Genomic DNA, 135,380 nt, shown 5'->3' with positions numbered 1-135,380 from the left:
GCCGCACGCTGACTTTATGCGGAACATCACGGCGACGACGACTGTAATTTCGCTTGGAGTGTCCATCGCATTAAAAAGCTGAGGGCGAGCGGTGAGGGAAGGCGCGTGCGTCGAGAAGGAGAGGCCAGCTAGGAGTGAAGGAATGCCGCTACCGCGTTATTCATGAGGCTTACGCCCGCACCACAGGTACGCTTGCGGACGCACGCAAGCTAGCGTCCACGCCCCCACGCATGTGCAGACAGTGCGGCATGGCTCGTACGCGTCGAAACGCGGCGCGATCTCGGTGAACAGCTGCATGCTCTCTTTAATAGCACGCTTGGGCTGCCTGGCGTCAGCGCGCCTGGCCGCGCCGCCGTACATTCAACTGTCATTTGTTTTTGAACACATATATACAATTAACAGGAAAGGGAAAGCGAGGAGCAAGCTGGCAACTGCCACCGGAGGGGGCACAACGCCTGCCTAATCAACTGTCAGTGAAGCAGATTTATATCATGCAAGAAAGTGCTTAATCTTTCCTTTTTGTGCTGATCTAAGAGTTCTAAAAATATGACAGTTACGTTCATAGAAATCTAAGCATTTTGAAACACTGTAAATAACAGTACGAAGTGGCGTCTTTCAAGGCGTCTATGAGTGAACCCATGAACGTGTGCTGTTGCGCGCATAGAAGCGCGTCTTTGTGGATGCAAACCACCATTGCTCGCAAGCCGCGTATACGCGAGCTTGCGTGCGTACGTGTTGTCTGGGCTTTAGTCGCGAAAGTAGCTGAGCACCGCCGAGAGTGCGTACCTGTTCGCCGCTGGTAACACGCGGGCACAGCATGGAGGGAATGGGTGCGCAGGCGACGTTGCCGTGAGTGCACACACATCCTTTGACGGTCCTCTCTAAGGGGAGCAGCTTATCGGTATGCTTCGGGTAATCTGGTTCAAAATTTGTGCGTTCGGGTTTGGACTGGGCGAAAGTTCGAATAAAGCGATAATTCGAGTAAATCGGTTTCGTATAAGGGTTGTGTATATATATATATATATATTCTAAGCTCTCGCCCCGCTCTACCACGTGACTGACTTCATACGCGCACACACTTCTTTTTCCCACTTTGATAGTAATGCTTCCGCATAGATATCTGTAGAGTAGTTGGTTGGCTCAATAAGGCTGGGTGACTGCTTGTCGCCACTCCTTTTCGAATGGGATGTCAATAAATCGTCACCGCGCCCGCTCGTTGTAGCTGCGTTAGGGTGGCTCACCTTAGCTGCATGACTACGACGCTGACTCCTATAGTCAGCGAGTGTGTCATGCGGGGAAGCCGAACGTCAGAAGATTCGATTGAGTCGTGCTTTATCGGAGTTTCAAATTTATTAGCGATATCGTGTGCGAAGGATGCAGTGGCATGATAGCGACGCCACTAGCGGATCGCGCAGGAACATGCAGTTGAGCTAGAGATGAGTGTGACTCCGAATCTAAATCCATAGGTCGAAGATAAAGGTGGGGAGGGAGCGCCAGAAGGGCAACTTGGTTGCGGAGAGAGATGAAACTTTATTGTGTCCTTGATGAGGTCCAGGGGTGGCGGGGTTTGGAGACTAAGCCCCAGTCCCCTCCCTTCCTCAGACGGCGGCCACTCCTTGCTTTCTGGCGGCGTCTTCGGCCATCCGGACGGCTCACAGCTGCCCTTCTGGGAGAGGTGGAAGGGCTGTGCTGGACCTAGCGCACCGAGCAGCCATTTTCTCTGACATTATAGGTGTTCTGTGGAGCGACGACAGCCAGGCGCAATGGTCAACAGCAAGCAGCGCTTGTGAGGAGCTGAGCCCGGCCTTGACCGAGGCAGAGAATTCGTGAAGCCTGTGGTGCGTCGTCGCATACTTGCCAATTCTCCCGAATTTTCCTAAAGCCTACGAATTCGGGCTCGTTGTACGATTTTACGAATGTTTTCTGAATGAAGCTTTACGATAAAACAAATCACGTTCGCTGATCGAGAGAATCGGAGGTGTTCTTGACATATTCCTGAATATATGTAATAGGCGAAATCGGCAACAACACAGTCGCCGAAGCTTGTCGCTATGATCTATAAACAGTGGCCTCTTGGCAGTTTTTGCAAGTTAGCCGCTGTTTATATGCTGCTTCTAAAGAATAATTATCGTTAATAACGTGCGTGTGTATTCTACAAAACGTGCGCGCTCCGGTTGAAGCTTTAGAAAAATGCAAAGCCCCCAGGGATTATGACCGCAGGATTTTTACGATTTTTTATTAATGTTCACAGGTTGGCATCGTACAGGTATGTCGTCAGGATTGCGGCACAAGTGGGAACCGCATGGAACATATTGCAGATATTTATCGCGATAGCGTTAACAGCCTTGTGTCGCATAAAATAGGGCGTCGGCGGAGTTGTCCGTGAGCGAAAATGTCCGTATATATTTAAGTACATATATATTGCGCGCCTTGCTATATGGCATGCGGTATATGCTGGTTATATTGCTACACCATTCTATCACTTATGTTGCTCATAACTTGTCTTACACTCTTGACAAAGTTATTCCTCGGAATTTTGAGAATGACAGCCCAGAAACAAATGTCACGAAACAAAATACTTACAGCGCATGTCTTTTATGTTAAATCTTCTCGTGCTTCGATATTCGAAGTGCAAAACAACAGAAACCTGAAACTGGTGTAATATTTGGGGCGCTGCTGCGCACTACCTCCGGGATCGACCCACGCAAGAGTCGCGTTTCTACCAGAAAGCTCGCCGTCGTGCTCAGCGTTCAGCCAGCGTTTCCCAGTAAACATTTCGGTTACGTCAGATGCAGTTTCTGGAGCACATGCCTCGCAGCCCTTGTGCTGAAGGGCTCTGCAGAGTGTTAGGATTGGGGGCTCAATCCCATCGCTCGTAATCAGTTGTCAAGATTGGAGTCGGGCATGAATTAGAAGGTAGCTGGCCCATGCCGTCGTCCAACTTATCCACGCTGAGGACGTTGATGAAGGGAAGGACTGCTTCTCATCGAGAACGAGGAATATGGGTTTATTTACAGTATCTACATCAGGATGTTGCAGTTCATCAGTCTAGCATGACTGCGAGAGAAAGTGCATCAGTCTAACATGACTGCGAGAGAAAGTACACTGAGCCGCCGCACAACAGCGGTTTATAAACACTCGGTCCTCCCTCGATCCCTAGGTGAGGGAAACGGCCGACCAGCCATCGTAAACGAGTCGCCTCTGTGCGGGACGGCTTACACACACACACTCACACACACACTTCCTTGCGCGAGGTTCACGGTCCCCAACCGAGGTCAGACGGACTTCGTAGAACTCGGGGCTTGTGTCAGGAAAGGTGCCTTTTATTCCCCGAGCTGACCCCCGCAGCGCGGCCGGGTGCCCATTGTCTTGCGTCTTGGACGGCGCGTGGGAAGGAGCCTCGAATTACGTTCCCGCGAGCACTCCCCCGTTCGCGGCAGACCAGGGCGGCGGTGGCGGCCTCAGTAACAATAGTTGGTCCGCCGATCGCATTCAGTCACAACGGCGACGAGGCTAGAGCGTAACGGTAGCGTTTCAAGAAAAGGTGCCGCCGCTGTCGCAACTGGCTGGCAAAACTTGCACTTCAGCTGGCCGTTCTTAACAAGAGGCACTGGTGCTGCTATAAATTAACACGTCTTAGTATCTAATCTTTCACAACGTACTTTTAAAACCATAGGACTCACTTTTCATTGACATTATTTTAATATATACATATTTTACACCATTTACAGCGAATATTTTAGGCCAATATACAGCCACTCGAACCATATTCAACTATACTCATTGCCATTCATCACCAAGTGTCATGGCGCTCTTTGGCCATTTCTGGCCCTTGCGCCAAGAAACAATATCCATCATCAGATGCAGTTTCTGGGAAGCGCGAGAAGCAGCCGGGCATCTTTAAATGCTATCGCGTTCCACTCTTAAAGGCGAAGCTTAACGTCCTCCATATTTTTTTCCGGTATGCGCCGCGGTGATATCAGTTATGATATACGTTTGATGCGACGACACGACAAACGATGGGACTACAGCACACTCATCGCGAATGGATTCGCTGACGCCGGATGCAACTTCAAAAAGGACGTTGAAGAGAAATGTTGACCTTATCGGTAAATTACACTTGTAGGTTGCCAGTTGCGTAAGTCTTGCCGTGAGCACAGTCTTGATAAGCCAGAAAAAGCACGAAAATGAAAGACCAGCTTTAAATTCCCGCGCTATCGTGACGTCATATTTTGGCGCCCTCTGTTCGGGACTAGTTAGTCGATCGACAATGATTGCATTGCATTTTTCCCTAGTACTCTTTGTAAACTTTTTTCTGAGGCCGCCGTTCCTGCGACCCGGTCGACGGAGTGGAAAGGGGGGGTAAGCGTTATAGTGCCCTGGTCGTTCGAACGCTTAGGGCCCGAAAGCGTTAGGTTCACCCAAATAGACGCTAAATAATGGTTTGGCTTGGCTCCGTATATTATTTTTAAATAGGTGGCGCTAAAGCGATGAACGCGAATCGGTGCTTCCGTTCTGCCCGTGCGGTATGGTGCGGTCTTCGCTTGTGTCCGTGGCTGTGGAGAAGTGATTGTAGCTGTTTGATGTCGTTAAATGTGAGAGCTTGTGGCGAAGTCATTGAGTATGGCCGTAGTAGTTCTGCCCATGTAGTGTTTTGCGGACTTCACCTGTGCCTGTGACTGATCGTGTTGCCCAATAGCTTTGTGGAAAGCGACGTGGTTTGTGTGGATGTCATCGCAGCGTTTGCCAGCTCCTGGGTGGCCCTTGTGCCAGTTATTGATGGCGTTGCGCAGAAGCTTTGTGGAAGTTGATGTACCTTGTGTGGATTTCGTTGGCGCTTATGACTGCCTTAATTATAGGTGGTCACACTGCCTTTTGAAGCGCGTCCGAGCGCGAGAAACTTCACCGAATTTTTTGTAAACAACGTGGACGTCTCGAAATGTTAACTAGAAATCAACCAGCAGCAACCAAGTCTGTATTTTGTGGTTTTTCGAGCTTATGCTCATGCGAGCAGCAGAAGGACAAAAGATCCGTTACATAATGTCAGTTCCATAAAATTAGCTTTGCCGCAATACAGTCATGTTATGCGGTGAAGCATACGTAATGTATTGCGGTAAAGTATATGAAAAAGTAGGCAGGGACCACTGCGTTATTATGATCATGGCCGTGCGCGAACAAGGAAGAATCACAGTCGAAGCGCATGGCACAAACCTTGCCAATGCTTCAATTGGAAAAAGAAAGAAAACGAATTGGAGTGGGTGATGCCAAAAACAAAGCCTTGACTTTTGTATTATCAAAGCAGTTCCGAGAATAGTCAATCATATTCCAAGCTCCTGCATTATTTATGATTGTTTAAAGTATATGCATATATTGTGCACCAGCCTTAGCACCAATTCTAATGTACTTTAATGATGTAAGTTTAATAACACGTGGCAAATATATAATTTGTGCTGTATGGTGTTGTGCTGTTTATAAACTGCTGCTTTCATGTGGTAATGTGTACATCAATGGCTGGAAGAGTTGATGCATCCTCCTTATAGAACTCATTGAAACCACCTGTCAAGCCATCATTGTTCTTGCGGTTGTACAGCATATTTCACAAACATTGGGATAGTTATATAGAACGAGTAGCTGAGGCTTAACATATCCACATGCATGCACAGGAGTGCGGGAGTCGACCATCTATCTCTCTAACTCAGGTTGAATGTGCATACTTGAGTAACATGTAACACTTGTTGGGTGTCAGGTTTCTTTTATTGTTAGCCTAGTTTGTGTTTTTTCTCCCATTTGTAGGTTTTAGTGTGTGTTGCTGTGTATGTATATAATTGCTTCCAGAGTGGCCTTCTTGTTGCTAATAAATTTAGAGAAGGCAGCGTTCTTCATTTTGTGCATCAGACAGCAAGTGAGCATGTTTCAAAGGATGTTGGATTTTGTTGCCATAAGCAACAAAAAGGCATAAGCATATAGACTGCTTGCTGGAGGTACTCTTTATAGCATTAAGGATATTATCATGCTGATAACTCTGTGCACAATAACTATAAAGATCACATCATGTCTGACATGTCTTCTTGCCACCATGAAATCTTGTCAGATGCACAACACGGGACATACACCACAGATCTTGGCCAGCCATTCTCATTTGTCGTCTCGACCTCCTACCACTGAGCAGACTGGTCCAAGAGACAAAACATGCAACTTTTATCTGATTAAATGTAGTGCATGTTGCACAAAATTAGATGTCAGGTGTTATTGTTGACACAGATACATATCTGTGAGCCTCATAAACTAATGTCAAAAGAAAGAGAGTAATACCCATGAAATGCACTCTTGGTAGCATGGCAGGACCATTCTCTTGCAGAGTTAAATAACAACCATGCAGCAGTATCATGATATCAAGCTGAACAATAATTCACTCCAAGAATAGGTTTCTTCATGCAACATTGCACTGATAGTCTTGAAATACAATACCCATTGCTAACAGAAGGCCTTCCAAATTATGCATGACAGGAGGGCATATTTTAGGAAGCAAGAATGAAAACGGAGCCGGTTAACTATGAAAGTTGTGAATGCAACTCTGCAGAAGTTAGAAAAATGAACCAAATGGAATAGTTTAAAAGTAAGGGGTTTTGAGACAAAAGGCCGTTTTATTCCATGCCAGAAAAGCAAGCATAGGTTGAAATGCTTTCCACATACATACCTTCAAGGTGCATGTACAGGGTCTGTCCTGAGAGTAGTGTCAGTAAGGCGATTAAAAATCATTTATTGAATTTGTTACAAAAAGTTTAAAAATCTTCAAAATACTCTCCTTTTGCGTCAATACATCGGCTCCAGCGAGACTTGCAGCTCTCGAATGCGTTGCGGTAGTCCTACTCCAGAATGGCCTTTAATGCTGTGGTGCTAGCTGCTTTGATCACGTCCGCTGTCCCAAAATGATTGCCTTTCAGGGGTGTTTTGAGGCATGGAAACAAAAAAGTCGAGGGGGAGCCAAGCCCGGGCTGTACGGGGGCTGGGGGATCGTTGGCACCCCTTCTTTAACCAGGTAGTCGGTGACGATGAAGGCACTGTGGGCCAGCACATTATCGTGGTGCAAGTTCCAGTTGTGTGCAATGTGTGCAGTTGTGTGCAATTAAATGTTGCCTTGATTGGCTAGGCAACAAGAAAACTTACCCGTTTATTTCACAAATTCTAAATTGAAACATGTTTTTATTACCTCCATGTAGCTCATTGATATATACGTGTGTGCGTGTGTGTGTTCTGAGGCTGCCTTTTACAGGAATAGTAAAGATTGGTTTGGCAAGTTGGCACCTGTACCTTGAGGTTGTAGTTCATTCTCAATGAGATACAAGGAGGTAATAACATATGTTTCAATTGAGAATTTGTGAAATAAATGGGTAAGTTTTTTTTGTTGACAAGCCTGGCCAATCAAGGCAAGTTTTAATTGTTGATATGCTTGCGGTATGGGAATAAGCAGCTACAATAAAATTTACAGGTTGGTTTTGTATGGCTTCAACTAAATATGAGAGTTGTGTTTTTTGTCGGTGTATCCCGGATTGATGAAGCATACTCCAGTTTTGATCTTGCAAGCATATTATACAGTATAAGTTTAAGGGAAGCAGGAGTCCAAGAAAACTTGCAGCACAAAAAGCCATGTGTTCAGTTATTAGCATTAGTCAAAAAGTTGATATGCATTTACACTGAAAGATCACTAGCAAAAAATCTGATAGGGCGACCTAATAAAAATTATATCAGTTTTTTTCTATTGCATTATGAAACGATACAACTGATACACTGATAAAATTACTTTTAGTTCTATTCTGGACGTATTTGTGCTATTCTGCTTGTACCAGTCTACTAGTGTATTCCTTTTATTAGTGTAATAATGTATTCATATTAGTTTGCCAGATCTATAGTCTATCAGTATCTATATGTGTTGTATAGGTGTAATGTGCTTCAAGGAGAAGCAAGCTTCCTCATTTGCCCAAAAAATGAGTCAGAAATAATGCATTTATATTATCACAAAAGACAATACATACAAATCAAATATGAAGCCCAGGATTCAGAAAGGAAAGATTGTTGGAACAACTACACACCATGCAACAGCTTAAAAAGAATAAAAATGTGATCACATTTAAAAGAGAAGAGATGTTTACATTGGTTCACAACAAAGTTTAGCCTCTTTAAACAGGAGGTTATTGGCAGTCAAGCCACCGAATTGGTTCACACGTACACCACGAAGATTATCAGACTTCACAATCTGGAAAGCTAGTGAATGGAAGTGGTGGGTTCTTCATTATTTATTACCATGCCTTCATGGCTTTTTGCCAGATAAGTATGTCAGACATTCCAGTTTGCTTGTGGAGGGTGTCTATATACTTCTACTGGACACCGTCACTTCAGATGACCATAATGAGATCATCTGATCTTCTCTCGGAGTTTGTTGTGAGAGCACAGTCTTTGTATGGATTGGGTGCAATGACATACAATGTATACCAAATCCTACATCTTCTTAAAAGTGCGGCTAAACTAGGACCTCATTGGTCGCATTCTTCATTTGTATTTGAAGGCGGAAATGAACTTCTTGTGAAATTGGTACGCAGAGCTAATGATGTTCCTTTACAAATGTTGGAATGTTATGTACTTGCTCGAAAGTTACAGGCAGGTAAAGCTAGTTTAAATCTTTCACCAGAAGCAGTGAGTTTTTTTGGTGTACAGGAGAGGAGAGCTGGTCAGCAGACAGTTTTGTTAGGCACTGGAAAGCTGTGCTTGAACATGGATGAAAGTGAAAAACAGGCTGTAGTCTACAACCGTGGCGGTGACTCAACAAGTGTCACGGAATATTACCGAATGGTCATCAACCAACAAACATTCCACTCTCTCCAGTACACTTGAACTATAAAGACTAAAAACAGTGCATTTGTCAGCTTCTCAGGTGCGTTTTCTCTCATTTGTAGAATTCTTACTGGAGCGAATTCTTGTATAATTCTGAAATGCAAGAAACTATTTCCTGTTGAAATTCTCCATGCAAAGCACCTTTCAGTCTGCGTCAGAAGAGAGGAGTCACTAGTTTACGTAACACCCAGCGAAGTTATGCGCCTTTATGTGTTTATAGAAATAGACAACTATATTTTTGAATGAAAAATACGAAACCTTTATGAAAGAGTCTAATTCCCGTGCTCAAGACATGGCAACAATGAACAGTATGTCTTCAGCCATGGTACATGAATGTCTGGTAATAACAGGTTATAGCTTTAAAAAAGAACAGTTGGTAACAGTGCACCACGCTTTATGGCGTTCTGTAATAATCAGCTTTTTGATGTTTGAATATATTAAACAAGCCAGAGGCATCAAAATTCTAGAGTGTTTATTTTTTCTTGTGATAGCTTCTTGTTTTCCTAATGAACCAGCTAGCACAATTTGCCACTCTTCATTATTGTACTCTTGTTGATTAAGTGCTTGGGGAATTGCATGGTCTGCATGTTGGCAGTAGTGATGCAGCTGCTGATGAACAGTTACAGTAGCCAAAACATGACAATATTTTACAGGACTTATGCACAGTTTCGGGTCGGTGTCCTTACATGTAGCGAAGGGCTCTACTTAACCACGTGACTGCCTTGAGTGGGTGATCACAGTGAACAAACAGTGCTTCACTAGCAGATGGTGAAGAGGTAAAGCTTCTCAGTCTGTATGCAGAGGCATAGAAAGCAGCTGAATGTTAAGTGAGCAGTTATGCTACTTGATACAACAGCATCATTTTCACACCATGCATCTGTCTTCCTCACTTTATTTTCTCCTTTGACTCAATGTAGCTGGTGCAAGTTTATCCGTTAACTGTGGCGGCATGACTAAGACACTATCTTTTTTCTGAATGAAACAAGCAAACTCTGAAATTTTATTTTAACAGTGTATTACGGTTTGAATCAAAGACTCCAAACACTATATATGAAGCCTGTTCTGATAGTCTTCTTTGCTGTCGCGTGCTGAAAGCTACACAGGTTAAAATACTTTTACACATTTCGACGTGCGGTGGTTGAACTAGCACCCAGTGAAGAATTGTGTCTTCTGATTTTGCAATATGTGCACTGATGTTTAGCTGTTTTTGTTCATGAATATGTGGTTTTAAAAATGGTAAATCCATGTTCTTACTTGAATAAATTCTCAGATCTGTACTCACTTTTGCTTAAATAATATTGCTGTATTGTCATGTTCTGATATATTGCTGTAGATCTTGTACCAATAGCGATGCTTGTCCTGTTTCCTTGCTTCCTGTCAGTGTGCCATGCCAGTTTGTTCTTTTTGCACAAGCTCACTTGTGTTCTGTCACATATCACAATACTTTTGGGATGAATGCAAAAGTGCATAGTCTAAAGAAAATAGCTTCATATGAAGTTGTAATATGATAAAAGCATGTGCCAATTAGACCTGGCGTTCTATCCAGCATCTGTGAGCACAAATGGGCATGGTGAAGTTGGTACTTCAGTCTGTGTTCTTCCTCTTATGTGCTTGTTTAAATGTGGCTAAAGTTGCTTGCTTATTCTTTAGATAATGGAGTGTAAAATAAACCCTAGTCATGTTGGTAGTCACGTTGCTTGTGTCTTGTCCTTGTTCCTTTGTGGATGGATGCATTAGCGTTGTCATAATTTTCAAATCAAGTATGCACCAACTAGCCCAGAAAGTAGCTTTAATGAAATCACGCTGGTAGTGTCTAATTTATGGCATTCACAAACTCAGCCTGACACGTTAGACCTACAGTTAGTATCCACAGTCTTGAAAGTGCTTTGTTTTGCTTTTCTAAATAAACTTTAGTACAACAGTAGGAAGATACCTATGAAGAAAGGAGTCAGACAAGTAGACACAATCTCTGCAATGCTATTCACTGCGTGCTTGGAAGAAGTATTCAAGCTATTAAACTGGGGAGGTTTAGGAGTAGGGATCGACGGCGAACACCTCAGCAACATTCGGTTTGCCGATGACATTGTTCTATTCAGCAACACTGCGGACGAGTTACAACAAATGATTGAGTACCTCAACAGGGAGAGTGTAAGAGTGGGGCTGAAGATTAATATGCAAAAGACAAAGATAATGATAAATAACCGGGCAAAGGAACAAGAGTTCCAGATCGCTAGTCAGCCTCTAGAGTCTGTGAAGGTGTACGTCTACCCAGGTCAACTAATCACAGGAAACCCTGACCATGAGAAGGAAATTCACAGAAGAATAAAAATGGGCTGGATCGCATACGGCAGACATTGTGAGCTCCTGACTGGGAGCTTACCATTATCATTGAAAAGGAAAGTGTACAATCAGTGCATTTTATGGGTGCTGACATATGGCGCAGAGATTTGGAGACTGACAAAGAAGCTTGAGAACAAGTTAAGGACCGTGCAAAGAGTGATGGAACGAAGAATGCTAAGTATAAATTTAAGAGACAGAAAGAAAGCAGTTTGGACAAGAGAGCAAATGGGTATAGATGATATTCTAATAGACATTAAGAGAAAAAAATGGCGCTGGGCAGGTCATGTAATGCGCAGATTAGATAACAGTTGGACCATTAGGGTGACAGAATGGGTACCAAGAGAAGGGAAGTGCAGTAGAGGATGGCAGAAGTCTAGGTGGTGCGCCAAAATTAGGAAATTTGCGGGTGCTAGTTGGAATCGGTTGGCGCAGTACAGAGGTAATTAGAGATCGAAGGGAGAGGCTTTCGTCCTGCAGTGGACATAAATATGATGATGATGATGATGATGATGATGATGACAGTAATCCTGTTTTGGATATGCATTAAATGTTGCACATCCGTCTCGCAAAATTTGTAAATGTAATTTTGTATTAAAAGAACTGGAGCACACCTGCTACAAAGATGGACTGATACTTTTCTCATGCAACTTCCCCAATGTAGTTTCACAGGCTAAGTAACGCTGCTGTGCTTTGAAAACGTGTGCTTTAATTTATGTTGAAACATGTTTAGGATAATATATCTGCATACAAGCTGTAAAAAGTTTTGATAATTGCACAGTTTACACACTTCATTTTTATTTGATACTCTAATATCCCAACTGTGTTTGTTAATCTGTTCACGTGGCAGGCAATGCATTCAGGGTTGTATATTCAGTTCATTTTAAAAACGTCTCTTCAGGCGTGTGGGCACCGGCATGTGTGCTATTTCTAACATGCTTTATCAGTGCCTCAATCAGATTCCTGTATGTCATATGATGATCTCTATCTGGGTTTAAAAGACTGATACATCATGCTATTTGGTCTTGTAGGCAGCACAGTGAGATATATCTGCTGCCTGCCAGTCTGGTAAAGAGTTCTATGGGTCAGGTAGGAATATATATCACTCTTAGAAGGACCCATACAACCTATACATATTCCTAAGAGACTTGTAGAAATTTCTATCAGTTTTTTTTGCTAGGGTACTGATATTAGGTTTTAAACTAGTGATGGCACTCCGAAGAGACATTAGTGGAGACATTGCCCCACTGGGCACGTGCAGCAGCTAAGCCCAGTGGGAGCGGGGGATATGGACTGGGCGCCGGCTTGCGAGAGCAAGGATGACGTGGCATTGCGGCGGCGCCCTCTCCCCTCACGCAACACCTGGCGCACTAGAGTACGTGATGGCAGATGTACCCTTTCACCCGCTCTGCTCCGTAGAGGCACGCTCGCAATGTGGTCACAACCAATGGGATTTGAGGTTCCATTTCGCTGAGACGACAGACGCTGGCTTTTTTACTCAGTGGGCCATTTGTTTAGTCTGTTTGAACAGAAACGGACCTGCCAGAGTTTGGTTGTTTCACGACAAAACACACAGTCATCAACAGAAAGTTTAGTTTTCTACGTTAAGTTCTTTGCGAGATCTAAAATGAGAAAAATCAAGGGCCTAAACACTCAGCATTGTGGCATGCCAGAAGTGACAAAAGACAGATTTGTGAATTGGAGTTGTTAACATACAAATTGTGTTTAGTCATGAAGAAAGCATTCAGTGAATTTTAGTAATTGCATGTGGATCAATATTAAGTTAGCTTATTCAGGAGAAGGAGGCAGTGGCACAAAGTATCAGAATTTAAAACGCTAGAAGCATCCATTCAACGCAAGAACTAAGTTCAATGGAGGAGATCAAGTTAGTGAACATGACAATATAGTTACGTTTTTCATGAGAGACAAGGTCTTATGGCAACCATGTTGACATTTGTTGTAGAAGTTTTGTGACATAATTTAGGATTATACTATTATGGAGATTGAAATAAATGATGTTAGGGAGGTTTGGCGATTGAGGCCAGCAATTGTTCCGCCCAAGTGTCTCTCATAATATTACTGCGGCAGATCACCACGTGCATTCTGTTCTAGAAGCTGAAAAGGTAATGCTAAGCTGTGTAATGCATCTGTCGAATGCCGACAACAGTATGATGCTGATGCGGTGACAACAATGGCATGACAATTCTAGAGTCATCACGATTGAGGCATAACGACTTTGGGATGATGAGTGCATGCATGGCAATGACTGCGTATCTACCACACAGCGTGAAGGCGGCAGCATCCAACGGCGTGATATTACAACTAATTTGAAATGACAATGCAATGATGGCGACAGATTGAAGACTGTGAATGGTGAACAATGATGCGTCCACTTGGCAACTAAAGAAAAACATATGAGGACAGCTAAGCATGTCTTATCTGAGTTGTGATTGTGAAAGCATTAATGCCCAATTGAACGCCACTGAGCAGTCCGAGTTTTACGCTGCAAGTGATGCACCCTAGAGCTACATTGGGCCCGAGATAGCAAGCAGCAGCAGCCTGCGGTGCCAACACCGCATGCCACCGACATGCTGCATGACCAGAGACCAGGAAACAGCAGTGACCACCAAGGCTGGCAGGCACGCGCAGCAGCTAAGCCCAGTGGAGGGGGGGGGAGATATGGACCGGGCGGCGGCTTGCGAGAGCAGCGATGACGTGGCATCGCGGCGATGCTCTCTCCCCTCATGCAACACCTGGTGCACTATAGCGACAGCAGGTGTACCCTTTCACCTGCTCTGTTTCGTCGAGGCGCGCTCGTGACGTGGTCGCAGCCAATGGGATTTGAGGCGCTGTTTCGCTGAGACGACAGACGCCGGCTTTTTTGCTCAATGGGCCATTTGACGCTTTCGCATAAATAATCGCTATACAGAATAATGACGACGTGGTTATGTTGAGCTCGCGTTCACACTTCATCTGCACGGACCGCCCTACCTGTGTACTTTTGGTACTGGGGCCAATTCTGTACCATGCAATACACTCAGCCATGGAGCACCCGCAACAATGATGCGATAGGCAAAAAACGCTGTGCTTTAAACATGCACCCATAGAGTGCCCCAATATTGCAACCAGCCAATCCGCGCATAGTGAAGCGTCCGCATGGCCGCGTTTGCCACGTGGCCGTGCTATGCGAGTTTGTGGCTGATATATTAATTGAGTAATCGAAAGACTGGTTCCGAATGCATTTACTAACCAATTTGAGTCCACGGCACTTTTATGTGCTGCTTTGAATAACTGCGTGTGGTACCGCGGTTCCCACAGTTGCCCAATGCATGTGGCGCATACTTTAGCAGCAGCGCTCGGCGTGTTTCGACTAAAGCAATTTTATTTCAATTCTGCTCGCCACTCATGGCGGCTGTAGCTGCTTATAGTTATACAGTACTTTGGTTATAAAGTACAGTAAGTCTAGTTAATAAATTTTATTGGGATGTGAGGTTTTATTTTGTTAAATCGAGAACTTCGTCAAATTGAAACCACTTGATTAGATCACGCAACATGCCATAAAATTGATGCAAGGGCCAAAAATGTCGTTTTTGCCTACGTTCACACTTATTATAGCAGTTGAGCATGTACTCTGCCTTAACGGAAGAAACGATTAAACATTCTTAAAAGCTATATGTCAGTGATACTAAAATCCCCAGAACTCAATTAGACCTACTATACCCACATTTTTCTTTTTAATTATGGCAAATCAGGCAAGATATTAGTTGATTCTAGGTTTTCAGTGCTCATGAATGTGACAGTGAAAGTATCGAATGTCGTGTAGTGTAATGCAACGAAAACAAGGACACAAGAAAAAGGAAAACACAGACATAATTAGGCGCTTGTGTCTGTGTTTCATTTCTTCTTGTGTTCTTGTTTTTGCTGTGCTACACTACATGCCGTTCCATGATGATCAACGAACAAGCCCACATTGCCACCCCCGTGTAGAGAACAGGAAATTTCTTTATACACTTAAACCTTGATATAACAAAGTAGGTAAAATCGGCAATTCGCTTCGTTATATAGAAATTTCCTTGTATTGAAATTCGATCTGTAATGCAAATGAGTACAGTCGCCGATCGTTTTTGTTGCACGGAGAGGGGCCATGCAATTTTCCGAATTATTGGGCAATAAAAAAAAGTAAGTTTGAATGAGAAAACATTTTATTTTGACAAATATAGGAGTCAGCGATGAATGATACGGTTTCATATGCCACGTTGATATTTTTACATCAGCGGTACGAATTGAGTGGCGCCATGCTTTCGCGTGCACTCCGCCCCCAAAGCGTCGCCCGGTCGCACTGCGACGACGCTATCATGAAAAGCGCCGGCAGCTGGGAGCGAATGCTTCGTCTGCTTCTCGTTCTAACGGGTCATCAAAACTCGAGATTGCGCAACCTTCAATACTAAACGTGCGGGAAAACAGCTTACATGGTGCCACGCCGTCTTGATATGCCCGCTCTTTCCACACGCAGCAGATTACCTCTACAGCAGGGTGCGCGGCTGCGTATGCACTCAGCCGCGTCTCGGCCAGTCATGGCCGAGACGCGCGCCAACTTACCCCCCCCCCCCCCCCCACTCCGCCCCCTCGCGCGCGCTTGATCGCGTTACCGCGACCTCGCTTTCCTTCCCCACTTTGCCATTGCTCGCGTGGGAAGGCCGCACTTATGAAGCCACCATCTTTCTTGTCTCACCCTCGCACACACTTTTACTCGCACCTAAAGCACAATTAAGTGCACGGGGCGCGATAGGATCTGATCGCACTTGGACTTAATTTATACGGAACATGATGCGGCTCCAAGCTGTTGTTCTTGTCGCGCTGCACGCAGTTTGAGAGGTGCGTTTGCAAGGAGCCGCTTGTAATTCAGTCATTTGACTATCTGCGTCCGCGGAAGTTACCATTGATTGTCTCAAGTGGCACTCCTCTGCGGCAGAAGCGAAATTTCGTTATATTGAAATTGCACACAAACACACTTCTTTATATTGAGGCTCTAATTGCATGGTGTAATATGGAGAAGAGGTTATGAAAAGTTAAATTCTTCGTTATGTCTAGAATTTCGTTATACTGAGGTTTAACTGTATAGAGATTTGAATTTATATACCTTGTTGTGCAGCTCCTTGGGTCATGGTTTCTATGACTATGACTCTGTATCTGTTGCGTAGGAAACCTCTCTCACCCTGTTTCCCTATGGTTCTCCTTTTGGAGGAGGCCCCCTTTTGATGCTATCCTTGTTCCACTCTTGGCCCACATCATTTCCTAATCGAGGCATCTAAGGCCACAGTTCCTTATGCTATGCAGCTCTGACATCATGCGTACCATACAGAATTGTACATGAGCCTGAGCCCATGCATAACCATTCTTCTGATCAAATGTTAATTTTTAGACTGACGTCCTTTCCTCTTGCATGACAGTTATCTCTGCTGTATTGTTGCTGCTCTCTCATGTACGTATACCAATAAATTATCTTAGTCAATTTCTTCTTGAACATTGAGTCCAATCTTTGCCAACTTAAGTGTGTGTTGAATGTTAATTTTTTAAGACCTGCCTTCACAATCTGCCTCCACCTCATCCATTTTAGCATCCTCAATTCAGTCACTTCTCCATCCTGACTTCTAGGTGACTTTATTAAACTTGTTTAGGTTCCATACAGTATTGCTGGTCATGTATTGTCTTATAAGTTTATTAGACAGTGAAAATCTTCAACTTGACTGGAACCTGTGTAACATAAATATCACAATGCATCTTTTCAGTTTTTCCAAACTATGTCAATTCTGCTGATTCTGTGGGCTGTCCAAATTTTCCATGTTGGTGTTTTCAGTTATCATTGAACCAAGGTATCCGTCTTCTCTATGGTTTACCCTCAAGGCTTCCCTTTCATCTACTCTGAGAAATTGGCATGCAGCTACCAGATGTGGGCAGCTTGCCTCACAACACATGCACATGCTCAGCTACTTTCGCCAACCTTTGTGCTAGATGTCAATCAGCATGAGCGAAGCAGTGAGAATGGGGAATTATGAAATTAAGGCAGAGGTTCGAGCATTAAGGGAAGTCATACTTATGAGGTGAGTACATGTGAAGAAAAGTATTCAGAAATGTTGGGAATTTGCAGTTTCTTGTTTATTGGTCTATTAAACTCTCCCTAGCTATTTCAGTTATTTCATCATGTGTTGCAATTTTTAGTTGCAATATGTTTTTCTTAAGTGCTGCCACACTTACTACTAGAAGTTTGAGAACCTATATTTCTTATTCACTTGGTTCATTCATACCTACAAGCAGCAGTCTTTTCACTTTACATCAGCTATTGAATGCAATGCCCAGATATGTTCTCAGTCTACTTCAGTGGGAGTCACTAACACAGTGAATGATCATGAAGCATGTGTGTTCTTAGAAAGTGCCTTCACGTGATGCAGCTGTAAGTTAAGGTAGGGGATGCTTTGGAAAGCATGTTATGTGGCTTACATGATAATTATTTTATGCCAGAAAGCACACAAATATTCGTGTTTATTTCTGGTGTTCTTCTTCCTTAATTACCTCCTTGATTCAGCGCATATATATGAAGCAAGAGATCCTGGCTTGTTCTTTCTTTACATTAGCAAATTACATTAATCATATAATAGCACACTTTACATAATTGAGCACACTAAAAGTCACTTGGCGAGCAAAACATGTACTTGTCTTTTTGAATATCCCAGCTTAATGTTTTAGTGTGTGCAGTTTGGACGTGATTCTTCAGAAGCACTACATCTGCTTCAAGTATATGAGGTATAATTACTTTTGCTTAAAAATAATCCTAATCTTCCTTGATAGCTGTCCTTTTTTTACTAGACAATATAAGCATGGTGCTTAATTCGAAGATAAATATGCCTGCGGTAACTGTATGCATCAGTGTTTGACTATTCGTTACGTACTATTCCTATTAGAAAAATTTATTTGCCAACCTCCAATTATTTGCATTGAAGTAGTGAAGAGTTTGATGGCAGCCTGTCTGGTTTGGTCAAAAGAGGCACGGTAAGTAGTTTAAAATTAGATGCCAGCCGTAAAAATGAAAAATAAGAACTGGTTCAACTGGAGCTTTGTTCACAACCTTTGTGAACAAGGCTTTCAAGTGGGAGCCGAAACATCTATCTTGTATGCCCGATCTTCATTTGCTTATTATTATTATTTGAATTCATCTAGCCCTAAAGAGGTGGCAATTTATTTCGGATACTACTCTTTGCATTTTGTTTCCATTGCTGAGTTGTTTTTTTTTAAAGTAACTTCATGCACCACACAAGTGCAACTCAAACATTTTCATTCTTTCAAGGACGTCACAACTAGTGGAAGGTATTCTGCACCAACATAATTATTTTGAGATTTCCAGTAAATATGTAGTCCTCATAAAAAGTAGCTAAATAATTTTGGCCTAAGCGGTTATACATTAACCATGTAGGCTTCATCAACTTCTGATATCACTTGGTCTTGGCAAACTTGTGAGCTGACAAGTTTGAGCATGCAGTCACTTCCCTCCATATTTGTTTCGATGAAGGCTTGCCCTTTGGTGCTACTCTGGATCCACCCCCGTTTCCTGTGATTACCACTACGGGCTTCAAGGCACACACCCTCAGGAAAACTTTTCATGCACAAACCTGGTTCTTTCACACTTTTACTAAGACAGACATTGAAAGCAAGGATGGCATAGCAGGCATGTTGGTTACAGAAGTACTTTATTAAATAGCTTTGTAAGTATTCATCTAGTGGACATGTCCATATCCTCTTCTGCTGAAGTGCAAATTAGCTGGGGGAGCATGTCTCCTTCTCATGCATACGCCAGCCCAGCCAATCAGAACTTCAGGAGCGGATGAAATGGACATTTCCACTAGGTGGACACAGAATACATCCCCTGTTCTCTGTCCTATCTTTCCACCCTTCTCCATGTATTTTACTCAGTAAACTACTGGTTCAGCATGTTGGTCACCTTAATCAATCTTCCAGTAGCTCAGCACTTAAAAGGTATACAATACAAATAAGGCACTGTAAACCCAAGCAGTTAGGCTGGCGATTGCTGCTGTTATGCACCATACAGGCTGAAGCAATGGCTTCACCGTAGCTTTCTAAGTTAACTTTACTGAACTTTGAATTTAGAGAAAACAGAATATAAAAACAGACTAGCATTTTTTTTTATGTGCTTCACCACGCTGCTTTTTTGTGTTACTAAAATAAGTATATTGAACCTAAATGAAGTAAAAAGACAAGGAAATTGTGTCACTAATTTCATTTCACTGTCTTTTTAAAAGTATAGCAAGATGTTTTAATTGCATTACGAGTTGTTACTTATGTTTTGATCTTAATGTTCAATTCTCATGCTCCAAATAGGGCTACAACTGTTCCCTCATCCACAGCTATCAAGGCCTTATGGCAACCTTGGAAGCTCTCTGAACTGAGTAAATGCTATGCATTGCATAATTTTTTAAAACATTTTCATGGGTGCCTTTAACCTCTATAGTTCCTCATTAAAGCCAGCATCTCTCTTGTGGCCACCTTTAAAGACCTTGTAGTAATGTATACCTAACAAGAAAGATGGGTGCTTTGTAGTGCTAGTATGCTCTAAGTAAATCGTTTTATGCAAAAATTGCTGGCATAATTGTCTGACAAATACTGCATCATGTTTGCTATTTTGCCTTCTGTTTAAATTTCACTGCATCTATACATTTTACCAGTGCATGAGTAGGGTTCAAGGCTGTTCTTTAAAATGCTCATGAGCACTTATCATGATCAGTTCCCCATATAAGTGGTTTTGCTGAAGAGAATTCAGGAATATGAGCAAAATTGACATGGAACCAACATATAGATAACGTCTGCATGACTGCCTATCAAAAGTTATATTTTCTTAGAAAAAAAAACTGGAACGTGCATCGCGTAATGTAAAACTTATTGCATACACCACCTTCATTAGGATGATACTAGAATATTCAGCGTTGTTTGGAGTCCCCATCAAGTGACGCTTAAGAGGAAGTTGGAAAGAGTCTGGCGGCGCGTTTTATTTGTTTGACATAACGAAGGAAGGAATCGGTCACGCTTATGTTACAGCGTTGCAACTTCGATCTTCTTGAGGTACGTAGGAAAAAATATAGGCTGAAGGTGCTTTATCAAATAATGCAGGATCAACTTAAGATTGATAAGCTCAAATATCTACATGCTCCAGACAAAAGATACCCGCGAACTAACCACGACTACGTCATAAAGCCGGAGCATACCAACAGTGATACATATCGATACTCATTTTTCCTGGATGCGATAGAAATGTGGAACCAATTGCCAAACGCTATTGTTAGCCTAAAAGATGTCACCGACTTTGAAAATGCTGCTGAGGCATATTTATGGGAGTTTTCGATTTAGTTTTGAAGTGCCAAGTGATATGTGCGACTTGATATTCATTGTACGTATTTTGATAAACGTCAGAAGTGTGCTGAACAGCATTCAAGTGAACATCTTATTAACTGTGAATTGACAAGTGTTAAGCAACTTTACGTACATTGACATTGTCCATATTTGATTTATGTAATTGTATTGTCCTCTCTGTTATGACCCTCTATGAGGGTTGACAGTATTAATAAATAAATAAATAGACAACGAGGAATGTGGGTAAGAACACTTTATTTTCAGCACACGTTTTTTTAATGAACTGCTGTTATACTGCTAAAATCTGCACATTTAATAAAAGTACACTGCTCTGCTTCATCACTCCATGCTAAGTGCAAGTATCCTGTACCAGGAAGTCAAACCAAGATGTGGGATGTTCAGTCTGTAAAAATAAAAACGAGTTTGAAACATTAACGTGCAAAAACTAAAGCACACTCAAGAAAATAAACACAGCACAGGAACATATCCAATGAATCAGAATTACCTTTGAGAGCAAACATATAGTTTCTATGGCACAGTGAAGAAACCTTATTCCTCCGGCTTTTTTTGAGCGCGAGAAAATATGAAAGTGCATGCGTTCTCCCCATATTGTGTATCTGTCACCTTTTCACACGCAACAAAGATGTTGTCTCAGTGTGCCCAACTGTCTTTGCATATCCATTTCTCTGCTCTCATACCATGATACCTACAGTTAAAGGCTGTAGCAATGCTTAGCTTGAATGAACCAACACAAGCTACATGCACTGTGCTGTTGAACATGGCATTGTAAGTTAGATAAATGCACAACACATTCATGTGCTAATCGTGATTGTAGGCGAGATAAATAAAAAGAAGGTATGTAAATAAGAATGTTCCCTAATAAGCTATGCAGAAGTGCTCTCCCGTTTGGACAGAAGCTGAGCACAACTTCAGTGAACAAGAAGCCAACTTATACAGCATTTAAAATCTAGGTTCTAAATGTGCTACAGATTTTTCTGAAATCATGGTCGAAAATGTAGGTGTTAAAGGTGACAAACATTTAAACAGGTCTCTGTTCGGACTGGTAATGCTATGTGTCGCCTAGTTTGATAAAATATGCCGTATCACTGGTCTCCCAAGCTAAGGCTGCTGTCCAGTTGCCAGTGCAAATCACTCAATTATGTCTAGGGCACGTTTGAGCAAAAGGCAGCCAAGATTACTGTGCCACTGAGGTCTATTTCCTGACATCTGATTTCTTCTCAGAAAGTGACCTCTCTAAAAAAAACCTTCACAACAAAATAACCCAAACCTTTCTTGAGAAAAGCCACCACACTGGTCCTTGAACACTAATTACACAGTGGCTCTTTGTGATGTAATGTTATGTACGTCAGCACCTAACGAAGTACAGGAAAATTTAATAATGGCAGCGTGACAGGTACACAAAAAAGTAAAGGGATAAAACATCACATAGGCTGCCATCAGTGTTCATATCTCCATTTCAATGTGGATGTTTTTAGCAGTGAATACATGTTCTCATTAAACTGAGTCATATTATTACAAAAGCGAAGGGCAAGGGTCTTTACATTCTAAACTGACAAATGTGCTTTATTACGATTCACCACAATACAGGAGGTGTTTTGCAGTGAACCATCACATAAGGTTTTGGCTAACTACGGCGGGCGTGTCCTGCAGCGGGGCCTCTTGTGTATTGCGGTAAAGCGTATTATTGTGACAAGAGCTAACCTGGCATGTATGGCTTTAGCCAACAAAAGTTCTCAAGACATCATGCATCCTGCCACGAAAATCTGCTTTGATGAGAGTGGAACATTAGGTTAGTCGCTGACAGAAACCATACATTCCAGATTCACGTAAATCTTTCCCAATAACGGCATGCTTCACCGCAACACACAAATATGTTGCGGTGATAACGGTGGTCGGACAGGCTGGTGCAAATGTTTCGACAGGGGAGCGTGCCTTCATCAGGGCAACTGCTTTCCTTGGCAGTTTTCATATACGTGAGTCCCCCAAACTCCCAACAGGGGAGATTTACCTGGACCTTTGCCAAGAGACGTACTGACAAGCGTTTGGTAGTGGCTGGTAGAGATGCAGGAGTCTAAAAAGCGTTGCGAAATTCGGTTCCGTAAGGTTAGCTTCACCGCAATACAAATATGTTAAGCGGTAAGACATACAAAATATGTTGCGGTGAATCATAGCAAGGGTACCTGGCCTTTGATGCAAAGCAGCTTCCCAAGAGGCACGGTAATCCCGTGGCTAGTTATGCAGTTCCCCGCATGCGAGTGAGTTCCCTGCGTTCGGCGGTTTCCCAGTGACATACAAAATTACATTGATTGACTGTGTTGTAAATGGGCGACGGCACTATATGCTGATGCAAGAGCGTCGTTTCGCTTTCCAAAACTGCGCTCGGCTAAAGAGAACAACCTTGACTCGCATATGACCAAAGCAGTTGAACAGGAAACTACGAAATTACGTAGCTATTATGGAAGAAATCAACAGCTCAGAAAAAAATGGCAGTGTAAACATTAACTGGCTTACGAGGTCGACAAACCAACGGTTCAAAGCATCACAGCCACGTCCGAAATAGCGCTGAAGGCCGGCCAGTACACTTAGGCGCCTCGGCGCGCGTAATGTAACAGGAGACGGCAGGTGCACGCGTACATCATTAAGGAACACATATTATTTATGTCGGTGAAAGCGGTCACTCTTCAGTTCTGACATGCTTCAACGCGTAACACTAGTCTACTGCGGCGAAGCTGACTTCAGGACGCCGATTTCTTCAACTCATCTAGCGAGGCAGGTCCGTTTATCACGCTTGGCAACGTTTGACATTTTCTGCCTTAATTTCGTTTGTTCTTTTTAATTTTCTTATCACAGTGACCCTGTATCACGCAGTAGCAGAGCTAGTGCCGCGTCTTAACTGCGTTAGGAAAGGCAAGCGTGTATGCAGCAGGCACGGCGGCATTGGCTCTTGTTTGGAAACTTCAAGAGACGCTCTTCCGCGCAGCGATGTCATTTGTATTATTAAAAGAATGCAGGTGATGATTAAATGAGCCGCAGCAAAGCTGTAAAAAAGCAGTAGTAATGCTGTTCTAAGATCCTCTCGCTCGAGCGAGATGAAAAAAAGCGCGATGTAACGCGATCTGACGGAACAGCTCGTCATGCCAGTGTTTTCTTACGTCCTAGTTCTTTCGCGCATCCTCCCCTGAACCAGACTACTGAATGGTTCGGTGCACGCACTGACGATCCTGACGGAGGCAATACCACTCACATGAGCAGCTCCATATAAGATGCCACGGCCCATTCCACATGCCGGCTGCAATTTGACGCGGCCAGGAGGCAAAATATGCGCACAAGGTACCTAATGGTAACGCATCAAACTGCTCACAGCCCCAATCCTTTATTACACGCATATAGCGTGGAAAGATGAATTACTCACGCTCTAAGTGGGCATGGAATACGGACCGTTTCGCAGCGCAGCCGGCTCCGTAAGACGGCCGCCATGGAAATGAGCGGATGTGACATCATGGGTTATAGCGGACGTGACGTCATGGGTGAACGTAGACATTTCGGGCACCTTTCGTCTGCTGTGCCCCGGGCACAGCAGACACGGCCTTTTTCTGAACAAGAGGGCCCAACTATCCGCCACGAAGGTACCGGCATGGCAGTTAAGGCGCGAAATTCAAGAACGAGGAACTTTAGCCCTAATTTTCCCCTCTGAAAAGCAACCTTTTCCCTTTAAAAATGCATATCTATAGTCCTGTATGGTCCTGTGGACTAATTTAATAGGTAAAACTTAGTGTTGCGTTTCGTTAAGAGTCACATTAAGCCAATATATATTAGTAAATTGCGTCTCTGCAATAGCTAAACGGCTACTCTTGCCGTAAGATAATGTTTTAGCAACTATCGTAAAAGGTGTGGGAAGGCATAAAAGACGCAAAAGAAAAAGACCCGTGGGGACACCGCCATGAATATTCCGCACTTTCTCTCCGTACGTGACGTCACGCATTTTGACAGCCCCTACGGTTCTGTAAAGGGATGCACTCGAGAGCAACGACTCAATGACTAGCACATTTCTGAAACTTAATTGTGCGCCAAAATGGCCCAAGTACCATAACTTAGAAATCTGCGACATATCACGCCACCTACGCTGATATTTGGACGCGAAATTCAAGAATAGGATTCGGCCTTCATTTTCTGCTGTAGGAATTTTTTTTTTTCTGTCGAATGAACGAAAACTGACAGCTGTAAAAGTGCCGTACAAAGTAATCTAAGCTGGCCCGAGCGCGTACATCTTGTTTAAAACAAGAAGACACTCGTAGAGTGCACTTAACAAACAGTAGTTCATGTACAGCTGTTATGCCCGTTATAGAGAGAGCGCTGAAATGGGGAATGTGCTTTGTGCCAATACGAGGCTCACAAATCTGTTCTAGAAATCTTACACACAGTATAATAGACTCTTGTCTGCTCTGCCCGAACTCTGTGTGGGCCAGTTGAGGTGTGTTCTGCCTTCCTCTTGTTTTAGTCTGTCTAATCTTCTTTTTTTCTTTTTTACCTCCTTCGTTCCTTCTTTTAATGCGTGAGCATTACGAGTGTCAAAGTGGAAAATAGTGTATGTGTGCGGTACTTTTTTTGTCTTTTCATCCACCGTCATAACATTTTACTCGTTGCGAATGAGGGATAGAACCTACGACATTGGGCAGCAGGACCCCCGCTAAGCACACCGTGGCGGGTAGAAAAACTGTATATATACTACAGTCAGTAAATAATGTTGTTAAATCAACTGAGTGAACAAAATACTTGCAGCTCATGACTTATTTCAATAGAAGTTTTCGTGGTTTAGTTGACATCATGAACAAATTTGTTTCACAATCACCTTCAACATGGTGTGAATTATTAATGTTCTCTTGCGAAAACTGCATAAGTGCCAAGAGTGATTGATGTAAACATCGCAGGCCACACCCGTTTAGGAGATAAAAGCACGGCACGCTTCAAAGCACACGTAACCGCATATCTGGACGACGATACAGCGCTGTAAGCAGGAAACTTAGTGCGAAGGTATTGCGACCATTCCTGCCACACTTGAAAGCATCTACTTTGATTACCATGTACGTCGGTACAACGCTTAGCCCAGCCGCGATGCGTGTGCCTCGATCGCGCATATACCAAATATATATATATGCTTTCTTGCGGAGGCAGAAAAAGAAGCAGCGCGGCTGTGCAAAACTTCGCCGTACACGTCGAAGCGAGCGGATCGCGTGCAGAAACGCCCTTCGGCCCTAGCTGTGCCCGTCGATCGTTTTTCTGCGCGTGACCGTTTACTGCGTTTACTGGCACCTTAACTATTCCGCGGCAGAAGGGAAGCCAACGCCTCCCGTCCGCCGGGTGGTCTCCTTCCCAAGCATCTGCGGAGCGTCGATGATTTGACGATAGCCTGCGTGTTCAGCACGAAAGGGCCGACGGCACCACGTTCGTTCCCGCTTACGTGCTTTCTGAGCGGGCACGTGCGCGAACTTTGGAACGCACCCAGCTTGGGCGCCGACACGGTACCGGTCAATGCATTTTGCTCGCCGCTTCCGGGCGAGTCGTTCTCGCGGAGGTGGTGCGTCTGCCAACAGTTTGTTCAAAATCGGAACTGTTATATGAAATGTTACCCTGCTAAAAGGAGGGGAATAATGCACACTACCATCTGTGGATACGCTCTGGAGAAATAGAAATTTTCGTTAGATATTGAAGTTCGTTAAATCGAGGACCGTCTCGGTATAAATATTTCATCTCTTTGATGAAGAAAACATTTTTGCCCTCGTCCCTTTGTTCCAGCGGCGGTTTGCTGAAGCTGAACGTTATATCAACCGTAATAACAATTCCCAGTTAACTTGAACGGCCACTATAGCGCTTTTCGCACAAGTATATTAATTACACTGATGCAAGCGATCTGACGAATGCTGTTATTCAACGGAGGCAAATTAGAATCGCACCGCGCCAAGGCGTGCCGCACACCCCTTTGTCAAGCCGCGATGAGCGATGGTGAGTTATAGAAACGCGCGTTTTTATGCGTGCTTCGTGCAGTGCGCAGGCAGTTCCATACGTCGAAATTACCAATAGACTTGGCAGATCGGAAGAGTTTTAGCGCAGCGGCGAGCGCAACTAATCCAGAATTGTTCACGAATAGGAAATGCGGCGCGCGCAGCCTCATTTGTATGCAGCTGCGAATCCGTCGCGCGCGAGCCGACAGGTTCAAGATAGAACAGGGCTGATAGCGCGTAGCAGTTCCCACGCTGGTCGCGCGCTTTTCGGCAACCATGCAACGGCGCAGCGAGAGCGCCGATGCTATTTGAAATGAGATGAGCATCCGTTCAATGTCTCCGCGACTGGGAAAGTGGCTGCGAGTCATTAAAGCCGCAAGCGCGCATTGCTCGGCGGGGAGATCTGATAGAGACCGGCAGACGAGACGCCTTTTGCTTTTCTCCCCAGAAGGAATGCACCATGGGCGACGGCGAAGGGAGAGACTTGGGTGGGAGAGGCGCGCCGCCGGCTCAGCAGCTGACCCTCTGTAACCTTGGAATTCTGAACCCCTCTTCTTGTCGGACGCCCTCCTCCTCGCGCTCCCTTCTTCAAAAGTATCCTCGCTCGAAAACCCGCCGCCGCCGTCGCGTCACTCCTCCTCGCCCGCGACTGGCCGGCAAAGATGGCCGCATCGAGAAGCTAGCGTCATTCAAGATGAGCGATCCCTTCGCGGGACGTCTCTTTCTGCGCGCCGTGAAGCGATTTTCGCCATCGTCGACTGGGCGACGCAGGACTACCTAATGTCACCGCTAAAGGCAAGTCGTTTCGGTTAGACATCCGGTGCGCGCGGCGCGCGAAGTTCGCAGGCCGCATTGCGAACAGCAGCTTTGGTGTCGCGCAAGTAAACAAAGCGCGAGCGTGCCGTTCCGCTTCGGCACAGCGGGGTCTTCTAATTTGTTCCGCGCTTCTTTCAAAAGTTGCGCTAATAGGAGGGCCGGTCGCAACACGCCCTATCGCGTCAGCGGCCGCTTGCGCAGCTGAGATCGAATAACGTGATTTGTCACGCAAAGGGTTCATCAACACTGAGGAGGAGCGGGAAAGAGCTGATGCGAAAAAAAAGAAAGGAAAATTTGAAGAAGTGCGAAGTGGCTCCCAAAGCACCCATTTCCGGGACGGAGTTGCTCACTACTAATCTCGATAGTTTCTGTTATCATACGGTATCTGGTGGCGTTTTACAACTTTACCGTTCCATTTTATGCTTGCGGGCGTAGGACGTCCCGTAAGGGAATCGCGCGCTAGCTGTAGCCGAACAAGTCGGAGCATGCCGCAGAGGAAGAGAGACATAACTTAGGATGGGACTTCTTTTTGTACTTTAAAGCTGTCATTTGTCATGGAAGCTTACCGCTATAGGATTTTGTACATTGATCAGCCATAAATTGTAGGATAGTAACGTCACAAGTGCGGCGAGATATTGAAGTATTCCCAGCCATAAGGTCAAATGTGCCTGTTGGTTAATTTTACGTGCGAGAGAATACATTAATTAGGATTGAGAAAGTTGCCTGTGCTAAGAGCGATAGGTGCGCTACCGATGGTACTACAGTCATGCACTTTTCTACCTTAAATAGTCGCAAAATTTGTGAAAAAAATGACGGGGAAATTTCCAATCACGACTATGTAACCCAAGACATTCTTACGCATAGTGTGCTGGGTGCAGTAGTTTTGTGCCAGCTGTGGATATTGAGTACTTTAAATTTTTTGAAAATGTTGGCATCCAAGAAGCTTTCTGCAGTTTCACTGTATAAATATGTAATTTTCCTGCTTGTCTTTGATAACCAATAAAAAAAAAAATGATACCTTGATAGAGAAATGTGTGATATGTGTGAATAACCCAAAGTAAGTGGTTGACTTCTTATTGAATGCTAGTTAGTTTTCTTACAATGCTCCTTGTCATTGCACTGTTACGATTTGGGTGCCTTACTGTGAAGTATCCCTTTAGAATACACTAGCGCAGTTTTAATGATACTCAGTTTGCTTTTCATTAGAGCTGGGCAATAATTCGAATGCAAATCGAGTACTACACACTAACTATTCATATTCGAAAGGAACTGTTTGGTATTTTCATATAATCAAAACTAACAAAATGTATTGCAACAGCAGACTGTTAGTGTCTGGTTACTGTTCTCCATAATAAATTCTTAGGTATGAACGACGACAAACATTATAGAAGCAGTGCAGAAAAGATGGGTAATGGATACGTTTTCTTTCAGTTTTGCGGCACAAGCCTGCATGGCAACCTGTGATTTTTGCTTGTATTCCGTCATTTAGTGTTTTTGGCAGTGTAGTCATGTAGCAGTTCTATATTTTACACACAACCATTGATTTTCTTTTTTTGCAACAAGCCCTTTTACATGCATCTACAGCACACAACTCCTTTAACAGCAATTTATTTATTTTTTCCACTTCTGATCTTTTTTCGTCAACAATTTATTTAGAAATTTTAGAAAGCCAGCCATACAGCACCCATTCTTTCTTGAAAAGCTTGTTTGCAACCAGGCTCTGTGTTTGTTGAGAGGGTTTTAGTGAAGTTTTCTTTAGTGACAATTAGTGATCCTGTATTTTAAACTGTTTCTTTGTCCCTGGTAGTTTTCTTTCACGGCTCAGTATTGGCATGATACCTAATTATAGCGAAATAAATATTCCTGCTGTAAGTATGACCATCTGTGTTTGACTTTCAGCTTTCTCTACTTTTCGTTCACTTATAAGGAACAAAACAACTGCAATAGGGTGATTGTAGCCAACAGCTTTGGCACAACAGCCACCCAAATAATAGCGCTTATATTCAGTGCACATTGATTCAGCATTGTGCAAAACTGAAACAACCGGGCACAACAGGTCATGCATACTCATGTGCATAATGGAAGAGATCTAGTGACATACATATCAAGATAATAGTCCACTTGTAAACTCGTTATACCAAGAAAACATTCTAACACAGTTAAGTAATTTTGAAAATTACAAGTAACGGTTGTTTGGTTTTGTATCTGATGTTAAGGAAACATGTATTTCCATGCATGCACATACAAGAAAATGAGGGGAGGAGTGAGCAGCTTCTCAAAATATATACAGTAACACTTCACTTGAACCTTAAGAAGCATGAGGAAAGTGTTGGTGTAATTGAAAAATGTTTACTAAATTAAGCTTTATGCAGGAGCTTACTGTGCAGACAAAGAATAAACAGAGTTTAGGAATTATGTTTGTTTGGCATTGCTCAAAAGTACATGCAACTATTTTTTTTTTTGCAAAGCGTGTACAATACATACCTTAAAAGAACTACTTTCTGCTGCATTTGTGCATTGAGTGCAGCTTATGTTGAAAATTGGATAAGTGCGCCAAGGCAACCATGCACCTCACGGACAGCTTCCCCTGCAGATATTTTTATTAGTCCAACACAGGCACATTCTTTTCCGACAGCTCTCGTTATTCACTGCCTATAAGAGACTTTTTCTTTATTGGTCACCTTGGCATACATCTCTCACTGAGAGACTGCCACTAGCTATGAAGAAAAGCCACGTCAGTGGCTTGCAGCATAGTCCTGAAAGCAAATGTTTGGGGATTGACAAAAGGTAAAGCTAGACATTGGGTATTATAAGAGGAAAAAACGTAGCATGAATAACGTTTTGCATGTGCTTCAGTTTATTGAACTGAATTTGATTTCTGTAGACTAGAATAGCAGGAGCGGGGTGTCTCGTCAGGGATTGTTACACAAGTTCATTCAAGTGATCTTTCTTCAAGTGAGATATCACTATCCATTGTGCAGGCTATTCACTCAAGAAAAAGTGAACACTAAGCTTGTGCCAGTGCTATCTTGTCAGAATTAATTGAGCACAGCAGGGAGTCTGGAACATTGCATCTGTTTACCGTTGTAGTTCTGGTGTCATAAAGACAAGAGCACGATAGTTAAGTGTAAAAAACAAGAAGTGATACAGGTTTCCCACGGGCAATTTCGATTGCAATCAAGCCGATTCTCTATCACAAGTAGCTCCCTTGTACAAGCTGCAGAAGGGAGATCACGATCAAGAAATTCAAGTCGGGCTCACTCGCGAATGGAAGTGCCGCATTTGAATAAGATATTATAAAGCAAAACATTAAATGACTTTGGAAATACCATACAGTGTCAGTGTATGCTGTCAACTGTACATAACACTTTGTTGGCTGAATAACTTACCGTGCATACTATGGCAAAAAAAAAAAGAAAAGACGTCCTGCACCTTGTTTATAATTGTTGAGGGGAGCAAAGCAAGTGATTTCTTAGGTAAAATTATTCAATTGGCTCTACTAGTAATCAATTTAAGCAGTTCTAATTCTCAGCTTTTAATTAGTTTGGTATGTTTATTTGTCGGAGTGCGTCTATAGTCGAATAGCTTAAACGGCAACTCCAGTGCTTTCTTTATTAGGATATTGTCACATTCAAATGGCATTGACAGTCCTACCTCCAGTAGGGTGGTTCAGTTTGCTTAGAAACTCGTCAATAAATTTAAGTAACCACTAAACGAGTTACCAAAACTGATATGGGTAGCTGCTTCATGTGATGTCTATGATGACATCAGATCCTGCACTGCCGTAATGCAAATGTGCTGTACACGTGGTACGCCAAAAAAAACAAAGCTGATGATGTTTTCTGATGAGAAGGGGAGCTTTTCTATCTCTTTCAAACTAGACAGCGTCGATTTCAGCAGTGATATGAATGTTGAAGGATCGCCATTTGCTTTTGACCTGCCCCCGCCACGCAAAGCAAATGATGAGCCCCAAGCTCAATGCATTGTGCTGCAGCAAGATGAAGAGAAATACCAACCATCATGTCTGTCAAAATTATGATTGTCAGCTGTTGTCTCGTAGAAAAAGGAGCCAGCTTCGTCGTTTCTTGGCGAAGTGGCGGTGTAGACTCTGAGGTCACAAACACAGGGTGGCCAGTAAAATGTCATACATTTGTGGGCATGAGTTGGGAGTGTGCAGCCAATTCTTAAAATTCATTTTCAGGGAAATTAATTGACTTGTGGTCATATTGTTTGGCACAGATAATCAGAGTCCAAAAGAGAACATATATTCAAAATTTTATCAAGGTCAGTGGACATCCGGAAATTGCCAGAGTTGCCCTTTAAAAATATACAAGCTGATGTCATCTACTTAATCCTTTCACTGACCCTTCCAAGATAACTTGAGCACCAACTGTCACACAGCCCTTGCCATTCCTGAGTATACTCTTTTTTGTGTTGTCAGTGCACTCTCTGCCTCTACAGATGCAACTTGTGCAAGAAAGAACATTCCACACCTGTAGTGCCATCGATGGCAAGGTCATTTAAATGCGTAACGAACTTGTAAGTTAAAGTTCTGACTGCAGGTGGAGAAATGTCTCGGTGCTAGGGAGGGCAGCTATGGCGAACCAGTGTATCAGGTCTGCCCATACGACGAGGAGATTTATGAACTGTTGATGAATTCTGAATCAAAAGAAACCGACGAGAGAGAACCAGTTTCTATGTAGCAAGAAATGCCTTAAAAAAACACGTGAAAAAGTCCCGCAGGGGCTGAGGTTAAGTACTCGGAAAACGCAGTAGTCTAAGGGTTACACTAGTCGATTTACAGGTTAATGCAAAGAATGAAAAGAAATCAGTGTAGAGCAATCCTGTGTGGCACTCCTGAACTACATTTAAACTGGCCACAACTTCTATTAGTACAGTGATAATACGTGTAAGCCAAAATTGCCAAGTTCAGCTTTAAAGGAGTCCTGAAACACTTTTTGAATGTTGTAAAAAAAAACGTTGGCGATCTGTTAATGAAGCTCCCGTGAACCTGTGAGCCAAATATTATTGCACTGCATTCAGCAGGAAATTTGCTACCTCGTGTCAGAAGCGGTGAACAGTCGCTCGCTCTCTCATCTGCATTGTCGTCATCGAAAGCGGTTGGTTTCGCTATTGGCTGATTTCGTGATTGCAAGAATATTCTCAGTAATACATAATTAATAATTTCTAATCAAGTAAATGAAAAACATATATGTCCGTAATCTCAAAAAGACAAAAATAATTTAAAATTTGCACTGCGCGTAGCTGCGTAGCGTAGTCTACCTCGGCCGCCACGAGGTGCCGTGATGACCACTTTCGCCACCGGGACCCTTGACTTTCAACCTGAGATTTGCGTTCTTGGCTCTTCTGCTGTGTAACTTCTAGCACGCTAGCGGAGAATATGAGAGAGAGGAAGCCGGGTATCTAGCGATAACTCCACTTGTAATTGAAGGATTCGAAAAATTTTTGTGATGTGAGATTCATGGGATGACATACTCTAATAATGAGGCCGTTCTTTGATTAGTTAGAAAAATGTTTCGGGGTCCCTTTAATGTCAATGTCTGTCTTCACCACAATGACCCTGTAGTGAATGTCAGAAATTATAATGATGTAAAGTTGCCGTGTATAATGCATCATAAGAAGTCACTTAGCTGTCTTTTGTCATGCCATCAGTGATGTAGTAAATGTTGATTAGCTGGCTTAGGTCATTTGTGAGTGTTTATTGTTGGTTAATATACTGTTGCTTTCTCATTCTTAACAAAATTAGGTTTGTACTAGATCTATGTGAGAGTGCATTTCAGTAGCAGGAAATGTAATCTGATAATAACCGTAGTGAGAGCAGAATTGGAACTCTTGCAGCCGGCGTGCCTCTTGTCTAAATGCACAACAGATTACTTACTGTGTTGTAAAAATTTTTATGTAGAGTGTTCATACATTCACAGTACGGTATAATGAAGAGCAATAGATAATTAAATTGGGTTTGTTGCTTTATATACAGCACAGCCATCAATCACTAAGGTAGCACGTCTTATTGCAGTTGAGGTTGTAATTTTGCTAATTGGATTACAAGCAATGATTCATATGAAAATTGGAGCTATAACTGAATCAAAATAAATCAGCATCTTGCCCAATCTATGACTTGTTTCTCCTTTCTCTCTTATTCTGCATGGCAAACTAATCTAATAAAAATAAATGTGGCTATGATGGACCTGATATTTAATTCATGGATGCATGCGTGGAATGCCTATGTTGCCACTCACCCTATTTGTCTCAAAATGAAGTTTTATCATCTTCACCAAGTTTTCAGCAATCAGTGTCAATAATTTTGAAGCTGCAGGGGCAAATCATGTGAATCAAACATTTATTAAAGGCAGCACGTTTAATTTAACTACACATAACAAACATGTAAGGCACTTAGCGATAGCATTGCTCTGTTTTCCAGAAATGTACGCAAGTACCACTCTCACAGGACGCAAGTTAAATAGAAATTTCAACCTTCAACAAGTGGCGATTAGGACTTAAAAATTAAAATTTAATTTATGGGGCCTTACATGCCAAAGCCACTATCTGAGTATGAGGCATGCCGTAGTGGGGGGCTGCGGAAATTTGGACCACCTGGAGTTCTTTAACATGCACCTAAATCTAAGTACACAGGTGTTTTCGCATTTCGCCCCCATTGAAATGCGGCCGCGGCGGCCGGGATTCGATCCCGCAACCTCGTGCTTAGGAGCCCAACACCATAGGCAGTAAGCAACCGCGGCGAGTGGTGATTAGGACTTGTCTGTTGTTTGTATTATGAGACAGTTGCACGTTCCACTTGGAAAGTACTACTTTGCAGCATGTCTATTTGTTTTGCTCGGCTTTGTGCCCATGTATTTGTAATTGCAATTTACTTTTAGCATGTACTATATTCACACAAATTAAGATGGCGTCCTATTTTCAGGAACATCATGGGCTTCCAGCTGTTAACTTGGGCAGTTCATCTATACCTGTTCACACACCTTCTCATTGCTGCCCTTATCTTAGAAGGTATGCCTTTCACTGCTCCTTTAGTTTGCTTCCAGTGATGTCCACGTGCATTTTAAACTAGCGTTATTTACACAGTCATCATGTTTGACACGGATACCATATTCACAAAAGCGCAGGCTCGGAGCTATGACATCATGTTTGGATAAAAGTATGCTTCATTAGAAAGTAGTTCTGAAACTGGAAGTGCCCAAGTGTGTCTGTGTTCGTGTGTTCATGCAGTTTATATACTGGGAACAAAGAACCGAGAGAATGAAAGCATTTTGAAACAATTACTTTTTGGAAAAGTGCTTTGCGCTGTTCACTTCAACTGGCACAAGTAATTTGTTTATTTCAATTATCTGCTCCAATGTGAAAGTGCTTTCAAGGATTCCTGTGCGTTCACCTGTGCATACAGTCTAGTCTCATAACAAGTTGCACAAAGATGTACTGTATGAAGCTTAACTATTGCAATTTTATGAATGTGATAGGGTTAATAGATACTCGTTTCCTAATTGACTTAGACAGTACAAAATTCAGGATAGCAGCTCTGTCTGTCTTTCTGTTCTATGAAATGAGTGTCTTTCAGCTATTCAGAAATATTAGTTGAGATCAAAATTGGGAAGCTTTGAGCTTCAAGATGAAATAAGTTGTTCGTATAATTATACCTGGTCTAGAATAAAACATACTTAGGCCACCACGTGACTATTTCGCTTGTGTTTTCTTTTCTAGTCCATCATCTTGTCAGTGATGGTGATTATATTTAAGAGTTTGCAAAAGCACTAGCCAGCCCATCCTTCCTGTTTAGATGTCCACAAGCGTCATTTTATGCCTCAACATCTGTTGCAGATCAAGAGCTCAAGTTTGTGGAGGAGCCAAGCTCGGTGTTTGTCGATGCGGAGAACCACGAGCTGGCTTCTTTCCGCTGCTCAGTGTCACCCAAGGTGGCCGACATCCTGTGGCTGCAAAATGGCAGTAGTCTGGTCGAGGGGTCAGCTGGTGTTGTCAAGATGTCTAAGCACCGTTTGCAAGTGCTGGTTGATGGCAGGCCAGCCAACACATCCGGACACCATTCACGCCACTCCTACCAATGTGCTGCCCAGTTGGGAGAGCTGCTCATCATGAGCACTCCAGCAACTGCCATTGTTGCCAGTGAGCACCTCCTTGCCAAGTCTTTCTACTGACTAATTGCTTTTGACTGATTTGTACTTTTGCTATGTAGACCGCTACAATGCATTGTTTTGGATTACCTTCATCATCGTAACCATCATCAGCCTATTTATGTAAACTACAGTATGAAGGCCTCTCCCAGCAATCTCCAATTACAGTCGAACCTTGACACAATGAACATGGACATAGCAAATTATCGGATATCATGAAGCAAATAAAAAAGTTTTATGTTTTAAATACGAGTGCCTGGATATCAAAAAGCTATTGAAAACATCTGTTTTTGATACTGAAACACGGAAAAGCCACCACCATAGCTGCTTGCTAGAAATTATGCAAAGCAGTGAGAAACTGCACAGGACAGCCTTACTATTCTTTTTGATAACACCACTGTATACTGCGCATGTAGACTTTAATTTTGAACCTGTATTTATATGGCTGCTGGTTGTCAAACTTACATTTGTTTTACCTAGCTTTCAGTTCAGCAAATATTCTTGAAATTATTCTTGAAATCTTTTACCGATTTAGAAGGCGTTTTCTCTTTGTGTTAGTTTTGAACATCACAACTAACTACAATGTCAGGTCCTGTCATTGTGGAGTTTGAACAAAACTGCAAGTAAGCACCCCTTCATCCTTTTTTTTTTCTTTTTTCCCTTTTAAACAGCTCTGACACCTTTTGCACCACAAGAGGATGTTCATGTTTCTGTCACTGCTGGCAACACTGCTGTAGTTCCCTGCAGGCTGCCTTACAGCATTCCTCCTGCAGTTTCAGAATTTCATTTTAACAAGACATCTGTAAATAGAACTGTTGGTAAGCTTCCTTTTGCTTCAATTATCTTTCCAAGTGTACTACATGTTGCATGTTCCAATGCTTCTCTTTCTTTGTAGCATATGCCATTTATGGGAAAGTTCCTTGGGCAGATACTACACATGTGCGCTTGCACACACACACAAAAAAAATGTTCGAAATTTACTCAGTGACAGGATTTAAACATTTGACGGAACAGATTGAACTAGCACACATACCAAACGCACTTATCACTATGTGGCCTGCAACACATGTGACCATAGATAATAAATTGTGCACACATTTCTGAGGCACAGGCACTTTACATGCATGAACGGCCAACAACATCGTCTGTAATTACAAATGGAAGGTACCTGATGAGAGGAGTGCTACATGCAGAAACCTCAGGCTTAACAGAGAATGACAGAATGATGCGAGATGAGCACACTCGCAATGGATTGGCTGTGTTTAATGTATGCCTGATGCGGAAGTGTTCCCAGGTGCATTGAGGTTGGGCTCTGTATTAAGTGACCAGCGCACTAGGAGCGTATGAGGATAGCAGCCGTGTACCTAGCCAGTAAAGCACCAAAGAATTGCAGCAGAGGATTGACGGCTCTCGCTGACTTGGCACTTCTTGCACACGATAGCGCTGAGAATCTCCTAATTTCTTTCTTTTTTCAGGCCGACACCACATAATGCCTTCTGGAGACCTGCAGATACAATCAAGCACAATATGGGACTCGGGGGTCTATTTCTGTACAGCTCATAATCCGTTGATCAAAAAGCGGCTGACTGCATTGCATAAGATCTACCTCACAGTGCATGGTGAGCCTGCCTTTTTGTGTCTGCACAACTGTAGGAAGTTGTATGTAGTGGGCATTCAAAGTGATGTAAGTATTATATAATCCTGTGCACTTTGAACATGAAAGAAGACATTGCAGTCTTGCAATGTACATAAAAGGCAGCCTGACAGAGTCAGATGAGTGGTTCACAAAGTACTTAGTTTGATAGCTTGCAGGACTGCCTAATTATTGTAGTGAATATAAGGCCATCACACGGAATTGAGGAACAAGGTGTTCGTGTGGTAAGGCGAAAAATTCACGTTGTGTAATAACTTGTTTTCCTTTCAACAAATGTTGGTAACAGATGAGCGAGAGCTATTCCCGCTCTCCATTTATGAAACAGCCCAATCTGTGACTATCCAAGGCTGGGGGCTGTATTTTTGGGACGCTATTTTGTAGTGATGCCTTTCCACGCTTTTCACAGCCTTGATTGCGACCTTGATTTCTCACATTCAGGGATTCTTTACGCTTTTGTGTCGTGTAGTGTCTGGTGGAATACCTCGCTGGAGCAATGAGCATTCTGTCCGCTGACTTATACAATCACTGCCTGCTAAAATTAATGAACTCAATACACAGTCCTTGGTCAAGTTCTCTTTGCGAAAGTTTGCAGATGTGCTCCTGCCGTTTGGTAACATAAATTCAGTGAGGAAAAGTACTTGAGGTACATAACAAACTACAAGGCTGAAAAACCCCAAATAGCCCCTCCCCTTCCCATTCCTCTCCCGAAAAAAGGGGAGGGGGTCCATTAAGTGCAGTTCAGCATCTAATGGGTACAGGGTCATGCCTAAGGTTTAACATATTGTTCTGTGGTTATATGGGAAAACCATCCCTCATGTTTTCAGATGAGTCAGTAGCTCATTATTTACTGTTACCCCTTGTGTAGGATTATACTTGCTTTGCTTCTGCTTGCATAGTATTCTGCCATATTGAAGACGATACTGTAGCTGAGTTAGTGTAAGAAGACTTTGCTTGTAGAGAACAAGGAATCATTGTAGTGCCAAGTGTGCTTTGCGAATTATTCTGCAAAAAAGTTCACACATTGATTACTTTATTTGCTTGGCTGTACCAGCAGCTCATCAAAGTGTTCGTGTTTCTGGATGAAATTGACACATACATAATTTAAACATAATCGCTTATGCAAACGTTGCTTCAAAAATGAAATCGTGAACAGCACATACGATGCCTTAGCACCTTGCCACGTAACGAACTGTGGCATGTTATTTAAATATTTTTAATTTTACATGCCAAAACATGATACGATTATGATGCACATTGTAGTGGGGTATTCTGGATTAATTCTTACCATCTGGGTTTCTTTAACGTGCACCCAATGCATGATACACAGGTGTTCTTACATTTGATCCCGCACCCTCGGGCTTAGCGGTGCAATGCCAAAGCCACTACACCACCATGGTGGGTACTGTGGCACACCTCAGCTCTGAGTAGGATTGAAAAATGCTCTTCTTTGTCTTAACAGAGCCAGCAGCTGAAGAAGTGCCTTCTTTCACCTCCGTTCCACCTGGAGTCATGAACGGGGTAACTGGAAGCAATGTCACGATGGAGTGCGCTGCTAATGGGAATCCCGCCCCAGTTTTTAGCTGGAATAAGGAAGGGGGCCACTTGCCCAGAACACGGCACAGGATTGTGCTTGGTAAGCATAATATGTTTACTGAGAAGCTAGTCTATAACTTTTATTCGCAGCCTAGAACCTTTATTTGCAGCCTAGAACCTTTATTTGCATTCCACACCTACGTGCATTGATCAACAGGCTGATGCTCATTTGTGATTTAAACCCAAGTGATGAACAACAGTCGAGTCAGTAAGAGCCTGAGTGCAGCAACTCCCTGGCATTGCATTATTGTTGGGTTGCAATAGGTTGCACGCCTCAGGTCCCTTGTAGCTTATATGGGGCATCTGAACAAGATGAAGGTCCAAAGAACTTGCGAACGCTTACGTTATGGCAAGCCTTTTTGCATTTTAGATCCCAGGTGAAATTAGGCTTCGTTCACTAAGCTGCTGTCGCAAAGTAGATGTCATAACGGTCATTCTGTACTGGTTTTGTGAGTGCTTCTCAGTGTTCAAAGATGGCCTTTGAGAGCTTCACAAAAAAGCAGCTAGAGGTAGTGCTTCTTATGATGTTTAAAATCAGATTTTTTAGATTTTCAGATGAGAATGGCAGTTCCCATTGACAGTGTTGCCGTGGGCTTCTGAATGTCGCATTTAACATATTGAATGTCATTCTCCACAGTTTTATTTTTGTGGCCTTTCATGCTCTCCTTGTGTGTCTGATGCAGGGAATCTGGAAATATTTAGTGTTCATTCAAAAGACAATGGCATATACATCTGCCAGGCTACCAACCGACTTGGAACCATTTTTGCTCATAAAATGAAGTTGGTTGTTCAAGGTGAGTGATTACTTCATAAAAAAATCTTTTAAACATTATAGAGGTTAAATGAAGAAAGGAATTATTTTTAATTGCCAGTATTGAAGACATACGAAGGTTTCTCTTGTAGTTTGGCATCAACTTAGCTTAGTGTTTTGGCCGATAATGGTTATAGTGAGATGGCATTACGCTGCTTTAGCTTTGCAGCATGCTTGCTAAGCATGCTGTCAAATATGTTAAATTCACATGACAAACAAATCCACTGATTGTGGCAAATCAGCAACGTCTAAAATGGTGCTGTTACACAATAAAAGAGAATAGCAGTGTGAAGTGCAAGTGCTGTTACTGCTGCTTTGGTTCCACTCATATTTCACTGAAAGATTACATTTTCTGGGTCTGTATCAATCAATCTAATAACACTTTGGCATTGTTGCTTTCCTGGTGTAGCAGGATGACTTTGCGGGCTGAGCTGCCTAATCTTGATCAACTCAGCTCTGTAAAGAAGCAAAAAGGCCTTGTTGCATGACTCATTAGGCACTCCTTTATCAATATCACTGTAGCCTGCCATCAGAATCCCCAAGTGAGCATTATTGGTCAGTTTGTGCTGTCGGCATGCAAAGTGCAGAATACTTCAATCAATTATATGCAGTCGTGCGATGTAGATATGCAGCATTACTTCAACCTTCATGACCAAATTCAGCGTTTTTGTGAGTTGTGCGAATCCACCTACCTATAAGAACCATATCTCTAAACCGATACATTAAACAGTGTTTGCGTAGGCTTTAATTGCTGGTTCTAACTCCAATCTAACATACATTTATTGCCGAAGTGGATTGGATTGTAGTGACTCTCGGCTACATTAGCTCTGAACTGAAAGATTATGTGTTTCAAGGCCTTTCACTTTTTACTGTGCTATTTTCAGAGCCTCCCCACATCATTACACCACTGCAAAACCACATTGTACAACATGGAGGAGAGCTTCGTCTGCAGTGCTCAGTACAGGGTAACCCGGTGCCTACAGTCCATTGGCTTCATAATGGCAAAAGGGTACATCATACATCTCACATCACAATATTAGGTTAGTACTGCCATCTGCACTGCATGTATCTGTATGTGCTATGTGCTCTGTATCTGTTGTTGAAATGTGGGCGTTCTTATTCAAGCTTTTTACACGAGAAATGAAAGGGTGATGCCTTCAGTTTGCTTTTGTCTTTACTGGTCTTTATTACAGCACCAATTTTACTTTTGTTGTTGCTGAACATTGATTTACGGCAATGGCCAGAGGTTGATGTCGGAAGACATTTGCACTGTGGCCTTCTTGAATTTGAGAACTTGTGCTCATTGCTTATTTAAAAGGAAGCTTTAGCTCAGGGGCTCCTATCTAAATGCATGGCAATCAATAAATTTTTTTTCTCGGCAACCAGTGCTTCGATTATTATAAGCTTTGTTGCATTTAAGGTTAGTTAATATCTAGTGACTATAGGAAATTGATTTCTTATTTAGGCTTCCGTTTCTTTAAAACAACAACTAGCTGAAAATCCCAAATAAATAAACAAAAAGCTCATGTACAAAGGTCTCAACTGTAAGTCAGCAATAAAAAACGATATTGCAATTCTGTAAGCTGCTCCTAATAATACATCTGCAGTGGACATAATTTATGTATTAAACACCGCTCTGAAATATGTCGTTAATTTGGAAGTTGGACTTTTACAAAACCCTCTTAAACATTGTAAGTTTAACATAAGCTGTAAATTCATACATATCTCATATTTTTGCACATATGACCCGCAAAAGAATTTGAAAAATTTAGCAGCAAAGTCGGGGTGCGAGCTATTTGCAGATTTGGACTTGAAGTGTGGCTTCACAGCAGTGCACGCTGCACTGACGTGAAGCCACATCTTAAGGCTAGGTTCTCTGCCATTCAGTTTTGTTATCTTCTAGGGAGCCCCACCCTTGTGTGTTGAAGCGCTCGTCTCCTCTCCATGGTTGCCCATTCTCCTCTTTATGAATCTCCTTGTGTTTAGTAGTTACTGAATAGTGCACGGTTGCACCTGGCAAATTAGAACTCTGATCACAATCAGCTGCGCTCAGCGGCCGTCTTAGCGCAGCGTAAGCTGATGATAAAGCTACGATGTGGACGGGTCGTGCATCTGTGAGTGTATACTTTTTGCAAGGATTTTAGCATGGTTGTATGCACTTATTTCCGTGGCTTATAAGCACCACATATTTTTTTCCCTGGGTCGTAGTAATGAAGGGGGGGAGGTGTTATACACTGAAAAATATGGTACATCAAATTTGTTCGTTTGGATGCTTCTACAGATGCAGTTTACAGAACTGCGATTTACATTTTTGACGCAAGGATAAAAATTTGTAAACTTCGTGTTTCAAAGTTTTTTAATTTACCAATTTCTGAACATTTCCCTAAAAACATCCAGACCCTAAATCAGAGTTCTGCTTCCTAATGGCTCTTTAATTTAATTTTCTCTCTGATGTAATACAAATTTCATTCATATCAGTCGACCTATTGTCTTATAAAAGTATATCTGTGTTTTACATGCATTTGAATAGGGAAATCGGAGTTGGCCCTGAGCTAAAGCTTGCGCTTGCCTCTTAAGTTTCAAAGTAATTGATATGTATTGTAATATAATATATATTTTCCTCAGCCTGGCAGCAACTGAAAGACAAGTTTTGTTATTGCAGTCTAATTGCTGCTAATTTAAATGTGACCATACTATTTTTGTGGCAATGCTAAAATGTTCTATTGAATGTTAACATCATTGCAAAGTGTTCTTTTTACCAAGTTCTGATTAAAAAGAAATACTAATTAATGTAAGTGCTCAGTCTTCACTATTGAACAGTGTCATATGTTGTACTTGTTTATTGAATATTAAAGTGTAGGAATAAAGAGATGCTGCTAGTTTAATTTCATGAGTGGTTTTTATTTATTTGTTTGTTTGTTTGTTTGCTTGCTTGTTCTGTAAACAAGCACGAGTTCTGACTTTTTGCGTTGACCAGTTCTAATACTGTGGCAGCTGTCATGAAAGTTGAAGGCATGAAAGAAGTTATAAGTGATGTCAGAGGCAAAGATAAATATTATTGCTTTTTTGGTGTTTAGCTCAATTGGAGGCAACTACACAGAGGTCTGAAAGGATAGGGTAGATGTTTGAACACAGGACCAAGCGTTAAGAAGGAGAAAAAAGTTTAGTAACTATGGAAGGATATCTTAGCTTGATGTATGGCCACTGCGATGTTGTACCTAATGCTGCTGGTGAACATTTTGCTGTTGATTTCTTTCTTTTTTTGTGGTCTCCAGAAACAGGAATCCACATCAGAAAGATGACGAAACACCAGGGAGGCATGTACCAGTGCTTTGCAAACAATTTTTTGGGCACTGTCTACTCAACAGCGCATGTCACGGTCCTGGCTGTGAATGAGTCTCATATTCCTGACAAGAATGGTTTGTCATCTTTTTTTTTCTCTCTCTCTGAACACTGTAGTTGTGTCATTATTAGCCATTTTTATGCATAATAATATACGAGCATTTTTATTCTTTTTTTCTTTCCCCCCATTTCAGGGGAGGATGAGAATGAGCCAGACAGCATCAATGGTGCAGCAGAAAATGCTGGGAAGAGAAAAGACACTCATAAGAGGAAAAAAAACAAAGGAGGTACAACAATTTTTGGTCCACAAATTTAAATTCAAATCCAGAAGCTATGAGGTTATTGTTGTCAGGTTAAGATTGGCCACAGCGTGGTTGTCAATACATCTGTATGTGGATTAGTTTGTCAGTGAGGTAATAGCTAACTGTGCATGTTATGACTTCTAGTCTGCACAGAAACAAATAGCCATACAACTTGCTTGTAGAATTACCAGTGTGTAATCTGCCCGGTGTGGCCCAAGGGTTCTGCAAGTGTAGGCATTGTAATGTACTTGCCTAATATACACCATTGTCACTGCTCCAATTTATAGATTTAATTATATATATTTAATTATTATTTATTGATTGTGCTTCATTTGTATGAACTAGGTGCTTAATTTTATTAAACTGGAACACAACCTTACAATGCTAATGTTCACTAAGATTGAAAAGCATAATACTGCTATCTGTTCTAAATTATATAAGTTGTTTAGGGTCAAATGATGCGCTATTACTTTTCCCCTTTTTGCTTGGGCAAGCTCAGTGGTAGCATGATGGCATGACTTTTCTTGACATTGTGAAATTAACATGAGGCCTTCACTAATTACTGGCCCTTGTCTACATTCTTGATAAATATTTTGCAAAGTTCACAATAATGGATGTGTGAGGTTTCATTGCAGCAAAGTTGTAGTATCGCTTAGTGCGGTTTTATTGTCAAGATACTGCCATGACAGCAAATGAAGTAACCATGCTCTGGTTTCCCGGTTGCAGTGAAGTTGGTGCTGCCTTCCCGGCCTGAGATATCACGCCTCTCCGATGACTCGGTGATGGTTCGCTGGAATGTGCCACACAATGATGGCTTGCCCATCTCGTTCTTCAAGGTTCAGTATCGAGATGTGTCCGTTCCACACTCGCACTGGAAGACAGTTGAGGAAGATGTGCCCCCCCATATCCACTCCCACGCTATCGCGGGTCTCAAAGCAGGTGATCGCTCATTGCCTTTATGAAGCTAGAGCTCTGTGTTGTATGAATTATCTTGCTTTGATTCTCATCATGCATCCTGCCAAGTGTGATCTTAGTCACAGTAGGGTCCCTTAGAGTCTTTGAAGAAAGGCAAGAAGGGCAACTTAAAGGAATTGCTCCAAACTAGGGCCCTACACATCTATGAAATTGGGAATGACCTTTTTACACCAGTCTACTGCATCATCCACTGCTTCATATTGCTCAGCCATGAATTTAGCAAAATGTTTGCTTCTCGACATAGCTGAACCTCATAAACATCACACAGCCTTCACATAGTGCTACCGCTTGATATATTAGCACTACCACCCTAGCCTCATGTTAGCCTGTTGTTAATACTAGGTAGCAAAGGAAATAGACCCAAAGGAGAATTTTGGCAGACTCAGTTACCAGCCTGTATTTGTGCCTTGTTCTTCGCTTCAAATAATAATGCAAGGTGCAATCATTTACGCTGCTCTAGACCATTTAGAGAACTGTTGAGCTAGCTTTGCCTGGCATTGTAGTTCCTCAAGACGTGGCAGGCAATTTGTTATCAAAAATGATTATTAATGTGCAGCTCGTGCATTGCTATTTATTTTGTACAGTGTTGCCCATTGTACTTAGCTCAAGAGCAGGAACAGTGTGCCGGTTTCACAATTGTGACTTCCAACTATTTGCTAGCCATCATATTTTTGCTATTAGTGCTTTGCAAGAAATCAGGCTAAAGAGTTTTCACAAGGGCTGATTGTTGTGGCAAATTTAGAGCATGGTGGGTACGTAATCACTAAAAAGGAAAAGCCAATCGGAGGCACAGAGGGCACTAATTTATATGCAGTGGTGGCTATCACTAATGCATGAGAGAGTCGCTGGTTGTGCGTGGTGGAGCAACTCTGTTCTCTCATGTCAAAGTTGCATGGCATTCATTGAATTGTATAACTTGTTAGCGCGGAAACAGAGGATTAGGCAGAAGGGAAACAGCAAAGCTTGTGTGTATCGTTCCCTTCTGCCTTGTCCTTTGTTTCCGTGCTAGGAAGTTGCATCATGGAGTACCAGCTAGCCCGATCTCTAATATTGTTAATTAATTGAATGAATGAATGAATGAATTATATAATTAATTGTGGGGCTAAAGACCCAAAAATTGCACAGTGGGTTACGACAATCACTATAGCGAAGGGCTCCAGGTTAATTTTTACCACCTGGGGTTCTTAAATATGTACACCTAAAGCATGATGCACTAGCATTCTTGCATTCTTCCTTCATCGCAATTTAGCCATTCTGGTCGGGAATCGAATCCGCAGCCTTGTGCCGAATAGCAGAGAGCCATAACCACTGAGCTCGCTAAGTTATCGCAGCGAGTACAGCATACATTCCAAAGATTTTCTCAGTATGATGACCTTGGCTAACATTGCCACATTAACAGTGGCCGCAGCAAAAACATTGCTTTTGGTGATCTGTTGATTTCGGTGGAGCTTGACATTTTTTGACGCTGGTTCTTTCTGTCGGCATTTACAGGGGGAAGGTACAGGTTTCGCATTGTGGCTGTTTATTCCAACAATGATAATAAGAATGGGCCAAACTCTATCAAGTTTCTGCTGCACAAAGACCCTCCAAAGAGGAAACCCATGCAGGGACCCATTATTCGACGTGTCAAGGCTGAAAGCTCAACTGCTATCACTCTCTTTTGGGAGGTAAGTGGCTGCTTTTCTCTTCTGGAAAATATCTCATTCATCTCTCACTTCTCGTGGGCCTCACGACAGCCAAATCATTTCACAATATATTTGACTGCTACAGCTAACATTTCTGATTAATTACATCAAAAATGTGACATTTGTGCATCTTTTGGTGTTTCTTCGGATGCTGGCTTTCTTGGGTTATTTCAGTGTTGTGTGTTATGCATTGTGATTAATTTTCTTTCCCTGCACAAATGTGTTAATTGCATTTGCACCAACTTCAATGTTACAGAGTGTGTAGCGCAACCTTGAAGGTGTCCTTTCCCTCTCTTTCTCTCTCTCTCTACACGTTCTTTGTCAGCTTATAAACGTAACATAATGACTTTGGCTTTTTTTTTTTCTTTTCTCCCCTCCTATCTGTACTAATTTTTATTAAAGTGAAGCTTTCTTTATAAACCTTCCCAGACTTTCGTAAGCATGGCTGCTGTCTTTCTGAATATCTCGTACCTTTTTAAAAAGATTGACTTGCATGCTCGATGGTGGAATCGAACCTCGGTTCCCTGCACAGCAACCTGATGCTCTAACCCGTAGGCCACAATTGCATGTATATTTCTATTGTGCCATTGCCAACTAGCTCTGTGAGATGATCACCGCATGTGTCACGTTACATAGTACGAGTGCACGAGATCACATGTGCATGCCCCTGTTTCCTTTGCGCCAAAGATGCAGGAATGAAAAGGGCAAATTAACGCTTCGATACGATGGATTCCAAAATGTGCGCTGGATCTGCATGATTATTTGGTGCTTTCGACCTGTGGTCTTCTTGCCTCTGCTATTTGCATCTGCCCCTCTTGGAAAGCAGGCAAGTGTTGTGTTCCCTCTTGCGGCACTTGGCAGCCTGTTTCTTTCTTCTTCCTTTTGTGCCTGCGTGTTCTTTTTTTCCACCCAACAAAATACAAGACAAGACTGTTCTGCTAATGTAAAGGAGAAAGCAGGATTAGCAGTAACGTAATCCTTGTGTGCTTGCTGCAAAGCGTACAAAAGGAGGTAATAAATTAGTTGGCGCCTTATCTAGAATGAAAATGAAATTGATTGCTTGCAACGGTCTACCTTGAAATAGCAGAGGCTTAGGATACCTTTAATGTGCCATGAATTACTTGCATGTGATGTCACGTGCACTCTTTATGGTGTGCATTGCAGTGTGATAAGCAGGTGAGACTAAGTGAAAGTCAACAACGGAGCATTAGGTGAGGTGCAGCATTTCACCATGATAGTAGTGCATCAACACTGTCATGATGACATCAGTGCAACTTGTTTCTGCCCTGTGCAAAATATAGTGGCAGTTTACTTGTAAAAATGTCAGCAAATGCCAGATACTATAACTGTGGGCATTGTTTACCACCAACCAGCATTAAGGTTTGTGAACTCTGCCCAGCCAACTGTATGTCGTTATGATCTGATTTTTCTAGTTTTTCGTCATTGTTATATGTAGACTTCAAAGCATAGCCTGTTTCGTTTGGAAGGAAGTGACCCATGTGGGCCTTGCTGTGGACATTTTATTCCAGAGTACTATTCGTTTCAGTTCTTTCATTTATTGCACATGTCACCCCTGGCATCTATTTCTCTTCTTTGTGCAGTACTCAGACCTGGATGCTGTAGATGTGGAAGGCTTTTACATCTACTATAGGCTGACGCAGAGTGCTGGTGACTACCTAAAGATCACCGTGGCTGGCTCCAACACGCGCTCGTACACCGTCAGTTACCTACTGCCCGACACTTCCTACGACATCAAGATGCAGTGCTTCAATGTGGCTGGTGCCAGCGAGTTCTCCAACATATGCACCCATAAAACGCTTGGTAAGATATAATACAGATGTTTTTCTAACATGCATTGTCATGTCTCTGCTGAATTTTCGTAGATAGCCGTATGTGACTTTTGGGGTACTTGAATATCGATATTTTCAAATCGAATACCAAATATTATTTTGTTTCTAGACATAGCAAAATAGAAAGGTTGCATGGAGTCAGTCTGGCTTTAAAAAAAAGCTTATTTGCATGATACATGTAGTAATGCTGCTCACAAGTAGAAGTCCTGTTAATCACTGACACATCCAAAAATCCCCCTCCCTCCCACCTTCCCCCCTATGATTGATAAGCACATCTGGAGTCTTACATTCATTCAGTCTGTTACGTCTGAACACTACTTGCATTTTTCAGCGCTGCCCTCCATGGGAGAAAAAAAGGTGACTCCAGTGCCGGACCTGCTGGAGTCCTCGGTGTCTGGTGACAAAGACCTCCTGTACATTGTTCTCGGTGTAGTTTCTGGGGTGCTGGTGCTTGTGGTTGCTGTGTTTGTTGTCCTGTTCATCCTGCGACACAGGCACAAGAGGCAAACCTGCGCACAGGGTTAGTGAACACTCTCATGGCATGTATCGTCGTAGCTTGCATTGTGTAGTGCAAGCTCAAAGACCTTAGATAACATGGCAGCATGCTTTTTCTTTTAATGCAGATGTTTGGGTTACCATTCTGGCACGTTTGGTCTGATGCTTTGTTTTGCATTGTTCCTCTGCCTGCATTGGTGTTGGTGTAGTAGCAAACTAATGTGTGGGGGAAGCCAAGATAAACTGAAAGTCAGTCTCTTGTCTCATTTTATGAGGTTGAATCAGAAAGTCCTTGCCCCTATCTTTTATTAGCCAAAATAAGGTACACGTAGGTAATTACAAAAATGCATATTATTCTACATACCTTACACTTTTTCCTCATAGTCCCCACACCAGTTCAAGCATTTGTCCCATCGCAGCACTAAATTTGAGATGCCCCTGTGGTAAAGTTTGTCCGGCTGACTACGGAACCACTGTCGGACTGCTCTCTTGGCTTCATCGTTGCACGTAAATCGCTGTCCCGCCAGGAACTTGTTCAGCGAACCAAAAACTTGGAAGTAACTAGGGGCAAAGTCCAGACTTTGTGGTAGGTGGTGCAGACTCTCCCAGTGAAATGACCGGAGCCTGTCGGCGGTTGTGATTGCCACATGTGGCCTGGCATTGTCATGGAGAATAACCGCGCTGTCCACATAAAGAATCATTCGGTGTTTTCGCCTGATGGCAGCCAGCAGATGTGACAGTGTGGAGCAATAACTGTCGACATTGATGGTTGCACTTTGTGGCATGAAATCCAGCAGGAGCGGTCCTCGGCGATCCCAGAAGACCATTAACATCACTTTCCCAACAGATGACACTTAATGGAATTTTTTTTCACAGGCGAACCCGTATGTTTCCACACCATGCTCTGCTGCTTTGATTCCGGCATGAAATGCAGTATCCACATTTCATCACCAGTAACAATGCGGTCCAGGAAACATTTACCCTCCTTGACATACCATTGCAGACTATTCAGCACAGCAATCATTCTCTTGCCTTTCATCATGTTATCCAACTGCTTAGGCACCCACCGACTTGCAGCATTCCGGTACCCTAAGGACTCATGAACGATGTCGTAAACACTGCCATATGAGATGCCAAGCTCCTGGGGAATGTCCTTGAGTTGCACACACCTATCTGCTTTCACCATTGCATCCACATGGGAAATGCTGTAGTCAATCAACAATGCACGTGGCCTCCCCGAATATTCGTTGTCATGCAAGTCTTCACGGCCTTTTGCGAACTCACAAAACCACCACCTCACACTTCTCAAAGAAACAGCCCACCTTTCCCCATAAGTGGGCTGCCTTTCCCTGTGGATATTTATGGGCATTCATCCCTTGCTCCGTAGAAAACAAATCACACTTCATTGCTCGTATGCCTTGGACGTGTGAAACACAACCTCCATCTTGAACAACTGATGGCAGCGCCGTGCTGCGGAGCTACTGGCAGATAAGGCCGGGCTAGGAAAGTCCAAGAAAGGTCCACCGCTGGGAATGGATATGTTGTGTTTGCTTTTACAGTCGTAACTTGGCTTTAAAAAATAAATAAATAAAAATAAAATAAAAATTAAGAGGCGCAAGGACTTTATTTATCTGCGTGCTTAGCAATATTAATGTCTTCTTCTTCTTTTGTTTCTTCTTTTTTTTCTTTAGGTGCAAGTGATCATAACAGCAACTTGCAACAGAATGGCCATATGGGGAATGGGGATTATTTCACAACGCAAAGTAGGATCACCATCAATCCTCTGGATTCAATTGAGGTAAGTCCATGTATAGGACTATAGAATGAAATAAGGCTTTTGTTTCTTTCTCCTCTCTCAAACTATCACATCACTGTGGCAGTATTTGTCGAGATTTTCTTGGCTGAATGTTTATTGTTCCATCTAAGCTGCTAGCACTGACATTGACATGCTGTGCTTTACGAGTACATCTCTAGGTGACAGTGCTGGCTCATTTTGCAGTAGAATGACCATTGTTGCCTTGCTACTAGAAATAGCTTGTGCTACTTCTTCATTTTGAGGTCACAAGTTGCGCAGAAGTGTTTTGTAGCTGCTCTGTTTAGTACCTTGCTTATTGCTGGTACTTGCCCGATTTGTACAAAATGTAGGAAATTTTATAAGGTGAAGAAAAGGATATAAGAAGTTTTATAAAGTGAAGATTATGAATCTGCATTTTCAATAAGGTGTGTGATTGGGAAATGTTGGTTGGTATCATATAAATACAGTGCATTTCTCAAAAATTGAGCATTTATTTATTTATTTATTTATTTACAAATACTGCTGTCTCAAAATTGAGACATAGCAGGAGTGGGTAAGTACATCAAGATAACATACAATCAACACGTCACATGTAAACGAACTAATACAAGCAGATTTCTCTAGGTTATTTGTGTCTTTTAAACGAAATACTGTGCTGAAGTAAAGTACTGCAGTCTGCAACAAAAATCTTGCAAAATGTATAAACTTTATGCAAAAGCACATGAATAGTGTAGAAGTGTACAATATATATGCAAAATTGTGAAGCTCCCATACAACATGGGGGAGGGGGGGGGGCTCATTAGGTGGATGAATAAGATGACCATTCTGTATAGGCTAGACGACAAGTAGGAAAATGTTTGTGTACTGACAATGACGTCATTGTAACATTTGTACAGTTGGACCTCATTCTAAAGAAACAGGATATACTAACATAATGGATATGACAAAGTAAATGAAAGTCCCCCTTGAAATCTTCATAAACATTCCATGTATTCCTAACCTCGTTTTAACGAAGTAATAGTGTCCTGCCAATGGATATAATGAACTAGACTTTGTCTTTGGAACCAAAAAATACTAAACCCTTGCACGCCGAATTTATCACTTTCCGCGAGGGAAGGCACACATTCAATGCAGAAGTTCGCAACTCCTGTGAGTACGCCTTCGAGCAACACTGGTCTTTCTCACCAGTGCACGTAGCAGCCACTCATTATCGCCACCACACTTCTCTCTCTCACTACAGCATCGTGTAGGCTGGTGCAGCTAGGCGTGGCCTCTGAGATCGCATCGGTGCCTGTGCAATCTTGGAGGCCACAAGTCTGTTCAGCCAAGCTGGTGCAGCGAGGTTCGTGCAGCGAGGTGCGCGAGTGGTGAATCAGCCTGAATCAGCTGCGTAGTTGGCACATCGTGTTCTGTGTGACGTGTTGCTTGGCTACAATGAACTTTGCTCGCATTGCAGCGAAGTGCAGTTATGCCAGCACTGTTACGCACTGTTAGGCTATTTGTTGCATTCAACAAAGATGCTTTTGTTGTTTTATTAAAATTTCACCGCATACGTGGCCATGTAGCTGTTCTGTGCTCCACAATGCAGTCTTCTTCTATGCATGTTTAAAGTTGTGCACACTATTGGGACTATATTGCAGTGAAGGGAAACAGTGTGTACAAACAAGCCTCAGTACAGTCGCCGACCGATTTTCCGGACCGCGCGGGGACCGAAAAATAGTCTGAAAAATTGAAGAGTCCAAAAAACTTGTTCAACCTAAAAGGAAGAAAAATTTATTAGGCTTAGAGCGGCTTAAAAATAACTCTAATAATGCCTTGTCTCGTACTAAGTTTGGAAGCAATCAGACTTGCCTGCATTTGCGCAAGAGTGACGTCATCTCCATATACAGTCAACTAGAGCATCACTGCATTGGCAATCTCTGCCAACGAAGTTTGCCATGGAGATTGAACAAACAAGCCACATTTCTTCACACCACTTCGCTTTCGTGAAGGTCCGGTAGGTGACGCCGATCACACAAATGCAAAGCCGCACAAACACACATAAAGATGCGACGTCTCCGAGACACATCTGCTCAGTGGACACACCACGTGCAAAATAGCAACCGAAACTTTAAAAAAAGAAAAAATAACAGATCCCGCATTAAGTGGTTATGATGATAGTGCTGATCGAAAAAAAAAAAAAAAGGAAAGAAAGAGCTGGAGCATTGTGTCAGCAAAGGAAGAGCGGGCATGGCCTCCGAGACAGGAGGACGGTCGACGCGCTCTGTTGATAGCAAGCACCTCCAAAACTCGGAGACTATAGACTGGGCAACTTGAAACCAAGTCAGTGCAAAATCCAGCATAGTGGCCTCCAAGATCAGGTAGCGTGGCTTAAGGTGGGCGATTTCGTCCAGAAAATCGGACTTTGAGGCCTAAATTAATCCGAAAAATTGGTCGCAAAAGTGTATTAGCTCTATGGAAACTGTGATAGTGCATTTATGAAGTCTGGAATATACATCAAGTCTGAATTTTTGGTGTCCAAAAAAATCCGTCTGGCTCTTTATAATGAAGTCATGCTTGCAGAAAAAAACTTGTAAGTTGCGAATCTGGTTAATTCAAGATTTTCAAGTTTCAGCAGTAAAAATAATTTTAAAAATTTCCGGAATACTCTTGGTGGATAGTATCTTGTCATTAAGCACTTATAAATAAATCACGAGAAAATCGGGCCATAATGGCGCTAGTATGAGTGTCAGCTCGTGCGATGCAGATCACGCTGGGAGCAAGGAATCGGCATGGTTCATGGTGTCCAAGACCAGATGGCACGGGCATCTGGTGATGGTGTAAAAAGATACAAATACAGTTACACTTCGATATAACTAATTTCAATATAACGATGTATTTAACTTTTCATAACTTCTTGTTCATAGAACACCATGTACTTAGAACCTCAATATAACGAACTGTGTTTGTATGTGATTTCAACGTAACAAAATTTTGCTTCTGCCGCAAAAGCATGCCAAGACAATAAATGGAAACTTCTACAGACGAAGATGGTCAGATAAGTGATTGAATTTAAAGCAGCTGCTTGCAAACGCACCTCTAAGTTGCGTGTGGGTGGCGCTACAAGAGCGACCACCGCCAAAGTGGAGTCGCATCATATTCTGTATAAAGTTCAAGTGCGATAAGATCCTATCGCGCCCCGCGTACTTTGTGTTTTAGGTGCGAGTGAAAGTGTGCGAGGGTGAGACAAGAAAGATGGTGGCTTCACGAGTGCCGCCTTCCTGCGCGAACAAAAGGAAAGAGGGGGAGGGGAGCTCGCTCGCTGTAAGCAATCAAGCGCGCGCGTGAGCCAGGGGGTGAGAATCGATCAGTGACTGTGGTTCGATCAGTGACATAATAGGTTGAATTTCAATACAACAAAATTTCAATATAACGAAGCAAATTGCCGATTATACACACTTCATTATATAGAGGTTTAACTGTATCTGCCTTCCTTGAGAAAAAAGAAGTCGCAGTTTTTCCTGAAAGACGAAGCATTGATGACGATAGCAAATAGACAGTAACACGAAGCAAGGTTCATAGTTTTATCGGCCATATAAATTGTAGTAAGCATTCGCTTGTTAATTAAAGTACCGTATTTGCATGATTCTACCACGCCATCGATTGTAATGTGCAGTTATATTACCGCCCAAATATCCCAAAAGTAAGTAACGGAACCCGAGTCGATGCATACAGTGTTATAACTATATTATGGAACGTACGAAGGCACAGAGACATGCACACAGCTGAATCTTAGCGGCTAGTGGCTACCAGAGTCCGACATCTCCTTGTCACTGTCTACCAATCACAAGAAGTCATATTCAGTTCAATTTAATGCATTAGAAATGTCACACTTTTTGACACTCACGCAACCATCGTCTGCCAGCAACCACCATGGACCCATCTTGCAGTATCTCCGAGTGTCTCTTTCTTCAAACGAATCCACTCGATGGCAGTGTAGCTAGCTACCTTGCATTGAGGTTTCTCTTTTTTAGTAAAAATCAATTTCATTTTCTATATTGAGTAGAATTATTTAAGATTGAAATGTGCATGCAAATTTTAACGCACCTTTTGCTTTAAAAAAATGCTAATTAAAATCATGCAAACTTGATAACAAGCGCGGTGTCATGCCCGCATGGGTAAACGAACGAAGCTTACTCGATGACCATGAACGCTCGCTGTCATAAGGCTGGCATCATGAAGAGCGCCGGCAAAGTGGAGCGAACGCTTCGTGCTGTCTTTCGCTTCACCATGTCTCCTGCACACGTATCGACATGTTCTTGCCGCTCAAACTTTTCATGTGGCAGGATGTGTGCCAATAACTTCTTTCTCAGCCGACATTTTTATCGTCTTGCTAGAGTTACCAGCCACACAGGCTCCAAGTACTACTACATGCTTGAAATGACCAACAACTCCATTAAATCGAAACTATGGCACGAAAGTACTTGGTCAAATTACGAAAAAAACGGTTTTCAGTAGAACTAAGATCGGGAGATATAGTTTGTTACATCACAGATTTGGTTTGATGTTGGTTATATTGAGGTTTGACTGTATAGAGAAGTAATTTTGGCTCCCCCTTCAACTTCATTTCGACAAGGTTTTACTGCATTTGCCTAGTGTTTGCCGCTATTCTCTATGTGAAGGGACGGTTATCAGCTTGTTTATGGCAGTGCTCATTGCGAGCAACGTACAAGTTGTTCCAAATAAAAGCTAACCTTTGATCCAGCCATGTGCTCATGCTATTGAGCCAACAGTGTTTCTAATTAGCAAAGAAATAAAAATTGTTTGGCAGCTTTAATTAGTTGAGTATTGACTGATGTATGTTGCAGGAAGTGTAGAGAAACACTAGTGATCTGTCGTCTATGCAGTACTAACAATATTCTGGCTAACTTCTTGTTTATTAGATGGTATATAGAATGTTTGTTAATTCACTTTAAGCTAACTGTGCATGAAAAAAAGGAAAGCTCCAACTGTGATGCACAGCTTGGTTTCATGCAGAGCCAACCAGAACTGTGTGCACCGTAACTTGGAACACATATATAATAGTTATCTAATGTATAACACAATTGCCAGTTGTCAGTGCAATGGAGGGTTGTTCACTATCTCGACATGCTTTTTGTTGCAGCTTTCAGAGCTCTCCAGGGAGAAGTATGCAGCTGCCATAGTGACACAGATCTCAAATGGTCACAGGATCAGTCCAATGGATTTGAGTAAGGTCACCAGAATTCACTTGCTGTTTGGTTGATCATGTGCTATGTTCAGTGTCTTCAACAAATGTTCATTCTCTGCTAAATATGTGTGCATGTGCTTGCACACACTTGCAAGCATGCACAAGGGATAGGGTAGAGGGAACATACAACATTTGGAAGTATCTAACCTGACCAGGAATATAACTCTGAGTGGACTTTTCTTTTTTGTATGTGAATTTATCTAAAAATATTAACATAATGATTTTAGTGTGATTATGCCAGGTTCTAAAACCACCGGCCAAAGGCTCCAGAAAATTAAAGCATGCACAGGCAGTACTTTTGAAATGGATATTCTCGCGTCAAATGGAATGATCTTTTGGCATGATCACTTTCGGAGATAAGGCTCTATTCCTGAGACACATGGCGGCTTCATGGCAGCCATGTTGGCTCTCTGATTGGCTGTTGAGAGGTCACATGTATTTAAATTTGTGCCTTAAAGTGGAAGTGTTGGGAAGTTTTGCATTTTGCACTTTCATCAAGATGACAAAATATGACGTGGAGCTGCAGGCTTTTTCGAATAATGCATCTACAATTGCATGAATATGTGGTGATGGTCCAAGATAGCTGCCATGTCAGCTTGTTGATTGGAATGAAGGAATACAGTCGACTTACATTAATTCGACCCTTGCATAACCGACGAAATCGATCAAATTATCCGGCAGGTCGAATTAAATAAGGTACAGAAAAAAAAATGCCAAAACACACCATTGATTCCTATGGCAGTAATTGCCCAATTCTACCACGCCCCCAAATAAAATGCGCACCCACTTTAAATGTCCAAAGAAGAAAACCAGCCTAGAAATGTCATTAAAACGTCTAAACAAAGTAGAAAATTAATGCACACCTGATTTTCTAGGATAAAAAGTGGGCAAAGGCCAAATATTGTTTGCACAATGGCGGCTGATTCTTTAAAGTCAGCTCTGCCATATGGTTTTTAATGTCAACTTCACTGCAGTAGTTCAGTGTTATGCGGAAATGCATATAACCATTGTTAAGGTTGTTTTGGTTTTGGTGTCTGATTGCACTGTGAAAGCAATTTTGGACCCATTTTTCTTTAAAAAGAAGATGCGCTTTATAATTGGGTAATACCGTAAGCAGACATTGTGAACTACGGTAATTGCTTCAAAATCTTTCTTGGGCAGCTCAAAAATAAGTGTATGTTCAACGCATGCACTGTTTCCTAGGCTCCATCGAGATGGACACTGCCACTAAAAGGGTCTGTCTCTATTGGGGTCACTGTAAAGGACAGGCATGTGCATGCTGACTAGGCAAGCTTGAATTACCCGGTGAAGGCCAATTTTAAGATTGAAATAATGATAGTTTGGGCCCATAAAAATGCATGGTTGTCAGCCGGGACTTTCAATCGAGACCAAATTTATCAAACGAAAGTCTAAACAGACTTTCAATCTAGATGAAACGGAAGTCTACTGTATAACTTGAGTGCCACAGGAAGGGCCATTTCGTAAACGTCAATTCGACTTAACGTGACGTTCCACTGGGTCACCATTTCAGAGATGTTTTGCCATAATTTGTGGTGCGGTGAGCCACATGAAATATGTTAATGAGCGCCCATATGTCAATGGCGGCCCAAGGGTGTGTGCATTAAAACGTTGTTGATATGTACCCACTTAATAAGTAATTCCAGTTTAGATATAGTCGCATTGGATCCCCCACCCTGTCGCTATTGAACCTAATATATTGGCTGACTACTTAAGTCGTAGTCGCTTAATGCATGCCAAACAGTTAGTGTGTAGTATTAACTTCATTTTTCGGCACATACAAGCGTGGAATCAGCAAAATTCTGTGCACGCAGACCATGATTTCAGGAGGCGAGCATCACCGCCAACATAGACACTCTCTTCACTTGCCCCATCGAGCCTCTGCTAGTGAAATTCCATCCCTGCATTCTCCCATACCGGAGCCAGAGGATTGCATGACAAATATGTCACAGGCCCCACCTTCCTTTTTTCTTCTTCTTTTTGTTCCGAGTGGCGCACTTCCAGTGACGGTCTAATGCGCAAGCTGTTGCGTTTGTCTGGTTTCACGAACGCCTGATTAGCAGTATAGGTCAGTGCCCCAATCACGAACACTCAAGCAGGCACGAGAGGACGAAAAAGCATGATCGTGGCGCTGAAACACGTAAATGAAATAGTCTCATTCTCTGCACATGCAACTAACTGCATGATGTGGGAACACACAGACGAACCGAAAGTACATCTCTAGGTTTATTCGATTCAGCCAAATTTCTCTGCACCTTCTGCACCTATTAACGGTGCACTGCACCTAGGCCTTCAATTCCCTGAGGTGCAGTGGTGCACCCTGCACCCTCATGCTCGATTAAACAGGGTGCAAGGTGAGGTGCCATTGTGGTGCAGTGCACCGTTGAACCTTGCAGTGAGTGGGTGCAGCTCGGAACACCTTAACTGGCACCATCTGCACCTATTTGTTTGTGGTGCCGTGCACCTTTTCTGAATCGAACAAACCTTTTCTTGCTACAGTATGAAACAAAGCAAAAATATGCAAACATTCCGTTTATATGTTTTATCATTTCTCAAAGCTTTAATTTGTCTTTTGAAGCAATAGATCAAACAAATAACTGATGTTGCCTCGAATGACTCTCAAAGTCACATGTCGCTGAGTGACATCACAGCACGGCCACATATGTAGGTACACTTGCGCGATTGATGTTGACTCTCCGGCTGGGAGCACGGCGCCCACGGTAAGAAGAGGAAACGGCATTTGGTCAGAAATTTCAGCTCTTTCTGCATTATACCTGGGAATGTAATACTCAGCAGACACGATCGTTAGCGCATTGTTTGCATGGCCAGACGTGGTGAAGGGGCCCTGTAAGACTTCTCTGTGGTTTGTTCGAGATGTCGCCACTGCTGTTCTTCCCCTTTGACTACCATATTTGCACGATTCTACCGCGCCACCAATTATAACTCACAGTTGTACTACCGCCCAAATATCCAAAAACATAACTTGGTACCAATTCTACCACTCACACCAAGTAACGAAACCTGAGTGGACATGTACCGTCCTCAAACGATATTATGGAACATACAAAGGCGCACCGACATGCACACAGCTGAACCTTAGCGACTAGTCGCTATCGTAGTCCGACGATACCTCCTTTTCCGACCACAGACAGTCGTCCTTAGTTCCATTTAATGCATTAGAAATGCCACATTTCTTGAAGGCTTGTGCACGACTGTTTGTGGGAGGGCATTCCATGCACCATGGGCCCACCTTGCAATGTCTCCGAGCGTCACTTTCTTCAGATGAGCTGTTCGATCTGACAAGCCGCTTTTTTTTTTTTTCTAAGAATTGTTTCGTTTTTAGATTTTGAGTAGAATTAGTTATCATGGTAACGTGCATGCAAATTTGAATGCAACTTTTATTTTAATGAAGTACACGTTGGAATCATGCAAATATGGTATATGGCAGCGGTAAATTTTTGAGTGACGGAAATATTATCAATCACTTTGTCAGTCTTGTACTGATGACTACTCTTTTTCTGTTTCAGGTGCCGAAGACATCATAGTGAAAGCAGAGGACGTTTAGGAGAATCTCATTTGTATTTATAACACGAGAAGTTGGAGTGGAGCGTTGCTATGCAATTTCTGCTGGACATACTACAGTGTACAATGAATTTTATATACATGTTTATTAAATATTCATATCATTTGTCTTTCACTTTTGTTCAGCTTGCAAATCTGCAAGAATTATCCCATTTTTGACAAGGAAACGGTCTTGAATGATGTAAACATGACAGTGTTCAGCTTTCTTGCTTTTTCTAGACATATATCCCTTACAAGAAGGCTCCACTTCCAATGAGAAATAGCTTGGTAAATAGCATGCAGGACAGGAGCATTATTCTATGTCTGCTAATGTAACACACTTATATTGTAGAGAGTAAATCTAAAGTATGTTTCTGAGCAGACTTGACAGGCTCTCTCTCTCTATTTTTCATTTCCATAAGCCCCTGTGCCGAGGTTTACTTGGTGAATAAGTGGTTTTAAATCAGAAGGAAAGTGTGTCGTATATTAAACATCTGTAGTACTTGACAAGTTTGTAAACAGCAAATTAAGTACTTGTGTAGTTTATTGTAATAACAACTATATGAACACTTAAGCCACACTTGCTACCTAATGTACCGGATATGTATGTTGCCACATCCCATATCGCTGCCACATGTAGGTACCAGGCCATGAAGAAGACGCTGAAGTAGCTTATTGGTAGAGAAATGGATGACAATGACGCGTCGACTCTCCTACTTCGGTGTGACAATAATGCGTATATCCTCTTTGGACTCTGTGTCGCCTCCCCTTCCGTGAACAGCAGCTTTCATAATTTGTAAAGGGACAGACAACTGCTCAGAGCATGAATCGAGATAACCCTGCTGATGGAATGATTTCCTATCGTAGTAGCTAGAACGAGCCATGTTTTTCTCATTAAATGTGGACTTGTATCCTTAATTCATCACTAAAAGTCGCAAAAGATGTCATTTGGCGCCCCACGTGGCAACAACATGAAGCTGTATAAGAGGTCCACCACGTGACCTTCTACTAGTGTATGTGGTTGCTGGTCTATTTATTAGTATGGAAGTGCAGCATACCTTTCATGATTAACGTTTTTTCCTGACTTACAGTGTGCAGATAAAACTTCGTTTGTGGTGAGCAAAAAAGTAAGGCTGCCTTCACCTTCGTTTTCAATGAGTTGGTTTGGCTCGTCTATCGACAGAATGACTTCTCGGAAAATGCGGTACAAATATAAGAAATGTCTGTACAACAACGCGAACTTATTGCACCAGCCTTTTATTTTCAGAAGTGGTTGAAAAGGTCAAAATTTAGGTGGTTAACCACAGTCCTACTCACTCCTGTGAAAGCAGAACGATAGGCGGCTTTTACAATTTGCAAGGCTGGCTATTGACATTGCTCTCACTTCACAGCGTTGCAGGGACTCTTGCTTCTTTAGAGGCTGCTGACATCGAAAAATTCTGCTTATTAAATATCCATGCGCTTTTGGAAGTAACCGCTGCAGATGTAAACACTACGAAGGGTGAGCTTAGCGTTGTGCCATAAAAAACTAGGTCCTTAAAAATTAGTTGTCAGTCCCTTTAATGCTTAACCAGGGGGAAGTATTCTGTAAGAGTCCACCTAGTGGACTGTCCATTTCGGCCGCTGCTGATTGGCTAGGGCTGCTCGTCTCCTCCTTGCTCGTACAGCTGCATCCAATCAGCAGTGGTCCAAATGGACAGTCCACCAGGTGGGCTCTTACAGAATAACCACCCCTGGAGTGATAAACAAGAATAATCTGGTGTAACATAAAGCTAGATGCAGGCAATACCATATGTCGAGCATATAATAACTTTGTGGCCACTGGTTCTCAAGAGAATTGATAGTTCATGCAAGATGTACTGCTGCATTGTCAGAGATGAAAAATGAATGTGTTGTGCATTTCTTACCACCAGGTAATGCAGCAATCTAGGATGAACAGTGGGGGCAAAGTATCGTCATGGTGTTAAACCTGTATCTGTGTGTTTAGGAAAACAAGACGCTTTTATCTCAATGAAATCGAGAAATTGACTATCCACATAAATGGAGGTTTTGATGCAAGCATGTTCCCATGCATTCTTAATAAACCAGTCGGCAATGAGAACTTACTTTAAATGGTGTTGTGCACTAGAGTTTTTTCAAGTATATGTGTGTATATATGTATATATTACTCGATTACTATAAGGTGTACATTATTTGCACGAAAAATCAAAATGAGTGCTTGAATAAACAGTTGCTAATTATTTCTTAAACTAATTGCATTATGCCACATATTGCAGTTTACAAATTGTAGCTGGTGACATTGACAGTCACATTCATTATCTTATTAGTTTATAAGTGACTTGCACATTACAACACGTTGCAGCAGACAGCCGTTATATCTTGACATCGTGCGACTTGAGCAGTGCACCAGCGCAGCGCGCGTAACTGTGCCAATCGACTTCAAGTGCACAGTGCAAGCATTTGGCACAACACTTTGCTTTCTTCTCATGAGAGAAAACAAGCATGTTTCAAAGCTTCCTATGCACGAAATCCTCCAAAGTTCCCACCGCAGCTCAGCTCAAACGAGCGGTATACTGCGGCTCCTTGCATTCACCAGCAGGGCCTTGCGTTTTGTACTGCCATAAACAGATAAACGTGGCATAGAGGGCGCTGGTGACCGACATTTCCTAAAGCCCCTTAAACTTCGTAAAGTAGTGCCACACTTTGAAGAATGCTGCCTCCTCGCGCGCTCTGGCCGACACCAACGCCGCGTCATTATTGGCCTAATGGCATCACGTGGCCCTTCACGCCGGCTTCGTTTGTTTACAGTCGTGCTTCGGCACCATTTTCACTTGAGAAGCATCTACAAAGTGGCGAGGAGCGCATGTTGGCACTGTTGCTATTCTGTTTTGTTTGGTTTACGAACGCCTTGAACTAAGTTTTATGGCAAGTGCGACGTCACTTCACGGCATCTTCTATGACCATGACCTGCTGCGCTGTCGTATGGCAAAATATTTTTAGAAAAGACAAGACGCTCTTCTCGATACCGTCTGGTAAGCGATACGGGTTGAGAAGAAAAACATGGATTCGTCGAATTAGGAGGGAGACCTTCAGACCAACATTCTCCACACGACTATACGAGGTAGTTGTGATTCTCTCGTAGTATAGTATGTGTCAGGCTTGCGTAATTTGTTGAGGGCCATAACGTGATAGATATTGCACAGTTCTCTGAGGATGTTGCCATTTGTCTGCACGCTTTAGTACGATTCCTACACGATGTGTACTTTGTTTACTTAAGCAGTGTGTGGTCGTATTTGGTGCGCTTAATCATATTGTACGCCAACAGACTTGAATTCGCGGGCATGCGAGGCTGCATGCGAAAACGTGTTTGCGAAGCCTTTAGGAATAAGCGCCTACCTTTTTACAAAATTTGAGGCTTGAGCGTGAAAACTCGTCTTAGGAAAGCAACTCTCTGCATTTTGTGTTTACTAACTAGACTTGTTTAGAGCGAATAGCTTTGTTTGCCTCTTTTGTTTGTGGTCGTCACTGGCAGTCGCCTGGTGGATTCGCGATACAAAGGAAAAGTGTGCGTGCTCTCCCAAAACCACGTTCGTCACCGAACGAAAGCATCATAAATCTTTGAGACGTACATGTTCGTGTCAGCTTTAAAGTGTGTATAGGTTAAGATGCGGCGGTGGAGCACTCGCAAAGAAAATGTGCAGTCACTCGCTCGTTCACTGGCCAGTTTAGTCATCGTTTGCTCGTTCATTTAGTCGTTCACTTACTCGTTTGTTCAGCTATTAGCTCGTTTGACCACTATGTCTCTGAGACACACGTAATGAGACAGCAAATGGTGCCTCAATATGAACGACTGCATTGTTTGACTTACCGCAATTTCGGCCGTGTCATAGAGCGGCAGTTCTTTGCGCGGTCATGACTTCACTAGTCGTATCTTGCAAATGTTATTTCAGAGAGAGCGCAATCATCCTCAATGCATGCACCTTAGTGCAACTCAGTTCGCGACAAGTACGTCACTTCGTGAACAGATGAGCTAACGCACAATGAAATGTTATTCGTGATGAGCCACTAACTTGAAAAAATAATGCACTTGTTTGAGCCTGAATGAAGTACTGTTACCGCATTTCTGCTTTGCAAAAGAATAAAAAAAAATTAATTTCATTTTCTATATACGCAATATCCCGACTCTGTAATTGGCCGTGTGTATTTCTGTTGACTTTGAGGCACGAGAAACATAATAGAACCAGCGCCCACCTCTGTGCCTTTGTGCATGCTTAGAAGATTGGCAAGCACGCACGTTGGCCGAACTGTAGCTTGTAATACTCTTTCGAACCTTCAGAGCAGCAATAGTTTGTGCCCTCTGTCGGCCTTTGTACGTCATAGCTGAAACGCGCCTCGAATTCACATTGTAAGGACGGCGCAGATTATTTGGGCCACTGAGGGCTTGTTGGAGGTCAGGATGTTGGCATTCTATCCTAAATGTGTTATTTACAGCCATTCGCAACAAGGTCTTGCGTGACATGCACTTGAAAAATGTTGTGTACCTAAATGTAGCAAACGCAATACATTCAGAGTCGTGGCACAGCGTTAGCGCTCGTTCAGATAATTTAAAAAAGAAAGTTATCAAAACAGGAAAAAAACTCTGTTGTCACTGAATTTGTATAACCGTCCGTATAGAAATTCTATGCTGTAGACGAAGTTACTCGGAGCTAGAAGGCCAATGCGAACGCTTCAAGCACACCGCCTTGCTATGCGTGCATTCACTCTGCGAAAGGTCGTCTGCTACGCTCGAGCGGTGTAGGCGGCGCCACGGTCGAGGAAGGAACGTGAAAGAGAGTAAAAATGAGGAGGAGTGAAGGCGGAGGAGGAGAATGTCACTACTTAACGAAGTTTAAGGGCGTTAGCGTTTCCCAACGTTTCCTAAGGTTACTGTACACTCTTAGGCAAAGTTACACCCTTTGGCTTGCCCCTTCTGCCACACAACAATAATCGTTATCTGCCTTGATGCGTTTCCTTTCTTTAACGCTGCGAACCCGGAACTTTCCAGTAACGAACGGCACGCGCGTTATCAGAAGGGGCACTCCAAAGGGTGTAAACTGTTCTATGCTGCCTAAGAGTGTAGGCAAAGTTACACCCTTTGGCTTGCCCCTTCTGCCACACAACAATAATCGTTATCTGCCTTGATGCGTTTCCTTTCTTTAACGCTGCGAGCCCGGAACTTTCCGGTAACGAACGGCACGCGCGTTATCAGCATAGAACAGTTTACACCCTTTGGAGTGCCCCTTCTGATAACGCGCGTGCCGTTCCTTACTGGAAAGTTCCGGGCTCGCAGCGTTAAAGAAAGGAAACGCATCAAGGCAGATAACGATTATTGTTGTGTGGCAGAAGGGGCAAGCCAAAGGGTGTAACTTTGCCTACACTCTTAAAACAGTTGCACCCTTTGGGGTGTATATTTGTCCCACAACAATAATCGTCATCTGCCCTGCTTGCGTTTCCTTTCTTGAAACTCGGCGCTCGCTACTTTCCTGTCGAGAATGCTGCGTCACACTGATAACGCGCATGCCGTTCGTGACTGGGAAGTACCGGGCTCGCAGCGTTAAAGAAAGGAAACGCGGACAAGACAGATGACGATTATAGTTGTGGGACAAGATACGCCCCAAAGGGTGTAAATTTTTCTAAGAGTGTACACTCTAAAACAGTTGCACCCTTTGGGGTGTATATTTGTCCAACAACAACAATCGTCATCTGTCTTGCCCGCGTTTCCTTGCTTTAACGCTGCGAGCCCGGAACTTCCCAGTCACGAACGGCATGCGCGTTATCAGTGTGACGCAGCATTCTCGACAGGAAAGTAGCGAGTGCCAAGTTTTCAAGAAAGGAAACGCAAGCAAGGCAGATGACGATTATCGTTGTGGGACAAATATACACTCCAAAGGGTGCAAACTGTTCTTAGAGTGTAAGAGTGTATATGCTACCTTTGCATATACAGTACTCTAGCGTTTCCGCAGCACTCTCTGGTTAGCGTAGCCTCTGAAAGATAATTGTGGATTTTCTCACGGATAACGATGCATATGATCGCCCAAACTAAAGTCGTTATGCGCCCGTGATGTGCCAAGACTAGAGTGTACTAGAATGTTTTATTCTAGTACACTCTACCAAGACACTGGAGGTTACCGTCAAAGTCGCGGACATCGTGCAGCGTTCGTTGTGCGACTCGAAACACGGTTTTGCTGGGTTAGCATCACGGTCAGCATGTTGCTGTGTTCGTTTTGCCAGCTTTGGTTAGCGCCTTCATCGGCGGAACAAGTCGCTGGCCTCGCGGGCACGGTGGTCGCGGGCATAGAGTACTGTAGGAAACTCTATGGTCGCGGGTACTGGTATCCATGCTCGTACCCATGGAGGAAGCTTGTACTCTTGTACTCTGTGCTTGTACTCTGATAACGTATCGAGCAGCGCAAATTTGTAAAAATAATATGAAATAAATTTGACAAGAAAGCTAATTAAGCTACCGCATTTACAATTAAATCATAAAAGCAGCGCCGTTCTCCACTTGACCGGCTCCCACGGTTCAAGGTTCACTGGATTCGTGGATAGCATAGTTCTGCAAAATGGCGCTGCGCGCAAGCGTTATTTGAAACGCCGTGTTCGCAACTTTCACACATAGCTTTGAAAGTTAACTTTGAAACTGCGTGTACTGCTGCTGCGAGCGTAACTGATCAGGCATGTTCGTCGCCAGGAGCATTGCCGCTGATCACAACGACCTAATTCATGACGTCGCCTACGACTTCTACGGCAAGCGTCTCGCCACATGCTCCAGTGACCAGACTGTGAAGGTGTGTAAAGCTTTGTGCCGGACTCATACTTTCTCTGACTTGACTGTCTTCGAATGCGTGTTGGGCTGTACGCGACTGTTGCAGATATGAGTTCTAGTCACAGCTTAGCTCTCTTGTCTCAGTACGCCTCCTCCGATGAATGTGGCGATTCTGAAGACGAGAGCGCGCCGGCCAAGTGCGACTCCCCGCGTGCTCATGACCGTCAGCCGGATGTTACAGCAGTACGTCGGCACCTCGAAAAGCCGAAACTAGAGTTGCCCGTCGAAGTGCTAGGCCTGTTTCGTGATCGCACCGATCCTTTTGCGTGGGAAGACGACAAGAGCCGGCACGATGGTAGAGTGCGCACGTTTGCTCACGAACCTGGCGCCTGGGCGTCCTATGTCTTCGTTTCTGGCGCCAAACAAAGTGAAACTCAGAGTTTGATATCACTTTTGTGTCAAGACGTGGACTTTCTGAAGCCTCAGCAGCCCAGCACGTGTCACGTCAGTCTGTCTCGCACTGTGAAGTTGCGGCACCATTGGATACAGCCCATGGTGGAATCCCTGAAGGCTGTGACAGCGCCGTATTGCAGATTTGTCATTCGCTTTGGCTCTCTCGATGTCTACACAAATGCGGAGAAAACGAGGACATTTCTGAGCCTAAAAGTGCACAAAGGTGTCGAACACCTTATAAGGATTGTAGCCGAAGTTGACAGCTGCTTGAAGGAGTACGACCTACCTATCTTCTACGAGGAACCGTCTTTCCACATGAGCGTAGCGTGGTGTGATGCCAGCGAGGAAGGCCGGCTTCTGCGGTGCTTGCATGAGCTTCAGATTAGGCTTGAACAGTTTTCAATTGAGCATCCATCAGCCCTGGCCGTTGACGTTTCGTCTGTGTGGTTTCGTTCTGGAAACAAGCTGTTTGAGTTGCCGCTGCTACAACAGTGAATTGACACGCCTGTTCATGAAATATAAACAGCAAATTCTCAGTGACGCACCTCTGGTGCTTTCTCTTTATTTTTGTCAATAAACAGAGTACATTGCAAGAAAGAAAGCGTGTCTCACTCTAGAGCTGTTGATTTTTTTTTCTATTTTGCTTAAGAGGATATCTAGAAAAAAATTGCTGAGCTAATATTTTATGTTAGCATGTAAATACAAATTTCTGCAGCACTGTTATACATAATGATTTGAGTTGCAGTTAACTCGGATAGAAGCTGAAATAAAATTGCAGTTTCCATAGATAACTGCAAGTAAGCTATTGTATCGTGAATTATACTAGTGCCCAAAGCTGAAAGTGGTGTAGAGAGGTCTTAATCTTGAAAGCAGGTAACTCCTGGTGTGTTGATTCTTCATTAAAGGTATGGGACCTTGGTGAAGATGGAGAGTGGCGTTGCACGGCAAACTGGAAGGTTAGTTGTTTCTTTGTGTGTTACACAAGGCATTTCTCACTGAAATGTTCATACTAAACTGTGCAGAGTTCTTTCTGAAGCAAGATTTTAAAACAAAAAATTGTCGCTTCTTACAACTATTGTGCTCTCCATGCGCAGACACACAGTGGGTCTGTGTGGAAGGTTACATGGGCACACCCAGAGTTCGGACAGGTCCTGGCGACTTGCTCTTATGATCGCATGGCCACTGTGTGGGAGGAACTAGGTGAGTTGCATCATTAGTTTCTGTAGTTGCATAATTTGTGCTCCATGCAGACACCTATTGGTTCAAACTGGCTATTGCATTGTACATGTACAAGTTTCGGTATTCATATTTGCTGAGTCCTGACTTCTGTGAGACTTGTGTGTGCTGACTGATTTTAAGAAAGTTGGCAGATTATGCTTTGACAACTGAAACTTCACAGTTAAGGTGGTAAAGATGAACCAATGCTTATAACTTGTTTATATTTAGAATTAAGTAATATCTTATTTAATCAATGTTTACTTGCATGAAAACAACCTCACTGCTTTAGGAAAGCAGTGAGATTGTGTCTTGATCACCAAACGTTTATGGTGAGCGTGGTGAAGATTAATCAGTAGTTGTGAAAGCTACAATTGGGGAAAGTACATGCCCACTGTTGACATGCCATTCTTGTTCCCATTATTTTATGTTATGAGGTGTTTTTATCTATAAATTGACTGACAAAGCAGTCCTCCGGTGCCTATTTCTACAGTGGCTGGCAAGAGCGGTGTACTTGGTGGCAGTGGCACTGGTAGCGGGGGTGAGCGAGGTCACTCCCACTGGGTCAAGCGCACCAGCTTGGTGGACAGTCGAACATCGGTGACAGATGTCAAGTTTGCACCAAAGCAGCTGGGTCTGCAGCTGGCCACCTGTTCAGCTGATGGGATGGTGCGCGTCTATGAAGCACCCGACGTCATGAACTTGAGCCAGTGGTCCTTGCAGAGTGACATCAACTGCCGCATGCCGCTCAGCTGCATTTCCTGGAACCACTCCTTGTAAGTATAGCATTTTCTAAGGTGACTGAAAAGCATGTGTGCAACTGCAAGGGAATTAATGTTTATGCCATACGAGGTTTACCATCATCTTACCAATGTTCGAAGGCTAAGAAAGATGTTGCAGATATATCGCCCTACCTTGTGCAGGTTAAATGTGTAGATTCGAAATGTAGCATGCTGAACACTTTTGAGAGTTCCGAAATTTCTTTATTGTGCACAATAATAAAGTTACAAATGGGGATTATACATACATACTTTGGTAAACAATAGGAATTTTCTTCTTGCATTGTGCACCTAGTAAAAAATTAGTCAGAGAACTTTGAGCTGATTTTTCTGGACTCTTCTGGACATTAGAGCACACAATATGACATGGAAAATCTAACTGATATCGAGTGCTTAGGTGAGGTGAGACATAATTGTCCGACTTCTGCCACTGAATTTTCTTGTCGGTCGAGCCCGTCTTGAGCCCAAAACATGGGCACCATGGCAGAATGGTTCTCAAGTGCAACATCCAGAAGTGGAATGCTTGTCCGGCTGAAACCAATGTAGCGACTTGGGCGAGTTGATACATCTTGGCTTGACAAACACGTTTCTTTCTGCTGGCCCTCTGATCGTCCCCTCTATATGGTTCTCCTTTCTTTTGGCCACTCCTCATGTTGTGCCCTTACTTTGAGGAAAACAAAACAAACCACAGCAACAAAATACACAAATACAAGCGAGCAAAAGTCGCATTTTCCTTTTATTGCTGGAATCCGCACCTTACCCAGGCTCGTGCACTCTCACGCAATCGGCCCGCACAAAGACATGCCGTGTAATTGCTTGCATGTGGACGGCTCACTTATCCTGTGTGACAAGGACAGCTTTCGTTTAAGCAGTGCACCTCCATGTTTCGACAGGATCGCTGGTAGCAGCGCCTTCGTACCTTTTGTTCAGTTTCCACAATGCCGCGGGGCTATGGCAACGCTTCAAAGGGAACTGAGCAACATCCATGGGTTAGCAATTATGGCTCAATGGCAGTGTTGCTGTCAGACAACGGGTGGCGGGTTTGCCGGTATCATATTCTGTGCAGGAGTTAAAAACGTCTGCAGGAGTTGTGCAGTTCAAAACGACCATTGGTGCATTTACTTTTGATATTGCCTGCGAATGGGCTGTCGTTCTAGCCAACAGCGTGCATACTCTCGGGGCCTGCAAACACATGGAAATACTTGTGCATGGCATAAGGGAAGATAGCTGAACTTGACATGCGTCCTTACTTTTTGTGCTGCCTCTGTAGTCGGTGGTCTGGCATCAAGATGCTCGCATGTCTCGGAACCCTCACCGTTTTCGAGACAAATAGAGTGGCATTCAACTTGGCAACCAACCGCGCTCATTCCCTTAGAAGGGGCGTTTCGGCCGGCTGCTACAAGCTGCTACTAAAAACGGATGCAAAAAGTGTGATATGGGATAAGTTTCTTGTGATGGTAGACAGCAAAAACGTCATTGCCTTTAGGACAACTGCAGTGCAAATCGTGCTCACATATGTGTTTTCAAAAATGAGAACATAGTATCTGCAAAGACAGCGATGCAAGACCAGCCCTGCGAATGCAAGTATGATCTCTTTCTTGAAGCCAGCAAGTTTACAACTGCTGGCAGCTGTGAAAAAACAACTGACTGTATCTCTTGCACATTTTTGTGCCAAGGATATGCAACTTTATGATATAGTCAGTGACAGCAGATTTACTAAAGTAGCTCAAGAGCTAATTCACAGTGGCGCTCGTCACGGCAATATTCATATCCAAGATATCCTCCCCCATCACACAACTGTGTCAAGAAAAGTTACGGAACTAGCTGAGCAGGTTTGTAAGGTTCCAATGCCAGAAGTTGCGACAGCTACTAATAAGCACCACTGTGCAGTCACCACAGATATGTGGATGGATGACTAGAGAAAAATTCCATACACAACTGTTACGGCACATCATAGTTACAGTGATTGGTGCTTGCACTGTCATATTCTTTTCACATATGACTTCCCGAATGAACGCAAAACTGGGGAGAGCACCCAGAAAGAGTTCCAGTATTGGTACTCTCTTGGAAATCAGTATTGGGAGTGAAGCTTTGCACGGAGTAACTTCTATTACTGGCCAGGGTGCGAATATAATGTCTGCACTGCAGCCCTACAATAGGCTGAACTGTTGCGCCCATTTGCTCAGTACAGATCTTCGAAACACATTTTGCAAACAATTCATTACAATTGAAGCCCTGTCAATCTCCGAGACCCTACAGAACGTAAAATCTGTCCTGAAATTCCTAAAGCAAAGCGAGCTAGCCAGCCAACTCAACAAAAGTGTTAGTCAACAGGTCCCAACAAGACGGAATTCAAATCATTCTATGATAAAGTCTATTTTCTCAGCTTGATTACACTGAAACATTGCTTGAATCTAAGAGTCCTGTATTTGCAAACAACATAGATAAAGACACCTTGGAAGACCTCATTGTACTTCTCCAGCCATTTTCTGAAGCCACGAGCTCACCAGAAGACAAAAGACCAATCTTGCGTCTGGTTCTCCTGCATTTCGCTATGCTTCAAAGAGACTTTGATACACATCTCCTGCAATTGTCAAGAGCTGCAGAAAAAACAAAGATCCAAGAACAGTCACTGCACCTCTTGAAAACAAAAGTGAGTCCCAACCTTGAGTGCAAAGTAGCTGCACTTCTCTGCCCTCTGTTTCGAAATCTTTGGATGCTGACATACGAAGAATGCGATGAAGTACATGCGCACATGAGGCAAACTTGTTTCTTCATTTTCGTAAATGTGTGTGGAAACTGCTCTAGATTCTGCCTGTCACGAAAAAGCAATGCTTAGAATTGTTTAGTGAGTGAAGTCACAAGACCATGTCCATCATGCAAGATGGGCTTCGTGAATATTTGCCAATGAAATGCCTTGCTCCGCATCTGACATACTAAAGTTTTGGAAAACCAAGAGTCGAAGTACCCAAAGCTTGCTCTACTTTCCAAGAAGATCTTGGCAATCCCTATTATCAGTGCTAGCAGCGAGCGGAACTTAAGTTCGGTGGGATTTGTGATCCAGGAGTGCCGTACTTGATTGAAGCCCGAATCATTGGACAACTTGTTTTTACAGGATAACTTGTGATGTGTGTGTGTTTTATGGCTGTCGTAAGCACTGCATGCTTATTTATGTTTTATTTCAGTATGTTCAATGAAATGTCATTTAATTGAAAGAAACTATTTTCTTCCCACCACAAAGCCCTAATAATGGTGAGCCAGGCCCAGGCCTCTGGTATATTACATTGGGCTAGGCTCAGGCCTTTCCTGTTTTGAACCGGGCTGGGCGGGCTCATTGTTCTTCAGCGTCAGGCTTAGGTGGACTTCAAACATCGGGCCTGGGCAGGGCCCACTCTTGGAAGTGCGGCCTGTGCGCAGCTCTGTTATGAATTACCATTGTGAGCATTATATTACCCCGTCATCTTCTTCATCTGTATATATTCATCATCATGGCCAGCGTTATCATCTTCAGCACATGACCAGCGCAATAAACCGTTGAGGCTTAACAGCTGTCTCGAAAGTGGTGGAGGTGCTGGGTATCGATCGCAGTACCTCTCCCAGTATCCCAGCACATTTACATCTTAGTTTGAGCATTTAAAGGGGGCACATGGCTTTGAAAATCATATTCCTTATTTCTTCATGGATTTTGATGAAAATTGGCACAAATGTTTAGAATGTTTAAGGAGAAGAACGTTAGCAGAAAATTGCTCCAACCTCAAAGAACGATTCAGCTTTTTGTGTACTGCCCAGGATTTACAGCAAAGCTAGTGAGTGATGTTAATAATTAACTCCACAAAGCCCAACATGTCGTTTTTGATACACTGAGACCAAGTTATTCTAATATTCCTTGATGTAGAATGGCATTTCGGTATTCTGTGGTTAAATGTAAAAATCTCTAGGGGCTGTGACAGTAATGCTTAATCAGGGTGTCTCAGAGATTTTGAATAGTCTGGAAATACTCAGGGGAAACTCGGGGGTTTTGTGCTTCTATCATGGAAAATTGGTTATAATTTAATTGAAACAGAACGAAAGTCGTGGTAATGCCGGCTCGAGTCACACAGAGCAATCGTAACGAATCATCTTTGATACCGTGTGGTCGACTGGAAGAGTTGCCAGTGTACAGTCGACGACCCACTTTCCGGACGCCCAATAATTCAGACGGCTTTGTGGCACCACCACATAGAGTCAATGTATAGGAACGTCTCAAATTTCAGATGCAAGAACTCTTCGCCATCCGATTTTTCGAACTTTTTGCCATGACCGCAGGTCCGAAACTATGGTGGCTAAAAAGTGGCAGTGTGATGGGCGACGTATCTGCTCCATGTGAGGGAGAGGCGCAATGAACAATGAAATTTCCCAGCTCCACTAGGGGCGCTGAAGCGCGTTGGTGTGCAAGCACAATCCGCGGCACGGCCCTTGCCAATGTAGTGCTAGCGAGGTCTGCCAGGCAAGCATAGGTGTGTAGGCCGCGCTTGTTTGCACGTCAATCATGATCACTTGTAGGCTGGGAAGCATTGCACGTGTACCACTATAATTATTTTGAGGACCTAGTAGTGCATGATATTGTGCTGTTCCTGTGTTATGTATAAGATAACACACCGTTCACTCATGGCGTCAAAAGCACGAACATGTTTTGTACAGTTTAGTGGCAAAATTTTTTGCCAACGTTGTGCTTCTGGCCTCACAGCCACCAGAAAAGCAGCTGAATGTAATGCAGACGTGTTCATGCAAAATTTTGATAGGGGAGGCCTGTTGTATCCTGGAGATGAGTTGGCCATGCTCATTAAAGTGCAAGAGGATGCATTCACATGCATCCATCACATTCACATCACATGCATCATCACATTCACATTCATTTTTTTTTTTTCAACAGAGAAGCTTCATGCTTTCAGTGTGTATGATGTTATGCAGTTCTTGAGCAGTTTAACACTCTGCCAAGTCGGATGCGAGCTCCATCGTAAAGAGCTCACTGCAAAAATTATCCAGTTTGTGGTGTTATCTAGGCTGCTCTTTTTTCACAAAATCTTTGAACAAGGAGAAGGCTCTTCAAAGGGAGTGCCAGATTAAACATTTGAAGTTAAGGAGAGTGAGGTAGAGCGTACTGCTAAGCTCGGTCTGATGTGTGCACGTGGATTAGTGCTACATAATAAAGGGTTTCCTCTCGTCTTGTGGACCTGCACAACAAAAGCAGTGATGGAAAATATTTAGTGCATGTTGAGGTTCGCCAAAGCACCCACACATGTACTTAATTTTTTTTTTACTAAGCTAAAGCTCTTTAATTAAAGGGCATGTTGCTGGCGCATGCGGACACGGAGAGTGAATTTAGCGACATTGTGATGTTATTCCCTGGTTTATTGTGCACAGCCCCAGTGCTGTTTTTGTCTGTTGTGTCTTTTTTTGTCTGTGGCATGTACGATTTTCTCTGCGCCCACTGGCTATATTTGTGGCAAATAACTGAATGACAAAAGTTGAAAGTTGGCGTTTTGGGTTGTTTGTGTTCACGGTCCATGTACGCTTGCACTAACACCAAGCTTTTAAGTAAAAACCAACTTGTCTGGAGTGGCCTTCAAATGTGATCTTCCTACTATTTTAAATCGCATGGCTAAACATTTTTCTGTGCGTTACGGTGCTGCAAATAATGCATCTTTCCATTCTCTGCTCTGAAAAAGTGTCACTCTACTTAATAATGCATCTCTGAGCTGCTAACACTTCGGGATGTTTGCACCGCGTACTACATTCAAACGCGACGCAAAGTGAACGCGACATGCGTGCTAGCTGCCATGCACCACCCCCTTCAAAAGCCGCGAAAGTTGCACATCAGCTGCAAGTAGTGCCATCTACAACTTCGGTTCTCTGTGCACTCCGCCGGCTCCTGCCCATCACACTGCCCCCTTCTAGCCACGATACTGAAATGGCATTAGCCAAAGCCACCACCTCCGCCATTTTGATTGCCGTGCCGCCTCGAATCGGCGCTCTCAGACGCAGATCTGCTTGCAGCCGTAGCCACTAACGCCGCAACGCTAGGCCTAGCTGCTTTGACGTTCGGCATTAGGATTCTTGCCTTTCAGTGCTGTGTTTTTCATTGAACTGATTCGCCACTGTCAGCAATGGCACTGACTCCGCCTTTGTGGTCCTGGTGATTGGCTTCGAAGCTATATATGGCATGTGGCATATCAATTTACTTGACCATGGCAATGAACATACCAAATGCTCATCGCACTCGTCATAAGAACAAGCAGAGAAGCGTAAATAACTCTGTCTACCATAGAACTTTCATAAAAGAAATTTTCATGGGCAATAGTACTGAGCATTACAGACTTTTGTGTGTAGCCATAGTGGTTACATTGCCAAAATTACTTGCAAGAAAGTTCCATGGCTTTCTGTTGTCACTTAGCACTCTAGAAATAAAGAGCTAATGTGTAAAATTTACTCAAATAGACATGATATACTCAGGTTTGTCATATGGATGAACCGCATGATAGCCGCTGGTTATGGTGAACAGGTACACCTGTGAGCAAAAGTATATGGACCAGGGGTTGCGTGTTAAAGCCATTTTTTTTTACTCTGCCTGTGAACGCAACCTTAAATTGAGGACTGCAGTACAAACTTAGCATTGCGAACTTTTCAGTGTGCTCGTTAATTCTAGTTTATGTTTGTTAATCACGAAGAAATTCAGCTGCTTCGGTGACCCTGTGGTCCGTATACTTTTGCTCACGGGTGTACATTTGTTGATTTGGATCGTGTTGCTCATTAGAGTGAAGCACAACGGCACTGAAGCCCTTGACATCTTTATTGGGAAACTACATAACTGGGACGGCGAAACATGAAGAAAACACATACAAATGCTCACATGCCTCTTCTTTCCTCTTTATGCTTCGTCATCGCCACACTCTAGCTTTCCAATCATCCCAACTACCCACCTTTCCTTCTCTGAACTTGTTGCAGGCACTGTTCTCCAGTATGGATATAGACTTGGAGTTAATTCTGCTTGTACCTTGCTTTTCCCAGTAACCGGAACCACCCACCTATGCTGGCAGTTGGCAGCGATGACCCGGGGCCGTCCAACACTGGCAAAGTTCACGTGTACGAGTATTGTGAAGGGAGCCGTCGTTGGACGCGGGTTGAAACTGTCATCACAGTTGTGGATCCTGTGCACGATCTCGCCTTTGCTCCCAGTGTAGGCCGCTCCTACTACCTGCTGGGGATTGCCTCGCGAGATGTGCGCATCATCTCTTTCAAGCCGCTGTAAGTGCACAACACTGCTGGCATTTGCTGCTGACCTGCTGCTAGTGTACTGAGCGGAAGGAAGTAGCGCAGCTGCTTTGTCGTGAAACTATGTTCTTGCTGAACGTAGCAATGGGTCTCAAGTGCAGTTTAACCGTTCATGGATCCAGAGTGCCCCCCCCCCCCCATGTGGTAGTGGTGATGTTGTTACAAGCAGCTTTAGCCTGGCAGACAAAAATATAGCATTGAAATAAAATGAAGCTATTTAAGATATAGCCTTAAGCAGAAGGTGCTTTCTTCTTTCACGTTAAGTATGTTGGTTTGCTAAGGCCAGTCCAGTGAAAAAGTTTATACATGTAGTGCAGTCGCAAATATAGCACAATTAATATACTCTTAAACAGGCAAATTCAGAGGGGGAAAGCACACGCACATTATATTTGTAAATGTGAACTATTGCAGTTGTGGTGCAGTTACTAGCAACAGCATAATGTGGAATGAACTTCAGTTGAATTATTACTTTTGAAAAATAGTGACAACTGGTTTGATCGGAACATGAAGAAGTGCAGACGTCCGACGCAGAAAAAGGAACAGTTTCTGTTTCTTTTTGTGAATGCAGCTGAACACAACTGAATACAGCTGTGTTGTGTTCAAAGATTCATAGCTGATCATTATAGAAAACAGAAAATGTAATTTCTAATCACCTTTCATGGAGTTCGCTTTTGGAAAGCTGGGCTGTGAGCAATTCGTATTGGAGGCTGAGTGTTCCTAGCTATTTGGCACTCAGATGAGGATGCAAGTGAAGCTTAAAAGCAAACAGAGTGAGATCGAGCGTATTGGTATTCCATGACCTTTCTTGGCATGGAGAAACCATGGCCACAAAAAGGGACATCTTGTTTTTGTCCCAGGTCAAGTTTAGTCATTCAAACCGAAACAAAGCAAGCATGATGGGATGTGCTTTCCACTAGCTGCTAAAATAAATTTAGATCTTCGGCTTCTGGCACAAAGTTGAACTGCAGTCCTTCCTAAATTAGTGCAGGAGACCTGTAAAGAAGACTTTTTTTTTTTTACTGGCATTAGGCATATGCATACTCGTGTAAATTAGTGAATCAGCAGCACTGTTTAGCCCCTTGCAAAATACCAGCTCCTCTTTGCCACCGCTGATTCTACATGAAAGTCGATTTCGCTGTGTTGAGTTTTATGTCTTTTTTGTTGTTGGCCCAAACTCTGCAGGCCAGAGTTGATGACATCTCAGATGCAAGATGGCGGCACCGCCAAGTTCGAAACCAAAGTTGTTGCTCAGTTTGATGATCACAACTCGCAGGTGAGATTGCACAATCTGTCCAGCTTGTTACAGGATCATTTGGAGTAAAATACTGGATGTAATGACGATTTAAGTTTGCCGTTTCATTTATGCATGCTCAATGCAATTTGGTTCAGTATCGACAGTGCAGATAAAACTGTTTGTGTGGATATAGCTTGAATGAGGAATGAGAGCCATGAGAAAACTCCACAGATCAACAGGCCTTAGAACTCTGAGAAAAATATATATTTCTTTTTTTTTTTCAGAAAAATTGCATGAGCATATTACAAGGAAACACCGTAGAACCTTGTTGATACGATCCAGTTTCATGTGATTTCCCAGCGCCAACGTTCATGATGGAGAATGCACAAAATAATGCAATACAGTTACAATTCTTTTTTACCTCTTAATACGTTGCCAGGAAACAATATTTTGGCACCAACATTTAGTATATCGCCAAACTGCAATCGTATGATATGTTTTCTGGCCCCTAGATCCCATGTGAACAAGTAAAGGCACACATTATCGCGAGTGGTAGAGGCCTGCAATGGCAGCTTGCCTGCCCGTGCCATGTGATAATGCTGCTACCCACTCGGTTTCAGGAACTATGGTGCAGAAGGAACTGTTGGCCTAGGTTGTCTGACATGTTGATTGGAAACTAAGTTCGAATAAATTAGACAAAGACACATGTCCTCATCTGTTCCATGGGTTTTTGTCTAATTTATTCGTGCGTAATTTTCCAGTCAACGAGAGCTATGGTAACCTTGCACTTTTTGTTCCTTTACAACCTGCCTATTCATAAGGACTGCTGAATAGCATTGAATGCATAGAAAGAAATAAGGTATTTTTTTGCCATGTTTCTCCACTAGGAGGGCTTTTCTTTTCCCCTGCTCTTAGAAGCTAAAATAGCTGCTTCAATTCATTGTTCGATGCCTGCATTCTAATATTGATATTAATATGCAGTTTACAAGTTTCACTATTTGAACACTCCTCGTAGTATTTTCTTATGCCGACTCTTTGTGTCTTCATTAAAAGCGAGCACCAAGCAAGAATGTGGATAAAATGAAGTGATTGCTTTTTACCACTGATATTATAGTGACTGGGCTATACTGTTTAGCTTCATAAACCATTGTGCTCTTCATAGCAGGATTCACCCTTTTTTGAAGAGTATTGCCCAGTAGCAACATACAAGAAAAAAAGGTTTTTTTCTTACTGAGTATTGCTATTTAGTATGAAGTTCCTGGCTAACTGTCTTCAGCCAACACTGAACAATGGGCAGCAGGTGTCATTTATTGGTTTAGAGGAAGATTATAGGATGAGGAAGAAGTTTGGTGCATGACTCGTTTTTGAAAGCACGGTCAGAGGATACAGACCGATGCAAGATTTCTGGCTGCAGTTGTGTCACACATGTGATATAAAGCAAGTGAAATGTACACCTATGGGTCACATATAATAAAGGCTGTCAGTACAAATTTCAAATAAAGTCATAGATGGCTTGGAGTGAAGCCCACTTCCAGTCATCTGCCTGGGGTTACCCCCTACTGCTGAAAAAGTATCCGAAAAATATTTTTTATTTTCCTTGATTATGCTTATTCTTGATGTGTTTTGCACATTTAGATAGAAAATGAACATTTTTGGGGGGCATTTATATGTGCCGTTCCCTAAAAGTTTAATCACTATATTAATGACCTGTCTTGTTTCATTTCTCCTGAATCGCAACAGGCTTGGAGGGTAAGCTGGAACATCATTGGCACTATCCTTGCATCTTCCGGAGACGACGGCTGTGTGAGATTGTGGAAAGGTAGGTGCTGTTGCTTTTAGTTATGAATTTTGTCTTAGCAGTATTCAACATTGTCACACTGCTTATGAAAATAAGCTATTCTTATGCAGTAATTTTGCGTATAAAGCATGGAGACCTTGACCAGTAATCATGGAACTGCGAAGAATTCCTGCCTTTCTAAAATACCTTTTGTCAAGCCCAAAGCAACATGCTGAATGAGCCGGCACGAAATGAGTGGGCGAAAGCAGTGTTCGACGGACTGGAGAATGAGCGGGCTGGCGACGGCAGGGCTGCTCGGGGCTGCTGTGACAAGAGTCGGCGGCTCAACTTGTGGAATAGCCAGACTGCTTGCCACACACTGTGCTTGCCCATTCCTTCGGCTTGATGCATGGATCCAAAGTGGCAGAGCGGGCTTCGCCATGGGAAAAGCGTTCACCACCTGGCAGTTTACAGAGCATACTTCTGCAGTGGTCATCGCCTCCAAGTGGCACTGTTTATGTTAACGCGATGCGGAAGAACGGATCCTCTGACCACTCCGCATAGCGCGAAGCTGGATGTGCGGAATCTGGAACTTCACCATAGAGCACAAAAGGGGTGTGCTAAACACTAACGCCAATGCTGTGTCGCATTTTGTGAGTGCTGAGTAAGCTCTGCGCCTTGACAAACTGTGTCTGACCTTCCTGCCAGGTGTCAAGCGAGATGGGGAACCATTCACGATCAGCCTGTGATGCTACATGTCCCCTAGCTGTCCTCTATGCTGTTTTATAAGATCACACAATTCAGTCCCCTGCCCAGACACAGTTTTCTCTTCCGACAGTGTTGTCTCAGTTAACATGTCCAGAACTCCAAACTAAGAATTTCACGAAAAAATAAATGAAGGGAAGGGTGAAAAGCATTTCATATTTGCAGTTAATAGAAAGGCTTTGGCATGGCGTGCGTTAGCTGAAGTGTGGTGGTACAGCTGGCTCCATTATCGTATTCTGTTGTGCTTTTTATTGCTGCTTAGTGTCACATTTTGGACGTTGTATCACACACCTTGGAAGGGAGGTGTCAAGCCCAACATAATATGCCAAACAAGCAGGTGCAAGCAATGCGGCCGATGTAAACAGTGCTCGGCGGACTGGTGAACGGGCGGGCTGGACACGGCGGGGCTGCTGCAACGAGAGTTGGCACCTGAACTTTCGGAACAGCCAGACCACTTGCCCCACACCGTACTTGCACGTGCCTTCGGCTTGATGTGTGGATCCAAAGTAGCAAGGTGTGCCTGGCCATGGGAAAGGTGTCGACCTTCCAACAGATTGCAGAGCATACTTCTACGGCGGTCATCACTTTCAAGTGACGGCATTTATGTTAACGTGATCCGGAAGAAATGGATTCCCAGAAATGTACCCTACAGTATTGTTTGACTGTTCATACCCAAGGGATCCCAAGTGACACCTACCACCAATGTCAGGCGGGAGCGATTGGTCACCTACCGGCACCAATGATTGTTGTGGTTGTGCCATGAGAGGGATTGCTGCCAAGTCGAAAACCAATGAACAATTATGGGGAAGACTGCGGCCAAGCTCAAGACCAATGAACGACTCCTGGGAAAGTCTGTGCCCAAGCTCAAGACCAATGAACAACTGCTGGGAAAGAGTACTGCCAAATTTCGTACCAATGGACAAATTCTTGGAATGGAGAACTGTCAGTTGATTGGACATTGCTGTGCACTGTAGTGTGAAATGATATTTAAAGAAAAGGTCTGATCTTTAAGACACACAGGCTGGAAGAATAAAGAACTGACCAATTTTCGTGCTTGCCTGGAAAAGTCTTCCGATTGAGCTGCGCTTAGCAGAAGAACAGAAGCCATGCTGCGAATGGGAGTCTCGGAGCATAAATTGAATGACACGCAAGGCCACCTAATTACAGTCTGTTCAAGCTTTGCAAATCAAACATCTTTATTAGAAGTGCATCACATTTTTAGTTGCTGGGATTCCAGTCTGTGCATCTTGCGTGTCACCTGCATCTGAGACCGATCTCAATGAGCCGAGTGCTAAGACTAGCTGTACTGTAGGTTTTGCTGGTGCTTTACTAGAAAAATATTTTGGGCAAGGTGCTTCTCTGGAATCATATGCCTAAAGTACAATCTTAGTATTTTTTTTAAATATTTTCATCCTCACACATTGCCCCATCATGGCAAGTGTTATTAAGCCAGTTTTTCCTGGCAAAGAGGCTTAGAAATATACCGATCGGCTAGTTGGTGATGGTAGTTGGTGAGACTTAAAAAATAAATCTATGACTAGTGCACTTCTAATATTCATTCTGCTAAGGGCACCGTTGGCATCCTTTGTGGCAGTGGTGACATGGCGAAACACACCGTGAAGCTGCAGGATTGATTGCATTCAAGCACTACAATTTGAAATTCTGGCTCATCAACATTAAATTTTGTGTTTCCTGGTCTTCATTCCATGTGGAAAAATGAGGAAAATGGTGCTCCACACAAATGGCAGCAAGAGCCTTAACATCTTTGTGATGAAACTTTGACAGAAAGCAATGATTTTTTTATATATGTACAGTAGAACCTCGTTCATAAAGTTTGAAAAAAAAAAAAAAAAAAGCGACAAAAAACATTCTAACTGGGATAACGTATGATCCAAACTAACCAAAAAAATTTGACAGGCTCATCTATTCTTGACATCTATGTCATGCGAAGCATCAGATGGTTTTTTCCAGCACGAGATGCCAATGGGCGTCGAGCTGGTGGTGTTCCGGCGGCCCGAGACGCGTTTCGTTGTTTGCCTATTGCATGATGTTTTAAGAGAGCTACGGGAAACCGAAGCAAAATCGAGCTGGTGGGCGACGCCGGATTCCCCCGAAGCGAAATGTGATGCCCACATCGCGCCGCCTGCAGCAGGGAACGGCGTGCGTTTGGATTATCGCCTATTAAAAGCGCGCAGTACACTACCAATAGCACTATTCACCACGCGCTGTAAAACAGATAGACGAAGATGATTATCGAAATAGGATCGGTGGTGATAGCTGTGAATGCTGCATGCAACGACCCCGAAGATTTGGTGGTACCGAAGTGAGAAACCGAGCGTGCGCGCCGGCATTTTTATGTGACACGGGCAGATGAGTATTGCGGTGAAGCTGCCACAGCAGGCAGCTATATACTGTTCTTGATCGCGTGCGCCAGGCGGATTTTCTTGTTTACATGGGACCTAGCAGCCGGAAGACATATCATATGATCGCAATTTGGCGACGCACTGAACATTGGTGACGAAAAATTGTGTTTTCCAGGAACTTATGAACTCTGTTGCATCATTTTTTGTGTTCTTGGTTGCGAATGTTGGCGCCGAGAAACGTACGTAACGGGAGCATATCAATGAGGTTCTACTGTATTTATACACTCAGACCTTTGTATAAAGAACATGGATATGATAAAGCAAAAATTAAAATGACAGATGGGGCAAGCTGGGCTGGCTGGTAAAGTTGCATGGTGATGTATAAACAGTGCAGAAAAGGATGTCGACTTATGTCCATTTGTTTTCCAAGTCCACATCCATGTTTGTGCTGTTTATCTGTCACCTTGCAACTTTACCAACCGACCCAACTTTCCACACATCTCAGTTTAATTTCTAGTATGGAGGGCTTTACAGGCGCTTGTCACGCCCACTTTTCTATGCTCGCATCCTTTGCGTCGTTTATCCGTCACCATATAAAGAAGTTAATCCAAAGTGTTTCTCACCGATATCAGTGTGTAATAAATACATGTCTCAAAGGAAAAATTGTCATCCACCCAATTGTAGCGTAAAGCTACAAAGGAAACGCATACGGGTTTCCTTTGTACCCGTCAGGTGGATAAGAATGTTCTCTTTCATGAGTCGTCCTGTACCTTGTGAGCTTCCAAAGAACTAATTTGGCAAATACATGCCTATGATGAATATAAGATAAAATATTGGCGTGTTTGATGTGGCTTTGTTATAATAAAATCCAACTGATCACAAAAGGTACAGCTCGCACAATCGCATGCCATGCATGTTCAGTTATTTTGGACAGGAAGTAGAGCCTTTGATTTCATAATTGGCTGGGACTTTTTTTTCAACATAACACTAAGAGACTACACCATTGGTGGTTTCACTCTTTACACAATGCGTAAGTACTACATGTTAATTGCATTATTGCTCACTGTACGACTTATTAATGGCATGTCTTTCCAACAGCCAACTACATGGGCATCTGGAAGTGCATAGCCACATTGCAAGGCGACGGTGGCGTGGTCCAAGGAGACAAGCAGTCGGCCGACATGACCTCTTTTCCCGGGCAAACTGGAAGTTCAGGTGGAAACTTGGCCCAACCTGTGCCTAAGAGGACGCCGTGGCACTGAACCCATGCGGTTCTATACTGCCTTCCACATTTTTCTCACGGCAGAAAATGATCAAACCTGAAATGCTTACAGCGGAATGATTTTGTGAATAAATGTGTGCTTTGTTTTTGTACTGATGCCTAGTGCACTGGATTTCTAGGGCCATGTCCTGGAACAATCCCTTTCAGGCATGTGAGTTTCGTAGCATGTCTTTTGGTTGTGCCAGAGCAAATAGTTGCAATAAAGGATGTCTGCGGCAGGTGCTCCTCTTCTCACATTATAGTGAGACTTGCAGTAATTAAGAATTTCAGTCTGCTCAAACAAACCTTCAGTTTTGGTAGCCAGGTTTAGGTTGATTGCAGATTTCAGTTAATTCAAACTTGTTGACTTCAAGGGTGGAAAATTGCAGAAAACAGACAATTACAGAGAATTGATTAGTCAAAATGTGTCCACATTTGCAGGGTGCCCACAGGACCTTGAGACCCTTGAATATCCTTGAAATTGAAATTGTATGTTTTCAAGGCCCTTGAAAGTCCTGGTATTCTCTTTCTCCCTTGAAAACTTGAAAACCCTTGACAATCGGCCGCTTTCTGTGCAAGTGCTGCTGGAACACCGCCCCCATCGCCCGTCGGCCCATAAAGCGGTGAAGGCGCTTTTGTGTTTCTTAAGGACGACAAGTTTGTGCGACCATCTGTGACTTTTAATGCATTTTCTGTAAGACCACACGCGTCAGCGAACTCGCCGCAATTTCCTTCTTTCCTTCCCTCCTCTCTCTCCCTGTGATCTTTGTTTTCCCCTTTCCCATTCCCCCGGTGTAGGGTAGCCAACCGGACGTTATTCTGGTTAACCTCCCTGCCTTCTACTTTTCTCTTCCCTCCCTCCCTCCTTGAATTTCTTGGGTAGCACAGTCCAAGATCAATTTCACGACCTGTCTTCTATGGCGGATCAGCATGGATCCAGCAAGCTTCCGATTTTAGAAACGATGGTACAGTAAAATAAAAAAAGAAATTTCAGTCGCCACACTTGCCTGCATGCCACACATACACCTTTGATCCGCACGCCCCGCATGGCATACCTTTGTTGCAATCACATCCTCTCGCACTTCTCTCCGGCCTGCTTCCACCCCTTCCCCGTTGGCACTGTCGAACTGATATTTCGGAGGAGTAGAAGGGAGGCGGGAGAAGGCGCGTGAGGCTGGCGATCCGGCAAAGTCGTGCCGCGTCGGGTACACGGCACAAAAGCGGGTGTGGTGGCTTGCATTATTTTCTTATGTGACCCTTGCACCTCATCGGAGGTAATCTGCAGCAAGTGCAAAGCTTGGGCGAGCCAAAATGGCTGATAGCGTCATTCCACTGTAGGTGACGCTATCAGTCACGGTAGTGGAATGGACGTAAAAGCTTTGCAGGCTTCGTGTCGTACCGTCAATGTAAAGGTATCATTTACACAGCATGAAACCATATCATTGTTCACGGACTCTTAAATTCAACAAAATGATTTTTTTTTTTCCTCAGTGAAATTAATTCTATTTTTTTTTTTAGATTGTGCGATAATGCAAAGAGCTCTATGGCCACTTCCGCGCAAGAAAAATATGTCAGTGATTGTACTTATCCGAACAAAAAGTAAAACAAAAAAAAAGACTAAAAATGTTTTTACCGACTTCACTAGATAAGCATAACCATAGTGTTTTCAAACTAAAGTAATGTTTAACAGTCTCGGAAGAGAACAGCAATTTACAATAGGTAGCGAGGCACTGGAAGTGGTAAGGGAATACATCTACTTGGGGCAGATAGTGACGGCGGATCCGGATCAGGAGACTGAAATAATCGGAAGAATAAGAATGGGCTGGGGTCCGTTTGGCAGGCATTCTCAGATCATGAACAGCAGGCTGCCATTATCCCTCAAGAGAAAAGTGTGTAACAGCTGTGTCTCACCAGTACTCCCGTACGGGGCAGAAACCTGGAGGCTTACGAAAAGGGTTCTACTTAAATTGAGGACGACGCAACGAGCTATGGAAAAAAGAATGATGGGTGTAATGTTAAGGGATACGAAAAGAGCAGATTGGGTGAGGGAACAAACGCGAGTTAATGACATCTTAGTTGAAATCAAGAAAAAGAAATGGGCATGGGCAGGACATGTAATGAGGAGGGAAGATAACCGATGGTCATTAAGGGTTACGGACTGGATTCCAAGGGAAGGGAAGCGTAGCAGGGGGCGGCAGAAAGTTAGGTGGGCGGATGCGATTAAGAAGTTTGCAGGGACGACATGGCCACAATTAGTACATGACCAGGGTTGTTGGAGAAGTATGGGAGAGGCCTTTGCTCTGCAGTGGGCGTAACCAGGCTGATGATGATAGTGTTTTGAAAACATTATAGTAAAATAATTGCAACATGGGATGCTGCGGTGCACCCTTGAAAAAGCTTTGACCAGCCTTGAAAGTCCTTGAACATCCTTGAATTTTTGTCTCAGAGACATATACGAACCCTGAATTTGGTATTCAGGCTATTAGCTGGTGCACAACACTATAGCACCATCAACCAGGTTGCCAGGAATGTGACCAGGAATTATGGACATCTGTTTGTATAACTGTTATTGCAAGCTTGTTTGAAAATGACCACGCCCACATATCTGCACAAAAACCTACAGTTATTGTTTTGGACCATACATTATTCATAGTAAGGTGATTTAGACTTCTCATAATTCAAACAAAAGCCTGTGGTCTCTAAAAGTATGAATTAATGTGAGTTGTGTGTATTCAAGTTGCTTCATTGCCGAGTGCATTGACAGAATGCACAGCCATTATACTAAAAGGAATACGATTCACTGCCACAAAACATCATAGCAATGCAATAAGTGTGACTGGATGCAAATGTTTAAGACTGCAACCCCTGGCTTTTGTGAGGATGTTATAGTGGCCTAGTGGCAGTCTCCACTGTGTCACAAATAACCTGAAAAAATTGTTTCAACAGTGTGAGGCAGGGAAGTCATCCTAAGGCAGGTAAGTTTAGCCCACTGCTCTGCACCCGAGAAAGGTAATAGGAGGGGCTATTGAAGGGTGACAGCTAAGGACAGGTTACTTGCAACATCTGTTGTAGAAAGGACAGCCATTCATCCATAGCTTGTGTTGGTGATGCCTGTGCCATGCAACAGAACACTCACTCCACGAGGTGCTTTAATGCCACTGTCATCTTCATAATTGCATGGAACGATGATGCTATGGCAATAACAAAAACAATGACAGCTTTTCATGTCAGCTTTTCTTTGAAAGCAAGCTGGTTGTGCCTGAAACTTTGAGCTAGCTTGGAGGCTTCTGGATGATGTGCCTAGTTTGTCTCAAAATGAAAAAATTTGTAAAACACTGTGTACGGTAAGGTGGACACCTAGATCTTACTTAAAAAGTCTGTGCGATGGCATACATTCTACAAGCTGCGATGTACTTGACTCTCTGAAACAACAAAGATAAAACAAAGTACTAAGGACACAGTATGTGTACTCCATATCTGTGCTATATAAAAGCCATAGGTGAGCTTGCACCTGAGCAAGGTAACCTTAAGTGAGTTACTATATATGCTCTGTGCGGTTTCTCAAAGTTTAGTTTTGCGGTTTCTCAAAGTGTAGCCGTGATGCTGAAAATTTGGTGACCCCAATCCATCAAGTGTTCATTGCTGCTCTCATTAGAAAACTTGTAACCAAAGTGGCTTAAGAGCATAACATGCTTTTGAACATTTCGCAATGTATTGCGCATGCTAAAGACCCGTCTGAAAATGACAAATACAACCAAAATGATAGCTAGCCTTCAAGCTGTCTGATGCACAGTATTGTGTATCAAGACTAAATGTCTCTTAAATTGATTGAAGGGGATTGCATTAGCAAGTTCAGGCCCCTCCTGTACACAGTGCTACTGACATATTTGCTCTTGCTCATCAAACGCTGCTTATGAGTAAGGCACATATACCGGTATACGCCTTGGAGAATTCTCTGCCTCCATAATTTTGGTACACATTGTTGTATTTTTTCCACCTCTGTCTCTCTTTTTTGTCTGTGATTATTCATATGACATGTACGAGAGGCTTTCAATAAGTTGACACGAACCTGTGGCAACACCAAGTTTGCCAAATTACAACTTCAAGTGAAATTTTGCATGCTTTCACATCTTGGTGAAACATATGACACACTAGGAGGATTCGCGAAGTAGGGCAATCAAAATGTACAATTTGTAGATGTAGAATACTCAAATCGGTGTATGGCACAGCTGTGCACAAGCAAGGATCAAATTGATACATTTACTCTGGTTCATTAATTTATGTAATCATTACATAAACAAAGAGTACAGGACGCTTACGTAAATATCTTGGAAAGTATCTACAGAGAATCCACAGCTACCTTAATTCTCCACAAAAAAAGTAGGAAGATACCTATAAAGAGAAGGGTCAGACAAGGGGAGACAATCTCTCCAATGCTATTCACTGCGTGCTCGGAAGAAGTATTCAAGCTATTAAACTGGGAAGGCTTAGGAGTAAGGATCAATGGCAAATATCTCGGCAACCTTCGATTTGCAGATGACATTGTCCTGTTCAGCAACACAGGGGATGAGTTACAACAAATGATTGAGGACCTTAACAGAGAGAGTATAAGAGAGGGTTTGAAGATTAATATGCAGAAGACAAAGATAATGATCAATAAACGGGCAAGGGAACAAGAATTCAGTATCGCCAGTCAGCCTCTAGAATCCGTGAAGGAGTATGTTTACCTAGGTCATTTACTCACAGGGGCCTTGATCACGAGAAGGAAATTTACAAAAGAATAAAAATGGCTTGGAGCGCATTCGGCAGACATTGCAGATCCTGACTGGAAGCTTACCATTATAATTGACAAGAAAGGCATACAATCAATGCATTCTACCTGTGTTAACGTATGGGGCAGAAACTTGGAGACTGAGAAAGAAGCTCGAAAACAAGTTAAGGACCGTGCAAAGAGTGGTGAAACAAAGAATGTTAGGCATAATGTTAAGAGACAGGAAGAGAGCGGTGTGGATCAGAGAGCAAACAGGGATGGCCGATATTCTAACTGACATTAAGAGAACGAAATGAAGCTGGGCAGGTCATGTAATGCGTAGGTTAGATAACCGGTGGACCATTAGGGTTACAGAATGAGTGCCAAGAGAAGGGAAGTGCAGTTGAGGATGGCAGAAGACTAGGTGGGGTGATAAATCAAGAAATTTGCAGGCGTTAGTTGGAATTGGTTGGCGCAGGACCGGGGTAATTGGAGATCACAGGGAGAGGCCTTCATCCTGCAGTGGACATAAAAGAGGCTGATGATGATGATTAATTTACACAGAATAGGTTGATGAGTTGCGTGTGATGTCTTTCCTGGTTGCCTTCACCATGCGTAAAGCGTGTGTTGCAAACTTACACAAATTAAGTCAACTTTCCATATATCACCATATGGACAGCTTTCTACATTGCCAAAAGTTGCATAGCACCAATAGAGCCAAATATAAAAGGCAGCACAAATGAGCTTAATTGTAATAGAAGTACAGGTATTCTCTATATAGAAGCACTGGTAACTCCCGAGATGGTAATTAAACACGTGTTCTACAATGAGCCTGTCTGGAACACACACACACACACATTAAAATTCAAATGAAAGGAGTGAACACAGTGATAAAAACCGCTAGATAATGGCAGCGATAAATATTGAAGGCCGCGCTACACATCGCGAAGATCCCTGAAAGCAAGACTTTTGTATAGCGTCTTATACATCTCGGACGTACCGTGAATTGACAGCTGCCATCGATTGTACCGTATGCACGTATGCGCAGCCGACGGTTATTGGGAACTGCAATTGACAACTCGACTACAATCTCGATAAATGTAATTGCAGGAGGTTAAGTTGCTCGTGCCGGTCCAGATTCCCTGTTCGGCGGGCCCGCGAGGACAACGTACGAAAACGTGACCCAGTTATTTATTTTTTGAGAACTTAGCGGCACCAAGTCTTCAAGTTCTAAAACACGCGTTTGTTGACGTGGATCACATTGCGAACGGCTTTATTAAGTGATAAAGACGAATAAAATTACACATGCACTACGTGCAGGACAGAATAAACCGTAAAGCAAAGGGACGTATTTATCAAACGCAAAAATAATTAAAGCAAAATCATAATTGTGGCTGTTCTTTCTTGGTTACAGGCTTGGCCACGCGATTCGTCATAAGCAGTAAGTATAACGCAAATACGTTTCTTCATGCACCGTAAATCACACAGGTGTTTTCTCTGCAAGGCGCTACATGAGGCAACTGCAGCGCAGCAGAACGCATACGTTGCGACAACACCTGCTAAAGCAGCTGCAAAAAAAGCAGTCGTGTGCCCGTTCGCAAAGCACGAAACAACCTCCATTCGTCCTATGCGCGCGAACGCGCGGACCTCCTCTCGCGCCTCCACGAAGGCAAGGCCAAGAATTAATTTCTGTCAAACTCAAATTGTTACCCGGCCCACTGCGGAGAGATGCTACGCCCCCTTCGCTATCCCTCGTGCATTGCGGACGCGATTATGCGAAGAATTGTAATACATCTGACGTTACCACTGGCTCCGAAGGTTGCTCTTTCCATATAGATTTGCCTGGTTAAGGTCTTGCAAGCATTCATTTGGTGGTTTCTCCAGAAATTTGTACAAACTAGAGGCCTCTTTGCATGTCAAGAAACAAATTTTGCCCGGAGGACGTGCTTAGGATGGGTGGAAAAGTTCAGAGGGATGTCGTACTTCGACATATTCTTTGCTAGCAGCGTAACAAGCGCTATATTACAAAAAGCGCTAATACGTTTGAATGTTGACATATCGTTTTAAAGTTTTGCCGTTTCATTGCTAAAGAAACGACTGGCGTACAAAAGTTTGCGACAGTCTTCTAAATCCGGCATCCCTGTCGGACCCCCTTGTGACGTCAGAAGCGTCAATCTGAGGTGGGCTGTAGTTTTCTGTAATTGACGCCGCCATTTCTGACGAAGACTGACACCTTGGTAAGCTGCCACTCAAACCGTCGAATTACCGCTCACGCTTGAAAGCACGATACGCGCGCTCCTAAATACCGTTGTCACGATCGCGAGCAGCGAATAGGGAGGCTGGCGATGCGTGCAGACGTTACGCAAATGCGCGAATGCGCTGCGAAGCATGCCACTTCTTGACGAAAGGAGGAGTTTGCGCGAGTAAATTGACAGGTGTGGGTTCCCCGCCGCTCTGCCGCGCTGTATCAGCGCCACTGGTCTTTTATTTTGACGGCGAGTGCGGATTTTTCGGCTGTGCAAGAGCTGTAACGGGACGCAATGGTTGTGTCTTCGGTTGTGTGCTTCGTGGGTGAGCAGGAGCGTGATCGCGCACGGGAAGCTCTGCGCCGTATTCACGCCGGCCTCCAAACTCGCAACAATTTGGGCTTTCAACGCGATAAAGCGGCCAAGTGCGATAAAGCATGCGTTTCATGGCAGTGTCTGCACGAGCAACTCGCCGCCGTTATAGCGCGGCCGGATGTCGCAAACGCGACGCCTTGGTACGGACAGGTCGCTTATTTAAAACAGGATTTCACAGGAAACCTGTTTCAAGATTCTAATCAGTTTTAAGCGGCCTCGCGATGTGCGCAGCGTGCGAGTTTTTCCTGAAACATTTGTTTCAAGGATCGCAGGGACAGTTGATTTACGGTTCCCATTCGTGAAGGTTTGGACCCGTTTATTCACGTTTGTTAAGGCACGTCACAAGTGCGTTGGTTGGTGCCATCACGGCCTTTTCTTTTTTGAACTATTGTTGTCGACGGTAGCATCGTCCAAGGACGCCTACTGAACGGCGTTATTCATCGAGCGCGGCGTGTGGGCGAGATCGACGCCTCATCTTGTGTATCTGGCCTGTTTTCATTTCCTGCAGCGAACTTCGCGCGGTGGCCAGTGACGCGTTCACCTGCGCAGCGAATGGATCATCGGCTCACTTAGTGATGTTCGCAACCGCCAATGCGTCGACGCCGGAAGAGTGATACTCCGCGCATCGCCTCTTTCTGGTGAGCTTTAGAACCTAATAAGTTCGTATCACAACTCTCACGTGAACCTCTTACTTGTTTCGTGGGAATAGCAACTAGCTTGAATTAGTTTTCTTCTTAATTTGCTGTCGCAGGACTTGCTGCACTCGCGTACCTACATCACGAAATCTTTCATGTGCTCATGACAAATTTATTCTGATCAAATCATCAAACATTCATGCTGTGCTTTGTTGCAGCAGTGCTTTCGAGATGTACGAGTGGGATTACACATTGAACGTTCAGCGATTTCAAATATGTTATGGAACTCGTACAATCCAATGAGCCAAAACAAATTGAGCAAGCCACATATTTTGTTGTAAATTCTTTCTTTCTTTCCTTCTTTCCGTCTTTCTTTCTTTCTTCTTCTTCTTTTTTTTTTTTTTGACTAAACAGCCTGGTTCTACAAGTTGAGGTGCGATAAATGCCACATATATTCACCACATCATTTTTATGTGTTAAGGCTTCGCTAAAATGGAAATTCGAGATAGTTGCTCTTGCAATGACGGGTGAATCGCAGCACATTAGACAAGAGATGACCGCAGAAAGAACACACACAAAGTTTTCTCTGTTTATTTTATTTGTGGTCATGTCTTGTTCAATGCTTTGATTGGCCTTTCACTTGAGGCTGATTTCTGTTGAAGCGCTCTTCCCCATGCCAGAAAGTGTGTTTGCCTGTCTATCTGTCAGCCTTCATTCTTAATTATTTATTTATTTATTTTAATTTTTTGCCCGAAGGGAAAAGATAACTTAGTGAGCACACTTCACCTATCCTGCCTTTTCTTTCTTCTGTCACATTTTTACCTGAACATTTATTGAAGCATCTGTCATGGGCAATATATCTGTAGGCAGTAGAAGTGAGAAATCTGTTCTGATCAGTGAAATTAAAAACACAAAGGGTCCTTTATTTTCACGCCTCATGCAAGTCTGTGTAATATAAATATACGCACTTTGGGATTGTCATGGTCTGCGAGAATCGAAGTCTCTCGTGTTGTTTTGTTTTATATAGTGCTGTGCATATGTCACTCACGCAAAGTGCACAGCCTTCTCTGTATCGATTAATTATGTTTTTGTGGCATCTTCGTCATGTAAGGAGGAATCACAGTTGGATGCAGGAGCCATATTCACAAGCTATCGTTTTCCATTATTTATTTAGATCCTTCATGCCAAGTGCCAAGTTATGACGAAATAGCTTATGGTGCTCAAGCCAATGACGAAACCTGTAAAGAATGGAGAATGAAATGGACCGTTACAAAATACATCTGTTTCACTATGACGAAGAAATGTTTTGCTGGGGGGTGTGAATATTTGAAATTTCAAGTACGAATTGAAACATCTGTGTTATCCAAGTCATATTTGACCAGAGAATTTGATTTTGAAAGTGTTCGAATATTTGTCTATGACCAAGTAGTATGTGATAAGAATCTTGACAGTGGCCATCGAGTGCAAAAAGATAAAACAAATGCTCAAACTGTGTTGTTAATCCATTGCTAGGCTTTAGTCGTAGCACATAGAGCAGCGCTTCTGTTTTTAATTTATTTTTTCCTTGACATATTGTATTTAGTAACCTGTTTGAAGATATTTCTTCCTCAGGCTTTTTGCAGATTTGTTACATTCATTTAAGTGGAATCTTCTTTAGTAAACTTCAGCACCTTAGACTGAAGTGGTGTGTTCTTTTTTTTTTTAGAAAGTATTCGATATACAATTCCATATTTTAAGCTATATTTTTCCAAATATATGTACTCAATTTGATTAGGAAATTCTAATATTTGAACTCCCCTAGCTTTTGCTAAAATGCTGTTATAATGCTGGGAGAGTCCATATTATGTGGCAAGCATGAGTTTACTAACAGTTCTCTCCAGAAGTTGGGACTGGCTAAACGTGGGAGGTTGTGTACATTGCATTGAGATGGCATGAAAAGATTAAAATTGAGCTGTTGAGAGCTGCAAGTCCTCATTCCTATACACTCTCTTATGTCTACAATCCTGAAAGTGAGAGTTTGTTTCGGCTGATTAATACTTCTTGTATGATGCAATTCCTGTAATTATAGAAGTTCTAACACAATTTATACAGAAATCCACTTGACATTAGATATAGTTGAGTTCCACATAAAAATATGTTGTCCCTCGGGGCAAATTTTACTGTGAAAAATAAGGGAAGTTTTTTAACAGTTTTGAGCAGGTAAGGCCCTCTCTTAATTCAGAGGTGTATGTAAAGTGCACTTGTGTTATGATGACATATATGTCTAAGAGCCTCCTCATACTTCAGTCCAGGAGAGACAGCTGTCTCGACATGAATAAAACTTGTGCAGGGATGCCTCAGTGCAAAATCGAGCTTGTGAATCAGAATCTGAGACAGTTGTTAACCCTAGCAAGAATCTGTCTTGCTTGCTAGAAGGAGTCAGTTATAGTCAAGGGTCTGATGGAAAGCAGTCTGGCCAGGCGAAGTCATTGTATAGCAATTCTAAATCTTGTCACCAACCAGTGAAACGACTAACTTGATGTTTCAGTGCCCGTACAGGTACTTTGTTCACAAAAACAGAAAACAAGGTGCTGGAACGGACACTGAAACATCAATTTCGTCATTTTAGTGGGCGGTGGCAAGATTGATAATTGCTTTATCAAAGTGTCAGTTAGGGCATGTCTCACCATGTGGAACATGCTGCATGTCTCAAGTACAAGGTCGTTATTCTTGTGTGGTCACTTTTGAGAATACAGCCACTTTTGCGAGATTTTGCTTGACTTGGCAGCAGGCATTGGGGCCCAAAGCTAAGAGCATTCCTTGCACAATGATAAGCATGCTGTCTTGGTATGGTGTCAGGAATGCTGTTAGATGCCAATGCATGGGGTGCCAAGTCATGCAAAATCTAGGAAAAGTGATCATCCGATAATATACCCTCCCCCTTAAGTCACTTCAAGTTGTTGCCACCCTGGGTCAATGCCAATTACAGTGGCTTTCCATCATTTTGGTCACCTAATTGATATTAAATTTCTGTAATGAAAATGTGAAAGAAGCTAATTTAGCAGCTGCTGTTACTGTTTAGATGCAGCTGCTGTTACTTTGCATTGTACAGTTGGCTGCTGAGGAGGCCTTGGTTAGCTGCCACAGCGTGATGCAGGAGGCATCAAGTCGAGGGGACACAGTGGTCAGCATGCCCAGCCTGCAGCAGCCCCTCAGTGGCGGTGGCAGCGGCCACTGCTCAGATCAGGACTCTGTGCCATCAAGAGAATCCTCACCAGCCCCTGCTGCGCCCACGTCTCCTTCACCATCTCCCCTTACTCCAACCGACACTCAGACACAAGCCCAGCTCGAAGCTGACAAGAGGGCAGTCTACAAGTGAGTGAAAACCAAAGTCTTGTGACTTGGGAAAGGCAGAGAGGATGACCTGAGCATACTTAGTATGCTCTGGCCCACTATACTTTTCGCTGGTGACGGAGAAAAGTAGACGAAGAAGTGGTGAAAGATAATGGCAATGGCAGTAACAATGGATGCATATATGCAGTAGCCATATAACAAACTTGTTTTCTTAGGAGTGTTGACTCCAGCCCGGTGCTCTGCAGATTGTCTATAGCAGCCCTTGTAGCTGTTTTGCAGTATGGTTGTACAGTGTGATCTAAATACTAATACTTTGTGTTTGCCAGCTTCACGATCGATAAGGACAGCCTTATTTCAGGTTTTCTTTTTCATTGAAGTCACACATTTAATTTCCAGAGAACAAGATATTAACAAAATTAATAGAAAACTGAGTGACAAAAGTTATATTTTGTCGGGGTGTGCGAATATTCGAAGTTTCAAATATGAATACTTAGTCGGTAATATTTGATTCGTATTCAAAAAAGAGCTATATTTAAAAATAGCTAAATGTTGATGCAACAACTGACTGTTTAGGTCTGGTTACTGTTCTCAGTCTGGCAAAAAAGTGTCAGTAATTATCAAAAGTGTGACAACAAAAGTTCTTGAATCAATTCAGAAACAAAATGGGTAATGCAAGCTCTGTGTTCGGTTTTGTGCTGAAAGCCTACATGACAACCTGTTATTTGAACTTGTAGTCTGCCATTGAGTCTTTTTGGTAGTATGGCTATGTTGTAGTTTTATCTTTTACGCTATAACAATGTGACATTTTTCTTGCAATGGGTCATACTACATGTTTCTATGGCACACAAGTCCTTCAGCAGATTTTTTTCTTTTCCACCAGCTTTTGGTCTTCTTTTAGTGACCATTTATTTAGCGCTTTTGGAGAGCTAGGCATGCAGCAGCCTTTCTTTCTTGGAAAATTTGTTTGTGATCAGGCTGTAATGTTATAGAGAGGCTATCCATGCAGTTTTTCTCATGCAGATTGGTGATCTTGCATTTAAATCTGGCCATCTGTCCCTGATAGCTCTTTCTTGCAGTTGTTGGTACAGGCATTGCACCGAAATATACCAAAATAGATATTCCTGCTGTAAGTATGTATGCGTCTGCGTTGGACTACTCTACATTCGAGTCAATATTTGATATTTACTATTTGTATTCAATTCATATTCGAAAAAGTTTACATTTTTCCGCCTCTAATATTCTATAAACTGTTACATTAGAGGGACTGACAACTGGCCAGAATGTGTTGAGAGACATTGATGAAAATTAATTGACCATGATTTATATTGGTAGAATCCAGCACGTTGTTCGTGATTGAAGTAGGAATTATAATTTTAAATTGGCAAAAAAAGTCTCAATAACCAATAAGTGGCAAGACCTGTTGGTGAAATCTTAGTGCTTCGGATGTATCTATGAGATTACTGTACGTAAGTCGGCTATCATAAGGTACAACATAATTATTGCTTAAAATTGCAGTTACTATATTATTAGACACTTGTGCTTAATTCGATGCTTCGGAAATCAAAAGTGCACACATGGCTATGGCAACGCGCTGAACTGCATATCACGTGTAGGAGCGTCGCTTTATTTTCGATGTGATTGGTTTTGTTTTGACTGGTTAAGCACCAGTGCAGTTGGACAGGAAACCACAAAAACACGTACTAGCTATTATCGCAGAAATACTTCGACAATTGGGAAAACATGAATTGCAAGAACATCGACTTGATAAATAAAATAATACTTTCTCTCAGTTACGGCCGTACTTGTCGTCTGCCTCGCACTAATGCCGGCGTATAATCGCTGTCACGCTCACCTAGTATCACCGTTTTCAGCATGCTTCCTGTGAACGAGTACATCCTCACTGCAGATAGGAAAATTCGGATAAAAGATTATGTTCCACGGCGTTTTCCAAGTTACTAATTCATGATTAGGCACTCTGATCCGTAAGCTTTCCATTGCATAAAAAACAATATTGGTACCATGAAGATTGGTTGTCAGTACCTTTAAAGCAAAAGAATGTGCGGTGTTAGCTGGAGTTGCATCAGTAGTTCAAATAGCTCCAGTGGAGCAAGTGCAGCCAAATTCGTTCAATGCTCTGTCAGCAGGAGTGACAAGTTATTTCACCAGATTCACCCTCTTGTTCTTTTTATTGGGCCTTATCTAATACTCTAGAATAAGAAGCCAAGTTTTATCAGCTTTTCAAGTAAAAACTCAACAGCGTAGTTCTCCCGACATTTTTAGTGCCAGTGTCTCTAGCTAGAATTCTCTACCTGGAGAACTTTAGTGATGGCAACTCTGCATGTTTTTTCAAAGCAGTGCCAAAGCTCGTCTATTTCACTAATATGAAGATCATTGTTGAATGTGGTACACATTTCAATATTTAAGAAAATATACAGATTCTGAGCACTCTGGAAATAAATGTTATGCAAAGCTTGTTTAATGCATAAACTGCACAAATTATGCGGAACATATCGCACTGAGTATCTGCACTAAGGTGGTTGTACTTGAATGTCAGCACACACAATTACACAAAGTTATAACGTAGTTTTGGTGCATGTTGACATGATGATATAACTTTGTACATGTTTTTGTTTTGACTACTATGGCAATTAAATTTTGGCGCAATTAGATTTGGAAATATGGCGCGCCATAGATGCATCAGGGTTCATGACTACGAACAAGAGATGGCGTCTACTAAAGTGATACTTATCTCTCACATTTCGGTTATATTGTACAACACTCTTCATGAATTGTGCCCTGTATAAATCTATGTACCCAGCTGATTTATTGTACTCTGTTGACAAATAAATGGTACAGCCTGTTCATTAGACAACCTGAGGCAATACACACAAGGGAATATGATGCCAGATAAACATACCTACCACAGGAGAGCACAGGATTGAAGCAAAGAATACTTTGCTTCTTCTTGTCACATTCTTGTCAGAGTGGAACCTATTGAAGGGTCTGTCTGTGCTCTTTCAGGCACCCTCTGTTTCCCCTACTGGCCCTCCTGTTTGAGAAGTGTGAGCGAGCCACTCAAAGTGCCGAGGTCCCCTGCTCTGAAAGCTTCAGCTCTGACATCCAGGCATTCGTGCAGCACCAGGAACAGGACCGCAAGCCTTTCTTCAGCGATGATCCTGAAGTGGACGGCCTGGTGAGGGTTTCACTACGTTTTTCATTAAATGTTGTCAACTCTTGTGATGTGTACCGATGAAGCAGATTCTCTGATGCTTGCCATCATCATTATTCTCGCAGTCAGCCTAGTTTATGTTTACTGCAGGACAAAGGCCTCTCGCCATGATCTCCAATTACCCCCTGCCTTGCATTCTTTGACTCCATCTTGTGGTTGCAAATGTCCTAATTTCGTTGCACCACCTTGGCCATTCTCAACTGCACAACCCTTCCGTTGGCACCAATTCTGCTACATTAATAGGTCACCCGTTATCTGTCCGACGCAACACGTGGCGCCCAACTTCATTTCTTACCCTTAGTCTTGCGTGGAATGTTGACTGCCCCCGCTTTCTCTCTAATTCATACTGCTGCCTTTCTGTCTCTTTAACATTATAATTTTCATTCTTCATTCGATCGATCATTGCGTCGTCTATATTTTCTTCTCAAGCTTCCTTGTTATCCTCCCAGTTTTTTCCTTATAGCTTAGTACTACTCGAATGCAATTATTGCACACTTTTTTCCACCTTGGTTTAAGATTTTTAACAAAAGGTAGCTGCTCAGTTTATGTAAAATTTTAATGTTGCCAGGTATAGCTATGGGCATGACATCTTCACGGTATTTGTTTGTTGTTTTAAACTGTGAATACCATTGCAAACATTGCACCCCCTCCCCCTTTCTTTACAACCATGCTGCTTGTATAGTGCTTTTAAGTGCTGTCACAGGTCCAAATTGGGATTAATCGAAGCCACTATTGCCGCCATTTAGTGCTCTCGTATGCCGATCCGCTGATAGCCGTAATCACTGAAGCTCTCATGTAGCCACTGCGGCAATGCTAGGCCTAGCTGCTTCGACGTTCACGATCAAGCTTCCTGCTGTTAGGCGTCACAATTTTTGTTGAAAGAATTTGATGCCGCCAGCAATGGCACCAACTCTGCTTTTGTCATCCTTGCCGATGGCTTAAAGCGCAGAAAGCACAGCAAGGGTTAAAATATTGTTCCTTTAAGCATAGCATAATGTTAGCTAATGTTAGCTTTTTTGCAATTCAGCGGTGTTACGTGGTCGAGCATTCGCAATGCATTGCAGTGAAGTATACTAAGAGTGGAAAGGGGCCACTGTCACGGATCAGATTATGTCTTCCGTAATTAGAAACGTGCACCCGCCATCTCCTGTCACAGCACTAGCATCGATACACCTATGAAGTGTACTGGCAGGCCTTCAAAGTTATTTTGAATGTGCCTGTGGCAATTTGAGCCCTTGGAGACAGTAAATGGCACGCTTTCTTTCTCTTTCTTGGGGGGGGGGGGACCGCCCAATTTTTCGGACGTCTTTGCAGGCCCTAGGGAGTCCTAAACATCTAATGTTGACCCTATTGGTAAATTTTATCCTCTGTGATAAAATGTACTAACTATTACTGTGCCCTCTATTGTATCACATATAGGATGCTGTTAAAATGTAGGCATGACCACTTCTGCAGGTACTGGCAATACCTCGCATATCATTGTTATTACTGTTGGTCAATATTGAATTAACTGAAAAATTGAATCAAATGAAGTTGAATGACTATATTTGCATGTAAATAATGCGATCACAGATATAATGTGAGGGGAGACATTTGGTCTCTCAGAAAAAGAAAAAAAAATTTATATTATGATTATAATGCCAAGTGATGTTGCAAATAAACAGGAAGTGATGCATAAAAGCGGATGCTCGCAGGGTGCTTCATTTATCGTTACTATGAACTGCCACTGCAAAGTACAGTGAAAGGACGAGTGTGTGTGCAATTTACTCGTTGTCACTGCTGACGTCTTTGCCACTGTTGGTGAGAACGGCATCATCCTTCCCGCCACCAAGGTTATTGAACAGGCAGCACTCCTGATGTGCTGCTTTGCCACGTTTGATTGCGTGTGTTTGAACATGAATCTATAGATGGTAGCGATCACAGTGGTGTTTAGTGGTTTAGCTCACAGAAGCTTGAAGTGCTAGCAAAAAATTTACAAGAAAAATTAAATAAAACCATTATGTTTGCATTATGAACCCAAACATAAATCGAGGTGTGTTCTGAGGCCTGAAATTTTGAAAAACTGCACACAGATCGACAGCACTAGACCACAAGACATATGCTTGCAAGCTTTTGCAATTCTGTTTCATCATTCATCTTCAGTGGCAATGTAACGAGGCACACGAGGTCCCAGGTTCGATTCCCGGCCACGGCTGCCGCATTTGGTTGAGTGCGTAATACGGAAACACCCACATACTTAGATTCAGGTGCACGATAAAGAACCCTGGGTGGTCCATATTATTCCAGAGTCCTCCACTATGGCGTGCCACATAATCAGATTGTGGTTTTGGCACATAAAACCCCTCATAATTTAATTTTAAATGTGAGTGTAACGAGGCAGGTTATTCAGTTTGGTTACAGTGTGTGATATAAAAGAGTGTATTAGATTGTGTGGTGCCAATTGCATGTCGACACAATTATTTTGTGCCTCAGTAAACACATACAATTGAGACAGTGTTTCAGTGGCACTGAGATTGCCAAGTTATCTGTTGCTGCATAACTCTGCATTTGCCTAGGGAATGGCTCCAAGAGTAGTCTTAGCATTTAAATCAACTGCTTGAACACTGAAGAATTTGCATAGACGAGGAGAACCATCCACACTACCACAACTGTGTGTGTCTTAGTACATTCTGCTTTCTTCACAGTCTAAAAACTTTGTCTCATGGTTTTTGTTTAACAAATGCAATATAGTCTTTGAAGTTGAAGACTAACAGGGAAATCACCTTTAAAGATAGCTTCACATGGTGGACTGAATTGCAATTTGGGGTTTGTGGATTGCATATCACTGAACCATACATCAACCATTTCCACGGCACTCATTTGGTCCATGGGAAGGCAATTCACGGTGCAGCTGACAGCCAAGTCACCGTTAGTATTTTTTTTTATAGGGAAATAGCAAATTACTGACAATTAAACACTTTAGTCTGTGAACAACCATCTCCTCTCCAATTCAAGTCTAATTGAATTGAAATGCGTGTAACAAAAAGATGTGGCTGATGCTCTTAGCTGGAAGATGACGGAGTGAAATAGGCACCATCTAGATGGCCTTACCGCTGTTGCCCATTGTTTATGGAAAAAAAATAGGGTCAGTTCATCTGCATTGTCATATGTTTTTCACGATTGTGTCAGTGCAAGCTGTGAAGTTGTCCAATGTATGTCATGTGTTACATGACTGATTCGTCCGCAATCAAGTCCATCAAGTAAATCCAGTTAACCTGTCATTATGAGCTGCCCACCCATGCTCCTGTTTGTGTACAGATGGTGAAGGCGATCCAGGTGCTCCGCATCCACCTGCTGGAGCTGGAGAAGGTGCAGGAGCTGTGCAAGGACTTCTGCAACCGCTACATTGCTTGCCTCAAGAGCAAAATGCAAAGCGAGAACCTGCTCCGGTCTGCTGACTTTCCAGGCTCGGGGTCCCTTTGCGAAGGAGGTGGCAGCATGAGCGACACAGCTTCCTCGTCTTCGTGTTCTTCGCCCCCGCCACCAGCAGCCAGCAACCCATCTCCCCCTCCCGCCCACTCCCTTGTCACTGCCACACAGGTGGGCTTCGGAAGGCTTCCACGGAGGGAAAGCTTTGATGCTCAGTCTTATAATTTAGGTGCGACTACACAAAGCAGTGTTTTACAAATGAATGCTTAGAATGACAGAAAGCCGAGAAAGTTGGTAAGGATTCGTGGTACGGAAAGGCAGGCATACAACACAAGGACAAGAACGACTGATGTTTGTGTTATCCTTCTCATTCTTCTGGTGTCCTTGTTTTGTACAGCTGCCTTTCCATATGAGCAAACAGCTTCAAACACCTTCTTGCATAATGAGCAGCTCTCGGTGGGTTGTTTTAAATAGAATACACGGCAGAAAATAGGCAGGTAGCTTTTTGTTTTGGGAAGAATTTGTTCCTTGCATTCATTGGTTTGGAGATCTTGCTTCATTAAAGCCTAACTGCAATGAGATTTCAAAGTACATCAAGAGCTTAAAGGTAGTGTACATATAGAGCAGCCTTTGCATGCATGTATTTGCACATGGCTTTGAAAGGGTGTTTTATTTTTTGTGTTGTGTTCATCTGTATTTTGTTATATTATCCCATGTCATTAGAAAGAGGTGTAACTATGTGCTTAATACTGGTGCAGTAGAGTGACAAGTGTCCATACATTCTGCAGTCATATTGCACTCGAAATGATGTGCTGTGTGTATACAGTTTGTTGGTTATAGTAGCCAGGAGTGGTTGAATAGTGAAATTTTCACATTGACTCAAGCATTCAATGAACACTGGCTTTGAATATAAAATCGAATAGCGGATATCCTCTGCCTCGTAAAAGCAGTAATAAACGTTGACTCTTTTAACTCGCACGTTACTATCTGGAGGTTCCTTCATGTGACCAGCTTATAAAACCATAAAAGAGTGAAAACTCATCATGAGCCCTTGTTGAATTGCTGAGCACTGCCGAAGTGCCTAGTGTACCAGAATTACCAGAATAATAGTGTTCCAGAATCTCTATAACAGGCCCCCTCCATTAATCATAGCTTATCCTGCATATTTGGCCATCACATGCAGATGTTCAAATAAATTTAATATCAAGGTTTCAATTTGAATGCTTCAATTCCAGACAGAAATATTCAATGTACATTTTAGATTTTTAGTATTCAAACACCTGCTACAACTTAAAACGGTCATTGATGGTAGCTTTTGCTGGGGTTGTTGTGATTGCAAGTAAGGCCTTTAGTGGGTCTGCCTGGCATTGTAAGGAAATATTTCATTTACTTGCAAAAGTATATTGTTTGGTTGAACATATTTCTGGGTTTTTGGTGTAGCTAACAGTGGTATGGGCACAAGGGTTTGAATGTGATTTGGTATACTACCTCAAGCCTATGCCATATGCTCAAACTTAATGACATTCAAGGGACACTAAAGAAAACGCCAGGTTAGTATCGGCTGTCAAAATATTCTCTTGGAGATTGTTTTCATTCATTTGGTAGAGAAGAGTTGGTTACTAGTGAAGTAAATGAAGACCATACTTTCCCTACCTTGAATTTTCTTTTTTTTTTATTTATGTACCTGTATCACCTGTACAGGCATTAAAGCAGGGAGGATATAACAGTGAAACACTAAGCAAATATTAAGCACATGATAAAAAGAATTATTTAGTGAATATGAAATAAGTTGGAAGGGAAGGCTGTTCCACTCGTTGATCGTACATACAAAAAAGAAAAGAATGAAATACAATTTAACCTCGATATAACACAATCGATAAAATCAGCAATTTGCTTCATCCTGTCTTTCCTAACTTTCCTAACCTCTGTTGCATCTGGGTCGCAAGCCCCAAGGGTAGCGTTGGCCTGGCGGCCTGGGGCACAACTGGAAGCATCCGAAGGTCCTGGCAAAGGATGAGTCGACTGCTAACAGAACAACTTGTTTATTCTAGCATCGCAAAAGAGCGGCCGGTCAGGTCGACCGAAGTGGAGAGACGGGAGACCACGTTACTCGACGGAAGAAATCGGAGCCTCCCTCGGCGTCCGTGGGCTGCTGCTTTTATACTCTCGGAGTCGAGGGCAAGAAGGAACGGCTCGGCATGAGGCGCACGTGACGGCGCCGCGCGGACACGTTGAGACTAGAAGGTGACTCATCCGCCGGGCTGGCGCCGGTCAGACCTCCTCGCTTCACAGTTGGGGAGCTCCTCTCCCCGGCTGCCGCGCTTTGACAAGCGTGGACACCAACATGCACACACACACACACGCACACACGAAGACACGTGGCATCGAAACATGCCTGGACGCGCATGGCAGGAGGCGTTGCCGCAGCACTGAACGGGCCCAAATGTCCGCCGCTTTGAACGAAGCCCCGGCGTGCGTTGCATCCGCGCCGACTATACCGCGCGTCGTAGGCGAAACGTAACAGACCGCCCCGCCGGGAGAAGGAGATCCCGATGGTCAAGGGACTGCATCCGCTGTCCGTAGGGATGTCGCTCGATGATGCTCATAATCGAAGTCGGTCGTCCTTCGGTGTTTCTTGAGCGCAGCGCACAGAGAAGGCCTCCTTCTCACGTTCAGGTTCACACAGGACACTGCAAAGTGACTTCGGGAGAGTTGCCATTTTTGTTCTCGTTCCCAGCAAGCGTTAGAACTATGCCGAAACTCAACCGCTCAGTCAGCAAGCACGGCACAACCCTCACTAAGTCATGCCAGGCTCTTTCCCCTTTTATACTACTGCCTAGTTCCTTACAGTAGTTTAGCAGCAGTCAGAACGCGTCCACAAATGGGAAAATTGCACTAGAAAGCACGTCATGACTTTGAAACACTAAACAAACGCAATATGTTAAAAATCCTGCCCCAGGAAAAAAAACATCAGTAACAAACAACTTTGAGGCTGATTCCTACGTTAGGGGCCTCGACTTAAGCCATCGGCGTTACCGTTGAGACTCCCCTTTTTCTAACGCACCTCAAAGGAATATTGTTGCAAAGCGAGGCTCCAGCGCAGGAGGCGGCCATTTTTGGAAGAGATGGTCTGCAGCCATTGGAGAGGGCAGTGATCCGTCTCGAAGCATGCGAAGCGGAGACCGCAGCGAGCGACCGTACACCAGCTCAGCTGGCGAAAACCCTGTAGCCGCATGCGGCGCGGTCCTTAATGCAAACATCACCCCAGGCAGACACAGCTCCCATTCAGTTTGTTGTTCAAACCATAATGCTCTCAACACGCGCTTTCATGACGGAGTGGAGCTTCTCAACGGAATTCGACTGTGGTTGGTACATTGAGCTGTGTAACAGCTTTACCCCGCACCTTTCGAGAAAGGCTGTCGTCAAAGCGCTAGTAAACACTGTGCCCTGATCTGACTGGATTTCCGCAGGAAAACCAACTCGCGCAAATATGGACAGTAGTGCAGTGACTATCTCAACTGAGCTCAGTTCTTTAAGCGGCACTGCTTCAGGGAACTTTGTCGCTGGGCAGATCACAGTCAAAATGTGTCTGTACCTCGTGGTTGTTACCGGCAGAGGTCCCACTGTATCAATAACGAGCCGTCTAAAAGGCTCCGTAATAATAGGTACCAACTTCAACGGCGCCCTCGATTTGTCCCCTGGTTTGCCCACCCGCTGACAGGTGTCGCATGTCCTCACAAAGTGTTCTGCGTCACGAAAACACCCAGGCCAATAGTACTCTTGCAAGAGACGGTCCTTAGTCTTCTTAACTCCTAGGTGTCCGGACCACGAACCTCCATGCGACAAGCGCCACAGATCCTGACGGTACCACTGAGGCACGATCAGCTGATCGAACTCCACTCCCCTGTGGTCTAGATACTTCCGGTACAGGACCCCACCTCTTTCCACAAAACAAGCATTTTTCTTGGCGATACCTTCCTTGACATTGTAGCGCATGTTTTCTAGGCTGCCATCCTTTTTTTGCTCGGCTATCAAAGTCGACCGGCTGATTTTTAGCAACCTATACAGTCCATCTGACCTAGGCGCGATGAGCAAATCTGCAGATAGCTCTTCTAACTTTCCCGTGTCGGGCATTTCCTCTCCAGTATCTGGTGCCTTCAACGCTACAGGCTCAATTTTATTCAGTTTGGACGTGCTCTGAATATCAGCTTGCTGCGCCTCCGACCCTTTCTCATTGTTTGACAACGTCGGCCCTGCAACTACCGCCTTTGCAGCAAGCTCCCGAACTCTCGATCTGGTTAAGGCCTGAACGCTAGCCTCACCAAACAAAAGCCCCTTCTCACGCAGGAGGTGATCGGACCTGTTCGAAAATAGGTACGGGTACTGGGGGGGCAGCATAGATGACACTGCGGCCGCTGTCTCAAGTGCTCCAAAAGGTCCTTCAATAAGCACTTTTGCTACTGGCAGACACACACTATGAGCTTCCACGGCTTGCTTGATCCATGCGCACTCGCCCGTGAACATATCTGGTTCTACGTAAGAGGGGTGAACTACATCCATTGTAGCTGCGGAATCGCGAAGCACTCGGCACTCTTTCCCGTTCACGAGGAGGTCTCGCATGTAAGGCTCGAGAAGCTTCATGTTCTCGTCAGTGCTGCATAATGACAAAAACACGACTTTTGTTTTTGTTTCTGGACACTGCGCCGAAAAGTGACCCGGCTTCTGGTACGTATAACACACGCGCGTTTGCCTCGTCTCGAACCGCTTTCTGCGTTCGGCTTCGGCTGCCGCCGTCTCCTTACGTTCGGTCAGACTGCTTTGACTCGCATCCGCACTACGTGTGTCCCCCCTTGCTCTCATGGGCGTGAACTTCGGCCTCTCAAACTTGGAGCCAAATTCACCCTTTTGACCGTCCTTAGCTCCGCGAGCCCGACGCGTCACAAACTCCTCGGCTAGCTCGGCGGCTTTAGCCACCGTACTAACGTCTGGCCTATCCAAGACCCAGTACCGCACATTCTCAGGTAACCGACTATAAAACTGTTCCAGCCCGAAACACTGCAGAACTTTCTCGTGGTCACCAAACGCTTTCTCTTCTTTGAGCCACTCCTGCATGTTTGACATTAGCTTGTAGGCAAACTCTGTATATGACTCACTTCTGCCTTTCTCATTTTCCCGAAACTTCCGACGGAACGCCTCCGCTGACAGCCTGTACTTTTTTAGCAGACTCGATTTCACTTGGTCGAAATCCTCTGCCTCCTCTCTCTTCAAGCGAGCGACTACGTCGGCCGCCTAGCCAGGTAACAAAGTGAGCAAGCGCTGTGGCCACGTTTCCCGAGAGAACCCCTGCTTCTCGCACGTTCGCTCAAAGTTAACCAGGAACAAACCAATGTCCTCTCCAAGCTTAAACGGCCGCATCAGGTCAGTAATTTTGAACAATACTCGTTCTCCTGCACCGTGTGCCTGACTTCCATTACGAGCGCGTTCCATCTCTACCCGAGACGCTTCATTTCCAAAGCGTGTTGACGGTCGCGCTTTTTTTCTTGTTGCTCTCGCTCTTTCTGTTCTTTACGTTCTCGCTCATCTTTCTCTTTTTGTTCTTTAAGTTCGCGCTCCTGTCTTTTTGCCCTCTCCTCAATGGTCTCAAAGCATTCCGACAGCTCGTCATCCTCAGCTTCTAACTCAAGAATAGCCCTTAGCAGTTCTGGTTTTCTGAGTTTGTCTGAGACATCCAGACCCAACTCTCTTGCAAGCTCCAGCAATTTCGGTTTGCGCAACGACTTCAAATCCATGGCTGCTCTGAATGCTGCTTTCTCTACTGCCTACTATTGTCTTGCCGCAAACTAACCCGGCAGCAACGACAACCACAATTACCAGCTCTGTTTCTGACACTAACAAAAGCCTGGCAAAACTCGGAAGAAGAAAGTCCCGCACTCGCCAAACCTCGCAGCCAAGAATTCAGTGCAGTCGTTCCGCTGCAGGCAACCAGTCATCACACAGGGCTCGTTGCACTGCTCCCGGATGGTCGTTGTGCTGCTCAGCATACAGTCGGCCGCATATCTTCGCTGCTGGCCTCCGTTGTCGCGATCTCACCGCTGGCAGCCAGTTGTTGCATCTGGGTCGCAAGCCCCAAGGGTAGCGTTGGCCTGGCGGCCTGGGGCACAACTGGAAGCATCCGAAGGTCCTGGCAAAGGATGAGTCGACTGCTAACAGAACAACTTGTTTATTCTAGCATCGCAAAAGAGCGGCCGGTCAGTTCGACCGAAGTGGAGAGACGGGAGACCACGTTACTCGACGGAAGAAATCGGAGCCTCCCTCGGCGTCCGTGGGCTGCTGCTTTTATACTTTCGGAGTCGAGGGCAAGAAGGAACGGCTCGGCATGAGGCGCACGTGACGGCGCCGCGCGGACACGTTGAGACTAGAAGATGACGCATCCGCCGGGCCGGCGCCGGTCAGACCTCCTCGCTTCACAGTTGGGGAGCTCCTCTCCCCGGCTGCCGCGCTTTTGTGTCTCGACCTCCCGGGCATCCGCTCCAAACATCGCACGCCTCTCTGCGCTGTACAGCAGGAGGCTGCTGCCAGGATCGAGGACGACCTGGGAGGAATGACGCACTTGTATGTCGATGGCTCCGTCCTCAGCGACGGCTCGGCGGCTGCCGCCTGTGTTGCTCCCGAACTTGGCATCACGAAGCAGTGCCGGCTCTACTACCGGGCTTCCTCTACCACAACGGAGCTAGCTGGACTTCACCTCGCTGCGGACATCCTCGAGGAGTCGCCGCACATCACCAGCGCGGCGATTCTCTCCGACTCGAGGTCCGCGCTGCAACAGCTGCTACTCGACGAGCGCGCGCCGCCCCTTGCACAGCGCCTTGCCGTCCGTCTGCACGCACTGCAGGGGCGTTGCAACCTACGCCTGCAGTGGATCCCCTCGCACGTCGGAGTCGCGGGCAACGAGACGGCGGACCAGCTGGCCAGGCGCGCACACGACCCGTCGACCGCGCTGACAGACCGGGTGAGCTCGCTGGATACAGCGCGACTCCACTTCAGACGGGAGCTCGCGCTCCGCCATCCCGACGACCGAGTTGCGCAGGGGCGCCCACCGCGCTATCTCCCGCAGACCGGATTCACTAGGCGCGAGCGCGCCTTCCTCCTCGCCCTTCGTACCGGTTCTGTGTGGCCCGTCGAGCGGCGGCATCGACTGCGTGGAGCCCCCTCTCCCCTTTGCGGCGACTGCGGCGCGATCGAGACACTCCAGCACCTGCTATGTGAGTGCCCCAACTTTTCGCTCGCGCGCGCGTCCCTTGCCCGTGTTTACCGGGGGCACGGCCTGCCGTGCGACACCGTGACTGAACTCCTGCACCCCTTGGGCTGCCCTTCACGACACAGGACACTTCTACGTGCGCTCCTGACATTCGCCGAGGCTGTCGGCCTCGCCGACCGCCTTTAGCTCCATCCCATTTCCTCGGCGTGCTGCTGTTTCTGGTGCTCTTTCTCTCCCCCTACTTTCATTCCCTACCCCCTGTGCAGCGCGGTTGAGGTGTCCTCTGCTGAGAGGCAGTTACTGCGCTGCACTTTACCCCAACCTTTCCTCCCCATCATCAAGAATCTCCTTCTCTGCCGCGCTTTGACAAGCATGGGCACCAACATGCACACACACACACGCACACACGAAGACACGTGGCATTGAAACATGCCTGGACGCGCATGGCAGGAGGTGTTGCGGCAGCGCTGAACGGGCCAAAATGTCCGCCTCTTTGAACGAAGCCCCGGCGTCCGTTGCATCCGCGCCGGCTATACCGTGCGTCGTAGGTGAAACGTAACACCTCGAAATTATTAAAATGTCACATCGTTAAATAATGGTGTCGGTTGCTAAATTATAAGATTCGTTTCTAAACAGACAAGACAGTCGCTAAATCTAGCGACAGAATAGCTAAGATGGCAACACTGGCGGGGAGCAGATGCTTTGTCTGCCTCACTTCAACGCGCCTCCCAAACTCCAGATTACGCAACCTCCAGCACTTCAGCCCGGGTATACAGCGTGCAATGCCACGCCATCTCAGCTCTCACTGGCTGCCTACACGCTCAGCCATGTTGACAGTAATGCACAGTTACGGCCTTGCTAGAAAAAAATGTGTGCACGTCAACCTGCACCCAACATCCCCTGTCCTTGTGTCCCACCATGAGCTCGCTCCCCTCCCCACTTTCCCTTTTCTTGTGCGGAAAGACAGCTCTCATCAAACTGCGCCACTATCGTTCTGGGCTCTGTGATGGGGAGTGTGAACCCAGAATCTCAGACGTGCAGTGACAAAGACAATGCACATAGAAAACTACTTTATGACAGCGGACAGGGCACAAGCACATGTGCATACATATAAATGAAAGAGGCAAATGACCTGAGCACCTCACTCAATGACCAAAGCAATTATGTTAGTATCAGCATAACACTAAAGACGTTCTTCATCTGTAGTGTCTTTACATGGCCCAGCACACCCTAGACTGAACGTGGAAAGCTTGCAAAGTCGTCGATTACTCACTCATGCCGTTGCGATGAACACAGACGCCAGGCACCATGTTGATTGTCTTCCAGAAATTGCAAGTAGGCACATCATAGATGCTTGCGATGGAAACTTTTCGCACGGTTCCGGCAGACGTATGGGACCATTGCGGTGCTAGCGGCGCCCGCGTAGTGTGACTACCCAGCACATGGGGTCCGAAGCCCTAAGCATCTGATCGAAAACGGTGACAGCCACCCGCACAACTTCTTCCTTCTTCCCTTCAGCTTTTTGGTACACATCACCGGCCACACCGAAACTGATTCATGACGGCTCACCCTTGCACATGTTCACTTGCACCTAAAGCATAAAGTGCACCGGATGCGATAGGATCTTGTTACACGCCGACTTTATACAAAACATGACGCTGCTCTGCTTTGGCAGTCGCTTTTGCTCATGCACCAAATGATTTGAGAGTTGTTCGTTTGCAAGCAGGTGCAATTTAACCATTTGACCATCTGCATCCACAGCCATTTCAACTTGCTCTCTCAGTATTCCTCCGCAGCAGCAGTGAAATATTGGTATATTTAAATCGTGTATAAACGCACCTCGTTGTGTTGAGGTTCAAAATACATGGAGTTCTATAGGCAAGAGAATTTCGTTATATTGAAATTCACTATATCGAGGTTCAACTGTAGTATGTCACCTTTAGAAGAAATTTTTCTTATTTTTGATGCGTGATCACTGATCACGCATCACGCAATATATATAATTGGTTCATTAATGTGTTTTTCCCTTTAAATGCTGACTTTGTGATGATGCATATTATGTAGTAATTTAGGTCCTAGGTTTTCTTCCCCCCCCCCCCTCGAGGAGTAACCTAAGCATTGGCGCATCAGTGTGGTATCAGCAATTTCAAACTATTTGCTCACAGTTGCATCGTTTGGGTGCAGGAAATGTTCTTGAAGCTTGTTACATTGAGCCTCTTGTTCCTTTATTATGAAATTCACTCTTTCTTTACGAAGAAACAACAAATAACAGGGCCCAAACAGACATTGTCAAAACACAATGTCACGGTGAGTTGGTGCTTTGTAGCAGTGTTGCCATCCGTCTTTTTTTTTTTTTTTACCGTTTTTGGTTTACCATGCCTTCTCTCATGGTAAAAGTGACCATTTTGCTATTTCAGAAATGTAATTTACTAATACTATTTGATATTCCTCTTTAGTGTCCCTTTAAATGTTCGAGGCATTGAGGTGTCATTTCGTTTGAGTGGTCCACTTCACACAGATTTTATGGCACTAGCTTCAATGATATGGCTGATCTGGGGGAATTTTTGGAAACTTATTTACTTTAAAGTACAACAGCATTTGCCAGCTCAAGTATAAATTGCACCATTTAGTATAAAGCAACCACAACATTACAGCTTAAATAGGTAGCATTGATAAAACTTGAATGGGCATTCTTATGTTGGACGTTACACTTAATCAACTTACAGTATCTAATCGATACATTTGGTACAAGTTCCACATATACGGTAGCAATGTAAATACTAGTGGCAAATATTGGAACCCTTTTGGACACTTGGTGTCATTAGCCTTGACCTTTGGTGCAGGTAATCAGCCTTGGTGAGAATACACTACATATAACGCCTGTTCCACCTCTGAAACTCAACCATAATAATTCAGGTGATAGTATCTTTCTAGAGGTTCATGAAGCAAGCCAACTACATTTTTGGCCTTTTGGCTTGTTCCATAGGTGGTGGGAGTGCTTGATGTTAACAGCGTCATGAAAAAAAGGGGAGGTGGTCCTCTCTTTCAGTGTGGCTGCTGCGTGTTGCCAACTCATCTGCCTCTACTTTTTTTTTTTTTTTTTTCTGCCTCTGGTGGTGGTGCAGGGCAACTGCCTCTCGTCTTCTGCTCTGAGCTCTGGTCAGGTGGTCTCGGGGGGAACAGTGTTCCAAGTTGTGCAGACCACGGCTGGGTTCGTGGCACAGCCCATTCAGGTAGGGGTCACAAGGGCCAAGGCAGGGGTCCAGGCAGCTAGCTTGTCCCCATCCAAAACATTGCCGAGTTGCCAGTGCCAGCTAGTCGGAGTAGCGGATATCCATCATTTAGTTGAGCTGGCATCAGTTTCACTCTGTACTCTATGGGCTTTTATTGGGTGCACATCAGTCCCATAGAATGAAAGCGCAGTTTTTTTCTGCTCTGCATCAGTTCTCAAGGAACTTACAGAAGCAGTCAGTTTCTCTCGTCAAAACACTTGAATTGTGATGGAACCTCATTAATTTCAAGTAGAAAGCAATCTATGCAACTGCTAATAGTTTGAGACTTATTGAGAGTAATAGTAAGCATGAGACCTTTACTGATGTCATGGTAAACCATCTGTATATGTTAGAGGATGCAGTCAGTGAGCTGTCTGATGTTATAAGTGATATGTGGGCTGACAGGTGATAATTGAAAGGAAAGTAACATGTGAGTGTAGTTTGGGCTGGGATTCACATTATTCATTGTCGAAACTTGCATGTTGTGTGCCCTCAGGTAGCTATTGAGCTGCTGGCAACCGATTAACTGGTGCTCCCTACAGCCATCTCAGCCAGTGTACTAATTATGTCTGCTAGTCTGAAATTGCATTGCATTCTTTAATAGCCTATTGTAGTACTGTAGCATTCATAATATTAATCATACCAGTGAATTCTCCATGCTTCATAGATGCGAAATGCTTGTGTTAGATCAGTTACGGGACCAACAAAGGGCTCCATGCTTGAGGAGCATAAAGGTCTCTGCATTCTTAAATGAGAACAGTGCAGAAACATGGAAGGTGGCACTGAAATAGCACACAGCACTAACGGCTGATTTTATTAAAGAAATTGGCAGATGTACATTTAACTGTAATTAGTAAATAAAATAAAAGTAAGCTGATAAGGGAACATTAAAAGGCAAGTATATGAATATGACACACAGAAAACCATATAGAGCATCAGTGAACAGTAACTAGAATGAATAGAATCCATCTTGCAGTGGGGTGGCAATCAGAAAGCACTACCAAAGTCTGGACACATAGGGAATATTTGGTGTTTTTGTCATCTACAAGGCGGTACTGAGTCAGAAGTATGGTGACAATTGCATTCCTCGGAAAAGAAATAGAGTATCTGTCATTCCAGTGATTGTGCTGCGCCATAATCCATCTAGATTGCTGTGTATACTTGCTTGAGTGAGAATAAAATGAAAACGAAAGAACCTACCCTCAGAATTTGCTTGCAGCCGTGCGATAAAGCAGATCTTCTTCACTTAAGGGAAAGGTATATCTCCAGCTTTCAAGAATTAAATCACTTGCCGCTCAGTGATGTATATCATCCTATTTGCTATCTTCCAATTATCTTTCTACATCATGCCTCACATTGTGCATCGGCTGGGCCCTCTCTGATATGTGCAGCCAAGGCTTGATTTGCATGCTTCATGCCATTTACCATTGCACATGTAATCTTAATCGCACCATCTTCCAAATGTGAATTTCCATTTGTATGCTGGTATCAGGCAGAGTGAACTGAAGGCTCCAATTAACCTCATCAAGACTGTTGTAGCATGGGCAAAGCTCACTTCAGCTGTTCTAACCATTAGTACTGCAGCAGTCAAGCTACTATGCCGTCTATGTGTGCTTTATTAAACTGCTAACCTCATGTGCTTCGCTGCAAGGATGTCATAGTGTACCATAAAGTGCTTTACCTTTAAATATCACAAATTCCTAAGAGTATAGATATCAGGATTTCAGCTTGCATGTTCGTGTCTACATGGATATACACGGTGTCCCAGCTAACTTTAGCCAGAGTTTAAAGATATGTGAATGCCACGTAGCTGGATAGAACCAAGGTAATGTTGTTTGCCGTTGCCTGGAGATGCATAAATTATTTGTTTCATTCTGCCTAATTCGATAATTAGTCTTGATTGATTAATCAAATTCTCAAATATTATAATTACATGAAAAGTGTCAATGAGAAAATTGTAGAACAACATGAAAAGCACCTGATACAGCTTTCTGTTGTTCAATACGTGCTATATAAAAGTGTTTTTCCCAGCATGAAAGAAGTCCGCGAATACACGCAAAGTGCCTTGAGCAGCCAGTTGCACAGAAATTTTGCACACATTTGCAATTTTGCACAGCGGGCTTTTTTCACGCTCGGAAAAACACTTTTATGTAGCACGTATTGGGCAACAGATAGCTGTATTGGGAGTTTTTCATGTTGATCTAGAATTTTCTCATTGACGCTTTTAATCTGATTATAATATTTGAGAAGTTGAATAATTAATCAAGACTAATTATCTAATTAGGCAGAATGAGAAAAATATATTGAGTATCTCCAAGCAACGGCAAACAACATTACCTTGGTTCTGTTTAGCTACGTGGCATTCGCATATTTTTAAACTCTGGCTAAAGTTAGCTGGGACACCGTGCATATAATATATTTGAGGAAAGGATACATTTGCCATGTTACGAATATAACACACAGTTTTCGTTTCCCACTTTTATGCTACAAAAATGTGGCGATCTCTGCCATGAGGCCACCAAGGTATGCTGCAAAGCCAGCTACAATACTTTAAAAAAATTACTAATTTGAATTGTGGATTTTGTATTGCACACAAAATTGTGACATCTGTGCTCCTGCAATGTAGTGCTCAACATTGAAATCGTAAACTTAGGGTGCCGGTTTATTGTGGCCAGTAGCATACCACCTGTTTGCATTATAACCTTAATATTTTGAAATTGTTGTAACAAACTTCCATTTTATGCCCAAGTGGCATTGCTGTTAAAGTCCATGCCTCAAGGCTCATCTTTATTTCAGATCCAAACAAGTGCAACTCTGCCTGTGATAGCATCAATCCACGGTGGGACACCATTGTCTCAGATTGGTGCAAACCTCTCCGCTTCTAACCAAGACCATCGAGTCTCTAACCTCGGTTAGTTTCGGAGATCTCAACCTGCATCTAGGAAAAAAAAAAAAAAAAAAAAAGTCTTATACGGAGATGTTTCTGTGCATGCATCCAATGTGTGAAGTTTTGAGCCAGTTGACACGTGTTAAAATAAAACTACTGAAGCAACAGTGTACTGCTCATTCTTTTTTCATTGAACTGTTTACACTACTTTTTCCTTGTAGCTAAATGGATATGCTTATGGTGTAGCCCTGTGTTAGGTTATAACTGAAAATGTTCCGCCTTCGTGTTACTAGTTCATGTTGTGGAATTTGTGAGTGCAGAGATGTATTGTGATTCTTTTGTAATAGTGTTACTGAATGGGTAGCATTGGCAGATATAGTGCGCAGGTTTTGGATTCTGCTCAGGAACCTCAGTGTTCTCACATTTTTGTGGTGATCTTTCTGTGAAATAGTTGCCTATATTTTTTCTTGATGGCTTCTTTGCGTGTTATTGCCTTTATTACTGTACTGATTTGTGTAAACCATTGGTGCATGTCATAAGACTTTTATGACTCATGCTTGCATGCTAGACAAAAGTGATTGCCATGCACATTGCTTTGACTGGGCCGTTGTCAGTTTGCTTGGTCAGGTATGATTCTAAAGTGATATTTCGGAGCTGTTTTTGCTTTGCTTTTGCTGTTCCTAAACAATGTGAGATCACTGGAGATATGCTTGATCGGTCACTTTTATAGTATCACAATCACTGGGCACCAGTGAACTAAGCCAGTGGAAGTGCCTAATTCAATGGCAGGGATGACTCGCCTGTTATTATTCATAGCTCTCGAGTACATTGAAAGGATACTCATCTTAGGTTTTGCATTGCACATTACGTTGCACAACATTGGAGATATTTTCAAACGTTATCAACAAAGAAAATGGCCATTGGTATGTGTTGTAGTATTTGAAACACATGTGGTGTCTGGAGCATTAGGATGTGATAAGGATGTGGCAAATGGCAATTTTGAAAAGAGTTGAATGTCTCTCGAAAAGTGATGGCACTGAATCATATAGTTTCACTGGCAATATGATGCAAACATTTTGAATAGCTTAATGATATTGCAAGCCGGCTCCATATTCTTAGTCTAGTGATTAACAGTCAAGCTGGAAAACAATGACCATTTGTTTCAAATATGCCTGCCAGTCATCCTCAAGTTTGTACAGATTATTTGGACACTATATGAAGGATGACCTGAAATTTTGAATTGCTGCTATTTGATTCAGGGACGCAACATAGTATAGTGTATTTGCTATTGAACATACTCGAAAATTTACACACCGGAGACCATGCCTTACAATTTTTATCATTTTTTGCAAAGATATGTAGTAAACGCACCGAAGTGTTTGTCGTCATTTTCTCATACAATCTGAAATCAGTTAGAAAATACAGTTAAATTTGAGTTATCAGCTGTTAGCTTGCAGCTGCAATATAGGCTTTTTTATTATTGATCGAAATGCCAGAGGGCTGTATATTGTAAAAAGATGGTCTGTTAAAGTGTGAGAAATATTGATACTGCATTTCTAGGTCGTAAAGCATCGCTCAGTAGAACATGTTCGGAGAGCTTATGAATGAATTAGAAATTATAATGGCGGGCCATTTTTTAATGAAGGAAGCACAGCTACACTGAATTGTATTAATATTGTCCTGCGGTAAACTAGTGCAATATGCAGTCCAGTGTTGCAGTTGGAATTTTTAAAGCTTTACATCATCTAGGTTCTTTATTGTGTAATGAATTTATCCTAAAGGTTCTATGCTTTGCTTTAGTGCTAAAAGTATTTCAGATCTCAATCGCAAAGTAAAATAATCTCTTGCTTAAATGCAACTAAGAACACTCTTAAATTCTTGCAACATGCCATATAAAACCATGCTATGAAATTTTTTTTTCAAGCCAGCAACCATGCCAGAGGCATGTTCAGGTTGTGTATGATGAAGTGCTAACATCTGCTCAAAATTGTGAAATTACTGTGCTCATACCCCAACTTCACGCAGCTCCGAGGGCTCTCTCAGTTAGTGGTGATGATGAAGAGGAGGACCTCCTGGGCTCGAAGAAGAAACAGAAGCGCGGAGTGCTGCCGAAGCAGGCGACCAGCATCATGCGCTCTTGGCTGTTCCAGCACATCGTGGTCAGTGTCGTGTGTCTTGTTTCCTATTAACCGTTGACTTCTTTCACTCTCTTTTCATTGTGTAACTTGTCTCTGCAATAGATTCCTGGGTAGCATTTTTAAAGGTAATGTCTGTCTTGGTGAGTTACCCCCCACTTTTCTGCATCGGCTATATTTCTAGCCTCTTTCGTGGGCTGATCCCAGATATAGTGCAGTCTGAAAATGTGCACCAATCACGAAGATAGATACGTTAAAGGTGTTCCTGGTGGCATCGGTACCAGTGTTTCAAGGGAGCGTTCTCGCATTCTTCCTTAGTGACAGCTAGGGTTTTGAGATGCTGTTCTTGAGACACTGAGCCTCTGGTCAAAGACAAAGATGTTGTCGTTTGAGATACTGCGGGCCTCAGAATAAATTATATGGCTCGTACACCGCATTCTCACCCCCAACTCGCCTAGGAAAACATTGTCTTTGATTGATGTCAACTACAGGTTGAATAACCTTCAGTTTTTTTCTTCTGTGTGCATGCATGAGTGGACATGTTTACTTGCCTTTAAAGGCTTAGAGCTTCTTGCAAATAACTAGAGGAAGAAAGCAATGCTGCCGGACTGTTGCATGCATAGGGAGCCAGGAAGTAGAGACTTTGTCAGGGAGCCAGGTCACCATGAAGCTGCACCTGGCAATCATCATTCTGCCTGCCACAAGGTTTAGCCTTTACTGAAACAGTGTGCAAAAGGCTTTCTTTTTCCATTTTATTGTGCGAGAGCTTATTACTAAAACATAACCACTAACTCTATGGAATGCAGCTATATATTGAATGTGGACAAGATCACCAGCATGTTACTGCAAGGAAGAGAAGGTCTGTGCTCTTTGTGCTCCGCTTTTAGTCGTATGTTGTTTTGTTTGCTCATTATATGTGAGCAAGTGGTAATGCAAGAAGTAGTATGGGGGAATTGAGACATGTTACAAAGATTCAGTTTCCAAAAAAAGCTTCAGTTGCACTGCCATGACCATGCTGTCACCATGTTTTAGGCCAGGCCAAAGCCCTTCCACCCACGTGCCACTACTGCTTTTGCTAAGTTATGCCAACCCTTGATAAGTGCCGCCATTTCCTGATGTGTCACATCAGCTACTCCTCTGCAATTTCTGATTTCAGGATTTCCAGTTCCAGTAGTTCTGCTTTGATGATTACCCCTTCCTGAGTTTCCGCTTTCAGTGTTGCTGCATGCTCTAAGCTCGACACAGTAGTAGCAGATGGCAGACGCTGTCATTTCTACTTGGAACCAGAAGTTGACATGACATAAGTTTTGCTTGACACCAGAAGCTGAGGGAATGTTGGTGGTGGTTAACTTGGTCGGCGTAAACATGTATGGAGGGGCTTTGGGCCAAGCCACGTTCAAGACAAGCTGAACGTTCCGTACTCTTGTGGTTGGGAACTGGCATAAACAGTGGGGCTAGGTTTTCCTCTTAGTAGCGTTGTAAGAGACTCCATGGCTGGAAGAAATGAAATCCACAGTTGCTTCTGTTTCGTTGGACGTGACATCAATTGTTTTGCTTGTGTGTAGTAGGCAAATCCCTGTGTGGAAGGCTCTGCTGTAAAATTTTATAATGCTGTGCCTTTATTGTAAGTCAGTAGTTGGTTTTCTGTTGGTTGGCTCATGATGCTTGGATTTTTCGCTGGATGTATAGCTAGCAGTGGCAGTCCTGTCTGTAGTTAGGGCTGCTGCTGAGCCCACTTAGGGCAGCACAGTAAGAGCCACTCTTGGAAGGAAAAACCAGTCAAGTGTACTAGTGGCAGAAGTGTTTGGCACATTGAATGTTCTGCTGGGTGACTATTTGTTACAGGTGCACAACACATGCACAATTCTTGCCAAAGTGTTAAGTGGGATTTTAAGTGAAGTTTTATTAAAAAGATACACAATATTAACATAGTCAGCTTCGTCTGCATTTCTCTTAAACTTTTGCAACACAACTGACAATATTAATTCTTTCTCCCTCTTTGCTTATTGGTTCAGCACCCCTATCCCACTGAAGATGAAAAGAGGCAAATAGCAGCTCAAACCAACTTGACCCTTCTCCAAGTCAACAACTGGTGAGTCTTTGTATAAAGCTCTTGTTTAGAACTGCTGTAAACATTTCAAATGTTTTGTATCCCTGTCTATCCTCACTATGGGTAATGTGCATGAGAGTTACCTCTACATTGATGCCTGCTTCTTTTATTGTCTGTGCTGTGACTGAAATCCTAAGGAGCTTCCAATTCTGCTCAAAGGGAACCTTTAAAGAATACGAATTTTTTGTCACTTTTCTGATTCATTAGGAATCAAACATTGCTTGAGCAGACAAGTTGGAAAGTTTGGATTATGAGATAATACATCTAGTTACCAGTGCTCGCTATTTAATGATTTGTCATGTCAGTAGGATAGTGTTTTCACAATTGAAAGTGGTGGTGTTCTTGATTTCATGCTTGTAATAAATTGAAATGTTTTTATGGAACTCTTTCTTGGAAGTATTTGGATTGGATGTTGCATGGAAAGGCACCCATTAGGCTTGAGTTTTCACTGCTGCATGTTATTCTGCATTTGTCCTGGTGTAAAGAAAGTGAAATATTATACAAAACAATTCAAACAGCTGAGCACATAAGCACAGTCTTTCAGATTCCCAGACCTTTTTATTAAATTAAATGATACATTTAGGTACTTGGATCAGATTTCATTTCTTGACGTGATCTCTCTTGGAACTGACACAGTTATCTCAGAGCTTCAGCCGCACACGAGCGCCAGCAGCTTAGAAAAACTTTTGGTGCATCCACACCACTTAATCATGGAGGTTGTGCAAGCAAGTTGGTTGCAAAGTAAAGGTCTCGAATGGTAGAAAAGTGGCCATTTTGGGTCTGTTGCAAAAAGCCACTGAACCAACCAGGAAGAGCAAGACCTTGGAATTCGCTGACACTTTATTTGCCCATAGCAGTTTGAGCTGATTTGCTTGTTACTGCCACTTTCTTTTCTTTTTTAATTGTGGCGGAAACCGCAAAACCACAGGTGATGGTGCTGCTGTACATTTCAAGGCACTTGTAGTGAGCTCGTCATCATGGTAGGCAGTGAGAGCCCTAGAATAACCCAAGTGAAAATCAGCAAGAGGCAAGTGTATGCTGAATGAAAGATGCAGAGCACCCTATAGAGTCTGGATGGCAGACATTTTTTTCTACTTGAGTCTTTCGTGTTGTCCTGTCCTTCATGCTGCTTAATCGCCAAGAATCAAACCTGTTTGGTGCAAAAGCAGATGAAAATGGTGCCAGTCTTGAGACATTTGGGTATGATGACAGGCAGGTTGCGCTTGCTGCAGTGAACGTCAATCGGTGCGAGTCCCTCTTTAATTTAATTGCCAGTGGTGTCAGTTGTGAGACCTTAGTCGATCGCCAATGTGAATGCACCCTTAGCATGCCAAAGACAGCATCCTCCACCTCATAATTTCAGAAGTGCTAGCGTCCCAGAAGCTCTTCTGAAGTTTGAAACAGGTGGTCATTTGGGTTGATTTTAATACTTATGACAAACTTATCCAGCAAATGGCTGCCAAAACAGAGCTGGCACAGATCACGTGTCTGATTAAGTGAAACTGACGGAAGTGTATCTTGGCTTCTACGTTTACCTTATATACCTGCACACTTGAGAAACTTCTCCAAATAGGTCACTTGGCTTCACCTGCCCAGGTTCATTAATGCCCGTCGGAGGATTCTGCAGCCAATGCTGGATGCCAGCAACCCCGAGAACAGCCAGCAGAAAGCCAAGAAGGCCAAAGTGCAGACGGTGCGGCCGGTCGAGCGCTTTTGGCCCGATGCCATCGCATCCCTACAGCCTCGAGCATCGAGTCACAATGGCATGGCTCCAGTTTCTTCTCCCAGTGCCCATGGCAGGCCTTCCAGTGAGTGCTCACACTTGTGGTCTTAGCATGAAGGAAAGAATGAACAAGGGGGGAGCCTGACATCAAGCCTCAGGAAGCCAACCTCCTCTAGCATTGCTCCTCCTTTCCTTTGGTGCCCATGTGCACGTTGACTCTGAGGAAATAGGTCCTAGTTGGCTGCCAGGTCTTTTGAGGCATTGTTCAATTCATGGTGGCCATGATATGGCAGCCATGGCGTGTTTCTGGTTGCTGCAGTTGCTTCTGTCTAGTAACATTGGCTGCTTCTGGTGCTTGCATTGCATAAATGTATGGCCTTTGAGGTCTGATCTGAGGAAGCAATCACCAGGACTGTGATTCGAATGTAGATTCCGCTACGTGGACACTAATATTACGTGCAGCTGTACAGAGTACAGCTGCGTTAAGTGAGGCGGTGTGCGATAGTGTTGTTGCCCGCGACAAGGAAGCCAGTTATAGCATTCTCCTCAAAGGAATGGAAGTGCTGCGCCACCTGTGCCACTTTGCGCCGAACCATCTTGCATCAAAACACTTAATTTCGAACGAAGTCGCCAAATTTAGCCGGATCTGCATGTTCAGTGGCAACCAGGCAGCCATAGTTAAGCGTTGGCGAGCGTTTAGCCCTGGAATCCAAGCCTAAGCACTTCGTTTCAGCGTTGGCGTCTTTGGAGTGTGTGTGTGTTTAGTGGTGCATTGCAACTTGGCTGCAAGAAAATGAATACCTGTTTGTGCTGTACAATGCATTATGAATGTTTTATTAAGCTTTATGCATTTACGCATTATGCGGACTAGCTAAAGATGATTTGAAACAGCGCTCATTTTATGGGGTGGTCCAGAAGTAAAGCCGCACTATCAGCTGATTAAGTTCTATGGCCTGTTCATCGTGTAGCTCAGCAGTTTCATTATACATTTTAGCGCTCGCTTTTGCACCGTATTGGTAAATCTCTTTTGATTAATGAGCGAACACTGTGCGTGCAGCACAATGGGTTACTGGGATGGCAGTGCGCCATGCCGACAAATTACCTGCTTACTTTCGTGAAACTTTTGGCCACAAATATTTAATGGCAACCATAATCGTCACTCATATTTGGACTCCAGCTACATCATATTTTGCACGACCACACCACACAAAATCCACTGCAGAACACAAGCCAAGGAGGTAAAGTTTTGATCAACCTTAGCAGCCAAATGGTGGTTATAAAAGTTAGTTGAAAATGCAAATGACCGAAATTGTATACGGAAATTGTTACTGATGTACAAAATGGCTACTAAAGCCCGTCAAACTTCTTAAAGTAGCCACATTCTCCTTCTTTCCTCCTCGTATCTCCTCTCTTTTGCGCCCCCTCCTGAACTGTTGTGCCACCTACTTTGTTCCAGCAGAGCAGATGACCTTTCACCGAGTGAATGCACACATAGCCAGGTGGTGCACTTTGGGCACAAGCAATCTAGCTCCAATTAACTTCATCAACAGCATAGAATTTCTGCTGGTAGGCTTTTGCAAATTTAGTAACTGTGCATTTTTCTGCTTTGATAATTATTCCACGATGAAAATATCTAAACAAATGCTAAAACTGGCTGATGGCGACATCAAATGTATCGTGTACACTACAATTAAGTATGGAACCTTGTCAGGCTGGTGCAACGAGATTTTGTTGCGAATGTTTGCAAATGACAGTTTTAGAATCGATCACTATTGTCTTGGGCATCCATTAAGCCCTCTTGCAACCTAGATAATCCACGCTGACCTTGCCAGGTGAACTCATGGCATGTATAAGCTGTGACGCACATAGGCTGGCAAGAGGCTCGAACGGTCACTGCTCTGAAGATCTGGTAGCACATTACAGCTACAATACCAATGAATTGCCAGCCTTCATACGTGCTTGCCAATATTATACACATGCTCACAGGCTTGGACCATGCACCTGTGCGCTATTATATCGCTAATGCCTCGAAATCTACAAATATATGTGCACCTAATAATTGAGTCAGAACTTTGTGTACATAAACACTTTCCTAGCATGTGAGAATGTGGTAGCTGCATTTCTATCTGGCTAACAAAAAAGAGCATAGCGAGTTTCCTTCGAGAAAACATTTGTATTTTTTTTTATTTGCCAGGATAGTGACTGATTATGATTCAGCACATGTAAGTCCGTCTCTGCAAGAAGCAATGAACTTGATTTGATGAACTCAATAATTTATAAGGGCATACATTAAAGGGTGTTGTGGTTTCTCTGAAATAACATTTGCACAATTTGTCTTTGAATTTGTTCATTAAACAGGTCCTTTCTTGTGGGAAATGAAATTATCTTGCAATAGTGCTTGAAATGGCACAACAATAAGAAACTTCGTGTAATTAGTACTCAAGCATTTGAGAGTTGAAAGTTCAACATTTATTTGCCAGCGTTGGTGCATTAAAGGTTTGCAGACACAAGTCAGTATACATAGCTACACTTGTTCTAATATGAACATCGTTTGCATGCATAATTTTAAACAGTGCATCTTAGAGACATAGTTAGCGTATGAGCTATATAGTTGAATAAACAAACAAGCAAGCAATTAAAGTCATTGAACGAGCGAGTGACCGCACGTTTTCCTTGCCGAGCATTCCACTATCGTATCTAAACCTTTGGACACTTCAATGCTCATGCACAAAGAATGTGCATATCAAAGAGGTACAGAGTTGTCATTCAGCGACAAACGTGTCCCACCACTCGGCTGCGCTAGAGCGCTCACCCTTTACATGAGGGCCTTTGTATCACAAGTCCCCTGATCAAACGCCAACCACGAACACTAGTGAAAGAGGCAAAGAAAGCTGTTCACTTCCCCCACCCCCCCAAAAAAAAGTGAACAAGTAACCAGTAAAGGCATATAGTTGGTTTTCCAAAGTGAGCTTTTGCTCTCTAGCCTCAAGTTCTATTTGAAGAACTGTGCTGAAGGTTAAAAGTTTCATAATCGGGCTTTTGCACATATCCTCACATGTCTGCGAATTTGGGCCAGTTGGCGTATACACGGATAAGCGCACAGAACACGGCCACCTAGTGTTGATAGAAACAAAGTACACATTGCATAGGAGCTGTTTAAGAATGTACAAAGAAATGGAAATGAGGCTCAATAAACCGTGGCACGGTATTCACGAAGTTATAGCATGCAGCAAATTAAGCAAGCCTCATAACCTACTATTACTATGAGAGACTCGCAACTTGCACCGCGAATTCGCATGGAGGATGTCAGTTGAAGTTTTTTCTGGCAATTTGGTGAATCTAAGTTAAGACATTGTGCTTGCTGGATGGCATAGCAAAGAGCTTCTGCCCTTCACTGAATCAATTTAGGCATCCAAAGGTGCAGCAGCTCATTATGATGAGAAGCACCGAGAAGACACACTGCTCTTGTCATAAAATTTTAGTTCACGGCATGCACAAAGGACCAACACCACACGCACATGGGGGAAACTGTGCCAACATGTGCTCCTCGCCAGTTTCTAGACACCACTGAAGCAGAAATGGTGGCGAAGTGGGACTATAGACAAACGAACCTGGTGCTTGGTCCCACGTGGTGCCAATAGGGCAATAGGAACGCTGCCGCGGCTGCGGCGAGGGTGAGCAAGTAGAAAGGAGAGGAGTCCTTACCGACACTGCATTCTTCAAAGCATGTTGCTACTTTACGAATTTCGAGGGGATTTAACCATTACAAGACCGTGCCCCTGGTTCGCACATGCGTAATATGTACTCAACATATTAGACGACAAAATTTACAACTGAGACCGCTGGTATTACTGGTGCGAGGACGTGCTGTCACATGAAATTTCTTTTTAAATTTCACGAGCTTTGTACGTTCGCTTTTTCTCTGAAAATGGGCCACACATGACCTAGGTTGTCTTATACACCGTTGTTGGTCATTTCTAGAAGTCATCCACAATCTTTGCATTGGCACCTTATTGAATAAGTAAAGCAATGAATGTCAGCTAATTAAACTTACATATTAGTTTCTTGTACAACAAAAAAAAAAGATGACTTTATTGGTATTAACAAAAACCTATCAACATATAGTGGGTGCCTTTTGCGTAAAGCTCTCGGTTATTTTTTTTCTTGGCCATATTTAGTTGGCGCATCAGGTGTGCAACTTGATAATGCTTTCTGAGAAACCTTTATGGGCTTTTTGTGGCTTCATGCTACAGTTGGGTAGATGACAATGTTTCCCTTTCATGAACTTTCCTCCACCGCACAACTTATTTGCCATGACTTAATAGTATTCTGCAAAGTCAAATAGAGGACACCTTTTCTTCATCTGTCTGAATTTCACTCATGTTGAGCTTTACCAAGCTGCTTCAAAACGGACAATTCATGCACCAAACCTGCTCCAAAGCGCCAAATCTGCTGCTCCCAGAGCTGCTTGAAAACTTTCTTGGCCGCTTACATTCCTGTCATCAATAAATGTGGCGCAATAAGTGGTGCTCTTGCTTTTCTATTTCTGGTTATACCCCGCTAGCTGTGTCACATGTGTCATCACGTTTTCGCCACTACTGCCGTGATGTGTGCGTGCGATTGTCGACCGTACAAAAAAATCTGCCACATACCTGTTTTCACTTGTGTACAAAGTCGGTGACTGGGCTGACATACTAGGCCAACTAGGCTTTGCCCACTACTTGAACATGGAAGCAGATGTGCAGACACTGTATGGTAACGTGGAAGATAAAGTCACCGACAGGGTAGCCATAGGCAATGGCAGGGATGATAACGAGCCCACTTGTGAGCCCGCTTTAGTGAGTTATGAAGTCCCTGAACGCTGTCCGTAGCTTTGTTGAGTGTAGCAGGGTTCCCTGTTAGATGCTGCGCTTGATTAGCAGGCTAGAGCTCATGGGCGGTATTCTCAAATGATCGGTTTTGGAGATAGCTTCACTTTCGCTATATTTTGCGAGACTCGGTGGCGGACGCACCCGCCTACTATACAGCTAGACAGCATTCTGGTGCTGTGCCAAGCTCATTATTCTCGCACAGTGCCTGAAGTGATGTAGGCCGTGTACTTCGGCACATTCAGCATCGATTCTCACGAAAGTGAAACTTATCTCCGAAAGTGGTCATCCGAAAATACTGCCCCATGACCCTTGGTACAGCAGACTACTGTAACAATCAATCCTGCATCAGTGATTACTTTGAGTAGCCAGGCTACATGGAAAATGAATGTTTTGCTCTTCTTTTTCTGTTTTTATTTATTTCTGGGTAATTTGAAAATCTGCTTAATTTGAAGATTTTTTGCGGTTCGCCAAAGTTCTAATTAAAGGGACACTAAAGTGAAAAATGATTACTTCTGCATCAGTAAATTACCGTTCTAGAACACCAATAACACCACTCTTACAACGATAAGACGTTTGGTAAGCCAGAAAAAGCGTGAGAACGAAATACAGGTGGCGCTGCCTACTTATGTTCCCGCACCTGGGGGCTGTGACGTCTTGAATTTTGATGGCATCTTCTAGGGCCTACTAATTATACATACATAGCGGTACAGATTGACTACATTGTGTTCTAAAGGAACAAAATATTAAACATGGCAAGTTTTGGGAACCTTTATTCAGCCAACGCAGCCCAAATCCGAAAACATACTTTGGAATTTCTGACGTCACGCTGACATACTGGCACTGGGGTTTCGGCGCGAAATTCAAATACTGATACTTGGACCTTCATTTTCTCATTTAATAATCAAACTATTTTTTTTTAAATGAGTGCCTGCAGGGTTCTCAAACAATGCTTCATTAGTCTAAACTGATTTATTGTTTCGCTTTAGTGTCCCTTTAACGAGGTTTTACTGTCAATTAGAATTTGCACTGATAAACAAATGCACCTGCGGCTACCCTCGGTTGATGCCTCAACCTCTGTCATTGGCAGTATCCTCAAAGCTGAAGTCCATTTCACGAGAACCGTTTTGTTCAAGATGAGATTATCCTGAAATGCAGGCATCGATTCTGTGCACCGTTTTATAGTAGAGGAAAGAGAACACCCTGCACAACCACTCCTAAATTGCACAAAAACTAAAGTGCCAGAAATAGCAGGAAAGAGTGCATACTTAATGTTTGCAGCACACCGCACAGTAGTCATGCAAAGTACCACAACATGTGCCCCCGTCATGTGCAGTTGCGATGGTGCCGCTGCTTTTGCTGTTCACTCTTCAGAAGGGGTGATGCAGTCCATGCAAAGATGCCCCCTCCCCCCCCCCTCTTTTTTGTACTTTGTTTTCAAAATTTGCGGCCCTTACAAAACATTGTATGGTTTATTCGTGTCACACATGTATTTTGAAGACCTTCAGACCTAGCAGAATAGTCACATTGGGGCTGATAAATAGGAAAATGCAAAAGCCACCAGGTAAATAGCTTAATTGAATTGACTAGGTAGAACAAAACTGTGTTTTATAGAGACAGCAGATGCATGAAAAGTTTAGCGTGTTTATGGTATGACCATATGGCCCATTTTATTTGTATATAAAGTTTGTTTGTATATAGTTAGACAACAGAGCTTTAACAGTACTACTCGCACAGGAAAAAAATGTCAAGGTATGCTTAGATATTGCTAGGCAGAGGCAGTTTGTGCTATTTTTTTTAACTATGGTGATACAACCAAAAACACATCTGCAAGAACTTCGTTCAAAAGCCTGTGATTTCCTTGAAATATTTCTACTTGCACCTCCTGCACCTGGTAACTCAAAGCTCATGCTCTCTCGGAGAACCGTACAACATAATTATGAAGTTATCATTATTTGCTTATTAAGTGCCCTTTCACAAACTTTGTCCACTTGGCGAAATAGTACAGCTGCAGAAGTGTAGTTTATGTAGGTATATTGTAAGTGCTTGATTACATGATGACAGCAGGAACGGCGCATATGCGTTGGATTAAAACCTAGTGTTTCATTTTTGTAGTGTACACTGCACTTCACTGTTAAAGGGATCACACGAGTGTAGAGCTTGTGCAAATTTTTCTCTCTGGCAAATGCACAATCGGCCATCTTTGTAGGAGACAACTTGTACTTGATGGCACTGGCCCCTTTCTACACACCTGTGAAGTTCACTGACATAGATCCATCTGGAGTAGCCAGCAAAGCAAGAGCCTCTGATAGGGGTGCTCCCTTTAACAGTGCACCGTACTGTGCGTGCTTCAGCCAAATCAATAAAAAAAAAGTGCTAAAAAGCAAATTTATGGACAAAGTTTCTATCTGCATTATTTCCACATCACATGGTGGTTGAACGCCCACTTTCGTTTCAGTATTTCCTTTCTTTATGTACTCACCACATGTATTTTTTTTTTGCATTCAAACAGCCAGTGGTACAAGCCTCTGCTCTGAAGCTTCTGACGACAGTGCCTGTGGAGGGGACACCGGTCACTCGGCAGCAGAAGACGAGAGCAGGGACCATGGCAGCAGCAGCAAAGCCTAACAGCGCAACCGCCCCGCTTCTAAATAACAATGGGCCATGCCCAGCACAGGACAAGGGCATCAGTGCTGCATCTTCTACATGTTGTCTAAGAATCTGATCTTTTCATTGTTCATTTCTGCTACGTCTTGTGTGCATTCGGATAGTCCTTGCTCCTGTTTTTTGTTTCCCCCGCGTTCTCACTTCAGTCTTCTAGACTAGCTTACATCGTTTTACATCACGTGACCTTGCACTACTGATTGCACTTGTCAGCGCAGAAGGTGGGTTTCTGCTTGTTTGAGGCAGACTCATGCATGTCCGCTTACCCCCTTTGATATTGCCTTAGAGGTGCCTCTCAATGCATGCAGTCCTTCTTTATCCCAAGGAATCAAAGATACACAGGGAGAGGGAAGAATCTTCACAGCTTCATCAGCGTCATTCCAAGGCAAGGTTTAGTTTTGTGCCATATCGCAAAGGCATTCGTGATGCGCTTCTTGGCCAGGTGCTCCATTATGTAGATCTGCAGTGCAGAACATAAGTCATTCCCAGGTTAATGCATGCCATTCTTTTATACGAGCATGCATGAGAACTGCTTGTCAGTGTGTCATCATCATAATAAGAGCGAAGATCTGTACAGACAGACACTCGGTTATGCTGAAACCTTGTCTGGTGCTGCAGTCAGGTGATGAAGCTGCTTTTCCGTGCTTTTGCTTAGTTTTATATAAGGACACAAACTGCCATCTGTATTGCTCAAGCATTGGTGCACATTAAATAGTAATGGGAACACAGTTGCTGACCGACCATTTGGACCTGAAGCAGGCTTAGAAACCACTTCTGGTCTGCCACCAACAGACAAACGTATGTGCATAACCTTGGATCTTGGTTGCTGGTGGGAGTGACAACCGGCATGCTTTCTGTTATATAATTTTTAGCTCACATTGATCTGGAAGATTTTTCTATACTTGCTATCATAGGCCGAAATGTATAGGTCCTTTTCGGTGTCATTTGAATCAAAATTGTGTAACTACACATAAAACAGCAGTTGAAAACATGAGTTGTCTTACCAAGAAAAATACAGCCAGTATCATTTTTACAATGCCACTATTGGCGATGCATGACATTTCAATTTTTGCACGGTGTTGCACGTTGGTACAGTTGAACATTTTGCCAGTCAGGCTCGCAAAACGTTTCAGCTTGAAAGGCGGTGAAATCATCTTCTTGGACACCCTCACTTAGAATTTCTGAGGACAGTCTGGAGAATCTGCTTCTAGGCACTCGCAATGTTGCACTGCAATTCCTTAAGACATTGCTATTGTTTCTCATCTCTGACTTAATAGAGCGATTCAACGGATGCAAGGTTGTGGTTCTTGGTTACATGACTTACAGGATGTTATATCGATGACTACACTGTTCACATGCTGGTTTGTAATCTCTTCTCTACAGTGACAGCTGGACACACTGATGCAGACATAGGGTTGCATTCCAACATCAAGATTTACACATGGCTGGTGTTGGTCAGCATAATTCAGTCTGTGTCCGTTCAGTCCATTGGCAAGGTGAGGGATAACGGTAAAAACATTGGGGCATATGTGGTTGTTAGTTGCTGGCACGAGCGAAAAGCAATGAGACCGTGAGCGATGAGTTCCAAACACAGACTATTTATTCTCTCACAAGACGGGGGGGGGGGCAGTGTGCCAACAGACTTACCCGTCACGTGCATAACATGGTTTCACAGAGTGGCGCTATAAACTAGCCATTTCAACGCACGCCATTTCTAGGGGTGCACGGATGGCATTCCGTACATGGGGGTCATAACTCGTAAAGTTGGTACAAAAATCTGTTGGATGCTGTATTTCTTCATGCAACATAAGCCATCAAACAGTGCGTGCAGCTGTGTAAAAAAAAAAAATGATTTGAGCTGTGCCCATACTTCTCATAAAGGTTATTGAAAATTGACACAAAATCAACAGACATTGTCTATTTCACTTAGCCATCAGATGCAGTTCCATTTCTTTTATGGCACAAATAGTTACTAGTCATGAATTGCACTGAGCTAACAGTTAAAAAGTTCAAGTAACAATGTGATTTGTCTCACTTAAGCAGAAGATTCCGGGAAGACGTAATGAACATGCATTCAATTTAAGTCACTCTTTTAATGTACTTTTAACGGTAGCAGGCCCTGTTTCCATCAATCATTTTTTAGAAATATCAGCATTGTAGAATTCTTTCAACATGGGCTCTTTGCGACTTGCTGTCTTATAGGCTTCTGAGCCCTCTTTAGTCGAAACATTCCTGCTTCTCATTGTAATGTGACGAGGTGCAATCATTCACTCTATTTAAGCATTGCTCAACGTAGACACATGTGAAAAAAAGGGCATTTTATTGGCTGTAGTCTCACGCTCTTGTATGAGAATGAAACATAGCAATGTATCTCTCGCACTTTTCCCCTTTAGTGTGGGCATATTGATGAAACCGCACCTTCTTTAGCGGAAAATGTTCTCCATTGAGAGCCTGGCATGAACAGTCTTCCTGTAGCATTATATTCTGTAAGATTCAGAAACGTAATCTTTTTGCTGTCCATAATTTCTCAAGGCAGGCCAGCTGAGTGGGAATTTCACGGGTTTCACGTGCGAGGCTGAACTTCCAACACTGGCCATTTAGTGTGAAAAAGTACACACAAGCGTCACGCTCTTTGCTACTGAATCACTGCAGTTTAAAACATAGTGCCTGAAATATGTTGCAGCTGAAGTATGATGCCTGTCAACCCGCTGAGCACTGCATAAAACATCACTACTTTTTGTTTCACGTCTTTCATTTCATTCTCACCGTAAAGAAGCTTTTTGGTGCTGGAAATATTGGGTTCAAGATGTTTCAGATTTTGTGAGCAACAGCAGTTATGTCAGTGGGGGACATTCAATTGGCATTATTAGGCATGCTATGTCTTCTGTTCACAATGACCTTGTTCCCCCTCCCTTTTGTTATTGTGCATAGATTTTGTAATATATTCAACATCTTCGGTGTTTCACTCTGTTAGCACTGACAGGGATTTTGGTGTACGACACTGCACAACCGTATTTCTGCTGTGTTATGTTCATTTTGTGCAGTCGCCATTCTTTTGACACCCTCGCAACGTGTTTTGTCTTGTGTTGGGAGCATGTTTAAAACTTAGGTTCTCTGATGAACCCGATAATAATTGCTCAAGGCTTCCCGGTTTAAGTGTTCTTTTCAAGCGCACATGTGTTTTAGGCATCTGCACTGTCGCAGTTTTAATTGTGATTATACCTGCACACTGTGGTGGTATCCTTTTTAACAGTCGAGCTTTGTTAAGTTTTTTTTTTATCTTGATGTTGTGTCACTTGTGTCAGTCAGTTGAAAGTCATGTTGAACCTCTTTTTTGTTATATTTTCCTTTTTTTTTTTAGTGCAGTCTAGAATTTGGCTGCACAGCGCTCAACAGTGTGCAAGTGAATTGTGTATCATGATATAGTGCACAATGTGATCTGTGTCTTTCCCTTCTGGGTGAAGTTTTTGTTTGTGTTTTCTTATGTGTGTGTTTTAGTTTTTGTTTTCCTGCTGACGACCTGAGCTATAATGGGCAGTAGCGAAACACTTGTTTCAATCCAATATGCATTTCATCGCACAGTTGTTGGTGTTTTGTGTCTCTCTGCAGTGCCAGGGACATCAAACAGCGACAAAAAAAACTTGACGCTGACTTGCGCAATACAGAGCCAGTATCTAAAGCAGTTGTACATTGCCATGTTATTTCCAATTGTACAAAGCAAATGACAAACATGCACAGGAATTTTCCTTCTATCAGTCTGTAGGTAATAGGAGCTGTGAGATGCAGTTTGCCCCGTTTTAGTACCAGGGTAGACCTATGTGAAGCTCAGGGGTAGCCACCCATGGTTACTTGTCTCGATTGTTATGAGTGCATAGTGATTCTTGTACAGGTTTTATGGTACGAATTTTGTAAAGCCCCCTCCGAATGCAATAACTAGGCATTCTGAAGAAACCAAGTGTGCAGCAAACCAGCATGGTGTTGCCAGACTTTATGCAATCTCTTTGTAATCGATGGCCATGCACCACATGTTCTGGTGTTGCAACGTTTCATTCGCGAAGGTTCACGTAGCGAGAGAGCAAGGCACGCACTGAGAATGGAAGCCAGTGCAACTGCTAGGTATAGTTAAGGCGTGCGGACAGGGACACAACAGTTCTGATGCCATGAAAGATTGTTCTGGAGTTAAATGACAGAATGTTTTGGCCACAAGTTTTTGTGTTTGATGCTCGGTTTATGAACATGGGCTTCATTAAGGAAAGTGGAAAAGTCACTGTGTTCTCTGTTGTGTTCAAAGCTTATTACAAATCCTTGGTGGTGTGGCTGCTTCTTCGTTTTTTTTTCTTTCTGTTTTTATTTAATACATACACTAGTATTATTTTTTTGTATATTGTGTCATGCTGGTACGCTGTGAATATACTCACAGTTAAGAAACCTTACTTGGTACAGTGTACGCTCAAAGCAGCAATTGTTAAAGGGCCCCTCACCAGGCCCCATTTCAAATTTTGGTTATACACCGGAAGTTGCAAAGGTGGTGTCTAGGAAGTGTTGTACCAAAATAATTTCGCAAATCAGTTCATTATTGGAGGAGATAGACGAAAGCAACTGTGCTGTTACCATGCCATCAGGAGGCAAATATTACTGCCAAGAAAGACACTCTCCCCCTTTGCCTCGACTAGTGTCCACAAGTGACATTTTTTCCCCGCATTCTCCCATACTGGAGCAGAGAGGCTGTGCCACATTCATGTGATGAACTCCGCCACCATTTTTTTTTTCTCTTCTTTTTTTGCTGCATGGAACGTTTCCTTGTGCATTCTGCATTGGATGATTAACCGACATTGCGTGCCATGGTTAGTGATGAGCATTCTGTCTTGCATAGAGGCATTTATGAGTGTGTGCTTGACTCTCTCGCTGGAAGCCTGGCTCCCTCGAGAGGAAGGGCTTGCGGCCTTCTGTTTGAAGTTTCTCAACTGTTTTCACCACACGCAGCCATTCATTACTTTGCAGACATGATCACCTCCACGTGATCTACACGCCGTACTTGTTCGTTTGCAAAGCCCAAACCTGATGAGGAGCCCTTTAAGCCCTTTAAGAAAAAACCAGTGATCGACAAGGTACAGGGCTGCTGTGTCTCCTGAAGCAAACCACCTAGCTTGCAGTTGCTGTTTCTCTTTAGTGGCAAGCTGTTGCTTTACTTATTGAGTTGCCAATGTATTTTTGATGTTTTACGTTTTGTGACCGAATTATCACTTATTTATCTTTCAACCATTCACTTGTGCCACATTGGCAGGTTTGTGCTGGTTCTAGATGTTGTGTTGCATGTGCAAATGTTCGAGTTACGTTGTTCATAGCAGGCACTCTTAATAACTTGCACTGTTATTGTTACCATTTCTTAGGGTCTCTTCTTGTGCGTCTGTTCTCCTTGATGCCATCTTTTATGTAGTCTTTTTTTTTCTTTATGCCACATTTTTATAAAGGGTCTGCCAAATAGCAAACTATATGATATAGCCTAGCAGTGTCGGGAGATTACCAACAGCAAGTTGTAGGTTTCTATTTAATATAGATGATAATAAAAGACATTATTAATATACTTGTCGTATGGAGTGAGTTACATAGACATAATTCCGATAGTTTGCTAACAGCAGTACTGTCAGCATAAATTTGAAACGTGGAACAGAAAGTAACTGGTCAAAATGCTTGTTCCACATAATTAACGCATTGGCACGTAAAGCCCCGTAATTAATATTAAAAAGAATTTCAATCAAGTATGGCAATTGCTCTATAGCTGCTTTCTAAGCACGGAATAGTTAGAAATGTATGTTTCCACGTCTGAATTAAGCCGCTGCTACAAATGCGGGTGAAACTGGAAACGTAACAATGAACTTGAGTCGTATTTTTGTTTGTTCATGTTTGAATTTATGCTGATTGTACAGGCAGGCCAGAATAAATTGCTACAAATAAAACAAACTAGTATATTCTGCATATTTTCAGCTGCAGATTGGCAAGCGTCTGCAATCCATGGCGTGGTTCATTCACAACAGTTTCGGGGCTACCACACCAGAACAAGATACTACCGTGTACAATGTTAATTAATATTGCATAAGGGTGTTCTACTTTGCTGTTTAACATTGTATTTCATTCTAGCCTGACTAAGTTTGTTGCACTGCCTTCGAAACTTGACCGATTATGCAAACTATTACACCTCCCTTATGCATAGTTTCTTTCAACTGTAACTTTGTACAGCAGGCATGCTGATTGCATGCGACACATACTGCTTAGTGGCAAGTATCGCTGGAGTTCAGATTGCAAATTTGTGCTAACGTACTTGCCAAGTTTGATGAAATAGTTATGCGGAAACCCTCAAGGTGGAAAGAGTTAATTAATAAAGGGAAAATTAGACATCCACCTGTTCATACCAATTGCTACAAAGGAAACCCATGGGGGGGGGGGGGGGGGGGCGTTTATCAGAATGTAATGTTTTTGTGCCCCCCTAGGGAAGGTCCTAGCTCCCCTCGGGAAAACTAGGCTAGAGTACCACGCCAAGCGACCAGGCTTTGTGAGCTAACCTCAGACGTAGTTTTGTCCCATGGGCACCTTGGCTTTTCCTTTCGTTTACATACTTTCTTTGCCAAACTTCAAGCTTGTCCTGTGTGTCCATCTACTAATCCTCCTTCCCATATGTAAATGCTACTTTTTCTCGGGACGCATCATGGGTATGAAGGAAAGGTGTGGAGGAATATCCTGTCCTCACGAGTGGAGTGCTGGGCACTTCGCCAGTTTACGTTGCCTGTCTCCCGAAAGTGATTACCGCTGTTGTCCACTAGGTGCCAGCGCAGGCTGCCAGGCACCTAAGGTGCCTAGCAACAAGGCACTTAGGGTGCCTTGTTGCTGGCCTGGCAGGCGCTCTCCGCTCCGCGCGCATAGGTGCCCTGCTACAGGATCACTGAAAGTAAAGAAAGCAAACGGGCTGGGACAGCGTCCAGGTATTTGTACCGGAAAAACATTGATTCACAGTGGAGGAACATAACACGGAAGCTTACCAGCAAGTATGTGGCCTGTATGGTGAGCAACATGGCAACAAAGAACGTAAAGCAGAAAGCCGGAGAGGCTGTGATAATCTCATGGGTGGTGGCAATGGAAAAGAAACCTGCTATGAATAACTACTTAAGAGGAAAAAAGGAAATCTGGAAAGAAACAATTTATGATAACTCGAAGGGAAACTCATTACTTTTCGAAGCTAGATCGGGATGCCTTAGATCACGCACTTATAAGGCGAGATATATGAAGAAGCATGTGCATGCTGCGGTAAAGCTAGGGAAACGATGGGAGCATGTTTTATTAGAATGTGAAGATATCTGCCCAGCAATCAACTTGGGCACCACTAGCCTCCTCGAAGCCCTTGGGTTCAGCGAGAGCAGGGGGAAAGTAAACATGTCCGCAATAGGATATTGGTAAGAGGCGATTGGAAGATTGGTGGAAGTAGGGAAATGACAAACAACAGAGGCGTACAAAAACAAAGTTTCCAATAGGGGTTCAGAAAGTTTGGTGGTGGAAAGT

General features: G+C 43.3%; 4 protein-coding genes and 1 long non-coding RNA gene across 10 annotated transcripts; 4 read left to right on the top strand and 1 right to left on the bottom strand.

The window, feature by feature from the left end:
* Positions 1-20,881: 20,881 nt before the first annotated feature.
* On the bottom strand, positions 20,882-24,253 carry LOC126532303 (uncharacterized). The gene is made up of 2 exons (XR_007599742.3): positions 24,077-24,253; positions 20,882-21,046 (listed from the first exon to the last, which is right to left on the bottom strand). It is a non-coding gene; the product is annotated as an uncharacterized lncRNA (long non-coding RNA).
* Positions 24,254-27,300: 3,047 nt separating this feature from the next.
* On the top strand, positions 27,301-59,109 carry LOC126532283 (interference hedgehog-like). Of its 2 annotated transcripts, none has more exons than XM_050179958.3 (17): positions 27,301-27,458; positions 34,423-34,508; positions 35,334-35,636; positions 36,316-36,462; positions 37,120-37,263; positions 38,758-38,931; positions 39,575-39,685; positions 40,587-40,742; positions 42,978-43,121; positions 43,239-43,331; positions 44,073-44,285; positions 45,813-45,988; positions 47,608-47,827; positions 48,188-48,376; positions 50,043-50,149; positions 55,290-55,379; positions 58,940-59,109. In XM_050179958.3, exons 2-17 carry the CDS (start codon positions 34,430-34,432, stop codon positions 58,955-58,957), a joined length of 2,364 nt encoding a protein of 787 aa, XP_050035915.1. In that variant the 5' UTR covers positions 27,301-27,458; positions 34,423-34,429; the 3' UTR covers positions 58,958-59,109. The 2 variants fall into 2 exon arrangements, with proteins under 2 accessions (XP_050035915.1, XP_050035914.1); XM_050179957.2 differs by having other exon boundaries at positions 27,302-27,458; positions 55,290-55,374.
* Positions 59,110-64,847: 5,738 nt separating this feature from the next.
* Positions 64,848-83,049, top strand: Nup44A (nuclear pore complex protein Nup44A). Of its 2 annotated transcripts, none has more exons than XM_055070935.2 (8): positions 64,848-65,201; positions 67,137-67,187; positions 67,326-67,431; positions 67,940-68,222; positions 75,273-75,509; positions 76,719-76,809; positions 78,511-78,589; positions 82,774-83,049. In XM_055070935.2, the coding sequence occupies exons 1-8, from the start codon at positions 65,100-65,102 to the stop codon at positions 82,935-82,937; spliced, it is 1,113 nt and encodes a 370-aa protein (XP_054926910.1). In that variant the 5' UTR covers positions 64,848-65,099; the 3' UTR covers positions 82,938-83,049. The 2 variants fall into 2 exon arrangements, with proteins under 2 accessions (XP_054926910.1, XP_050035932.1); XM_050179975.3 differs by lacking the exon at positions 64,848-65,201 and adding an exon at positions 65,324-65,800.
* Positions 65,799-66,832, top strand: LOC126532293 (U6 snRNA phosphodiesterase 1). The gene has a single exon (XM_050179981.3). It carries the CDS (start codon positions 65,854-65,856, stop codon positions 66,724-66,726), a length of 873 nt encoding a protein of 290 aa, XP_050035938.1. The 5' UTR covers positions 65,799-65,853; the 3' UTR covers positions 66,727-66,832.
* A 6,808-nt stretch (positions 83,050-89,857) lies between the features above and the next one.
* On the top strand, positions 89,858-133,413 carry LOC126532287 (homeobox protein PKNOX2-like). Of its 4 annotated transcripts, none has more exons than XM_050179967.3 (11): positions 89,858-89,923; positions 90,816-90,945; positions 94,034-94,296; positions 97,297-97,468; positions 100,802-101,083; positions 111,296-111,403; positions 114,239-114,353; positions 116,355-116,488; positions 118,480-118,556; positions 120,171-120,382; positions 127,678-133,413. In XM_050179967.3, exons 3-11 carry the CDS (start codon positions 94,073-94,075, stop codon positions 127,791-127,793), a joined length of 1,440 nt encoding a protein of 479 aa, XP_050035924.1. In that variant the 5' UTR covers positions 89,858-89,923; positions 90,816-90,945; positions 94,034-94,072; the 3' UTR covers positions 127,794-133,413. The 4 variants fall into 4 exon arrangements, with proteins under 4 accessions (XP_050035924.1, XP_054926909.1, XP_050035923.1 ...); XM_055070934.2 differs by lacking the exon at positions 89,858-89,923 and adding an exon at positions 89,942-90,611; XM_050179966.3 differs by lacking the exon at positions 89,858-89,923 and having other exon boundaries at positions 89,942-90,945.
* Positions 133,414-135,380: the final 1,967 nt, after the last annotated feature.

Source organism: Dermacentor andersoni, chromosome 5 (genome assembly GCF_023375885.2).
Source record: "Dermacentor andersoni chromosome 5, qqDerAnde1_hic_scaffold, whole genome shotgun sequence".
In the NCBI taxonomy this organism is placed as follows: Eukaryota; Metazoa; Arthropoda; class Arachnida; order Ixodida; family Ixodidae; genus Dermacentor; species Dermacentor andersoni.
This window is presented reverse-complemented; position numbering and strand designations above follow the sequence as displayed.

Coding starts and splice junctions, on each gene's coding strand:
- Nup44A (XM_050179975.3), top strand. CDS start 65,690: ATGTTCGTCGCCAGGAGCATTGCCGCTGATCACAACGACCTAATTCAT. Junction 75,510..76,718: donor ATCATCTCTTTCAAGCCGCT/GTAAGTGCACAA, acceptor CAAACTCTGCAG/GCCAGAGTTGATGACATCTC. Junction 78,590..82,773: donor CTGTGTGAGATTGTGGAAAG/GTAGGTGCTGTT, acceptor TCTTTCCAACAG/CCAACTACATGGGCATCTGG.
- LOC126532293 (XM_050179981.3), top strand. CDS start 65,854: ATGCGTGTTGGGCTGTACGCGACTGTTGCAGATATGAGTTCTAGTCAC.
- LOC126532283 (XM_050179957.2), top strand. CDS start 34,430: ATGGGCTTCCAGCTGTTAACTTGGGCAGTTCATCTATACCTGTTCACA. Junction 39,686..40,586: donor AATGAAGTTGGTTGTTCAAG/GTGAGTGATTAC, acceptor TGCTATTTTCAG/AGCCTCCCCACATCATTACA. Junction 50,150..55,289: donor ATCCTCTGGATTCAATTGAG/GTAAGTCCATGT, acceptor TTTTTGTTGCAG/CTTTCAGAGCTCTCCAGGGA.
- LOC126532287 (XM_050179967.3), top strand. CDS start 94,073: ATGCAGGAGGCATCAAGTCGAGGGGACACAGTGGTCAGCATGCCCAGC. Junction 101,084..111,295: donor CCCTTGTCACTGCCACACAG/GTGGGCTTCGGA, acceptor GTGGTGGTGCAG/GGCAACTGCCTCTCGTCTTC. Junction 111,404..114,238: donor TCGTGGCACAGCCCATTCAG/GTAGGGGTCACA, acceptor TCTTTATTTCAG/ATCCAAACAAGTGCAACTCT.